This window comes from Amblyomma mixtum, chromosome 1, assembly GCF_055824585.1.
Source record: "Amblyomma mixtum isolate Tamu chromosome 1, ASM5582458v1, whole genome shotgun sequence".
In the NCBI taxonomy this organism is placed as follows: Eukaryota; Metazoa; Arthropoda; class Arachnida; order Ixodida; family Ixodidae; genus Amblyomma; species Amblyomma mixtum.
In genome coordinates, this window is record NC_143012.1 from 66,488,249 (window position 1) to 66,611,929 (window position 123,681).

At 50.0% G+C, this 123,681-nt stretch overlaps 1 protein-coding gene across 1 annotated transcript; it reads right to left on the minus strand.

Annotated features, from left to right (window-relative positions):
- Window positions 1-43,885: 43,885 nt before the first annotated feature.
- On the minus strand, window positions 43,886-106,669 carry LOC149366580 (uncharacterized). Its single transcript, XM_089571389.1, has 10 exons — window positions 105,941-106,669; window positions 105,710-105,847; window positions 104,073-104,189; window positions 97,757-97,891; window positions 94,590-94,835; window positions 91,941-92,095; window positions 70,350-70,683; window positions 54,458-54,805; window positions 47,440-47,661; window positions 43,886-44,074 (listed from the first exon to the last, which is right to left on the minus strand). The coding sequence occupies exons 1-10, from the start codon at window positions 106,445-106,447 to the stop codon at window positions 43,886-43,888; spliced, it is 2,391 nt and encodes a 796-aa protein (XP_089427515.1). The 5' UTR covers window positions 106,448-106,669.
- Between the last annotated feature and the right edge of the window lie 17,012 nt (window positions 106,670-123,681).

Here is a 123,681-nt window from a genome sequence, read left to right on the forward strand (position 1 = left end):
CTGACGACTATCTTGCTCGCTTCCAGTGGCATGGCTGGCATGCGTGCTGTCTTGATGGCCGAGGCTCTGACGTTCTTGTGGAAATTCGATTTCGGGCTTGTTTGACTCCCGCCGGGTCCGTCAGGCTTGCCGCCGTCGGGAGTCCGCTGGCGCAGCCTCGACATGCGTTCCCCCGCGAGCGTCCATCCGGCGTCGTTGTAGTATTCCTCTGGTGATATCTCTTTGCCTTGAACTTGAACGCACATTTGGTTGTCCACGATCATTGTAGACGTAGCGGACGCCTCACTCGTCGTAACGGACGCCTCCATCTCGGCCGCCGCCGAGGAGTACGGTTGAACTTGAACGCACATTTGGTTGTCCACGATCATTGTAGACATAGCGGACGCCTCCCTCGTCGTAACGGACGCCTCCATCTCGGCCGCCGCCGAGGAGTGCGGCAGGCGGCGACCGGTGCGACGGTGCTGGGCCTAGCGTCCGCGAGACAAGCTTAGGCCTAGCACTCTTTCACACGGCAGCGGTAGAAAAAGTCCCAAAATTTGGCAAAGAAAAACGCACCTCTAGGGTCAGCTGGTATCGGTCGATGCCGCTCGCCTTCACGGACACATTGGTGCAAGGAAAACTTTGTTTCGAGGCAATTAGCACTGCGTAATTGGTTAGCAGTGACAGAGCCGATGTGAACACGTCTGCTCCGGCGGCATGGAGCCAGCGTTCCTCCTGAGAGCTGGGAACTCCGCTGCTCCGGGTGGTGGCGGTACCGTTGCTGTCTTGCCAGGGGGAGGCCGTGGCATCTTCTGGTTGTTTCGCTGCCGGCCGGTGGCGTGACTTCCCCGTGTCGCGCCGGAATTGGCTACCTTGGGTGGCTTGATTGGCGGCCTGGGCCCTGGCTGCGGGGCCAGGTGAAGGTGTCAGCTTACGCTGACGACGTGTCCTTGTTTCTGAGGGACGAGGACAGCTTCGTAGAGTTTGGACGGCTCTTTTCCATTTACAGCGAGCTGTCCGGCGCCCTCCTCAACAGGGGCAAGAGCAAGGCTCTGCGTTTCGGGGCCTTCGCGTCGGACCTGCTGGGCGAGGTGGAGTGGGTCCCGGCTTGGTAAGGTGCTAGGAGTCGTGTTCCTCTCCTCGGGGGAGGTAGCCCGCGACTCATGGACCGAGTCGAGAGCGACCACTGAGCGACGCCTGACAGTAGCAACGCGTTTCCGCCTGTCGCTGTCGGAACGCGCGTTTATCATCAGGTCATCGGTGTGCGCGCCGCTCTATTATATAACTCGCGTCGCTTGTCCGCCGCGCACCTTTACGCGCCGCTTGGCCACTCTCTGTGGCAGTTTTTTCTGGGCGGGAAAAACGGAGACCGCCGCTCGCGCGCTCCTCCGTCTTCCCACGCGCATGGGCGGGTTCAGCCTGCCCAACCTGCGCACAATGTGCAGCGTGCTTGCTGTTCGAGGCGTCTGCGACCTGGTAAACGCCACCGATTACCCGGGAAGAGGGCTCCTCGCCTACCTTCTCGGGACTTCGCGGCGCCTCTTTTTTGGTGAACTCGTAGGTCCTTCAGCCGAACAGCAGCCGGCGTTCTTCCGGTATCTCTGTCTTACGGCCGAGTCTCTCACCGCCACCCTGCCCGAGGTCGACGTCTCTCAGACGCAGGCCTCCCGCGTTTGCGAGCTCCTTGCCATCCAGGAGGCTACACCTGAACAGCTAGAGCGGAGCAGGCGGGTACGGTGGCGAGACTTGACGTCGCACTGGATACCACCAGACGTCCGCGACTTCAGCTGGCTGCGAGGCTGGAGAGTCCTCTGTTGTGCGATAGAGGTGGTCCCGTTGCGCTCGCCACCCGTTTCGTGACTGAGCGTTGCCAGCTCTCTTAGCGGTAGCGAAGACTCCGAGTCAGGCGTCGGTGAGACTAAGAAAATGCTTTATACATTATGTACAGGGCATAATAAAGTTCAACATCGGCACGGGGGCCGAGAGCTACACAACGCGACTGTTCTCGCACAGCGACGATCAGCGAGACACCAGCACGTCACACAATCCGACTCCACTCGTGAGCAGCACTCGACTCACGGTGGGTCGGTCACTCGGTCACTCCTGTAGCTGTAGCTGCTATCCAAGCGGCAGCGGAACCGGACGAGCCATGCGCATACTCCGGAACCCAGCGACCGGCCGCCATCTTTGCTGGACTGCCAAAACGCGTTCGCGTGTACAGGTGCCCCGAAAGTAATACGGAGCACACGAGCGGTGGCTGAAATGGAAAAAACTGCAGGCCAGCGCGTTCTATCAGCAGATGCGCGGCAAAGAGCGAAGGGGGCGTCGGCACATCCGGCTGACCCATCTCAATAATTTGATGCTCGCGTTATCGCCTCAACGAGCGAAGCTGCGCTGGTACCATCCCTACCCGCCAGGGGCGCTTTCAATACCTCATGGTTTGTTGTTCGTCGGGACCGTGCAGAAATGTTTGCCATCGGCACCGTGCGCTTTATGCTTCGTCAGGAACTGCATTATCTTTGTCTGTGGAACAGCTGAAGTTCGTGCTACTCATGGCGACGAGTTTGTGCGCCGCCGAGTATAAGCACTCGAGCACGTTTTGGCAAATTCGGTGAAAACTTTGCTTCGCTCTAGGGAACGCATGACAAAAAAAAAACAATGGCATGTATGTGCTGTCTTTGATAAAAATAGGTGCTCAACGGCATAGCAAGTGGGCTAATAATTCAAGACCAGTTTCTTCAACACAAATTCACTTTCTTACATTGGAGAACAAAATGTTCAACAAATAAAGGTAGAAATGGGTGGCAGAAAGGAGACAGTTAAAAAAATAACCTCCAAAAGTGCCGTTTAATGCAACTGAACAGTCCCGTAACCGGTAAAGCCGCCATGCAGGTTGACGGCACAGGTCAAGCGCCGAAGAGAATCGTACAAGGAGTCCACGTCTCTTTCGGAGGTTGTCCCACATCTTGACAGCCTGCCACCCAAAGGTCATCTGGACTCGTTCTGCGGCTGATACGAGGTAGATTGCTTTCCAACGTTCACCAAACGTCCTCATCTATGTTCATATCGACGTCCTTTGGCGTCCACTTCAACAGCAGCAGAGCCCGTTCTTCCAGCAAGACTTTAATGATTCCCGCAATGTGGATGAGACTGCAGTCTTTCTTCTGGAAGAATACATCATCGTCCAAAGGGCCGTCCAAGTCATATGGGATGAGATAGTGGCCGAGCACGTCGCAGTCGCTGGCTTCCTTCATGCTGTCACCTTGATAATCGATGAGAAGAAGGCTAGACACCTTTTGCAAGACACGCCCACACGCACATAAATATCAGCGAATGTTGTGGAAATTCCCATTCGACGAAAAATGCCGCCCCGAGTTCCACTAGATGTCAGACGCGAAATTGTTCTATGCGCGCAAATTGTATCGCAACGAGAAATATGCCGCAGGACTGGAAGCTCGATGACTGCAGTGAATTGTACCATGCAATCTTACAGGGATGAAGGTGGCAGCATTGGCGATGCTCCACGTCCAGGTCGCGAGCGGTGCACTTCGGCTGAGGCTGACCAACTGATTGTCGCTGCAGCCGTTGCGGATCCTTTTCAGGGCGCAAAAGAAATTCGAGATGCCCTCGGTATAGACATCAGTCTGAGCACCATTCGGAACCATCTCCATGAAGCCGGATTAAGTGGATGTGGGGCGGCGCAGAAGCCGCATTTGACGGCAAGACAGGAGGCACAGCGCCTAGCATTTGCTCGCGCCCACGAGCAGTGGACTGTCAACGACTGGCGACTAATCATCTGTGCAGATGAATCGACTTTCTCTTCAAGATAGGACCAAAAGCGGTTTGTTTGGCGTTCATGCAATTGCAGGTATGTCTGAATAAGATTGATTTGTGTGAAGTAAAGAGCACAGCGGTATAAAGCGCAGTAAGTCATGGGCAAGTAAACGTAGAAAATGAAACTGTTATTCTTCGCTAGTCCTCTCGCAGCAATTATTTAAGTTCTGTAAGCCGAAAAGTATTTTTCTTTTTCTGAGGCCTGAGAACCATGATTTTGAGTTAAAGGCGTTTTTTAATCACGCATTACGTAGGAGCTAATCAACGCATTATTCTTTCGCACGTAGGTACCTGCCCGACTTCACGACGCAAGTAGTCAGCAGTGGTCGTTGTGCCGTGAGCGTCTGGGGAGCTGTCAGTGCAGAAGGCCACGGACCTTTTATTAGACTGCCATCAAAGTTTAAAGGGGCCAGCAACTGCGACGTTCTGGACCACTATCTTATCCCGTACGCGCTGGACGGGCCATTTAAAGATCGAGTGTTCCTCCTGCAGCACGACTATAGCCTCGTCCACACTGCGCGAGTGGAGAAAGCCTTGCTTGAAGAACGGGCTGTTCAGATATTGGAGTAGACTCCAAAATGCGCCGACATTAACATCATTTAGAATGTTTGGGGGACTCTAAAAAATAATCTTTCTCGTATCACAGCACGCATCCAGATGAGCTCTGGGAGGCCGTCAAGACAGAGTGGGACAACCTTCGAGAACAACCCGGATACGTCGACTCTTTATACGAGTCCCTTCCTCGGCGCATGGTCCAAGTCATTAACGTGAGCGGGAGCTTCACCCGTCATTAAACTTCGAGGTTGCTTAAAAAGTGCCTCTGGAAGTTGTTTTTTTTTCATCGCCTCTGCCCTGTTGCCCGTTCCTCTTTGCATATTTGCAAAATATAGCCGATAGGGGACGTCTAAATGAGAGACAAGCTCGTTTTTTGTTTGCCATTTTTTTCTCCATTGTAAGAAAGCAAATTTGTGCCAAGAGAAGTGATCCTTAATTAGTGCAGTTGCTATACTTTTCGGCCCCGATCTTTATAATGAGAACAACGAAGGCAACACATGCATGTTGTTCTTTTTTTCATGCCCTTCCTTGAGCCAAGAAGATGGTTTGGTTTGGTTTATGGGGTTTAACGTCCCAAAGCGACTGAGGCTATGAGAGACGCCGTAGTGGAGGGCTCCGGAAATTTCGACCACCTGGGGTTCTTTAACGTGCACTGATATCGCACAGTACACGGGCCTCTAGAATTTCTCCTCCAAAGAAATTCAACCGCCGCGGCCGGGATCGAACCCGCGTCTTTCGGGTCAGCAGCCGGGCAGCATAACCGCTGAGCCACCGCGGCGGCTTGAGCCAAGAAGAAGTTGACCACATTTTCCAAAGCGGCGCGCCGCGGTGGCCCAGTGGCTATGGTGCTCGGCATGCTGGCCCGAAAGACGCGGGTTCGATCCCGGCCGCGGCGGCTGAATTTCTTTGGAGGAGAAATTCGAGGCCCGTGTACTGTGCGATGTCAGGGCACGTTAAAGAACCCCTGGTGGTCGAAATTTCCGGAGCCCTCCACTACGGCGTCTCTCATAGCCTTAGTCGCTTTGGGACGTTAAACCCCATAAAACAAACAAACAAACATTTTCCAAAGCGACGGACGAAGCGTCTGTATTCTATAGCTCGCGCACAAACTCGACGAACACATCATGAGCTTGTTCATCACGATAAAAGCAGCACAAACTTCACGACGAACGCAGAAAGGGAAGGCGATCAGGGTTAGACGTTCCATTGTTAGATCAGCGTCTATGTCTCGCCTCCCCTTTCTGCGTCCTTCGTGAAGTTTGGTCTGTTTTCATTGTCACAAAGTCGGCGCGAAGCGAAGAGCGAACCACGGCGGTCTCGCAGGCTGAAAATGGTGGCATTCCTGAAAAAGCAAGAAGTACAATCTGCCGAACGCCACTTTCTACACGGCGCAGACACAACAAACCCTTGCATGATGTTTTGAAAGTGCCCCTGGCGAGCACTGATGGTAGCAGCGCAACTTCGCTCGTGGCGGCGATAACGCGAGGATGAAGTTATCAAGATGGGACAGCCGGATGTGCCGACGTACCCTCGTTTTTTGCCGCGCATCTGCCGATAGAGCGCGCTGGCATGCAGTTTTTTCCAGTTCGACCACAGCTCGAGTGCTCCGCATTACTTTTGGGGCCCCTGTACAGAGGAGTCACCTAATAATGTTCCATCAGAGAAGTGCTTTGCAAAACGTAGAGAACTTTCAAATGGTTATACTGCATGAAAGAATCGCCAGTGTGGTTGTTGTATAGAAGACAGCCGATGCAGAAGTGTGGAAATCGATATTGCTAATTAGAGAACAAAATTGGCTGAATGCTCTAACCATAATAGATATGAGCTAATGTGAACGGATATTTCTGTTTCAAAGAAAGAGTCTCAGATTTTTTTTTGTCATTTTCAAATTGGAGTCATTTGTTTCAACAGTAAAGTTGCCTTAATGTGGGGAGGCTGCCATTTGATTAAAATGTATTCTAAATAAGGCTTCATAAGCAAATTATACCTTTGATCTGGAAATTGCTTAAATGCCCAGTGGGACAAGGGACAGACAAACGGAACATAGCCACCATTGGATGCAGCGCTGGGTGCTAGAAGGAAGTTGTGTCTCACTGTTGTCACTATCTCATTTCTGTTATTATGTTCAGTGTAACTGCAGGTAGAAGTGTCAGTATTTTAATGCTTTTAAGTTGACTTGTTACATAAGAAATAAACAAAAAAGCCAAACTATATATGCACATGATTCCAATAAATTAATGCATCCTTATTTGTGTAAATGTAAATATTGTTTGTTTCCGTCTTCTGTGTACATCTAAATTATGTCCTGCTGTTCTGAGTAAGATTTGAGATAAGAAAATTGTGTAACATTTTATATTGTCAACACAGGTTGTCGAGGGAAGGCGGAAGCTGTTGAGGCAGGCAAGCTACCCGTTAAGAGGCGACACCAGAAGGCCGCTGAGCACAGCCCACAAGAGGAAAACAACAGTGAGACTGCACAAGCCATGGACATGACACCAATTCATGTCCGCTGCAATTGTGGACGCGGTGTTTGCCTCCGCCATCGCCAGATGTGCAGAGCGACCTTGGCATGAGGCTGAAATTCACCTTATATGATTGTTCTAGGAACCAGTCACAAAATCTTCTATGAAACGTAAGAGCGCGAGCGATACCCATACCCGCGGCCGCCTCGCGTGGCAGTCCAGTGCCGCCGTTTTGCCGCGCGCCCCATAGGCCTCTTGCGCTGGAGTTTCAGGTAACGTGGCGGCGCCTGGTGGCGGCAAGGAGAAGTCGGCTGGGTAGTACCAGGTTGGGTCAGTAGTGAGCCCTGGCTGTGGCGGCGCACCTTTTAGCCTGCGTTTTGCGTCGATTCGCCCTTTTTTTGCACTGTTGTGAGTGCGATAAGGATCGCCACTTGTGACCAACCACCCCGCGGCCTGGCCGTGGCTTAGTATTTAGAAAACCGACGCTCCGTGTGCCTCAGCACGAAACGCAGGCAGCAGAAGGAATCGGCGACGCCGATCCGCCCGAGAGACCTCGTTCAGTCTCGAAAAAGCGTCACCGTCGTTACTGCTGCGTCGTGGGCTGCAACGAGCAAGAAGGTCTGAATCCCAGTATCAAATTCCACCGTTTTTCTTCAAGGTCTCAGGAAGCGGAGCGCCGGACGCGCTGGATAGCTGCAGTTCGACGCACTCAGTAAGCGAACCTTCGCGTTGTGCTGGCTGCTTCGCCTGCCTTGATGTCTCTTTGGTTATCCGCGTTGCTGAAATTCGTTCTTTTTGCACATGCAGTCCGGACGGCAAACCGTGGCATGCAGTGCCGACCATCAGGATATGCAGTCGCCACTTTGTGGGTAACGAGAAAAACAATTCGGCCAGTCATCCCGCATATGTACCTACAATCTTCCCCGCAGTCTACAGCCGGCCTCATCCTCCTTGTGTTCGTGCTCTTTTGGCGCTTACCTCTCTCAAAAAATGTATATGTATACAGCGAGCAGCCGCATATGCAGGCGTAGAATGAGAATTTATGCATTCTACAACAGAACTTGTCTAGTAGATCCCTACATAGGCAGTTGGACCAAGCAAGCAGCAAAGCAGCAAAAAGTGTACGATGACAATCACCAAACAGTAGGGAATGCACAACAGAGCAAGCAGCAAAAAGTGAGAAACGAACAGCATAATTCAGAGATCATATCAAGGGAATGCACAACACAGCAAAGAGCGCAAAAAAAATACATTGTATAATTCATATGTCATATGTCGACATCTCACTTCAGATAATCACTATTAAGGCAAATCGACAAATCAGCAGGCATGGCTGGTGATTCACGACTAAAGACCCGGCCACTGCGACAATTGAGACAATTCTATTGGTGCAACGTGGTGAGGTGGCCAGGTGCGTGCAAATGACCACAAATGGGCGGGTTGATTAGGTCCGAATTCGCTACGCACTACGAGCAGCCCAGCGTCAAGAGTGAAATGTGCACATTGTCGACCTCAAACCAGCAAGTATGTGGCAGCGCGGCATCACTGATAACAGCGAACGTGTTCGAGCGATGTCGTTTTAAGGATGAAAAGCTACATCAAGAAAACGACATCAAGCGCGCAGCGCACGAGCTCGCGCTGCAGCGTTATTCGGCTGCGAGCTCATATATACATTGCATCATGTTAGCATTTGCTGAAGGAACAGATGGCGGCTACTACAAGGCAGGCATGACTACTTGTTTAGCGAGATGCAGTCAAGAAAGACTGCAGGAGGCCCACCGTTTCGTGGCATGCTGAAAGACCGCTGCTGGCGCGGCGTGTACCGTCGTGCACTCGAGCAGTCCCGTATACATGTCTGTTTAGAACTGCTGCGAATTCATATATTGCAAGTATTTCATCGCGTTGGTCCGCTTGAATCTCGAAGCGTGCAGACCTTATCTGAAGTTCAACTTCGTACGCGACTCTCTCCACTTGCGAATGACACCGCGTTGAAACTTCGCCGCTTATTTCTTGAACAGAATGCACGTACGTGCTTGGCGTTGCATAATTTCTTCCCTTTACACAGCGTGCCAGCCCTGAAAAAATCTTCGGCGCCCGATATTCGTTGTAGGCCATGGCACAGCACAAGCGAAAGTCGCGGGTCCATACTGCCAACGTGCTTTCCGAAGCAGACGCCAGAGCCCGGTACTACCCAGCCGAGGGCAGAGGGCGCTCTTTAGCACCATTTTCGCAGCGCCCCCTGGGCAATGCAAGAGGTCTATAGATGGCGCCACAGCTCTCTCAAAATGGTGGATTTCAATTTACCCTCCTAATAAGACCAGAATTTTGAGCCTCTCCTGGGCGCGGCCATTTTGCGCCGACTGGCGCGCCGCGGTGCGGGCGTTTCTTTGGGGACTGCGGGGCTGCGGCAGTTCCGCGGCCGCGCCTGCATATAGCCGCGCTTCGGGCGCTAAAAAAACATTGTCGACCATACTTCCGCTGCGTGGCTGTGTTGCAGGAAGTATTAACGTTGTCTAAGCGATAACATTGACGCGTTTTAATGACATTTAGTTTGACATTCAGGTTAATTTTGCCGGCGCATAGAACGCGCTCGTGCTTATATCGAATTCCGTCTTGGTGCTCCACCGCAAAGAAACTTTTTGTTCAATATCAAGCATTAGGCGTGCGGCTAGCATGCAGTTCCAATTCCCATGCGCTCTTATTCCTTCCTGCCGGCCGGCCACAAAGCCCCCCCCCCCCTTCCACAAACAGGGCTTTCTTGTCGCCGCGCCAGTTTATCAACACATTACCGCTGTGAGCTCAACTGAGTCGCAGCGCCAACAGAAAACACATTTTGTCATGGTTTATGCAACCTGGTGCATAAAAACGTACTTTAGCTTAATTTATCAAAGCTTGAATAGATATGAGCAGCTAATCCAGCTTTCACTAATTCTGAGGTCCGAAGTCGCGTTATTTTATTCAGGAGCTCTCGCCGCGTGTGAGAGCGTTGCGTAGCCGTTTGGCTAAGTGTGGAAAATATAATGAAATCGCGCATAGTATTTTCATATGAATAAGGTAGATACCGCACCGCTGCGGTGGCTCAGTGCTGACGGCTCTCGGCTCTGGCCCAAAAGACGCGGGTTCGATCCCGGCCGCGGCGGCCGAATTTCGATGGAGGCGAAATTCTAGAGGCCCGTGTACTGTGCGATGTCAGTGCACGTTAAAGAACCCCAAGTGGTCGAAATTTCCGGAGCCCTTCACTACGGCGTCCCTCATAGCCTGAGTAGCTTTGGGACGTAAAACCTTAATAAACCAAACCAAACTAGTGTTGATACCAACAGCAGAAAGATACTATAGATAAACCTTTACCCCCCACATCCTTCTGACATGCGTGCGGAAAAAGCAGCTGAAATCGGTAGCGGTCGTGCTTACAATCCTGTGCATGAAATGTGTTTAATGGGAACAAGAGCAAGCTCAGCGCAAGGATGCCGAACACGTACTGGTGATCGAAAACACGCGCTCCGTCGGGACAACCTTCCGTCTGCAGCTCGCCTATCCAGTTACTACTCCACTGAGTCAAATCAATAGATCTACATTCTGATGCATAAAATTATCATAGATGACATCGCACGTAAAAGGCGACAACAAACGACACGACAGCGTAGAAATCTGCTTAGAAGTGCCGGCGGCAGGGTTGCCAGATTTGGCTACTTTGCGCCAAATTGGCTACTTTTGAAGGCCGATGGCTACAAAAAATTCGGGTTGGCTACTTGGCTATTTTTCTGGCTACTTTCTGAGGGTGCGTTCCAATTCTCTAGACGTCCGACAAGACGCCTAGTGTGACGTATAGGAAGCCATGCACATGTCTACATATTGGAACGTGTGTACCATAGAGTTAACATATCTACTTCACGCGCCACCTTGCGGCATACAACTTGAACTAAAATTTACGAACAGTTCCGCTATGCTCTTAAAGATTGTTAATAAAAGAAGTTAAAAACGCGCTGTTAGTAGTTTGCTTGTTTTTTGTTGTTTTTTCTTGCCGCAATGATTGCGCGTCCATCGGTACCGCTTTAGCAGACGATCTCACCCGCATAGCAGACGATCTCACCCGCATAGCAGGCGATCTCACCCGCATAGCAGCAGATCTCACCCGCACGATTTCCTCCCGCACTATTCACACAGCTATAACAGTCGTAGGTCCACAAAGACTGTTTTATTGGCCGCCAGTTCTTATAAAAATCAACTTAACGGAATGACTCACACCTGGAAGACGGCGCGTCTCCGTGCCCGCGAATAGCATGGCTCGCTCAGCTCCGACTGCATCAACTGCTTCGCCATCTTTTGACAAGAAGTTAGCATGCATCGATGTTGACTTCGGCGAAGCAGACTTCTCGGACGGCTTCGTGAAAAATGGAACGCGTCTCAAAAATGGCGGTATATTGGCGGCTGTCCGGCAAACCAGCAAGACCATGGGCAAGACGTCTAAGTCACTGATCTCCACTAGGTGGCTGGATGCCGCATTCCCGCTTTCCGAGACGAGCGCGAGTGAAGCCACCGGAAGTTGGACCGCTTGTCCCGGAAGTCGGGTGTCTGCTGTGTATTTCAATGCAAAAAGTCGTGTCTTTCGCCCTTTCGTTCTCAGTTTTTTGCGTTGTTTTCGTGTGATGTCTGCTGTTATATGAAAGGAACAAGCAAGCTGAACGCGAGAAATGTGAGCATTGTGTGCAGAACCCTGTAATTTCTGCGAAGGCGAAGAAAACAGGCATGCAGGTCTCACCCTGCCTCGGCAAGGGGGTACGTGCATTAAACACTATGTTCTTGCCTGGTTCGTGTATTCCGAGCGTAAAGGAGAAGTAGTGGAATGACGATGAGGCTAGGTCACCTTAAAACCGAATTTTCGTGCAGTAAAGAAAAGGCACAGCGCGAGAGGAACGACTGACAAGAAAGGCGAATGGTGCAGTGCGCGTGAGAAGCGCTGTTAGAAGTCAACTGCACCAAGCACCACGAATTAAAGACCATTCAGGCTTAACTTGCTACAACACGAAACAGTACATGACAAGCTCCGTCAAAAAAGCAGTACCATACCTTTTGGAGGCGCTAATGTGAACCAACCGAACACCGTCGACACCTCACAAGATAGTAGCCTAGCCCTCGCTCCGGTTCGGTCTAAACTTAATTCGGTAAAATGGTCGCTGCAAACTAAGCTGCCTGGTGAATGTTTCAACCTATTCTTTCTTATATTTATCCCCCATTAATAGCATAACTTGGGCTTGAGCGTGGGAACAAGCATCGCAGTAAAGAGCACAGTTGGCGAAGCTAGGCAAACGAGACGACACCGAGCCGAGTAGACGAGGCTCCATACTTGCTGTGCGTAGCGGCGTCCTGTCGTCTGCTAGTGTCGCCCCATTGAAATGCAATGGGCCCTTATTTTTGAAACGACCTTCCCGAAGACTTCGCTGGTCTCCTCGCTCAGTTGGCGGCGCAAAAGGTAGGCATTGTCATGGAAAAAGACGAAAACGGCGAAAAGACGGAATGCTAAGTGGGAAAACAAAACTGGAACTGAAAAACCGTGCTGAGGTCGGATTTCATGCACTGCCAAAGGCTGACTTCCGGGACAAGGCCGCTTACTTCCGCACTCTAAGAAAAAAAGGTGTGATTTTAGTCCTTTAAGGGGGTAAATCGACTGACGCTGTGGCGAGCCCCTTTTGGTGCAAATTTGCACCCTCGTCGGGGGACTAAGTGTGTGTGGTGTAAAGTTTAGGTTGCAATAGGAGTAATGTTATTCCGTTTGATCAGGTGTAAGTATAAGCCCTTTGTGACTAACGTTACCCTTCCTGAGAGAGACTGACGCTTAGGCCGTAAAAGTGCAAACATATGCTTTACTTTCTGGTGCATGTTTGCACCCACTCGGAATAAGCTTATGCTCGATCTCAAAGCGTAAACTTATCCTCCAAAGGGCTACAATTAAGCCTTTCAAATGAGCTTACTACAACGCTCCTGAAGTGCAACTTTACACCTTATCAATGGGCGTAACGTTGTTCTGCAAGAGGATATGGTTTTGATCTTTTCAGGTGCACCCTTACACCGTGTTAGAAAGGGTAATGTTAAGCGTAAACTTACCCTCGCAAGGGCTATAGGTTAACCTACCTAATCAGTTTATAACAGCGCTCCCGAAGTGCAACTTTGCACCATATCAGTGGGCGTAACATTGCTCTGCAAGTGTGTATGTTTTGCTCGCTGAGGTCCATCCTTTCGCCTCTTTTGGTAGGGTAACCTTACCGTCCAGAGGACTGTAGGCTATCCCGTATTGCAGTGTATTGATACACCTTCTCGAAAGTAAGGCACAGGCGCGTTCGCTGTGATACTTTTTGGGCCTGGAAACTAATTCCCTATGTAAGTGTGTGGTAACGGTGCATCAGCTGTAATGTATAACTCACATTGCAACTAAACGCAGCATTACCATACACCTACAGAACAAAGCTACTCGCTGAAAAGGCATGATAACTACCTCATTTCGCGTGCAGTTCAAAGACATTTTTTTTTTTTTCTTCCACAATCCTGGTTATGTTTGTGTCAGTGCGATAAGTTTGTGGCGTGCCGTGCAGCACATCAGAAGGCAGTTTTGCACTCCAGTGACAGTACACCAGTACGCACGACAGGGTTTATTTCGTATTGAGTTTAAAATGGCAGCATAACTCTCAGTAGTCTTCTGTCAACGTCGTGATGGCATCCATTGTCCAAGTGAACCTGTGTGAGAAAAAAAAACATCGTTGAAACATGCGGGGAGGTACACACATTTAATGCATAAATTCTAATTGAACATTTGCGGAAACCCGTAAGTCGTCTTCTCCGCAAAATTGTTTTCCAAAACAAAAGGTCTCGAACCCATTGGGTACACCCAGTCTTCGAGCGTATGAAAACTGCGGATGATCGCACTCTGCCTGCAGCAGCCTAGCCAGGAGAAGGAGGGAGATCGTCCTTTGTCACAGTGCTATGGTGAGTGGGTTCCGTGTTCTGGCTAAGAGTGTGGGGGAAGGAGAGTTTCGGAAGGGAGGAAGTTGAAGGCACGGTGTTCTTCAGCAGAAAAATTTTTAGAATGCTATATATGAGTTAGCTCACTACTGGCATAGGAACAAAGGCCCATTTCCTTCCACTTCCTGCCTATAGCCTCTACTGCAGTGCTACAGAAGGTTGACTGCAATACCCTTTTCTATACTGTACCACTGTACTCTTTTGACTGCCCTCTCGGGGCCATCTTTACAAGCCAGTTTCCTCAGAAGGGGGAACTTGACTCTTCGTTTCCACAATGTATGGTGGTGGTGGTGATGGTGAAAACTTTTTAATAAACAACAGGAGAGTTTGCAGGCCAAAAATGACCCTTTACATAGGTGGAGTCCTTAGTCCGGGACCCCGCTGGACGAGGCCGCTACTCGCGCCCGTTGGACTAGAGCCCTTTGAGACTCCAGCCCCGAGCAGTTGAGCAGGGCTGCCTCCCATGCCTCTCGGGAAGGGGAAGGATTGGGGGGAAGGGAAGGATTCTTTTGACAGGCCCAAACCATGTGGAAGGTATCGGAAACTTCCCCACAGTGAGGGCAGCGCCCATCAATTTTGGGGTCGAAATGTTTCACTATTGCAGGACACAACAGAGTGTTGGTCTGCAAGCGCCTCAGAGTTCGCTCATCAGCTTTACTCAGGCCCTTAGCAGGGACCGGGAAAAGACGATGGCGTTCGCAATAGTCGTCCAGAATTTCTCTGAACCGCAGAAGCGGTTGCACAATCTCCGAGCCGGAAGAGCCTGGGTGAGGTGCCCGGTAGGTAAGCGCTCGGGCAGCCGCGTCCGCAGCCTCATTACCTCTAACGCCCTGATGGCCTGGAGTCCAAACTATGCGTTTGGGCGAAGGGTCCGATTCCCTCACTGCGCGCTTTAATATACTCCAGGCTAAAGGTGAAATCTCGCCAGCCAGGTAGTGTTGACAGGCTCGACGCGAATCTGTCACGATTACCTTCGAATTCAAGTCCGAGGCGGCAAGCGCAATGGCTACTTCCTCAGCCTGTGCTGAATTTCGAGCTCGAAAGGAGAGCCCGTTAACGCATTGATCCTGGTGAACTACTGCGGCCGTGTAGAATCCATTGGGCGACGGCCCTGCCACGTCAACGTAGTATACACCCTGTTTGGATCCGTGTTGGTGTTCGAGGGCCCGAGCGCGCGCCTCTCGTCTGCCTTCGTGTGTATGTGTGTCCATGTTGCGCGGGAGTGGAGGGACCCAGAGCTTGTGACGCCATAGCTCCGGAATCCGACACGTCTCCTCTGGAGTGCACTCGTGTTGGATGTGCAAGCGGTCTAGCAGGCGGCGCCCGGATGCCGTCTGCGAGAGTCGCGTATATTGGTTCACGAGGTGGGCCTCTCGTAACTCCTGGTAGGAGTTGATCACCCCCAACGCCGACAACTTAGCATTGGAGGTGGCCACTGGGAGGCCCAGTGCTCGCTTTGTAGCCTTTCTAACGATGGTGTCGATTCTTATTTCTTGTTGTTTCGTAGTGCGAAGGTAGGGAGCGGAGTAGAGGATCCTGCTGGTCACGAAGGCATGGGCGAGCCGAAGCGCGTCCCTGCCTCGCAACCCGCCGCGCTTGTTAGAAACGCGATGGATCATGCGTCCGACCTGTTCGCCTACGCGCTTGAGTTTGGCAATAGTGGATTCCGGGCTGAGCCTGTTATGGATGAACAGACCTAGTATGCGGAGCTCCCCGACCTCTTTGATGGGGCCTCCCGTCAGAGAGATTTGCAAACTCGTGTTGTCCTTAGGATCGGATCTGATGTGCAGAAGTTCCGATTTTGCGGGAGCACATTGGAGACCACAGCCGATAGCGTAGCTATCGGTTATGGTGGCGGCCCGCTGAAGGCGGTCCTCCATTTCCCCAAGGCTCCCTTCGGTAGTCCAAATTGTTATGTCGTCCGCGTATAGTGCGTGATGAATGCCTTCCACCCGGGCCAATTGGTGGGGAAGCTGCATCATGGCAATGTTGAAAAGAAGTGGCGACAAGACCGCCCCTTGGGGTGTACCCCGTGTACCCATCGTGTATGGTCCGTATTCGTCATCCTCAATCTTGAGGAAGGCCTGACGCTTGGAGAGAAAGTCTCTTACATATATGAATGCCTTGCGCCCACAATCAGTGGTACTCAAGTTAGCCAAGATGCTGCTATGACGAACGTTGTCAAAGGCCCCCTTAAGATCAAGGGCAAGGATGGCCTTGTCGTTGTGGCGCATGGCAGTGGGACGTATTATGTAGCGGTGTAACTGGAGGAGGACGTCCTGCGCAGACATATGCGGTCGGAACCCGAACATAGTGTCTGCAAAGAGGCCCTTGGTCTCTATGTGTGGAGAGAGGCGATCCCTAACCATCGTCTCCATAAGCTTGCCCACACAAGAGGTTAGTGAGATGGGCCTCAGGTTGTCGTTGGGAACGAGACTTTTTGGTTGGAAAAGAAACCTTGCGGAGCAGCTGATTTACAGATTACAGGCCAAGAAAATAAATAGAAGAATGAACAACACAAGCTCTGGACACTAAATCATTGTAGAACCGTTCATGCTACTTGACAGAAGAACATGCATGCCCCTACAAGTAGACCAAACTGTAGGCTCCTCATTTGATGCACATATCAAACATGCAGTGGAAGTAGCGCGCAGCTCCAACTTCGAAAATGGCCTAGTTTTTTTTATTCTATTTTTTTTTGCAGCGTTCTTCCGGCGTTGATTCAAAGGGGCACGATGATGCTGCTGAAATCAGCAAGACATACGAATCCGAAACGCAGTATAATTGACGGTTCTAAAAGAAGAGGCAGGGTATCTTTATTCACCTGTCATGCATGCAGTGGTGCTACCAATTATTCACTAATATTATGAGCCTGGAACACTTTTCGCAAGCAAAAATAAACTGAAGAGAAAGTTGTTGTCCAGTTATGCTTTTGGCGCTAAAAAAATTCCGGCTGAATTTAGAAAGTTTAGCTCCTTATCGCAGCGCCTGCGTGCAACAAAGGCGCATGCGCACTGAGATCATGCGTTTCTTTCTGCAACAACTTGCAAAATTATATACGTCAGATTCTCAAGAAGGATGGTTTCTGATTTACAGGCAACAGTCTCGCATTCTTTCTAGAAAAGGAAGGTGGGAGAAGCCCCTAATCTATTTCGGCATCGACTGACGCATCTCCCCTTTTGTGGGCCGAGCAGGAATTCATAACGCAGACTGGGGAAAAAATCTTTTTTTGGAAAATATCTTCTAAGTCAGCGGCAATTTTGCAAGTTGTTAACTGTTGTGAGGGTTTACTGACGTGAAATAGCGAAAGAAAAATGTTTGCGGGTGAAGCTTGAGAACGGCTATAGCGGCTTGGAGAAAGAACTGAAAATTGGTTTTGAGGAAAGGAAATTATGCAGTAACTGTCTCACATATCTCGGTGCACACCCGAACCACGTGCGTCTGGAACAAAGATTGCCAAATGCAATGGGCCGCATCATAGAAAGTTTTGGTCTCCAGTTCAATTACTTTTTAGATTTCAACCATTCAGAGCAATCATCAAGGTTCGTAAATGAAAGTAGGACTCAACCTCTGAAGCTTAAATGCCCTATTAGCTGCACTCATGCTGGAGGTTGCATGCAATTTGCAACGTACAGGGTCAATCACACTTAGAGGGAACACGGCTCCGCGTTGCCGCGTGCCTGCGGAGTGCCTTTGCATCGAACCCGTTCATGAATCAATGCACAGTGGCGCACGAGAAGAGGGACCTCGAAGTAGTGCTTCGTGTCATGTGCCCCTTTGCACGGGTTTGTTACCGGCTTGGTCGCAATGGTGGTTGGTCGCAAGCCACGCGGAGCCTTGTTCCCTCTAAGCGTGATTGACCCTGTACACCCGCCGTCAAGAGCTGATGAAAGGCGACTGCGTCGAAAACATGTAGAAGCTACGCGCCCAAAACTTATTGCTGGAGATATAAGGGTGCAACGCAATTTCCACCATGACAATTAGTCTGCATATATTTATTCTAAGATGCACGGAAAGACGATGACGAAATTGAATTACTTTAGCGAAAGTGTACATGAGCATAAGTAATTCCTCACCCTTCTACAAAATACAAGCAGATAAACGTTCGACAGTACTTACCAGGATTGATGACGTCGTCGCGAAGTAAGCCTGCTGGCAGGCTATCGAAACGCGTTATTCCCTCGGTGACTGCAGACCACAGAGTCGCATAGCAGACAGCGTGAGATGCACCGTCCAGAGGCGCGAAGTGCAAACTACACCCGGCAGCAGCTGCCAGTTACACGCAGCGCAATGACGGGTCGCGCTCTATTCGCGGAAGGACGAATGAGCGAGCCCACGCGTCCTTTGCAGCCTTTCTTCATGCCTTTCACCCTTTACTCCTTCTGCAGGCAGATTCTTGCTTCTTCTCTTCTTTTCCTTCTCCGAACCGGTTTCCGCTTGTCCCTCGTGTCTGCTTTCTTGGTATTTCACCTCTACCGTCCCCGCTTCCCCCAGAACAGCCGAGGAAAGAGAGGTGAATACAAAAAAAAAATATTTTTTTCACCTTTTCCCCCCCACCTCATTACAATGAACAGTGGTACAAACCGCATTCCTTGCTCAGGTAGAAAATGGGGACGCAGCTGGCACAGCTCGGTTTGGCATCAGTCTTGTACACCTTACAGAAAATAGCAAACCGATTACAATTAATATGGCTCGATCTTAAATGTAATTGATTACCTGTGCTACACGGATACGTTAGAATGGGATCTGAGTCGAATGGCATTCGAGACTTGGAATGAAGACGACGGCGGCAGTCATTGCGGTCACATTAGTCCGACAATAACACTGTCACGGTCAACAGCAGCATGTGATTATAGTGAACTATCTAATGGACTATAATGTGACTGTAGTGGGAAAAGTTTTTTAGGTCAACGACACCGACGAATTCGATCGGCGGACAGTCAGCCTTCGTGTCCTCGGCAGGTCGGCGGCTGAGCGTGAATATATTCGCGCTTCTACATTATCCGTGTTAGAAATAAGCGAAATGAACGGCTTTATTTCAAATGTGCACAGGTGAACACTCACCAACGACAAGGGCTTGCGAAATCAATTTTAGTTGACGACTCCCTTCCCTTTCGCGACGACTAGGCCTAGCGAGTCCACAGGGTGAGGTCTGTGATTGCGGCGGTTGTGAATAGCGAATTCACAACCAAATGCCAATGGTCAGCGAGTGTAGTTACGACAACTGTGAGCTGAAGTCAACTATTGCTTACATCGCTGGGCGCACATATGATGAACGGGAAGCGCCGATGTGACCCAGACCGCCGAGCAGTGCTTTACGGCCAGGAGCAGTCGTCGCCGACGCTAGTTTGTGGATAACAAGTTAGGCCATTTCAGTTAACTCGAACGGTCACCAAACAAACTTCTGGATAAAGTAGTTTAAAATAGAGTACTGCTCACGTCGGAAGAAGCAGGGACAATTAGTGAGAAGTGCCGTTCCTACGCGATGGCAACAACCCGGCTGTCATGTGTTTCTCAGGTGAGCGATCACATCGGCGCTTCCCACAGATTGTCGCACTGCGTAAACAAGCACGGGTACAACCGGTACAAAAGAGGAGAGATTGTTTAATATAATTAAAGCGCAGATTGCGTTTTATTTCATGAAAACGAGCACTAGATGTTCGTACGCAGCGATATGTAAACAACAGTATCAGTGCAGTCGTCCTCATCGGCGCACTCCTGGGGAAATTTAATGGTTTGAAATTTCATACAACATCTGAAATTCAAATTTCATGAATTTCAAATGTTCATTGGTGTACTTCTTTCAAGAGGATGTCCCAGGTATCAAAACAATGCAAATGTCAGCTTGTAATTATAGCAGGAGAGCAGATGAAGCCAATGTGTTTTAAACATGTAGGTACTAGTTTATGAAGCCTTAGGTAAACATACATACATACTCAAAAAAAAAAGGTGCATGAAGAGATGGTACACAGGATGGTCCACAAAATGTGGGACAAACATGGATATGTGCGCTTATTTAAACGTATTGAATTTTTTTTTAAGAACACACTTAATAAAAAATAAGTTTTACAACATTTATTTATTCCAGCATTTACACATGTATCTAGCATTCACACTCACTTGCGCTTGCAGTACCAAGTCAGTCGGAAAGCTCGTAATGCGGGATAACTTCAAACCACTGACTGTACTCGTGCGAACAGGGAGTCAGCATTGTGCACAGACAGCAAGGTAATCGCGCAAAGACTGGAGAGCACGGGGTTATTATCTTTCAAGCGGTTATCAGGGCTGCGAATCTAAAAGGCTCTGGTAAGCTGCGCGTCCGCGTCTCTTTCGCTCCTGTATTATTCTCTAGCGACAGCGTGCTTTGCAATATTCGTTCGTTCCTCATTGGGGTCACAGAAAAATTCCAATAAAACTGCACACAGAGAATTTGAAGGTCGGTCTTCAGTTTGGGTGCTCGGCAAGGCATTGGCCTCTGCAGTGGCGCCGCTAAGCCTTCGTTTTCATGTTTTTGGGAAGACCTCATCCTATGTTTGATAGTTGAGGTCATTAAGATGTCGCAGTTTTCGGCCAGGGCAGCAGAAAGCTACGCCGTCGGCTCAGGGTAGATATTCTTCGTTGCTGGGGTATTTTTTTCTTTTGGCTTCCCGCTCCATTTCATGCTTTTTTTTCTATTCCCGACACATTTCTTTGGAAGCGTGGCGGACGCCATGGTGCCGGCAGCGTTGGTCGACACCTGGCCGTGCCTGACTGATCTTTTGTGCAAGTGCTTCCGCGTCGGGGAACGCAAGAGAACCCTCACGGGAATATCCAGGGGGCTTGGAGAGGGGAGGAAGAGTAGGGGGCGGGGGTGGACAGGATGCAGCATTTCAAACCTCCAGGACACTCCACGAGTAAAAAAAAGAGAGACCAAAGAAGCAAGCAGCCTCTTCGATAGTGGTTTAGGCAATGGGAGATGGACGAAGTGATCTTAAAAGAGCTTGTGGTCGAGACTCTTGGTTCGTATTTAAGTTGGAGAGAACGGCAACCAGAAAATTACTAAAAAAAGACGTTTTGTAACCTACTGGTTCTTTCATCACGTGCGACTACGGGCGAGTTACAGCTTGCATTTTTAAGCCTTCTGCTAGTCATCCGCCGGGTCACTGAACGTAAACCATGGACGCAAGAGGGGGGAAGAGTTTCTAGGGAGCGGTTTACATTGCGCCGCGTCTGACTGATGACTCAAGTAAGAGCCTTGGACGCGGTCGGCATCGTACATCGGCGAGATCACAGTCATGGCGAGACCAAAAACTTCGCTGAACAAAATGTATGTCAAACAAATGAACAGGGAATGAAGCGCGGTGGCGGACACAGGGAGGCTTGTGACCACAAGACAGACTTCGAGGAAACTATTGTACTGGACAGCGAGCCGCGCCCACGCAGAAGGCTCTTATCATGACATATTCAGCAGACGCGGAAACCAGGTTTAAGTGACGAATGCGAGCCCTTCTGCGAGCTTCAACGGTTTCCAAGCGAAGCACTCTTGTCCCTTTTGGTCGTTTATAAATGCGGAGTAGTGGACTCGCGACAAAAAAACAAAAAAACTACTTGGACTAATTGCTGCAGTCACCGTGGCCGAAGGCGCCTTCCTTTCCCTCTTCCCTGCACAGCCCTTTCTACAGAAATTGTTTTGCGAGTGCGCCATGAGAAATATGAGATGTGACAAAGTTTGAGCATTCATTTATTGATCACACAATAATCATTTACGACAAGCAGTATTCTGCTCTCTGTTTTTCTCTTGGCGCATAGTATTCAAAAGTATCTTTCAAATTTAGTGGAGAAATAAACAAGAAATTGCAGTGCCAGGGAGGAGGGTAAAGTGGCCGAGGACCCAACTTGCTTCCCAAAAATCAGTAGTTTTTCTTCTCTTCCTTTGTAAAGGTTACCCTAAGCTCATCCCCGCCCCCGTCCTGCTAACGGCAAGGTTGTCAAGTGCAAATTGCATTTAGGTTATTTAAGCACTCGTAACATCGACTGACGCAATACGTAAACCACGAATGTCCTATAGAACAACGTGAGCTTATGGTGTAAGTGCAATTATCACACTAAATCGAGGCCCGCCGATCTTGCTGTTACATGCAGCTGAGCGCGAGGAGGAAATATTACATTTCCTTCAAAATGGACACAGATTAAAATGCGCATAGAACGTGAGCGTTGGAGCTTATCGTCGCATCATGTCAAATTAAAGCATCGAATATTTTTTGTCGTACTAGAAATAGTCTATAAGAAAAAAAGCTCTAAGGATTTGCATTCCGTTTTCAGCACAGACTGCTCAGCGTAATTACATGATGTATTTGCCACACAATAGAAATCGACCATTATATACGTTCTTCACCGTCCCTCTATGAAGACGGCGCGCATCATGGCACTCCTCACAAAATGCTGCACGAGCGCCCCGTCGTGGCACACGAGCAAACTATAGTCTTCCCGCTGTTTTAGGGGTAGGAACGGACGCGCAGTTATCAACACTGGTAGAGAGTGTAAGTAGGGTGCAAGTTTTCTTAAAGGGGGTAAGTGATGGAAGCGTGTTTTTAACGGGTGTAAAGTTATTCCTAGGGTCCTCTAAAGGGTGTAAAAGTCCATGCTATGCCCTTTTTACCCCTTTCTCACACCCTTTTTTCTAAGAGTGCGGTGGCTTCACTTTCGGGCGCCCGATGCGGCATCCAGCTCCCCTAGTGGAGATCAGTGGTCTAAGTAGACGTCTACTCGAGAGTATTGGAATCTATTTCGAATCTATTCTGCGCGCGGTAAATTGTTGCTAAAACGTATTGCTAAAGTGTATTTTGCAAGCAATTTTTTATGGTATTACAATATTACGCTGGCTAGTTTTACTCCAAATTTCTTCCTTAAGTTGAATCGTTTTGGCAACAATAAAAAGAGCGTGGTGTCTTTAGGAGTGTCATGGTGTGTTTTATTGTACTGGCGGTAGTGGCTATCAGAAACAAAGAAAAAGGCGCCTCGGCTAGGTCACGCTGCAAGCTGTGTTATGGGAAAACACGCGAACGCCCGGCGGACATTTCGCAAACAATGGTTAGACGACCCAAAGCTGAAAGGTGAGATGTCCTTTCCGAATAGTAAGCGTTGCGTCGCTCAGAAATCAAAAATTTTTCCCTCTTTTACCGTTCAGTTTCTCACGTTGCAATTTTGCTGTTGGTGTCAATACCAAATGCGACCTTTGTGCGAAAGTATAACGAGAACAAGCCAGCAGAGCAGCGGAGATATTTTTTTCTGGTATTCTTAGAAACGATAAGTAGGAATGCGATTGTAAGCGTCCAGTCTTCTCGCTGTGTGCTTATATTTCACACATTAAAACTGTTTCAAAACAGTCTATATGATCTAAATCGAAAGTATTTCATTTCAGACTGGATTGCTCCCAGCGAGCAAAGTGAAACGTCGGTGAAATGCAAACTTTGCTGCTGTGAGGTGAGAGCGCACTACACCGACCTCTTGAAGCACGCGGATACGAAAAAGCACCGCAAAAAGGCGCCGCCAAGAGACCACCAGCAGCGGCTGCCTGAAAGTATCGCCCCGGCTCTTCTTGCCGATGCAGAGCGTAAACGGTGCGCTTTGAAAATCGCGCTTTTCACAGCCTGCCACATGCCAATAAGGTGCGTTGATGAACTTTCAGACCTGCTGAAAGGGGAGCTGCGATCAAATGTGACAGTGCACAGGACAAAATGCACAGCGCTAATTGCAAAAGTAATTGCCCCGTATTTTGCTGAAACCTTGAAAGATGACATCTCGAAAAAGCCTATTTCGCATCTTGTTGACGAGTCGACGGACGTCTCGGTGACAAAACTTGTCGGTGTGTCAGTGCGCTTTTACAGCGACACTGCTGGGAAAATCATCACCACATTACTAGATCTAAGGGAGACAGACGACGGAACAGCTGAATCAGTTTTCGAAGCAGTGCAAGCATGTCTTCACGAAAACAGGCTCGACGGTGCTGATTGCGTTGGACTGGCGACTGATGGAGCTAATGTCATGTGCGGACGCAATAATTCTCTCTGGACGAGAATGAAGGACCGCAATCCGTCGTTGACACTTGTTAAATGCACCTGCCACTCACTTGACCTTGTGGCATCAAAGGCGATGGAATCGATGCCTTCAAGCTTGGAGTTCATGGTCAAGGAAACTCATAACTACTTCGCGCATAGCAGCACAAGGCAGGCTGCCTACAAAGGCCTGTATTGCGAAAGCGACGAAGAAAAAGAAGCACCGCTGAAAATCCTCTCTCCTTCGGGAACTCGGTGGCTGGCAATTGCGGACTGCGTTGAACGTATCCTAGCTCAGTATGAGTGCCTAAGGACGCATTTCTCAACTACCCAAGAGAAGGCCTACAGCGTACGCTTGCTTAAGGAAATGTATCTTGACGAAAGGAACCGGGCTTATCTCCTGTTTTTAGACCCGATTCTGGCTGATATCAGAAGAGTCAACAAACTTTTCCAAGGAGAAGATGTCGACCCATTACGAGTTTTCGAGGAACTAGAGAAACTTTTCAAGCGCCTTTTGACGAGGGTACTCAAACCGTGCGTGCTGCGACAGCATGACGACGCCAGTCTCTGCCACCTGGACGTAACAAATTTGGAGTCTATATTCTTAGACATTGACGATGCGGACCTAGGGAGCACCTTTCTTAATCACGTCAAAAAAATGGACCTCAACATGCAGCAGAAACATTCGATTTATCGTCGGTGCTTCGACTTCATCAGAGCTTGTGCATCGGAAATGCAGAAGCGTCTACCAAACGCTACATCACTGATGCGCAAACTGCGAACCATAAGTCCGCAATCTATGTTAGGCCCACATGCCATGCAGGCGTTAAAATCTTTGCCTCCTGGTCTGTTTGACTGCGCAGAGCAACGAATCGAACAACAGCTGAGATACTTGCAGCAACTGGACAACCTGAACGCAGACATGTCATCAGTCGAGTTTTGGAACATTGCAAGAAACTACCGAGATCCTTCCGGACAAAACCCCATGCAAGACATTGTGAATGGTGCAATGAAGCTTCTCGTCCTCCCCATATCGAACGCTGACGCGGAACGTGTGTTTTCTGCAGTAGCTCTCACGAAGAATGATCTGCGGAACAGAATGTCAAACGAACTACTTGTTGCCATATTACGAATCAAGTTTGGGCTGCGGATGAGAGATGCTACCAGTTCTACATTTGTGGTACCAGATGAAATGGTGAAGAAAGTGAACAGCACTATGTATGAGTGATATTTTTTGCATATGTGTTGGCCAGTGGTGTTCCTACTGAATTTATCTAGTCAAACGGCAGTAAGTGCGCTGTTTTTGCATTGCGTTGTTGCATTAATATTTTCTTCTGTGTTCTGCTTTATCGCCTTTTTAACAGAATTAAATAAAGGCTACAAGTTTTTCATTTTGCGTTAATAAAAACATTTTTTCTGTGGTTGGCTACTTTTTTGGCTACAAATTGAATATTTCACTTTTGTTGGCTACTTTTCTGGCTACTTTCAGCAGTTTTTTGGCTCCTTTTTTTTCTAATGACCTGGCAACCCTGAACGGCGGTCCCTCAGAACTGGCCAATCCAAAGGCAGCACTCGACGGCAGTCCGAAAGGACCAACCAGCGACCGCGCCGGCCACCCGCTTCAAATTTTGCCGCGCGCGGTGACGCCCTGGGGAAAGGGAAACGGGCGCCTCGTAGTCTGGCACCCAGCGACGTGTCCAGGCACGCTGCTCGGCGATGCTTCTCCTTAAGACCCTGCTGACTTACGGCGCAGCATCGTGGCTTGTCAAGGGAGCGTTAGGGCGCGTTGCCTTGCGGCGCAGCACCAGGGCTTGTCAAAGGGACGTTCGCAGGAGAAAGTTTGCGGCCTGCAGATTTGGAATCCGGGCGGGTTTCCCGGCATAACAGCACCCCCGCCATCAGATAAGGCGCCGGGAAGACGAGCTGCTTCACGTGGCTCGGATGCCTGGCGCGCCTCTTCTCAGGCTCTTCCAAGTTCACGTCCTGGTAACTTCACGTGCATTAGGTCCCACTCGCCGGACCAGGATCTCTTCTCACAGCGTTGTCGCCAAGGCACCTCGACCAGCTTCGCTGCTCTCGTTCCGATCCCCTTGCTTCTCGCCACCGGTCATGGTTGGTCGTTCTGCAGACTACAAAACCGACCGGCAAAAGGCAACACCCAAAACGAGCAAGTGCCCTCTGTCTCCCGTCAAATACCAGACAAAGCCATAATCCAAATCAACTTAACTAAATTTCTGTCCCCATTTTTTTCCCGCTGCAACAAGAGGCATGCGTACTATCTGGTACACAAGGTTCAAACAACCATTTTACAACGTATCCACACACCAAAATAGCAGGAGAACTTAAGAATCAGCAATAATAATGAAAATCATCTTGGTCCCCTTGAAATCATTTGGACCGAAAACACACTACTGAGGAAGCAAATGAGGTCATTCACTTTTGCCCCTTTCTTCCTTTGAACATGATAGTTTGTCGCAAAGCGAGAGAAGGTAAGTAACGAGGAGGTCACTGAAAGAAGCGAGGCCTAAAATGCACGACTTAGAGCATCGGCGTTCGCGTTCAACCTTCCCTTATAGCGGACAACGAGATTGTGCTGCATGAGGGTCATGCTCCACCTCAGCAAACGACCGCTTTTAGACTAAATGTTACTTAACCAGGCTAGAGGGAAATGGTCCGTTTCCACAACAAACTCAGAACCGGAGACACAACAAGCCAGCTTCTGAACTGCCCACACAAGGCAGGCGCACTCTCTCTCCTCTGCCTCTTCCCTACAACTTAGTTTGCAACTCAAATACAAAATTGGTCGTTCATGACCACTAGCATCTTCTTGGCATAGCACCGCTCCCATTCCGCGATCGCTCGCGTAACATTCAAAGATGAAACCTTTCGGAAAGTCTGGTGCCGTTAGAACCGGCTTATGGCTCAAGGCTTGTTTCATCATTTGGAACGCATTCTCTTCATTCGAGTCCCACGTCACCTTAACGGGCTCCGATTTTCGAAGCGCGTCGGTCAGCGGGCTGGCAAGGTCAGAGTAGTCTCTCACATAGTGTTGGTAATATCCAGCTAAACCTAAAAAGGCCTTTATATGCGTCTTAGACGTTGGCTGGGGATAGTTTACAATAGCGGCTACTTTGATGTCGGAAGGTCTACGCCGGCCGCGCCCCACCACATTGCCCAAATAAGTCACTTCACTGTAACCTAGGTGACATTTAGCTGGTTTCACCGTACGGCCTGTCTCTTTCAACCAGCAAAATACGACTCGCAAGTGCTCGAGATGTTCTTCCCAAGTATCCGAAAAGATGGCAACATCGTCGATGTATGGCAATGCGAACCCGCCGAAACCATGAATCACTCTGCCCATCAGGCTACAGAAACAATACGGCTCGTTTCTAGGTCCGAAGCTCAAATTTTGGTTTGCCTCCATCTTTCCTTTTACATCTGAGTGAATGACCAAAAAAACAAACACTAAATACAAGAAAGATGTATTCTTAGAATCCACAAACTTCAGCCGCGCCCTGCACGGTCGCGGTCGGACGGCCGCTCGACCAGCCGACGCTTCGCAGAAGCTGAGGGGCTGATTAGTCACGCCTGTCCACGACATGCGTCCAAAGCCTAGGCGGCGCTTGGAAGGCCAAAAGCGAGAGGGGCGCATCCTCCTTTCTCGGTCCCAGTCACGTCGTTCCCCTTTCTGACTAGCGCGTGCACTGTGGCGCTCTTTTGTGTGGCGACCGCGCACCCTTCTCTGGAGTCCATCACGCCCGTCCCGAATCCTAGGAATTCCTCTGCGGTTCATCCACAGCGGCGTAGTACGCTTTAGACCAGGCTGCGCCTGGTGAGTCGGCTTTCCTTTTACGCGACGCCTGCGAACTCTTGGGCTCTACGATGTAAGGACGCCTTGCGGCTGGCGCCTGCTTTTGTAACCAGTCGAATTCTATATTCGACTCCATACCTCCACCTGCGGAAGCAAGACGAGGATTCACTCGAAGTCATCCTCCGCAAAATTATTAAGCGAGCTCTGGGCCTCCCCGTGAACACCTCCAACAAGCGCCTCCTGGGGCTGGGCATGGTGAACACATTTCGGGAGCGCCGGGAAGCCCACTTGACCAACCAATACACACGTCTCTCAAAGACATCGTCGGGTCGCCGCCTGCTTGCCCGACTGCACATCCAACACACCACTCTTATGGAAGAGCGCGTACGTATTCCATCCCAGTGGAGATGCGCGCTCCACGTGCGCCCTCTTCCCGCGAACATGAACCGTGAAGACCATAATGGCCGGCGCCTGGCGTGGGCGGAAGCCCTGGCCCGCCACTATGGATCGAAACCCGGCGTATTCTACGTGGATGCCTCCGGCCCCCACCACGGGGGATGGTACACGGCCGCTGTCGTCCACCAATCCAAAAGAGTGAACGGCCTTACTTTCCGAGCCCGTGACATACATAACACACGCGGAGGAGGTCGCCATTGCGTTGGCTGCATCTGATTGCAATTCAAAAATAATTATTTCCGACTCGCGAGGGGCATGTCGGAACGTCGAGCAGGGCTAGGTACCATATCTAGCCTACCGCATTCTCCAAAACAGCGTCTACACCGGGGACCCCGCGCACCGGCGTATCGTTTGGGCTCCTGCATGCTCACATGGGCCTTGAGGGAAATGAGGCAGCTGACGCCGCCGCCCGCGCGCTCTCTCACCGGACATTCCCCTCCGACCCCGACGATCAGGAACTCGAATTCACTCCCGCTTACTCCTTTAAAGACATTGTTTTGCATTATCAATCTGGCCATGGTCTTTATCCCCGCCCGTGTAAAGGTCTCTCAAAGGCGGAGGAGCGGCTTTTGCTTCGCCTGTATACCAATACTTTGCTGTGCCCGGCAGCTCTCAAACACTTCGACCCTTCTTTCTCGGGCAGCTGTCCGCACTGTGCGGAGAAGTCTTCGGACATTTACCACATGGTGTGCGCCTGCCCCTCCAACCCTGCTATCCCCCCTCACCCCAACCCAACCCGGGAGGACTGGGAGGCGACCCTGCTCGGCTGCTCTGACCTGCAGGCCCAACGGGCCTTGGTCGCGCGAGCCCGGGCGGCGGCCGACGCCACTGGGGTCCCGAACTAGGGACCTCCACCTAGTACTTGTAAGGGCTGGCCCCCTCTGGGTCAGCTCATGCAATACCTCCAGTAGTGCATGTGTAAATAAATGTTTTCCACCACCACCACCACCAAGGTGACAATTTCGGGCTCTTACGCACACTGCCGGCCCTCGATCGTACAAGCTTCTTCCGCACTTTTCCCTTTTTAGCGCAACCATTCACATTGGTTTTTCTTCTACGCCGCCGCTTTTTGGGAACTGCCCTAGCGGATCTGTTGTGCGATTCTCCGGTTATTTCGGTGCCCTCATCCTTCAAGCTACCAGCCTTCGTCTGACCAGCAAAATCTGGTCTTGAAGAATTCATGCACTCGTCCCGAGCAAGACTTTCCTCGCGCAGCCACAAAACCTACGCTTTTCTAGCAGTGTCAGGCGACGGTTCACCTGACGAACCGTTCGGTGCTGTTTCCTTTGAGCACAATAGCTCGTTTTCCGGCAGTCTATCGACGCTGCAGTTTGTCCTTCACTAAGCTGATCTTTGTCTCGATGCAGCGCTGAACAGCATTCCTCGCCTACAATCGAACTCTCAGTTGGCGCTATCGGTGCGCCACTGCCCGTCGCGAACTCAGAGCGACCTGTCTCAATTTCCGGAGAGAACAGCTGCTCGCTCTCCTGTGGTCTACATCTTGGCGCTACGCCTTCATCTGTCAGGATCGCAGCGGTAATCTCTGTAGCATCGCACTTTACAGCTAACGCTGCGCTCTGGCTTGGCGCTTCAGCGTCACCGTCATGTGACTCACAGCCACGCTCTGGGCCGCAGATTAGAGCCTCAATGTCATTACCCTTGCACACGTGCTCAACTTTCTCGAGGTATCTATCCATATCCTCGCCGACGACCATGGGCGGCAGTTGGTCGCTTATTCTTGGCCCGTTAGAGGGAACTGTCGTAGAAGCAAGAATAGGCGCTCGCGAGGTTTCGAGGAGCTCCAGCTCCATCATTCTTACCTCGTGCTCTCTAAGCGCCTGGCGCTCCCGCCTCTCTTCTTCTTCCCTTTCCTCCTCGCGACGTTCCTTCTCCCTCTTTTCCTCCAGCTCACGCCGTTCAATGACATCAGCCCAGGCCTCTTCGGCTTCCTCAGCCGTCACGTCCTCGGTTCTCATGACCTCAAGGATCGCATTCTTTCTTTTTTCTGGGCCGAAATCAATGCCTAACTCGTCACAAATTTGGAGAAGTTCTTTGACCTTGTAACGCTCCATCGTTCACAATGGCCTCTTGCTGTTTGCCCTTTTAGAAAATACTTGCCGTAGGCCTACTAGTTAGCCACGCGCAAGCATTTTACACAGTGCCTTATTTTCCCCTTCAGCATCCCTTGGTTTTCAAAACACTCTTCCTAGGCTTGAAACACACAAGTTTAACTCAATGCTACAGCGAAATTCTCTAAGCTACCATAACCTGTGTTAGAGAAAGTCTGGCGTTTGAGGAAAACTTCAGGCACTCACCGCGCCGCGGTAGCTGATGCCGGTCGATCCCATAGCTGCCATCTAATGTTGTAACTGTGGCATCCCACCGCTGCCACCAATGTTGTAACTTTGGGCATCCCACCGCTGCCACCAATGTTGTGCCATAGAGGTGGTCCCGTTGCGCTCGCCACCCGTTTCGTGACTGAGCGTTGCCAGCTCTCTTAGCGGTAGCGAAGACTCCGAGTCAGGCGTCGGTGAGACTAAGAAAATGCTTTATACATTATGTACAGGGCATAATAAAGTTCAACATCGGCACGGGGGCCGAGAGCTACACAACGCGACTGTTCTCGCACAGCGACGATCAGCGAGACACCAGCACGTCACACAATCCGACTCCACTCGTGAGCAGCACTCGACTCACGGTGGGTCGGTCACTCGGTCACTCCTGTAGCTGTAGCTGCTATCCAAGCGGCAGCGGTGGGGCTTATATAGCCTGAGGAACGGCGGTCCCTCAGAACTGGCCAATCCAAAGGCAGCACTCGACGGCAGTCCGAAAGGACCAACCAGCGACCGCGCCGGCCACCCGCTTCAAATTTTGCCGCGCGCGATGAAGCCCTGGGAAAAGGGAGACGGGCGCCCCGTAGTCTGGCACCCAGCGACGTGTCCAGGCACGCTGCTTGGCGATGCTTCTCCTTAAGACCCTGCTGACTTACGGCGCAGCATCGTGGCTTGTTAAGGGAGCGTTAGGGCGCGTTGCCTTGCGGCGCAGCACTAGGGCTTGTCAAAGGAACGTTCGCAGGAGAAAGTTTGCGGCCTGCAGATTTGGAATCCGGGCGGGTTTCCCGGCATAACACCTCCCAACGGGGGTCCGCATCGCCGCGTGGGGCATCGCTCCTTCTTCTCGGTGTCCCCAATGCGGTGCGACCGAGACCCTCGAACACGCGCTTTTTTGAGTGTGTCGAAGCGCGCACTTTTTGGCGGCTGATGTCACGCATGTTTTTTGTTAGCCTCGACTCGCACACCAGGCCGCGCGACGCACTTGTGCGGCTCTTGCTGTGCGTCGGGGCCTTTGTTTTGTGGCGCCAGAGAGGCGTCGCTTCCTTGCTGGGGCGGCCTCAACGCGCCATGTTCCTCATGCTGCAGAGGGTTCGGGCGCGCCTGTTTCAACAGGCGTGTTTAGATCATGTGACCCTCCCAGAAGACGAGTTCCTGCGGCGGTGGAGCACCCGCTTCCTCGCCGCCAGCGGGGGCCGCGTGACGGTGCGGCTCCTGCCGTATTGAGTGTGTGGTGCGTGGTGTCGGTGCGCGTTCATCGTATTTAGTGACCGTGCTTCCCTCCACGATTCCTGGACTAATATGAACCCTTTGAACATTCTCTGCTGTGAATGATTTTGTGTGAACGGCGGCAGCAGTCGCCGTCGTGTACTTGTTTTATAGCTTGTTTGTACCGAGCGACACTAGTCGCTGCCTTGTTGTTTTTGTCTTTGTGAGGGACTATGGTCCCTTTGTATGAATAATTGGTCCAATGTACTCATCTTCAAGGCTTCGCCACAACTGGACGTTGCCGGTGGTCGTCATCAACTTCGGTACGCCCACTGCAGGGCAAAGGCCTCTCCCATGTCTGTCGCATTAACCCTGTACTTTGCTAGCTGTGGCCACTGTACACCTGCATTCCCCAAACCTTCTCTTGGAATCCATTCCATCTTCCGTAAGTGCCAGCGGTTATCCTGCCTTCGCATTGCATGCACGCCCTGCCCAAGCACGTTTCTTTCTCTTGATTTCGACTAGGATGTCATTAACCCTCGTTTATGCTCCTCATCAGGCCGCTCCCGAGGAATATGCACCCGTCCCACCATGAGCAGCGCCGCAGAGCCCGTGCGAAGGCACTCCATCGAGCGTACGGCCCCGAGCCGGACGCCGTATGGGTGGACGCTGCCTGCACGGGTGATGAAGGGACAGCAGCTGCGGTGGACTCCTCTTTATCCGCCCTCCTCCTACTGCCTCTCCCTCCAGACACCTCCCTAGAGGCTGCAGAGGAAGACGCCATTGTACTTGCTATCACCCGCAGGGAAGCCTGGTACATTTTAAGTGATTCTAAAACTGCGATTCTAAATTTTGCTCGAGGCCGAGTCCATGTCCCTGCTTTTGGCATACTGGACTCGCCCGATGCAACCCCGCCCCGCCAAGTGGAGCTGATATGGGTGCCCGCGCACTCCGGGAATCCCGGAAACGAGTCCGCCAACCTTTTAGCCCGAGGTTCTTTAAACCGGGCTCAGGTGCCCTCGGATCGGGGATTCACGAAGGAGTGCATGCACTCATCCAGCGAGCAGACGCAGGCCTACAGAGCCTCACGCCAGCTCTACGCCCCACCCCACCCCTCCCTACATAGTTAACAAACAAGCAACGCTCTGGCGCAGACTACAGACACACTCTCTTCCCTCACCCCTTACCCTAGCCCACTATCATCCCTCTTTCCCCACTCCGGCATGCGCCCTATGCCCAGAACCCTTCGCCTCTTCCCTCCACATCCTTTCCCTCTGCCCGGCGGACCCTCCCCATTACGAGCGAGAGGAATGGGATGTTCTTCCACACGAGTGGTAAGGAAATCCTGTTGTTGCGCCTGAGAGAAGGATGAAAAGGAAATTGCACGGGCCTGCCGACTGGCTCGACCTGAGCCACCACCGCTGACGCGCGCGGGCATAACCTCATCCGCGGCCTGATCCGGAATTCAATTTCAATCCGGCCATCACCTTCAAAGAGATCACCTCTCTTTATCAAAACTTTCATGGTCTCTATCCCCCTCCCTGTAAAGGCCTCACCAGGGTGGAAAAGCGCTGGATTCTCCGCCTCTATACCAATACTGTACTGTGCCCGGCAGTACTTAAGCACTTCAATTATTCTTTCTCGGGCGCGTGCCTGAACCTCAAGACCTGGGAGGACTGGGAGACCCTGCTGCGCTCGGAGGACCCGGCCGGGCTGCCAGTGTTATGGACCTTAGGAACATAAACACTTGAGTGCAGTGGGGTCGTGCCGAGACCCTGGGGCGTACCCCGGATTCCTTGTACAATAAAGTTTTCTCTCCCTCTCTCTCTCACCCCTTCTCCTGCTTCTGGTCTCTATCGTTTTAGAGCGCAGCTCTCTGGCGCCCGTTTCTGTGTTTCGCGGCGTCACCATTGCGTCGCCGTTGTCCGTTGTAACCAGCAGTGGACACGTTAGTCGCGCTGTAAGCTGCGAAACAAATAGAGCTGGAGCTTGGAAAGCAAGGAAAGGCGCATAACTGCCCTCATCGAACAGTGGACACCCCAATTGTACTTTAAGCTACGTGGCGGTAGACACAGACATGCGTTGCATGCGTTGATATTGACAACATTCTACAATTTTATTGAAAGAAATTGCGAATAACTGGCTCCCTGGTTGGTTGGTTGGTTGGTTGGTTGGTTGGTTGGTTGGTTGGTTGGTTGGTTGGTTGGTTGGTTGGTTGGTTGGTTGGTTTATGGGGTTTAACGTCCCAAAGCGACCAAGGCTATGAGAGACGCCGTAGGGGAGGGCTCCGGAAATTTCGACCACCTGGGGTTCTTTAACGTGCACTGACATCGCACAGTACACGGGCCTCGAATTTCTCCTCCAAAGAAATTCAACCGACGCGGCCGGGATCGAACCCGCGTCTTTCGGGCCAGCACCCGAGCACCATAGCCACTGAGCCACCGCGGCGGCCCTGGGTCAGCGGACGCCTGAATCGCGCTTATATGTGCGTGGTGTGAAGAGGGAGAGATGTAGGCATCATGCGTTATCGCTGACAACGGCGAGCCAACTCTCGTGATCAGCCATTAACTGCCACCTGCGAGGGTGGAAGGGCGGGTGGGGACCTTAATGTACATATATAGAGAAACAGGAATTTCTTACCTCTTACGTGGCAGAGCATCCCGTTCGTCTCGCTCGTAACGCCTCCCACGGATGTTACAACTTGGCGAAATACTAGCAGAGAGGGAGAGAAAAAACTTTATTGTAAAAGGATTTCGGGGCACGCCCCAGGGTCCCCGCACGACCCCACTGCACTCAAGTGTTTATGTTCCTAAGGACCATAACACTGGCAGCCCGGCCGATGGCGATGGTCTGCACGGCCGGGCCCTCCGAGCGCAGCAGGGTCTCACAGTCCTCCCAGGTCTTGAGGTTCTCTAGGTCCCACGGGGGAGGGTCCGACGGGTAGAGTGAAAGGATGTGGAGGGAAGAGGCGAAGGGTTCTGTGCATAGGGGGCATGTCGGATTGGGGAAGGAGGGATGATAGTGGGCTAGGGTTAGGGGTGAGGGGAGAGAGTGTGTCTGTAGTCTGCGCCTGAGTGTTGCTTGTTTGTAATCTAGGGAGGGGAGCGGCGGGGGGTAGAGCTGGCGTGAGGCTCTGTAGGACTGCGTCAGCTCCCTGAATGAGTGCATGCGCTCCTTCGTGAACCCCCGATCCAAGGCCACCTGAGCCCGGTTTAAAGAACCTCGGGCTAAAAGGTTCGCGGCCTCGTTTCCGGGATTCCCGAAGTGCGCAGGCACCCATATCAGCTCCACTTGGCGGGGTGAAGGTGCATCGGGCGAGTCTAGTATTTCAAAAGCAGGGACATGGAGTCGGCCTCGAACAAAATTTAGAATCGCAGTTTTCGTCACTTAAAATGTACCGGGCTTCCATGCGGTTGATAGCAAGTGCAATGGCGGCTTCCTCTGCAGCCTCTGGGGAGGTGTCTGGAGGAAGAGGTAGTGTGAGAAGGGTGGATAAAGAGGAGTCCACCACAACTGCTGTCGCTTCATAACCCGTGCAATCAGCGTCCACCCATACGGCGTCCGTCTCGGAGCCGTACGCTCGATGGAGTGCCTTCGCGCGGGCTCTGCAGCGCTGCTCATGATGGGACGGGTGCATATTGCTCGGAAGCGGTCTGATCAGGAGCTCCGGAGAAGGTGTCGTGGGATGGCGAGGAGGGTTGGGTCGTTGGCCGGAATTCTGATTCCGAGGGGGTCCAGGATATAAAAACCTATGGAAGTTTGTTTGAGCCTGATGTATTGGGCCTGTCGGTGGTCCTCAGCCACTTCCCCGATCGTGTTGTGGAGGCCCAGGCATAGTAATCTGTCTGTGGGTGTGTTGAGGGGAAGATGAAGTGCTACCTTGAATGCCTTGCGAATCAAGGCATCGAAAGCGTTTATGTCGTGTTTGGATAGTTGTAAGTATGGGGTAGTGTACAGCAAACGGCTGAGGACAAAGGCATGAATGAGGCGACATAGGTCGCGCTCCTTCATGCCTCTATGACGTCCCGAAACCCTGCGGATGAAGTGCGATATCGCGCCTACAACCTGCTTGAGTTTCTTGAGGGTGGTGGTGTTTTTGCCATCGTTCTGGATGTGCAGGCCCAATACACGGAGGGTTCCAACCTCAGGTACCGGGTCATCATTCAGTGCAATGGCAATGGGGGAGCGGGGGCAGCAGTGATTCTTAGGCCGGATGAGGAGCAGTTCGGTCTTCCATGGGGAGCAAGACAGTCCGATGGTCCGTGCGCAATTTTTTTCGTGAGTGTGGCTGCTTCCTGTAAGGTGTTCTCTGTGCCGCCGTCACTGCCGCGGGTGGTCCACAGGGTGATATCGTCGGCATAATGAGTGTGCTTCAGGTGGAGAATAGTTGCCAATTTTCGTGCGAGGGGATGAGGGCAATGTTAAACAAAAAGGGGGAGAGGACGGACCCTTGAGGGGTGCCGGTGCTCTGAGGCGTGTAGGAGGGGGAAGACAGAGGGCCGAAGTGTATCTCAGCCATGCGGTCAGTGAGGAATGCTTGAATGTAGGCGTACGTGCGCACACCGACATTCAATGGGGATAGAGCAATCATGATCGCCTGATGTTCAATGCGATCAAAAGCTTTGGAAAGATCCAAAGCTAAGACTGCCTTAGTGTGACCTGGAAGAAGCGGGTCAAAAAGGTCGTGTGTGAGTTGCAGCATGGCGTCTTGTGCGGATGGATGGATGGAAACAACTTTATTAAACACACACACAAAAAAAAATCTTCCAGGGTGGTCCCCTACTGGTCCAGGAGTCCACGGGCTTGTGCTTCACGTGAAGCCCGATCCACCAGCCATTTCTGGATAGATGGGGGTGGAATCCCACCATGCCATGCGGGTAAATATTGTTGCAGGAGAGTTGAAATCTGGGTTAGTTGGTACATACTTAAGAAAAAAACCAGCGAAAAAGACGGGGACAAAGAAGGTTAAGAAATTTGTCTTGTGCGCCTCGTCTCTCCTTTGTCCCCGTCTCGAGGAGCTTCCCGAGGCATGAGGTTAGCGAAATCTGGCGACGGTTTTGGATTGTAAGTGGTTTGCAAACGGATGACGGGTGTCCAGCGATATATGTGAAACAGTTACTCCGTAATTTCCTTTCTTCAAATACAATTTTCATTTTCTTCATTACGGCCCCTCTTTTTTCTTTCGCTCCGGCTTCCTCCATTTCTGTGCGATGCCGTTCAGGTGTCCACCGAGATAACAGAGAATTATTGCGCCATTTCCTTTCCGCAAAAAGCGTTGCGTTCAAGGCGTCGCGCATACCGGGTGGTGGCGTTCCGTGGGCTCTCTGGGAGCGCTACAACCTGCTGTCGCATTCCACTCCTAAAGGCGAACCTTAAGCGTTATTAATTATCAGTCAATTAGTATTTAGTCATCAATCAGTAATTAGTCATTATTTAGTAATTCATCATTATCATCATCAGCCTGATTACGCCTACTGCAGGGCAATGGCCTCTCCCGTGTCTCTCCAATTAACCCTGTCCTTCGCCAGTTGCGGCCACCGTAATCCCGCGAATTTCTTAACCCCAGCCGCCCGTCTAACTTTCTGCCGCCTTTAACCCGCGGTTTTTCTCTCACCCACTCCGCCCGCTTCCGGTCTCTTAACCTTCCACCTATCGTTTTTCTTTCCGTAGCGTAATGCGTTTTCCTTAACTTAAGCTGAATCCTCTTAGTTAGCCTCTACGTTTCTGCCCCATAGGTGAGTGCCGGTAAGATATAGTTGTATACTTTTCTCTTGAGGGATATTGGTAAACTGCCATTCATGATCTGAGAGAACCTGCCGTATGCGCTCCATCCTATTCTTATTCTTCTAGATATCTCCCTCGCATGATCCGGATCAGCTGTCACTCCCTGCCCTAAATAGACATATTCTCTTACTACTTCCAGCACCGCGCCATCAACTGCGAACTGCTGTTCTCTTGCTATTCTTTTGAGTATTACTTAGGTCTTCTGCATGTTAGTTTATAGCCCCACTGTTCTGCCCTACCTCCTTAATTCATTGATCATGCTTTGCAGTTCATGTCCTCTGTGACTCAGCAAGGCAATGCCATCAGCGAATCGCAGATTACTCAGGTATTCTCCATTAACACTTATCCCCAACTGTTCGCATTTCAGGCCCCGGAATACCACCTGTAAATAGGCAGTGAATAGCATAGGCGAGATCGTGTCTCCCTGCCGGACACCTTTCCGTATTGGAATTTTATTGCTGACTTTATGGAGAACTATGACAGCTGTACAATCGTTATATCTTCCAATATTTCCACATAACACTCTTCTACACCCTTATTTCGCAATTCCTGCATGACTGCTGAGGTTTCTACTGAGTTTAATGCTTTCTCGTAATCAATGAACGCTATCTATAGGGGCTGGTTATATTCTGCGCATTTCTCTATCACCTGATTGACAGCGTGAATATGGTCTATTGTCGAGTATCCTTTACGAAAACCTGCCTGATCATTTGGCTTATTGAAGTGTAGTGTTGTCCTGACCCTCTTAGCGATTACGTTAGTAACACATTCAGGGGGACACTTTGATGACCTAAAGTGCGGTGAGGCGAAAGCCTTGTGTCACTGATGTGTAGTTAAGATGTCAAGCTTCCCCTCTAAGAGAGAAACGCGACAGCGTCTTGCAACGCTGCCTGGGAGTCCATAGAACGCCATCGCCCGTGCGGTTCTATGCATTGCTTGTCGGTAAATTGGTTTTTGAGGAAAGGAAATTATCTGTCTCGCATGCCTCGGTGGACACCTTAACCTCGCCGTAACGGGAAGGGATGAAGATGGGAGTGAACGGACACCGTATTCACTAGACGCGCCTTCGTTCATTCCAAACCATCGAGCTGGCATGGCGAAGAGCAATAAAGACAAAAAAAGCTGGCATGGCGGAGTGGTTAGCAGACTCGTTTCGCACTCCGGAGACCGGGGTTCGATTCCCGATTTCCTACTCGGTTTTATTTATTTATCTGTCCTGACTACAAAGGTTAATTAAGCTAATTGGTTAATTAAGCAATTAACTAAACTCCTTCCCACTTACCTGTAGCATCACTATACAATCCCTTTAATTGGTTGCATGGTTACTAGCCAAAGTACAATTGGCCCCGTTTGAAATTCGCGCACCGTGACGTCATGATCGTTTCGACCAATTGAAATGCGTGACATTTCTGTCGACAACCCCTGCTTACAACGATGAGGCATAGGCTTCCGCCTTAATACCTTAGTAATTTGTACTTAATTATGTGTAACATCATCCAGTGGTGACGTCACCAGTGCCACAGAGGCAGTCAAAGTGGTGCGGAAAACGCTTTCGCCTCGACGCACTTTAGACAACCAATGCGCCCCCTGAGGTGCCGCCGCCGCTGCGATTGCCACGCCGTTGCTTCTGCAATTCTCCTCGGGATGGCCATTGGTCAAACAACCACAATTTTTTTTGGTATTGTTAACGCAGCGCAACCCTCCGAATTACACGACCGCCCGCTGGTAATGCAAACTGCGAACGCCGACGCCCGCCGCACCTTCGTGACTGCATGCCTTGACAGCTGGCGCACTTAAGTTCAATGCATCGACTGTCTTTTCCGCCTTATTAAAGTCGAATATGACAAATATAGATAAATATCGACATAGATAAATTTTGATGTAGGAATTACATCAAGCTATTAATTAAATTTAGAGCTCTATCGAAAACAAGGTAAGCCAAAATCTTTTTTTTCTACTTTTCGCGAGAAAACAGCTTTTATAATGTGGGAGGGCATGACAAACAGCAACGTGCCTTAAATGTCTCTTTCGTAGTGGACACCTGAATCGTTCCACGAGGAAAATTGGACGTTGGCTTTTGATAAATGCAAATGGCATAGTGTCTCAAATTCGCAGTTTGAAGAAAGGAAATATCACTTCTCGATGGACACCTTAGTCGCGCCTGATGAAAGGGAGGAAGATAGAAGTGAAAGAACACAGAGAGAGGTGCCGTAATGGAGGGCTCCGGAGTAATTTATAGCCCCTGGGGTTATTGAGGAAAGAACAGGCGCAGCAAAACAATTGCTGGGGCTTAGCGTTGGTTAAACCTAGGTAATTGCGAAAGCAATATCCCCTTGGCAACGCTATGTGTTTCGCTTATGGGTGGTGCACATTGCTAATGTCCGGAGTAGGCGCGGCGGCACTGGCGGCGGCGACGAACGCAGCCGCCTGCGATGCGTCTGTGGGCCCGAAGCTGTTGGCCTCCCTTAGAGCGTGGAGTTGGCGAACAGTAGACGCTGCGGTGGTGGTGGTGGTGAAAACTTTTATTTTGTGAAATAGGGTTTGGGAGCCACAGAGTGGCCCCGCTACATGGTCGGCGTCCCTAGTCCGGGACACCGCATGACGAGGCCCCGTCTCTAGCCCGTTTCACCAGAGCCCTTTGGGACTCAAGCGAGGAGCAGTTGAGGAGAGCAGTCTCCCATGCCTCTCTGGAAGGGGTAGGGGAAGGGGGGAGGTGGGGATTTTGAGTACATGCCCACATCATGTGAAGATATCACAGGTCTCCCCACAGTGTGGGCATCGCCCATCCGTGTTAGCATCGTATTGTTTTATGATTGCAGGACAGAGTAGAGTACCTGTCTGCAGGCGCCTTAAAGTTCGCTCCTCCGTCTTACTCAGCCCTTTTGCAGGGGCCGGGAAAAGGCGGTGGTTGTCGCTATAATGTGTTAATATTTCCCTGAATCGCAGCAGCGGCTGGTTAGTCTCCGAGCCAGAAGAGCTGTGAGTAAGCGCTCGGGCAGCCGCGTCAGCGGCCTCATTACCTCGTAAGCCCTGGTGGCCAGGAGCCCAAATGATTCGTTTGGGTGTTGGATCAGTGGCAGTCCGTCGTAGAATACAAGCAGCTAAGGGGGAGATCTCCCCTGCCAAGTAATGTTCACATGCTTTTCGGGAGTCCGTGATGATTATTCTCGAATTGGCGTGGGCGGCAGCAAGCGCTATCGCTACTTCTTCGGATCGCATTGAATTCGGGGCTCGAAAGGAGAGTCCATCAACGTGCATTGCCTGGTGAACGACAGCGGCCGAGTAAAATCCCGTGGGCGATGGCCCTGCTACGTCTACATAATATACACCGGGTCGGGAGCCGTGTTGTCTTTCAAGAGCCCGAGCCCGCGCTTGTCTGTTTTCATGCATGTCGGTGTCCATGTTACGGGGGAGCGGGGAGACCCAGAGCATATGGCGCCATAGTACTGCGATACGCTGAGTGGTCGTGTTGGATGTGTAAGCGGTTTAGCAGGCGGCGCCCAGGAGCCGTCTGCATGAGCCGCGTGTATTGGTTCACGAGGTGGGCCTCCCGCAGCTCCTGGTAGGAGTTTAGCACCCCCAATGCCTTGAGTTTGGCATTAGAGGTAGCCACCGGGAGATCCAGGGCTCGCTTAGTTGCCTTGCGGATGATGGCCTCCATTCGCGCCTCGTCTTGCTTAACAGACGCTGGCTGCAAAAACAGATACACGGCCGCAGCTCGAAGGCTGCAAACCGAATGCCTCCCCTCTTCCCCGCACCTCTAGTTGCGGCGCGCTGAAGAGCCGACTTGGGGCCCCATCGATCCCTCTGTTATGACGTCAGTAGTCACATGACCGACCGCCAACTGTCGTTCTGCCGCGAAGTGTAGCTGCGGCGCGCTGAAGAGCCGACTTGGTGCCCCATCTCTCGCTCTGGTATGACGTCAGTAGTCACATGACCGACCGCCAACTGTCGTTCGGCCGCGAAGTTCTAGCTGCGGCACGCTGAAGAGCCTACTTGGTGCCCCATCTCTCGCTCTGGTATGACGTCAGTAGTCACATGACCGACCACCGACCGTGAAGGGTAGGCTGCGGCACCGCGAAGAGGCGACACCTGGTGTAGTATTGCTTTCGCAATAACTTATTTGCCAGGGCGCACCTCAGTTACATCTTGGAAGATGGTTATGGACGACGCCCGGTGCTGTGCGATTTCAGTGCACGTCGTACCTTCCTTCACGGCGCGGTTGGGGCGTCCACCGACAGATCCCACCATGGTAGCTCAGTGGTTAGCGTGCTCGGGTACTGAGCCGAAGTACCAGGGTGCGAGCACGACTGCGCCGCCGTGTTTCGTTGGATTTGGTTAATGCGTTTGAGTTCATGGGGGGTTTAACGTCCCAAAGGGAATCGGGCTATGAGGGAAGCCGTTTTAAAGGGCTCCAGAAATTTCGCCCACCTGGGGTTCCAGTCTGCAGCTAATCGGGGAAAAAAGGGATTGGAGAAGGTGAGTGCGCGAGAGTGGACGGGCCACATGAAAATGATGACTGGTGCGGTGTGATATGCGTGCTGGGGGAGGAAGAATATAAGGAGCGGTGCGCATGGGGCTATTGAAGATTTTATGAAATAAAGATAAGCTGGAAGTGCGACAACGGAGTGATAAGGACGGTAAACCGGATGCCGTTTCCAAGCCAGAAACGCTAATGTCAAAAGCATAGGAAGCGTGAATAAACCTGGCCGCGCGATTTTGGACTATCGATAGTGTTGCTATCGATAGTATTACTAGCGATAGTACCGCTATCGATAGCAAGACTATCAATAGTGAAACTGTCGATGGTAAGACTATTGATAGTAACAATATTGATATTATACATTTTCTGGCCTGCAATAGAACCAAACATTTGCGATACTTTACGTAGGGGACGTCTGCAGAGCTCGGTGACGCGTAGGCCGCGAAAACAGCAGAGTCCTGTCGGTTACTCATACCATCACCTCCATACCACACACTCGGGAAACCAAGTTTAGGATGCAGTGGGTACGCGGGGTTGATTTTATAGAAGCGATAGTACTATATACATATGCAACTAGTATCGATACAGCTATTTATAGCACTATCAAGACAACTATCGAAAGTACTACCGATAGTACTATCGAAAGTACTAACTATCCACAGTACTATCGATAGCGCCCTATCGATAGTACTATCGGTAGTCTTTCTTACCATCGGTAGTTCGATAGTGAATAAACTATCGATAGTATCGATAGTACTATCGATAATTTTGCATCACTAGGTCGCAAGAAACGCTGGCAGTGCGTCTCCTATTGAACAAACTGTTGCTTTATTAGCTAAGAGGTGTCTCGTATCCTAGAGGTGAAAATGTACTGGCTGTTGACATCAAACAACGGAAGCGGCAGATGACTATCACGCCATGGTGAAAAGTGCAATCAAAACGTGTAGAGCTATATTTAAAAAAAAATGCGAGTGTATTTCCTCAAATTTGCCCTATATGTACAGGTGCGGCCAGAATAATACGGAGCACAGGAAGGGCCGCGGAACAGCGGAAACGTGCTTATGCGCGCTGCCGCTAGCAGTGGCGAACGGAAGTATCTTCATTAGGACGCAGCTAGATGGCGCCGGTAGCACGGACCCACTTTTTCCGCAGGCCTATCAGCATCACAGCATAGAGCATGCAATCCGTTGCTCCATGACTGACTGATCCTCTGCTGACAGCGCCATGCGCTTCGTTGCCCCGTTTCTCGCATCGAGGAGCGGCTCGCGCTGTAAACGGGCGCAAGACGGCCGTTTTGGCATTCCTTGTTATCTCGGCCCTTCAGTCCGCGCGGCCACCAAGGCTGAAGTGAGCACGCCAGGGTGAAGGCAGCACCTGGCGGTGTTGCCCGAACCAGCTCATCATCTTTCGAGCAGTGATATAACGCCACGGTTGCAGCAAAGAGGGGGGCTCGGCGGCAGGCACTCTCGCTGCGCGCGGATAGCCAGGGGTGTCTTTGTTGTGCTGATAGGTGGCGCTTAGATACAGTTTCCGCTGGCTTGGCCGCCTTTCACATGCTCCGTTCCAGCAAACCAAAAACCTCTCACAGACGTCTAGCTAGACGTCTCTGAGAGGTTTTTGGTTTTCTGGGGTATTATTCTGGCCGCACCTGCACACTGCATTGGTAGGTGCTAAACGTGCGTCTCGCTTTGCTTTTTACAACGAGAAGCTACTATACAGGTGGCCTCCGTAGCTCGTAGCCCCGGAAGGATAAGGATGCCAATGGTCCCGAACAATACTCAGAATCAGTACCCTAGGTCATAGTGGACCATAGCTACTGTCCACGTGACAGCTTAAAAAAAAATCCACGTCCACTGCCGGGGGGCGGGGGGGGGGGGGGGGCCAGTCAGTTCCAGGTTTCGTCACGGGGGAGAGCTGCACTAGCGGGATTACAGTCATTCCCCAGGCCCCGTCTCAGCGATGGTCTGGAGCAGCGGCGCCTCCATGTCTGTATCCGTGCACACCCTGCGGGGATCGTCGTCCAGGAAGACGTCGAACACCGCCACGGGTGTCTCGCCCATACCGTCATCGTACGACCTCTGCATGCGATGCTTCAGCTCGTGAGGTCCCGCCAGAGCTGCTGCCTGCAACCACAGAGCAGTCCATCAAAGACAGCTTGCAGAAATATTGAGCGAAAAAGCGTGTCCCTCCATCAAGAACAAACGTAGAGATCTCCGACCACACGTTTCGACCGTAGTTAAGGTGTGAATTCCTGAATACCTTACTTTCCTCTGATACTACCCTGGCGTTAAGCCTAAACATCGTGCAGCGCTGAGCAGCCTGTCACAGAGGCTACGAGGCACTTGCTACTTATTTCAAAGCGAAAGCTTTGCTACACCACGTTCCGCGAGTTTCGCCGACCCCGTCGTTTTGACCTTCAGTGACCTCCAGCCGCTCCGGAGTTGCGCACGCTCGACCATGTGACTAACCACGTCACTCGCCGCTGTGGTTAGGTTTCGCCGCCGCGCATGCGCTCTCCCGCTTTGAGTCCACGTGACTCATGGCGCCCTTGACGGCGGTTTAAAGAGGAGCGCACCGCTCGCCTAAGCAGTGCGTGCTTCCATGGAACCGAGCGAAGCTGGGCCACCTCGGAAAGTTACGCAGAGGACCTTGCAATGTCGTCATTAAGCGACCACTGACCACCCCGCGGATATCGCCAGCTTTCGCTTTGTATAAATAGGTTTAGAAGAGTTAAACCTTCAGTAATTATTTTCCTAAGGCCCCTTTCATGGTCGTTACACAATAAACGAAATTACAACCTTGGGCGCCTGTAAGAAATTCTCAGGAGTGAAGAAACGAAGAGCTGCGTGTAGGATTAGGCACACCACTAGAGAAATTCCTGGAAATCGATGTTCGTGGCTGCGGCTTGGATGGCACTGCCATAGGCTTGGTGAAAGTGGACTGGACAGGTGCCGGAGTGCTGTATGGTGCGCACCACATCGGCGAAGTTTGTTTTTGCAGAATAGTTGAAAGTATTCTATGCATTGAAGAGTCGTCGCGCTCCTTAAAAGTGATACTCTGTTTTGTCTTGATCGTTTTAATCTCTTTCTCGTTCTTCCATGAGGGACATGACCTTGAAGAGGCGGGGTAATCACCTTCACAGATTCTGCAACGAAGTGCTGCACCTTCACAGTTTTCGGAAGCACGCACTTTTGAGGCGCATTTAGCGCGAGTTTTGTGCCCGCGGCAGCTTTGTGATATATGATCATACCTTTTACCTCTGAACACCTTCGTGGATTTGGGATGTAATGACGGATATTTACTTTCAACTGGCCTGCTCCTATGCACTCCGGGAGTGCTCTCAACTTGTATGTCAGGACTAGATGTTTTGTTGGGATTTCTTTGTCTTCCTTCCTAATATTGTTCCGATGTAAATTTATGTCATTTTGCTCCGTGAGGCCTTCCAGAATCTCATGATCTATCCGGTGGATGAAATCTGTTTAATAAATCACACCACGGATGGTGTTCAGGGATCGGTGTGCAGTGACAGACAGAGATATATCCAATGGACAAAAGGTTGGGAGTATTGCGCAGTGTCTTTAAGCTCTGCTAGTATGACACTACTGCGTATCTTTGATAGTTTTCTTACTCGATTACTCATCATTAGCCCGACTACGCCCACTGCAGGCCAAAGGCCTCTTCCATGTCTCTCCAATTAACCACGCCCTTTGCCAGCTGCGCCAACCATGTCGCCGCAAATTCCTAATCCCATCCGCCCATCTAACTTTCTGCTGCCCCCTGCTACGCTTGCTTTCTCTTGGAGTCCGCTCCCTCACCCTTAAGGACCAGCGGTTTCTCTTAACTCAGGCATCAGTTACATATAGAGACTAAGGAAGGAACATTGTTCGTTAAATTTTTTTCTCCTTCTTCACTATAAAGGACATGGTACATTAGGAATGCTTCTTATCCTCACCGGAAAAATTCAGCTGTGACTTCGGTTCGCCCTGTTAATGCGAAGGACGATCATGTTTAGGCAAAGGAGGAGCCATAAAATATATATACTGTTCAGCCTGGGTGCAAGCCACCCACCCAACGAGCGGACAGGGACAGGAACTTGGAAGCAGTCCTTGCCCACCCTAACTATAACCCAACATGGCGTAACGCAGGCCAGTCCGCCACACAAGATTAACCACAGCCGCCAGGATGAAAGGAAAGAGAAAACAGAGGGGGAGAAGTAGGGTAGTTAAAAGAAAGAAGATAGGAAAGTGAAAGGTGGAGAGGAGGGCAGGAAAGGAGACTGCCGATTCCCCAATCGAGCCAGGCCACAAGTGCCGTTTACGGGAAGTGGAGGTCAAATTGGGTGCGTTGCCTCCGCCGATGGGCCCTAAAGGTCCTAACACTCGGCTTCTGCTTAACCACAAGGATCCCCCCTTCCAGGGGAACAACGCTACCACACACTGCTAAGTGTGGGTTTGGTGAGCCCTGTGTGCCCACCAAAATCTCGCTGCGGGGATGTCCCTGCGGATGGTCGGGAGACCGTGGTGGGGTTTCGCAACTGATCGTCACCTGCATGTTGCAGATTCCCCTGCGGCGCAACTTCTCACGGCACAGCTTGCGAAGTTAATGACGTTTTCATGCGAAACATCGTCTTGCGGCACGGCACCCCTTCGCACGGCGGTGTTTACAGCTCAACTCGTCGACCACAGTTTTCAGTTCAGCAGCACGAGCCTCCACAGATCCACATCGTACTGTCCGCAGAGCAATGGACTAACCGAACGACTGAACAAGACTAGTGCGTACATGCTGTCCATAATGCCAACTAATATGGCAATGTAACGCACAGTTGACCTGGAAGACGACGATATAGGGGCCGCACTATCGCGTCTCGGCCGCTATTAGCGCTTGCTATAGCCTGGCTTCAGATATACAAGCATGCCTTTCTAACAAGTATACATAAAAAAAAATTTGAAAACGTTTGGTTTGGTTTGGTTTATGGGGTTTAACGTCCTGAAGCGACTCAGGCTATGTGAGACGCCGTAGTGAAGGGCTCGGGTAATTTCGACCACCTGGAGTTTTTTAACGTGCGCTGACATCGCAACATCGCACAGTAAACGGGCCTCTAGAATTTCTCCTTAAAAGGACGCCGGGGCCTGGATCGAAACGAGCAAATTAAAGAATGACAGCGGAACGCCTAACCGCTGCACTACTGCGCCTGGAGTTGTATGAGGACTCTCAGCTTTCTATGAACGTCAAGTAGGAGAATGACCAATACTGCATATATGTCAGTCAACCCACTTAAGCTCCCGCGTCATACCTTTAAGGCGGAGTTTAAGTATCCCTTCCAATTGAAGAATGAGCGCATGCATTCGCACTTCTACTCTGTTTAACTCCGTTAAACCCCTGCCAATTTTTTAAGCACGTCATTCTAACAAGCGCATAATAGAAAACTGAAAGTGGGCAAAATACGCGATGGCGAGGGTTAAACGCATGCACTGTCAGCATCACCCACCTCCTGAATAGCGCCATCTTTTCGGGTGTAGATGCTCCGGCCCTTCACCACCCGGCACTCTTCATCGGCATCGTGATCTTCGGTCAACAGCTCACACACGTCCTTGTAGCTTGTTTTGCCCCACATAATTTCTCTCCCGTTGAAGACAGAGGAGATGCGCACAGTGGGCGCTAGGTATTGCACTTCCGTCTCGTGCTCCAGATGGTAGATGTCGGCGCCCACCTGGAAGCGAACAATTCTCAAAAAGTTCAATCACGCTAGCATAGAAGAGCCGCACATTAGATCTTTTTTATCCGACTAAGCAGCGCACTAAATGTTAGACATAATAATTTTGACAAGTATTGAAACCTTCGCTGCTGATCACACTCTGAATGCTCCACCGCTGTAGCTCAGTTATGGCGCTCGGCTGCTGACCCGAAACATGCGAGTTCGATCCCGGCCGCGGCGGTCGAATTTCGAGAGAGACGAAATTCTAGAGGCCCGTTGTACTGTGCGATGTGAGTGCACGAATCCCAGGTGGTCGAAATTTCCGGCACCCTTCACTACGGCGTCCCACATAGACTGCATCGCTTTGGGACGTTCAAACCCCATAAACCATAAACCATCACCCTCTTAATGGTACTAATATAGCAATATTTATTACTTATACCAGGCGTTCTAGTTCCCAGCTATAGTGTCCGTGTATCCTTCGCCGTAGGATTGTACTAGACGGTTTATTAATAAGGGTGCTTTATTTTGAGGCCTGTTAGAGCCTCCCAACTTGTCGACCCTGGACACCCGTCATCACCATCATCGTCATCAGCCTGACTACACCCACTACAGGGCAAAGGCCTCTCCTATGTCTCTCCAATTAACCCTGTCCTTCGCCAGCCGCGGCCACCATATTCCCGCAAATTTCTCAATCTCATCCGCCCACCTAATTTTCTGCCGCCACCTCTACGCTTGCCTCCTCTTGGAATCCACTCCGTTACCCTTATGGACCAGCGGTTATCTTGCCTTCGCATTGCATGCCCTGCCCAAGCGCACTTCTTCCTCTTGATTTCAACTAGGATATCATTAACTCGCGTTTGTTCCCTCACCCACTCCACCCGCTTCCGATCTTTTAACGTTACACCTATCATTTTTCTCTCCATAGCTCGCAGCGTTGTCCATAACTTCAGCTGAACCCTTTTTGTTAGCCTCCATGTTTCTGCCTCATAGGTGAGTACCGGTAAGATACACCTGTTGTGTAGCATGTCATAACGTAGCATATCATTTGCATGCTTTGTATCATAGCACATCATGTATCACAGGCCTTCGCTCCGTTCCCTTTGCATGTGAGCTTTTCTTACGCGCGACGGCGGTCACATACCGCAGCCTCAATTATGGCAGCGTCCCACGCTTGCACGGCCTCTGGCGGTGGTGGCGAGAACATTCATTTGGAAGGAACACGAGGTATGCCGATCCTTACAAGCACTAGGTGGAGGTCAACAGTTTGGGACCCCAGTGGCGGTGGCCGCCGCCCGGGCGCGCCCGACTAAGGCTTGTTGGGCCAGTAAGTCGTGGCAGCCGAGCAGGATCCCCTCCCCGTCCTCCCGGGTTGGGTTGGTTTGGGGATAGGGGGAATGGTCGGGTTGGAGGGGCAGGCCCACACCATGTGAGAGGTGTCCGAAGACACCGCACTACGTTGCGGGCAGCTGCTGCTAAAGGAGGGGTCAGAATGTTTAAGTGCTGCCGGTCATAGGAACTGGTGAAAAGTCGGAGAAGGAGCCGCTCATTGCCCTCTTCAGGCCTTTACATAGGCGAGGGTAAAAGCGATGGCTATCTTGATGATAGCTTTTAACATCTCTGAAGGTATAGATCGGATTAGGATCGGGTTCCTGATCGGGTGAGGAGGAGAAAACAGCCCGGTGAGAGCGCGCGGGCGGCTGCGTCTGCTGCCTCGTTTCCTGCCAACCCCTGATGAGCAAGGACCCATATAAGGTAAGGGTGTGCGGGGTCTGTATCCCGTATGCAATTTTGGTATATTCCATAGGCTGGGAAGGGAGTGCAGCCTTGTTCGACGTTCCGACAGGTCCCTCCCGAGTGGGTGATTATGTATTTCGAATCGGAATGTCAGGCCGCGAGAGCAATCGCGACCTCTTCGGCTTGCGTTGCACTGCGGGCTCTGAAGGTGAGGCCGTTAACTGTGTTGCTGTTGTGAACTACCGTGACCGTGTACCATCCCCCGTGGTGAGGACCGGAGGCGTCCAAGTAGTATACATTATCTGTTAGCATAATATTGGCCACTGGTTTTCTTCCACTGCTTGAGCGATCACTGAGGACCCTCCCGCTTGTGATAGAAATACAAATTTTTGTTCATTAATATCAGTATTTAGTTTTTTTGTTATTTACAGGGTCACTTCTATATCACTACCCTCTGGTGCAAAAATCCCTCGGCATTTTTTGAGATAACATTTAATTGATAGTGTTTATGGTGCAGTAGTTCCCCGAAAAAACTTTGTGCAAGCAGGCAAGTCAAAGATAATTTTGTTTTAGTGCCTGTGCACTTGTAGGCGCATCTTCTTTCACCTCACCATCCCCCTTTCTCTCTGGGCGCGGTTGAGCTGTACACCGAGAAGTGAGACATTTACTGCGCCATTTCCTTTCCTCAAATGTTCACAAAGCGCTCGTACCCGGCTTCAAATCCGACCGCGGGGGCCCCGTTTCGATGGAGGCGAAACGCCAAAGGCGCCTGTGTGCTGTGCGATGTCGGTGCACGTTAAAGATCCCCAGGTGGTCGAAATTATTATTCCGGAGAACGATGCACAAAAAGTGCAAGGAGAACGACAGCAACGCCTGAAGTAGACGCACACCTCCTCAGACGATGGGAAGCCAGACGCAGTCTCACCAAATGATGGCGGAAGCAAAAACACAACAGGAAACTAAAACTAAAGATAGCCGAATTGACGATAAAAGGCAGAATACGCGATGAAACTCACGAAACAAAATTGGGAACAACTCAGTGACTCGATTATGGGAATTCTAGGCACGGCCAGAACCTGTAATCTCTTAAGAGCGCTAATCGAACCGACCAAAATAAAATCAAAACAATAAAGCCATCCGCAGGTTCATCCACTTTTCGAGGGATCAGACATCGCCCAACTGGAGAAGACACGAGAAAAATGTTTCGGCGATACCATGGAACGTATCGAAGAGCCGAAAGCAAGAAACTTGACCGCCCCATAACTGTGGAAGAGGTTTACGCGGCCATAAGAAACACCACCAGAAACACGGCAGCCGGAGCGGACAGAATCGACAGCGCCCTAATCCGCAACACGACCTGAGCGACGACCTCATAAAAAAGCTCGTCAGCTTCCTCAACAAACATTGGGAGGCGGAGACGGTTCCCGAAGATTGGAAACACGCCGAAGTAATAATGATACCTAAACCTGGCAAAAAGCTCAAAATTGAAAATCTCAGGCCAATATCGCTCACGTCGTGCCTTGGCAAGCTTTACGAACGGGTGGTAACTTTACGACTGCAGAATTACATGGAAGATAACAACTGCGTACTAAATACCATGTTCGGCTTTAGAAAAAAGCTCTCGACGCGGGACGTTCTCCTCAATATACAAGATGTGCTGCGAAACGTACGTACCTCGGACGCGAGGAAATGTCATAATGGCCCTGGACATCAAGGGGGCATTCGATAACGTCAGCCACGAAGCGATCCTTACAGGCCTAGACAACCTGGACTGCGCACGCAGAATCCACGGCGTCGTCAAAGCCTTCCTGTGCGACAGAACTGCCACCATCGGCATAGGAGACCTTCGATCGGAAAAAATTCGCACTCCAAACAAGGGAACACCCCAAGGGTCAGTTATCTCACCCCTACTCTTCAACATAGCTATGATAGGCCTAGATCGAAAACTAGAGAACATCGAAGGCATCAGGCATGCAATGTATGCTGACGATATAACAGTCTGGACACACACGGGCTGTCTCGGAAAGGAGGAAGAAAGGCTACAGCAAGCGTCCTCTTGAGTAGAGCAATACCTCGCAGAAAGAGGACTCGCATGCTCGACCGAGAAATCAGAACTGCTGAGAGTCTGGAGAGGCAAGCAAAACCGGAACGTTCCAACCAACGAGGACCTAAAACTCAACGTCTACTTAGAAGGGATGCCCATACCGGAAAAGACAACAATAAGAATTTTGGGCATCTGGGTTCAATCCGACCAGCGCAGTACTCACACTTTTACCCTGCTCAAAGCAACAACGCTACAACTCGCACGCATGATCACCCGCATCACCAATAGGCGATATGGCATGCCACAACACAACACAACACAACGCATGCCAAAACAACACCTTTGAGGAGCTACGAGAGGCGCAGCTTGAGTCGCAAAAACCCAGCCTGCTGCAGACAACGACTGGAAGAGCGCTCCTAAAGAGGCTCGGATACCGCGAGCAGATGCGAGAAATTACGAGGACGGAAACGATCCCCGACGAGCTTCGCAAGACCCTCAAGGTAGAGCCAATAACAAAAGATATGGATCCCAACCTCCATCGAGGCAGAAGAGAAGCAACGGCCGAATTCATCGAGAAAACATACGCTCCTCAAGCCACGACCGTGTATGTAGACGCGTCTTGGAGATGGGAGACACCAAAATCGCTGTGGCGGCGGTGGTCGATTCGTCTTTACGCGAGATGACCAGCGCATCTCTCCGAGGCTGCACAGCTGCAGAGTCCGAGGCAGTAACCGTTGCTCTAGCGGTGGCGGAGGGCTACAGAACCGAGCGGTCGCTAACAAACAATACTCTCGGACTCTCAGCCTGCCGAAATTACTTGAATGGCAGAATAGGTCGTCACGCGCTCCGTATACTCCTCGCTGGGAGCGACAGAATTGAAAACCAGGACCCGCCGCGGTGGCTCAGTGGTAAGGCGCTCGTCTACCGAACCGGAGTACCTGGCTTCGAACCCGACCGCTGCGGCCGCGTTTCGATGGAGGCGAAACGCAAGAGGCGCCCGTGTGCTGTGCGATGTCAGTGCACGTTAAAGATCCCCAGGTGGTCGAAATTATTCCGGAGACCTCCACTACGGCACCTCTTTCTCTCTTTCTTCTTCTACTCCTACCTTCCTCCCTTCCCTTACGGCGCGGTTCAGGTGTCCGCGGATATATGTGAGACAGATACTGCGCCATTTCCTTTCCTCAAAAAACCAATTTACCAATTTATTTTATTTAAGAATAAAACGACAAGATCCCACACAAAATTGTGTTGTGGGTACCGGGGCACACGGGGGTGGCAGGGAATCAAGAGGCCGACAGGAGAGCTCGTGGATACAATACTTTCCGAGCATCCGACGAGACCGCGGAACTCGCGCCAGCACCCAGGGAATACTCGGCCATACTACAAAACTATAGAGGCAGAAGAATGCGATATCCCCCACCGCACAAATCACTCAGCAGAGAGGAGGCTGTCACTTTGAGAAAATTACAAACAGGCTCTTTCCCAAACCTACATATACTAAACAAAATGCACCCTAGGATATACGCGGACAAATGTCCCTGGTGCGACAAAAAACCTACTCTACATCACATCACCTGGGCCAGCCAAAACATGGACGTGGTCCCCAAGATACAAAACCCTAGTGCGGAGCAATGGGAGACTCTGCTGTCCAGCGACCGCTGTGAAGACCAACAAGGTCTGGTACAGCGAGCTCAACGGGAGGCAGTGGTCAGAGGAGCCCTGGACTGAGGGCAACCGACCATTGATTAGAGGCGGACGACTTCGACAGAGAAGGCTTCTGGGGATAGAACCAAGACGTCTCTGAAGATGCCCCCTAACCGCAGGATAAGCATTAGTAGAAATAATGTTTTCCCTTCCTTCCTTCCTTCCTTCCTTCCTTCCTTCCTTCCTTGCTTCCTTCCTTCCTTCCTTCCTTCCTTCCTTCCTTCCTTCCTTCCTGAGACGTCCACTACGGCACCTCTTTCTTCCTTTCTTCTTTCACTCCCTCCTTTATTCCTTCCCTAACGGCGCGGTTCGGGTGTCCACCGAGATTTGTGAGAAAGGTATCAACCCATTTCCTTTCCTCAAAAGCAATTTTCAATTTCACTTTTTTTCAACAATTTGCGCCGCTGGGCAACATTTTGGTTTGGTTTATGGGGTTTAACGTCCCAAAGCAACTCAGGCTATGAGAGACGCCGTAGTAAAGGACTCCGGAAATTTCGATCACCTGGGATTCTTTAATGTGCACTGACATCGCACATTTTGATATCTGCTTTTAAACGCGGCTCTATTGCCTAGCATAATTTTAGGGAAATATATTTTTTAATCCTTCCTAATTTGGTCAGCAAAGTGAGAATAAGAAAATCTTGTCATTGCCAGAAATATCTTGAATTCACTACCGAACGAGAAATGCGCGATCGTTTGAAGAACACCGTACACAAGAGCAGCTGCACAACTTGAAGAACACAGGGTCTCTTCGCTTAAAAAAAAAAAAAAACCTCAGGGGGAACTTTGGCTCTCTAAAGTGCTGCAAGGCGAAAGCCTCTCCTGGCGCACTGATTGGAATTCACTGCGAGTCTGTTTGTGCCGTACTAGTGCTTTACTTGACTACACACTTTGGCTACACATTACAACTACACTTTGACTGCCGACTTTGACTGCTTCTCTAGCACGACTCTCTCTCTGCTTCGATGAGTTCGGTTGCATCCATGGCTCTGTTCGCAGTAATGAGGTATATGCAATGTGGTCACCCACGGACGCTTTACGCCCCCTGTCGCAGCGGACGACAACTATTTTATTAGTTGTCGTCTGCTCCAAAAGGGGGCGTCAAGACTTCGTGCGTGACCTCACTACTGCGAATCCGCGCACTCCAACGTCATAACCATTTCGACCAACCGAAAAGCGTGACAACCCCGCTGACAACCTTCTGTCGACAACGATGAGGCATTTAAGGCTTTCGCCTTAATACGCATGACCCTGAGACCACTCTGCAGGAACAAATCCCTAGAAACTGAAGAGGTACATCCGAGGAGTGCTTACGCTACGACGCACCGAAATGCTGTAGGCAAACTTGCGGAGCGTCTCGAGGTCGTCGCTAGATTTCACGTACTGGTCCCTGATCTTGCGGAAGGCTGACGCTGCCAGGAGCCGTTCGCCGGTGCATGCGAGCATTGCCGGCCGGCGGAGCTTGTGCGTCGTCACGACCACGTACTGCAAGTTCTTAAGAAGCTGAGCCGTCAAATAGTAAGATTCCACGAACTTGGGCAGCGGTGGTACCGTGAACATCATCAGCTTGTCGTAACTCTTGACCTTCTGAACAAAGGCGTCCAGAAAACCCTGTAGCCCGCTTTCGGTTGAGCTGCATGCGTCTCCCGGCCGGTTCCAGTCGAGATTGATGCCCTGCGATACGGCAGAAAAAAAAACTAAGCGCAGTCGGCTCACGCTAAAAATGGTGTACAATCAGCTGCTATCATTACAAAAGAAATTCAGTGGGCACTTTGGCTTCCTAAAGTGCTGCAAGAGGAAAGCCTTTCCTGGCGTACAGTCTGGTATTGATCTCTTTTTCTTTTTTACTTTTTGTAGTTTATTTTTTTTTTGTTTATTTTGATTTTGATTTTATTTTATTTTTGTTTCTCTTATTTTAATATTTTTTCTTCAATATTTTTTTCGTTTATAATATTCTTCATTTTTTCTGATTTTTCTTTGCTTTTCATTTCCTTGTCATTTCTTTAACTTTTTTAATTCTTCTTTTCATTTTTTCTTATTTTTTATTTCCATGGGTGACCTCATTACTCCGAATCCGCGCACTCAAACGTCATAACCATTCCGACCAACCGAAAAGCCTGACACCTCTGCTGACAACCTTCTGTAGACAACGATGAGGCATAAAGGCTTTCGCCTTAATATCAGAATTGAAATATCAGAGTAGAATGGAAAGTTCCGATATTAAACTAGCACAAGCCTAGATTTGTATAAACAGTCGGTACTCAAGAGTAACGGAGTGCATTCCAGGAGAAGGCTAGCGTAGTAGGGGGAGGCAGAAAGTTAGGTGGGCGTTTAAGAAGTTTGCGGGAATAGGGTGGCCCCAACTGGAAAAGGTCAGGGTTAATTGGAGAGACATGCGAGAGGTCTCTGCCCCGCAGTGTGCGTAGTTAGGGTGACGATTATGACATACTTGATTACTCTTTGCGCCTGGTTTGGTTTGGTTTAGTCCTATTTATCCTTCCAATGCGACTGAGGCTACGGATGGACGCCGTAGTGAAGGCTCCGGAAATTTTGACCACCTGGGGTTCTTTAATAGGCACTGACATCGCACAGTGCACGGGCCTCTAAAATTTCGTTTCCATAGAAATTCGACCTCCGCTGCCGTGATCGAACCCGCATCTTTCGGGTCAGCAGCCGAGTGCTATAACCACTGAGCCAGAGTGGCGGAATTCTTTCCGCCTGGATTGCTTAACAATGATAAAGTCTTCACAGTCTTGGCCCTTATGAAAAAGAGACGAACTTAAGGCAAAACATTATTTTCGCATAGGTTGCGCTGTGTGGAAAAACTAAACATGGGACGACTACGACTGCTCCCATAACTCTATGCAGCTTATACGGATTTATGCTGAAAAAAGCGGTTGCGTGTTGTGCTGTGTTTTATGGCACATTGGCAGCTAAGGCCATCATGCGCGTGTTTGGTGTGAGTAAGTTTAAAGATTATTTTGTAACCCTGCAAGAGGTTTAGGACGTTTGCATCTTTTAGGAACGAAACAGGAGAGGGGGTTTTTACTAGTCAACTTTCTCCTAGGAGTAAGCAAGAGTGTAATGGGATGTGCTCTTCATAAAATTGTCGGAAAAGCTTTGTTCTAAGTTGATCAAAATTTGCGCAGGATATTATTATGTTGTTTGTAGTGACAATCTCTCCACACTGTGCGCATGTGGGTTCGTCTTTTTTTGCAAGAATGGTTGGTTGGTTTATGGGGTTTAACGTCCCTAAGCGACTAAGGCTATGAGAGACGCCGTAGTGGAGGGCTCCGGAAATTTCGACCACCTGGGTTTCTTTAACGTGCACTGACATCGCACAGTACACGGGCCTCGAATTTCTCCTCCAAAGAAATTCAACCGCCGCGGCCGGGATCGAACCCGCGTCTTTCGGGACAGCAGCCGAGCACCATGACCACTGAGCCACCGCGGCGGCTTTTTTGCAAGATTGAAATTGTGTGTTAAGTGCGTGCGTCAGTACGAAGGCGACATATAATTACTTCAATAAAATGCTCTTGGTGACTGCATGTTTTTCATTCTTCTATAACTGGCTTTACTAGGTGTAACTTCTTGTTTTATTCATTATCCCATGCTCCCTGCCATTTTTTCTTTAGTTTTCTTTGTACAAATTTTAGAGTATCGTTATGCGGCACGATCATTTTCTGTGTTTTAGCATTACAGGAGGCTGCGGCACACACATCGGCTCTCTCGTTACCGTAGATTCCTACGTGACTTGGTACCCAAGAGAATTTAATTTCAAGCCATTGTGCTTTGGCAGCTACTACATTGTGGCCTATTTCTCCTATTAAAGGCTTTGTTGCATTTTTGGGATGCAGTGAAGTAATCACGCTGAGGGAGTCTATAAATTATACTGTTTTCAACGATGCTCTACAGTATTTTTTCTACCGCTAAGGATATGGCGTAAGATTCAGCGGTGAAAACTGACGCACACTGAGGCAACCTTACTATTTTTTCTCGTTTGTCTTGAACTACAGCGCAGCCAACATAAAGCGTTGTTTTGGAACCATCTGTAAGGGATCGTTAGTGTACGCGGGGTCAGCGGAACGCGGCTGGGGGCGCTCAAAGCGAAGCGTCTCCTCTTTGGAACGCGGCCGCTCGCGAACGCGCCAAGAAGTTCGGGTGTCCACCCCGCCCCGCGGTACCGATTCGCGCACGTACTGGTACGAATGTCTATTTGTGTTTGTTTTTATTTTGTGGTGGAGAGAGTGCTCTATCTAACGGAAGCTGGAGGGCTGGCCATGCCCTGGATGAACCAATGATGTTAAGACCGCCACATGATTGGAAGTTACCGAATGTGGGCTGGGCCTTTAGGGCTTTAAAACCGGGCCCCGGAGCTGGAAGCGGGGTTCTGCGCTAAGGTGAGATGCAACGCATCTTCGGCAACGCCGAGTAGGGGCCTCCCCTAGTGTTAGCCAGTTCCGCCCTTTTTGTTGTTTGTCCTTGTGCCGTTAATTTGTCTCGAGTCTCTAAACTCCTATACGCTGTAAATATTTGTATATGAAACTTCAAGTATCCCTTTTTGTTATCCCTGCGTCTTCAAGTCTTCAAGTTGGAACAAACCGTCTCTGGCAGGGCACCTCCGGTGCAAGGAAGAAGAAGAAGAACCTGAAATTTACTCCATCTGTATAAAATGCTGTATGATCACAGTATTTCTCTTTCAATGCTAAGAACTCCTGTATCAAGTGTTCTTGAGGTGCATGTTTTTTACGAATGTGTGTTAGTGCGAGATCACATACAGCTGGGAAGTTGTACCAAGGTGGCAATGGGTCAGGTCTCTGTGCAATATCAGGGAGTGCATTTAGTGTGTTAATTTCCTGGCACTGTACTTCAAAACGGAGTATGAGTGGTGTGATGGCTTGAGATTTGTTGTTAAACAGTGTTCTAGAAGGACATTTTGTAACTAACGGCTTACAGATGTGATTCGGTTACGAACAGATTTTCAGAATATATGAACATGTAAGTGTGGTTCTTCTCTCAGTTAGTGAAGGTTAATTTGTTTCTACAAAGAGACTAGTCACAGGTGACGTCCTCTATGCCCCAATCGAAAGACGCAAACCTAGGTTATGCAGTGGATCCAGTCTTTTCAGGTATGATGGCCTCGCTGTACCATACACCACACACCCGTAATCAAGACAGAAGCGCACTGCTGCACGATAGATATGGAAAAGACATGTCCTATCAGAGCCCCAGTGCCTTCGTGAGAGCACTTTAAGCATGTTTAGAGCTCTAGAGGCTTTTACTTCCAAGTTATTTATGTGCGCGAGGAATGTGAGCTTTTTGTCGAATGTTACACCTAAAAATTTATGCTCTGGTTTTATTGGGAGAACTGTTTCATTTAAATGCAGGGTGGGATCGGGATGCAGGCCACTCCGTAGAGAGAAAAGAACAGCAACTGTTTTTTGTGGGGAGAACCGAAATCCATTTTTGTCTTCCCATTAACCAAGTCTATTATATGTGAGTTGTACCTGTCTTTCACAGGTTAATAAGCTGGACGATGTTCATGAAATTTGGAGGTCATCGACGTAAACTGAGTACATAATTGACTTTGGGATTACTTTGGCTATGGAATTCATTCTTACGATGAAAAGTGTACAGCTTAAAGTGCATCCCTGAGGTACACCGTTCTCTTGAGTGAAGTTCCTCGAGATGATTGAACTGAGACAGACTTGAAATGTGCGGTTTGACAAAAAAATCTTTCAGGCAATTAACCATTCTACCGCGGATGCCCAGATCTCTCAAGTCGCGGAGAATCCCAAACCTCCAGGTGGTATCATATGCTTTTTCCATATCAAAGAAAACAGCCATACAGTGTTGTGTATGCAAGAATGCTTCTCGAACTGTGTTTTCGAGTCGCACAATATGATCCAGTGTCGAACAAGCTTTTCTGAAACCGCACTGGTGGAGGTCAAGCAGTTCGCGAGATTCGAGAATAAACATTAACCTAATTTTTACTCTGCTTTCGAAGGATTTAGCAATGCAGCTTGTAAGGGCTATTGGCCTGAAACTAGTAGGAGAGGTTGGGAGTTTCCCTGGTTTCAGGAATGGTACTCTTACTGCCTTTTTCCAAGCCTCAGGCATTTTCCCCGACACCCAGATTTTGTTGAAAATTTTCAAGAGTGCTTTTACAGCAGGTTCAGACAAATGGGCTAGCATTTGATAATGTACCTGGTCGGGCCCTGGTGCAGACTGTTTACCACTAGCTAGTACACTGTGAAGTTCATGAACTGTAATCAAACTGTTGTAGGGTTCGTTAGTGTAGCCACTAGTTGGAAGTCTGTTTCCCTGGTGTGTTTTTGTACTTTAAGAAAGTCAGTATAATGAATTGGAAACATGGGAGAAGTGCCCTCCAAGTATGTCGGCCTGTTCGTGAATACTTGCTTGTGCATCAGGGGGGGGGGGGGGGGGGGGTCAGGAAAAGAACTGCAAAAGGAGAGAAGTTGCCATGAAGTTTTTGAACTTGCTGCCACATTTTTTGATGTAGTGGAAGTATTTATGGAAGATATTGTTACGTGCTTAGCACGCACGGGGGGTTATTCACAGAGGGGATCGGTCGGAGCAGGATGAAAGCAGGAAGCCTACCAGCGTCCCTCAGCTCTTTTTCTTCCTTTCTCTCTGCTGGTCCTTCATCTTCTGCTTCTTCCGTCGAGGCTCTGTGCAAGCACGTGACATTTCCCTCCTCGCAGACGAAGCCCGTCGGGCGAGTTAAATAGACCGTCTGGGATGGAATCGCTTGAGGCGGGCTACATGCACCACCTGAGACTGGCGTGACCGTCGACCACTAGCAGTTAGTCGCGCTATAACGTAATTAATGTCACTAATGCACTCCAACACAACAAACGGTCCAGTGTAGTGGGATAGCAGTTTCTGACACAGACCACGCTTGCGTAGAGGGGTCCACAACCACACAATGTCACCAGGAACATAAGAAACTTCTTGGTGTCGGACGTCGTAGCGGTTCTTGGAACGCTCTTGCGAAGATAAAATTCGAACGCGGGCAAGCTGGCGAGCTTCTTCAGCTCTGCAGAGTGTGGTCGCAAGAGAAGGTTCGTCGTGGATGAAAAATGGTAGAATGGTGTCAAGGCCACAGCGAGGCGACCGGGCATAGAGCAGGTAAAAGGGGCTGTAGCCAGTTGTCTCATGTTGCGCTGTGTTGTATGCATGAGTAATGAACGGGAGGACGCCATCCCAGTCCTTATGATCTGCAGCGACGTACATAGCAAGCATGGTGGTGAGCGTCCGATTAGTGCGTTCTACCACACCGTTCGTTTGGGGATGATATGGCGTGGAGTGGCGAAAACTGCAGCTGCTGAGGCGGAGAAGTTCTTCAACAACGTCCGCTGTAAATTGGCGTCCACGGTCGCTAATGAGAACTGCAGGAGGGCCATGCCGAAGAATGACGAAACGAAGTAAGAAGTTAGATATTTCAGACGCAGTAGCAGCTGGTATCGCGGCTGTCTCACAATAACGGGTTAAGTGGTCTACGCACACAAGAATCCATCGATTTCCTTTCGAGGACCGTGGGAAAGGTCCAAGGAGGTCAATGCCAACTTGCTCAAACGGGGCTGTTGGAGGTGTGATTGGCCGCAGTTTGCCAGGTGGACTTGAAGTCGGCAGCTTAAAGCGCTGGCATTGCACACAGCTGGCTACATAGTGCTGGATGGTTGAACGCATATTAGGCCAGTAAAATCGTTGCTGTGTGCGGTGGAGTGTGCGTGTCACTCCCAAGTGCCCAGACGTGGCGTCGTCGTGCATCATTTCAAGAACTGTGATGCGTAGGTTTTCGGGTACGACAAGAAGCATGCGTGCTCCTCCAGAAGCAAAATTCTTCTTATAAAGCAAACCGTCGCGAATGCAAAAAGTATTCTTTACAGAATCTTGAGCGGCATCAAACAAAGAGGTTAATGTTTGGTCCTTGCGTTGCTCAGTTCGGAAAACTTGAAGATCGGGGAAGGCTTGTGAAAGTGACGCCAAGTATTCATCAAAGTTGTCTGCGTCGTCATCAGTAGTTTGAAGCGGCAAACGGGAAAGACAATCGGCATCTGAGTGTTTACGACCGCTTTTATGCACCACAGTGAAATTAAATTCTTGTAGGCGCAAAGCCCATCGAGCAAGCCGGCCACAGGGGTCACGAAGACTCACTAGCCAGCAAAGCGAGTGGTGGTCGGTGACGACGGTGAAAGCATTCCCGTACAGATAGGAGCGGAAGCGTTGTACAGCGAAAACAACGGCGAGACATTCTTGCTTAGTAACCGTGTAATTTCTTTCGCTCTTACTCAATGACCGGCTGGCATATGCTACCACGTGCTGATCGTGACCATGGCGTTGTATAAGTACAGCGCCGATACCGATACCACTTGCATCAGTATGCACTTCAATTGGTGCAGATGGGCAGAAGTGGCGTAGGATGGGGCCCGAGGTCAAAAGAAATTTCAGATGTCGGAAAGCTGCGTCACATTCGCTGGTCCAATTGAACGGTGCATCTTTATGCAGCAAACACGCCAGTGGGTAAGCGATGTCCGCAAACCTAGCTATAAAACGTCGAAAGTACGAGCAGAGCCCTAAAAAACTCTGCAGCTCTTTCACTGATTGAGGCACCGTAAAACTTTTGACAGCTTCAATTTTCTTTGGATCTGGTCGAACACCTTCTTTATCAACTAAATGACCAAGAACAATTGTTTCACGGTTCCCAAAATGACATTTCTTGGAATTGAGGATAAGGCCAGCTCGTTCCATGCAATCAAGCACAATATCCAGGCGGCTGTTGTGCTCACTAAACGTTTTGCCAAAAATTACAACGTCGTCCAAATAACATAAACAAATTTGCCACTTAAGGCCACGCAGGATTGTATCCATGAACCGCTCGAATGTTGCAGGTGCGTTACATAATCCGAAAGGCATAACGTTAAACTCGTAAAGTCCGTCTGGTGTTATGAATGCCGTTTTTTCCCTATCTGCAGCGTGCATGGGGATTTGCCAGTAGCCGGATCTCAAATCAATAGAAGAAAAGTATGAAGCGGAGTGCAGACAATCAATTGCGTCATCTATACGTGGAAGCGGGTAGACGTCCTTCTTCGTGGCCGTATTTAAGCGACGGTAGTCAACACAGAACCTCCATGTGCCATCTTTTTTCTTCACAAGGATAACTGGAGCTGCCCAAGGACTTGAAGACTCTCGAATTATGCCTCGCTTTAGCATCTCTTGAACTTGGTCATCTATTAACTTACGTTCAGTGGCTGAGACTCGATAGGGCTTCTGGCGTATAGGAGGTGCGGAGCCGGTGTTGATCGTGTGATGAATACGACTGGTAGGCGGTGGTGTAGAATCGTCTTTGGCAAAGTCGAACACGAACACGTGCTTCAGAAGGAGTTCCACTAGAGTGCGACGCTCGGTTGTGGGAAGAGCCTGATTAATCATAGCCTTAACTTGGGTCTCCATATCTCTTTTCACGTGCTGCTCACTGACAGAGTTGGTTAACGTCGCGACGGAACCTGACACACCTTCCTCGAAACGGGCGAGTTTGAGGCCCCGGGGCAACACAGCTGGCTCTTCAGAGTGGTTCACTGTCCACAGCTCAGTACGGCCTCTCACCACGGGAACGACGCAACGAGGCACGACGATACTCTTCTTAGAGCAGGCGAGTGTCGTAGGCTCTACCACAGCTTCAAAAGGTTCGCACTGATTGTGAATAGAGGAAACCCGCACGAATGCTGCGGAGAAAGCTGGTACAATAGTGTCTTCTTCCACCGCAAATGTTCCAAAATCCGGTGTCGAGTTATCCACAAGAGCTGAAAGTAGTGAAGAATTCAAAGCAATTTCTCCCGTACGACAGTCTAAAGTTGCACCACACTCTTGCAGAAAATCAATTCCAAGAATCACATCATGCGTTGACCGTGGTAGCACTGCGAATTCTGTTCTAAACGTTAGACCACCAATAACAACATCCGAAGCACACACACCAAGTGGAACCAAAGGTTCACCACCGACACCACGGAATAACGCTGCACGGTCACCACTAAACATCACTTTCCTACCTAAACGGTTCTTAAACCTCAAACTCATAACGGATACGGTAGCACCAGTGTCCACAAGAGCCATTGTTTTCACACCATCAATAAACACTTCCAGTTTGTTCTTCAACATAAACACGGGCAGAGGTATATTTGACGTCATCGACTCGCCGGCGGCCTCACCTCCATTGGCCGCGCCTCCTAGTTTCCCGGAGGCGGAGGGGATGCACGACGTCGAGGAGAAGGTGACCGCCGTTGGCGCTGAGGTGGCGGCGTCACACTGCGGTCGGATGCAGGTGATGAACTCCGCAAAGTGCTCGGACGGTATGGGTCCCAAGCGGACGTTGAGGGTCGCTGCGGCGCGGTGTGCACTTGTCCGTAAGTAGGCGGCGGGGGTTGGCAGTCTTGAGAAGTCGGGAAACGACGGCGGCAATATCTGGCGATATGGCCTGCAATGCCACACCGGTAGCACGAAGGTTGAGAGCGCCAGCGACCGGCATAAAAGTCCTGGCGAACAAAGTCGCGACGTTGGCTGGAGCCAGGATCTCGCTGCTGACGAACAACGTCTTCTGGGTAGGTGGGCCTCCTTACCGCCGGCTGGTGGCCATAACGTTGGGCAATGTTCCGATCGTCCATGGGCAAAGTGCTGTTAGGTTGAGCCCACGGAGTCGACAGGGCGGCAACATCTTCCTCCGGTGCAGAACTGTGCCGCAGATATTCTGTGCGGCAGAAGGTGTCCCGGGATCTGGACAATTCCTCGCGCACAATCTCTCGAATCATATCAGCCATAGAATTTTGAGGACAGGCTTCAACACTGGCTATAGAGGTGACATTGGCCAATCTTCCGAATTTAGGGGTAATTCGACGCAGCTTAAGAGCTTCAAATGTTCTGCAATGTTTTATAACGTCAGCGGTGGTGCTCAGGCTCTCTTTACTAATCAGGAAATTGTAAACATCTTCCGCAATTCCTTTTAGAAGGTGGCCGACTTTGTCTTCTTCAAGCATACTGGAGTTAACTAGCTTGCATAACTTTAGGATGGCTTCGATGTATGCCGTGCAAGTTTCTCCGGGTACTTGCGCGCGGTGAAGCAATGTCTGTTCCGCACGTTTCTTTGTTGCCGATTCATCCCCAAAATTTTTCTTGATTTCGGTCGTAAAGGTTGCCCATGAACTCAGTGTATTCTCATGATTGTCGAACCAGTCAAGGGCAGTGGCGGCAAGGAAAAACACCACGTTAGCCAGTTTGGTAGCAGCGTTCCAGCGATTGTATTTGCTCACCCGCTCGTAGTGTTTCAGCCACTCGTCAACGTCCTCTTCAGGTTTTCCAAAAAATGTGCGGGGCTCTCGGTAATGTGGCCAGTTGTTCGCTGTGGATGTCCCGGGTTGCTCGGCATTGTCGTCTCCAGGCATGTCCGATGGCAGTGGTGGGAAGCCTGCGAGTCTACGGCTCCTTCGGTAGATGGAATGCTCCGTGGTCGATACCCGGCACCTCTCACCAAACTGTTACGTGCTTAGCACGCACGGGGGGTTATTCACAGAGGGGATCGGTCGGAGCAGGATGGAAGCAGGAAGCCTACCAGCGTCCCTCAGCTCTTTTTCTTCTTTTCTCTCTGCTGGTCCTTCATCTTCTGCTTCTTCCGTCGAGGCTCTGTGCAAGCACGTGACAATATATAACCTTGCCATGAAAGTTTTCTCAGCAATTCGCCGGATATATCGAGCTTTGGCCCTCGCCTTTTTAAAATCTATTAGGTTTTCCTGTGTGGGGTATGAACCCAAAATTCCATAGGCTTTGTTTTGCCTCTTTTTTGCTTCCGCACATTCCCGTGGATACCAGACCTTTTAGCTTTTTCGCACCACTCCGGAAGTCTGCGAATGGCTAATTGAGCAGCGGTAATGATACATGCTGTGAACATCGCATTTATGTCATCAACTTTAAGGCCATCTGAAAAAATTTCCTCCAAAGCGGCATTTTGTTGGAAGAGCGCCCAGTCGGCCGTGGCCAACTTCCAACGCCGTGGTTTGGTTAATGTGATTGATAGTGAGTCTGTCGGACTGATAACGACAGGAAGATGATCGCTCCCATACGGGTTGTCAAGAACATACCATTTAAAATTTGTAAAAACACTTGGTGAAACATAAAGATAAATCTAGGCAGCTCATTTTCGCCATGTGTGTTTGCCCGTGTTCATTACGCAGACATTGTTGCTGAGAATGAAATCTATAATCCGGCCTCTGACGTCGGTTTGTTCACTTTCCCAAAACGAGGAGTGAGCATTAAAATCACCAACTAGAAGATATGGCTCCGGTAGCTGCATTAAAAGTGCTCCTAAATCGTGAAGTCTGATGGTTAGAAGAGGTTCAATGTATATGGAACATAATGTTATGGTTTTAAAATCAAGGACGGTGACCGCAACTGCCTCATATGAAGTTTTGAAGTCAATTTTCCGAGTTGCAACACCAACATGTACCACAATAGCAGCGCCTCCAGAGAGCCTGCTTGAATTCTGTCTGCACAGTGGAAGAATTGACATTTTTTAAGAATATTTTTTTTCTGTGGTCCTAGGTGTCTCTTGAAGATAGTGCTACCGGGGAGAATGAATTTAAAATCATCTGTTATGTCAGTGTGGTTCTTTAAAACTCCACGCTAGTTCCAGTGAACTAGAATATCCATCGTTATAAACTTGTTGGGAATAGGTTAGGTTGATGGGTCTTTTAGACCAGTTATTGGGACTTTATCCCTTTTTTTCGCTCAACAGAGCTTTGCCGCCACTGCAGCGGGGGCAAGGGAGGAGTTTTGTCCATCGCCTGCTCAGAGGCGCTGGAGGATCGTGCAGAATGCACAGGTAACTGTGCTTCAGACCTTGCCATGTGAGGTGAGGCCTTGGGACCCGCTGACCTGGAGGTCCGCGCACCCTGTTTTGTGGGTGGTGGCGCGGCGCTAGCTGCTGCCACCTGGGGCATTGGTGGCCCTGCTGCAGGCTCACTGTGTGTGGCCTGAGCAGAAGCCAGAAGCCGCTGTGATGCTGTGCCCTGTTGCACCACATCAGTGAAAGTAGGGTGTTGGTCCACTGAGAAGCGCAAGCGCGCTTCTCTGAAAAGGATGCTTTCTTTAACTTTGAGAGTGATTATATCTTTCTCTTGTTTCCAAGTTGGACAAGCACGCGAGTAGGCAGCATGACTGCCCTCACAATGTACACAAAGTTGAGGTTCAAGTTTACAGTCATCTGTGGGATGATCATGTGAGGCCCACTTTGCACATGTGACTTGGCCCCGGCAGCTCTGCGAGGCATGGCCGTCCGTACCTTTGGCATTTCAAGCAACGTCTTGGGTTTGGGGTGTACGGTCGTAGTTTTATTTTGGAGTACCCTACCTCCACAGAGTCAGGGAGAGTGCTTGAGGCGAAGGTCAGGGAAAAATGTTTTGTTTCTATTTCTTTCTTATTTCGCGTTATATTTATTCTGTACACATTTGTGACATGTTCGTCTTTGAGTACATCTAGTAATTCTTCTTCCGTCATGTACTTCAGGTCATCATCAAAGAGGACGCCACGAACAGTGTTCAGTGATCGGTGAGGGTTTATTACTCGTTGAATGTCACCGAAGGCTGTGACTTCTGCTAGTTTCTCGCACTGATGGTTGTACAGAATTTCTAGAAGTAGGTCTCCATTTGCAAGCATCTTTACTTCATAACCTTGGCCTACGTTAAAGTCCTTGAAACAATGAAAGGCGAGATATGTCGTGCGGTTTTTTTCTGAATGTTCACTGTGAATCTCGTGGAACATCAAAGAATTAGCCTTGTTCTTTGAAAAGAACTTGGCAGTTACGACGGTGAGCCTCCGTTTCGGAGGGCGATCAGTTGGTAGGAAAGAGCTAGCCATAAAAGGATGTGTTTTTCGGCCACGGTTGGAGCCGCGCACCACGGAGCCCAACGAGGGGACCGGACAGGAACTTATGCTGCCCACGCCACCTGCACATCCTGACTATACCCAAATATGATGAAACCCAGCGTAGTTCGCCACACAAGGTTAACCCTAGCCGCCAGGAGAAACCTTTCAACCATATCACAACCTTTCAACCTACAAGACGGTTCATGGACAAAGGTGATTTATAAACTACAGCTCCAAAAGTGATCGTTGCCAAGAGGTGCGATTAAAGAGCAATCAGTAATTGTTTACCCGTCTTAAAAAGGCGTTTTGCAATTTCTCTAAAATATTGTGTAGATATTACTGTCACCAACTCTTCCACGAAACCAGTGTGCCGGGTAGGGGTCATGAGAAGCGCCCAAGCACATTTCTTCCTCTCGATTTCGACCAGGATATCATTAGCCCGCGTTTGTTCCGTCACACACTCTGCCCACTACCGGACTCTTAACGTTAGTCTAATAATTTTCCTTTCCATAGTTAGCTGCATTGTCCTTAACTTAAGCTGAACTCGCTTTGTTAGCCTCCACGTTTCTGCCCCGTAGGTGAGTACCGGTAAGATGCAACTGTTGTATACTTCTCTCTTGAGGGATATTGGCAAACTGCCATTCATGATCTCAGAAAACCTGCCATATGCGCTCCACCCCATTCTTATTCATCTAATTATTACCCTCTAATTATACGGATCACCGGTCACTAGCTGCCCTAAGTAGACGTGCACCTCGTTACCAATTGTCAACTACTGTTCCCTTGTTAGACTGTTGAACATTAGTTTGGTTTTCTGCATTTTTAGGCTCACCGTTCTGCTCTGCCTCTCTAACTCCGTGATCACACTTTGCAGTTCATGTCCTCTGTGACTCAGCAAGGCAATGTCATCACCAAATCGCAGATTACTTAGGTATTCTCCATTAACTTCTACCCCCAACTGTTGCCAGTTCAGGCCCCGGAATACCTCCTGTGTCTCCCTGCATGACACCCCTTTCCTTATTGGAATTTTGTTGCCGACTTTATCGAGAACTACGTTAGCTGTGCAATCGTTATAAATATCTTCCAATATTTTCACAAAACACTCTTCTACACCCTGATTCCGCATTTCCTGCATGACTGCTGAGGATTCTACCGAGTCGAATGCTTTCTCGTAATCAATGAACGCTATATTTAGGGGCTGGTTATATTCTGCGCATTTCTCTATCAGCTGATTGATAGCGTGGATATGGTCTATTGTCCAGTATCCTTTTCGAAAGCCTGTCTGATCATTTGCTTGATTGAAGTCTAAGGTTGTCCTGATTCTATTTGCGATTACCTTAGCAAAAAATTTCCGAAGACACTTTGGAAATTCTTAAGTGTGCTTGGCGAAAGCTTTGTGGTCAACCCAGTGCCGCTTCCCCGAACCACTTGCGCGGAATCACTGGGCCGCTTCGGAGGCATGGGTCTCACTTACTCGACTGCAACAAGACGTCTGGCGAAGGAGCGGCAGTGCAGCGCCCACCGCCGATGCGCGCGCGCTCGTTCTACCGCTACTGTGTGACGTCACGGTTGCTATGCACAGCTGCGCCCCCCAAACGGCGCGCCGGTTGCTAAGGAGGGGAGGAGGTTGCGCCGCTGCACGGAGGGGAGGCCACACTTGGAACGATTCTGGAAGCGTGACACCTCTGCTGGCAATCGTCTGTCGACAACGATGAGGCTTTAAAGGCTTTCGCCTTAATATCTTGAAGGCAACGGACAGTAACCTTATCCGCCTAACTTTTGAGGTCCTTGACGTCGACTTTCTTATGAATTAAGATAATGTTAGCGTTCTTCCAAGCTTCTGGCACGCTCGAGGTCATAAGGCATTCCGTATACAGGGTGGCTAGTTTTTCCAGCACAATCTGCCCTCCGTCCTTATCTGCAGTTACCTGATCCTCACCAGCTGTTCTCTCCCTTTACATTGTTCCTGAGGCTTTCTTCCTCTTTCGTTACTGGCGGGATATTCCATTGCTGTCCCATTACTCTCTCAGTAATGTTCCGGTTACTTACTTTGGCTACTGTAAAGATTTGTGTAGAACTCTTCGGCTACTTTAACTACATTGATCATATTGCTAATGTCGTTTCCCTGTGTTTCTTAGCGCATACATCTGGTTTTTAACTGTGCCTAGTTTTCTTCATTGCTTTTAGGCTGCTTCCGTTTTTAGAACATGCTCAATTTTCTCCTTGTTAAACTTCCTTAAGTCGACTAGCTTGCACTTATTTGTTAACTTAGATAGCTCTGCCGCCGTAGTGTTAGGTGGTTTCATGTTTTGAGTTTCTTAATCACATTTTTCGTCTCCTGAGATAGCTTGCCGGTATCCTGCCGAACCAACCCTCCACCTACTTCTAGCACTGCTACACGAACAGCACTGCTAGGCTAGCCTCACTGGATAAGGTTCTAGTGTTAAACGTTGCCAGGTTTAGTTTCCAATGGCGGCCTGTCCGGAGCCAGAGATTCTTAGCACCCTCCACTGCTGTCACTCTTTAGTCTAATATTAGAGCTGTCAGGCCAGACTAACAAGAACTTTCGTAGCAGCCATTTGCTGATCGACAAGTGGTTTGAGCATTGTGAAGGTAGATATATTTATTTATTTATTTACAAATACTGCTGTCTTGTTAGGGACTTAGCAGGGGTGCATTACAAAGCATAATACAACAATGTCAAGTAACATGATTAGGCAGAATAACGTCAAGTAAAATGGTTAGGCAGTTTTAGCTCAAATTGATTAGTTGGCAATGAACGCAGAGACCACCTAAGTTACTCCACAATTCGGCAGTGTGTGTGGAAAAATAGAAAACATAAAACAATCTACGGACGGGATGAAAGGAAACATGTTCAGTGGGTGAGTCCGTCGGGTAACTCGACCCGACGGAGAATCCCACCGCGGTGGTTCAGCGGTTACGGCGCTCGGCCGCTGGCCCGAAAGACGCGGGTTCGATCATAGCCACGGCGGCCGAATTCCAATGGAGGTGAAATTCTAGAGGCCCGTGTACTCTGCGATATCAGCGCTCGTTAAAGAACTCCAGGTGGTCGAAATTTTCAAAGCCCTTCACTACGGCGTCCTCATAGCCTTAGTCGCTTTGGGATGTTAAACCAAAATAAACCAAACCAAATCGACCCGACGGAGAGATCAGCAAGGGTCACATGCGCCTTCATAACTGGACTGCAAAATAATGCTGCAAAGTAGGCGCTGATTTAACTAGCCGTCGAGGAGTGCGCACTGTAAAACGGAATGTCACTTGCCTCAAATTTTTCAATTCCAGGAACATTCTTTAGGAATAGATCCTGGTTTGTATCCCGGTAGAACCATTCTAATTCCTTAATGATTCCGTGACTGTCACTCCGCGACCCGCCGACGGTCAGGTAGACGGGAATGCTCTGATTGCGGTGACGGCTTTTGGCAGCAGACACGAGCATATCGAGGGCTTCTTGGGCTCGCTTGCTCTCAAACTTGTACTCAGCCCGGTGTCCTGTCAAGATTGCCACCGAGTAGAAGACCATTGCTGTGCAGTAGCGATTGGGGATGGCCTTAAGGCTGTAGTGGAAGCCGTTGCTGGCGTCTCGATTGAAGGTGTACCTGCCGGAGCAAGTGAAAAAGCCTGTTATAGAGAGCCCACAGATCCCAGCCACTCCTGCGCGGAAGTTACTGTTGAACACGAATTTATGCTTGCATGTAACCGCATTTCAAGGTTCACCTATATATATATATATATATATATATATATATATATAGCGAAGTATACGTTTCGTTAAAGGAAACATATTTATTCAACTCGACTTTTCGATCGGAAGACCGATCTTCTTCAGGAGTTATTTTATACCCCTGTCACACGGGCAATTCAGTCCGAAGCGAGGGGTCCAGCTTTGAAGGGCGCCGCCATGTTTGTTGTTGTTCGAAGCAATGCTAGCAACCTTGGGCAACGCTCGAAGGCCCTCGAAATCTCGATACAGTTCCGGGCTGCTCCGTCGACTCGATAGACTATTGACTCGATGGCCATTCAAACTGGCCGTGTAGCAGCGCTCGATCGCCTTCGAGTCAATAGACTATCGATTCGAGGGCTTTCCAAATGCCCGTGTGACATGGGGAGTGAAGAAGATCGGTCTTCCGATCGAAACGTCGAGTTGAATAAATATGTTTCCTTTAACGAACCGTATACTTCGCTATATATATATATATATATATATATATATATATATATATATATATATAGCACAATAAGGTAAACGTACTTGGTTGCTAGTTTAAAATAAGATGTGAAATTGAGAAACGCTTCGTTTATTGGGAGTCGACGTTTCGGACAGAGCCTGTCCTTTTTAAAGGACAGGCTCTGTCCGAAACGTCGACTCCCAATAAACGAAGCGTTTCTCAATTTCGCATCTTATATATATATATATATATATATATATATATATATGCATGTAACCGCATTTTAAGGTTCACCTATATATATATATATATATATATATATATTGTAAGGGGGCTCGGTGTTTATGAAGATAGCGGCAAGGCAGCGATCACAGCAGCTTCGGCGCGACGTCCAGTCAGCTCAGAAAGGCGGTTCACCAAAACCAGGGCTCGCGCACTGGTCACCATCGGCTTTGTCCTCTTCAGCGGTTGCCTGCACTGGGTCTGCGCTGGCATGAAACATTACAATATATTATATATATCGACCGCCGAGGCTAAGATGGAACCCACGTATTTCGGGTCAGCAGCCGAGCGCCATAGCCAGAGCCACCGCGGCGCACATTAATGAACCCCATTTGGTCTAAATTTCCGCAGCTCTTAACTACGGCATCCCTCATCGCCTGAATCGCTTTGGGAAGTTAAACCCATATATATAAATATATATATATCCAGCAAAAAAGGGAAAATCTTGGCACGGTCCCTTATAAAAATGGTCTATAGACTTTCTATAGACTTTTTATAGACTCTATAGCCATCCTATAGACTTTTCCTTTTGTCTATAGACAGTCAATAGAAAATCTATAGACTAAAGTCTATAGCTGCTTCAATTTCCTTTTGTCTATAGACGGTCTATAGACTCTCTATAGACTAAGGTCTATAGCCGCCTCAATTTCCTTTTGTCTATAGACTGTCTATAGACCCTCTATAGACTAAGGTCTATAGCTGCCTCAATTTCCTTTTGTCTATAGACTGTCTATAGACACTTTATAGACTAAAGTCTATAGTTGGCTCAATTTCCTTTTGTCTATAGACGGTCTATAGACTCGCTATAGACTGAAGTCTATAACTACCTCCATTTCCTTTCGTCTATAGACGGTCTATAGACTCGCTATAGCCTAAGGTCTATAGCCGCCTCAATTTCCTTTTGTCTATAACCTGTCTATAGACTAAAGTCTATAATTGCTTCAATTTCCTTTCGTCTATAGACGGTCTATAGACTCGCTATAGACTAAGGTCTATAGCTGCCTCAATTTCCTTTTGTCTATAGACTGTCTATAGACTAAAGTCTATAACTGCTTCAGTTTCCTTTCGTCTATAGACGGTCTATAGACTCGCTATAGACTAAGGTCTATAGCTGCCTCAATTTTCTTTTGTCTATGGACTCTCTATAGACTAAAGTCTATAACTGCTTCAATTTCCTTTCGTTTATAGACGGTCTATAGACTCTCTATAGACCAAGATCTATAGCTGCTTCAATTTCCTTTTGTCTATAGGCGGTCTATAGACTCTCTATAGACTACAGTCTACAACTACCTGAATTTCCTTTCGTCTATAGACTGTACATTATAGATAGTCTACTGCATATAGACCAGTCTAAAACAATCGTAATTTTATCTAACAATGTTCGATACACTGACTTTCGACTAAGTCCAGAACAATGTCAATTCATTTTTGCACTGCATGTTGAGGGGACCTGCATGTAGTGACCGCAACTATGTCGGGATTCCCCCACCTCCTTCGCTATTACGGAAATTAAAAAGTATTGCGTGAGGCCATTACAACACCCTCCTGTATATTGTTTTCAGGAGCATTGACAAGCTCCTTTTCGTTATACCGTGACGTATATTGTCAATACAATTAGATATTAATGCTAACAAGTAAGCCGAGGAAAGGCAGCCGTTCTTGAAGTAAGGGCGCCCGCAAACTGTACTACATCGAACGAATACGCTGTCCCTTAAGGAATCGCTCTATACAATTCCATTCCATCTTTCGATCGTTACTGTCCAACGCGCTGAAATCAGACACATTTCATCAAAGGTTCTACATTTCTCTTTAAAACGTCCTGAAAATAAAGGGGAAAATACGGGTGTGAGAATTCAAGGAAGCGCCCATCCCTTAGAAACACTTTAGATTAATCTCAAAGTGCCTGGTCCTCTGTGCGATTAACATCTGCCATTTCTACCTTTGCAGTTTGTATTCACGTGAATAAGTGCTGCGACGCAAAAATCACAAAGCCAGTATTTTTTCGTTCCTACCCTTGCACCTGTTGCTTCGGAGCCGATGACACGCTGATGTGGCGCACATCAGTTTTCTAAACACGAACACACGCAAAAAAGACGTTATGCAATGCAACCTTATAATTATTATTTGAGAATTGTACCACATACTATTCGGTGGGAGATGCGGCGTGTATGCCGACAAGAAGTTAGATTTCGGTTCTGTTTTCACGAAAACAATAAGATTTTTAGAGGGTAAGCGAGGAATTTAAGCTTATAAACCAATTGCCTTCTGTGGTCTTGGATATCAAATCAAGCTGCACACGGCAAGAGTGCGAGCGATAAAGATACGACCGTGAAATGGGTTTCTGTTTCACGTTTTACCCATTTTACCGCGAGACGGCGGAAAATCATTCGGGCTGCAAACAACCCTGTGCGTGGCTGCATCAATGGCGTTGACGTGTTTTTCGCGGATTACGTTTTATTCAAAATCCAGCTTCTTCGTCCGCTTACGGTAAGTCTACACGTTTATATTTTATTCATTTGGTCTCCTAAACCACTCTAAGCAGAGCTGTGTGTGCAGAACAGATTATGTGCGCAGTTACAAACGTCCTATCTTCGTTTCTAAGGCGGAAGCCATCGGGTTCTCGACTAATGCCGCTTATCTCTGTCCCGCTGTCTTTACTAACGCGCGGAAAGGCAGTCTGTGCGATGCCCTTGATGATAAGCCGCTCCTCGCGAGCTGTCTACTAGATTTTTCGTGTTTCAAGGTAAATGCGCGGCCAGAAATGTCGTTTAGCTTGTGAATGACGGCGAAATGGAACTGTGTGTTAGTTAGCGCCCTGTGAGCTCAATTTACTTTGCACCTCCGAAAACGTACCTACATACAGTCTCGTTCAGTGGTGGATTACATTTATTTTCTTATCTTTGTGTTATCGCCTGTCTGGACCATGGAGTGCTGTTCTTTTTGAGGTGTGCATTGCTTGCTACGTATGGACGCTCGCTCGGTGCGCGTCGTGGACGCCGACGTTTCAGCAAAGGTGTCTTGTAACGCTATAGACTGGAGCGCGAGACGTTTGTCAAAGTTGTATTCAAGCGGCGCTGAAGGAATGCTTGTAGTGTGATGGGTGAATAAAATTCGTTGCGGCGCGAATTGCCGGCGTGCTCAAACACCGCGAAGAACCTACGAGCTCCATCCCATCTCCCCTTCGTTGCACACGTATGGATTCGTCCGTGTCTGTCATCAGAGCCGTTGGCCGCCGCCGCTGGCTTCCGGGCACTTCATTTTGAAAGCTGGGTAAAGGTCGGCTCGACAAGAGGTGGCTTACATTTCGTTCCGAGTGGTTCGTTCATGAATCCCGCTCACGCGTGCACAGATTTCTAGAATACCATTTGCGCGAGAGGCAAAGTATGTGTTTCTGATTTCAGACTGTTACGTTACGAAAGCGCCGATGTGACTCGCCGCTTATTTGCGCCTAAAATTAAATTAAGCTCTCGTGTTATTATAGCTGCGCCTGTTGAAGGCGTTAATTGTTTCATTGAAATACTTCCTACTTTGAGCACGTTAAATGCTTTCGCTGATTTTTCTAGCAGCGTTGGGTTAGGCTGCCTCCATGCAAGAAACACACCTCTTTACTGCGCTGTTGGAGCTGCATTTGAAGGAAGGAAGGAAGGAAGGGAAAACTTTATTTACACTAATGGTTTTTCCTGCGGTTTGGGGGCATCTTCAGAGACGTCTTGGTTCTACCCCCAGGAGCCTTCTCTGTTGAAGTCGTCCGCCTCTAATCAGTGGTCAGTTGCCCTCAGTCCAGGGCTCCGCTGGCCACTGCCGCCCGTTGAGCTCGCTGTACAAGACCTTGTTGGTCTTCGCAGCGGTCGCTGGACAGCAGAGTCTCCCACTGCTCCGCACTCGGGTTTTGTATTTTGGGGACCACGTCTATGTTTTGGCAGGCCCATGTGATGTGGTATAGTGTAGGTTTTTCGTCGCACCAGGGACATTTGTTCGTGTATATCGTAGGGTGCATTTTGTTTAGTATATGTAGGTTTGGGAAAGAGCCTGTTTCTAATCGTCTCCAAGTGACAGCTTCCTCTCTGCTGAGAGATTTGTGCGGTGGGGGATATCGCATTCTTCTGCCTCTATAGTTTTGTAGTATGGCCGAATATTTCCTCTGTCTCAACCTCGCGACTGCTTTTGAAACGGCGCAGCTGCAGCCTCTGTGTGCTGTATTAATTTTCTGAATAATGAGCGCGGCATGGAAGCGCTGCAACCCGCTTGTTTCTAAGAGCGCGCGCAGATGTACGAGTATGCTGTTCCGTCTTTGTGCTTCAAGTTATAGGCGCAAATCTGTGGTGAACTGGTTGCTTCTGCCTGCTGGGTTTGTATAGCTTGTGCCCGTTTGAGTATCGGCTTACGTACACTCGGCCAAATCTTTAACTGGCTTAGGTGTTGCATCGCTAAATGCACCTGTAAAATGGTGCCTTTTGGCTACACTGCTGGCATATTCATGTTGTAATTTTATGCGTGAGATGGCATTTCATAGTTTCTTTTTGTTAATATAATGTTTTAGTGGAGTACTTGCATGTTTAGATCAATGTTATCAGAAATATTCATCGTCTGCCGCTACGACGAGCCGAAACAAGCGGAATACGCAGCAATGGTTATGGTGGCGCATTTGCACTAATCTGGGTAAACGACTTGTCCGCCATGAAAGAAGTGGTATTTACCCAGAGGATGAGGGCATATGGACAAGATCCATTGCTGCGTATGCCGCTTGTTTCAGCTGTTCGTAGTGGCAGACGAATGTTTCTGATAGCGTTGATCTAAACACGCAAGTACTACACTCAAACATTATATGAACAAAAAGGAACCACGAAATGACATTTCACTCGTTAAATTACAGCATGAATATGCCAGCAGTGTAGTCGAAAGGCACCTTTTTTACAAGGTGCATTTAGCGATGCAACACCCGAGCCAGTTAAAAATTTGGCCGGGAGTACCAGGCTCAATTCACGCACGGTATTCTGAAGCGCTTCTTCTATAGCGGTTATAAGAATAAATGCTGCAATATTCTCCTTTTTGGATCCCTCTGTGAGGTGCACTGAATCTGTATTTTATGTATTTTATGGAGGTGGCATTCTTAACAGCCCCTTGCGAGTCAATGCAGATATGTGGCACAGTTGTTCGAAGTCTTCTGTTACTAATAGTGTAAAAGGATTGCCATAAAGAGATCAGTATTGGCTGTAACAGTATTGCCATACAGAAATCAATATCAGTACTGGATTCAGAGTAGAGTGCTCCAGGGATTAGGGGTCTTTGTTACAATGTTTTATGACGACACTTATAATCTGTCGTGTACTTACTGAAATGATTGAGCCGGCGTGATAGCTCAGTGGCTATCATGTTCGTATGGCGACCTGAAAGATGCAGGTTCGATTCCGGCATAGGCGGTCGCATTTTAATAGAGGCAAAATGCTAAAGGCCTGTGTACTCCGCGCAGGTGACCGAAATTATTCCCCAGCCTTTCACTTAAGCGTCTCGTAGCCTGTGTCACCTTGGGTCTTTGAGCCCCATAAAACCAAACCAAAAGATCAAGATTGCCTTTCTAGAATGGCACAGCCAGGATATGCCTTGCATTGTAAAGCACATGTGTAGAGATGGAATGGGAATTTTTTTTTCAGTTCCTCTTATATTATTTTTTTCCTTTGTGCTGTACAGGTGAACATGCCCGGATGATTTACTGCAGACAACAGGCCACAAGAATGCTTCTGAGGAAACTAGCCGGACTGTTACTTTCAACTTTTATGTTACTGTGGTGCATTCTTATGGTGCATGTATTGCATATTCCCAGCCCGGATAGCTTGGAAATAAACTAAATTTGTAAGTATATTGATTGTTTCATGTGTGAACTCTGTCTGGTGACCTTTTTCAGTTATTGTAGACAGTCTATAGGCAGTCTATAGATAATGGTCTACTAATAGTTTAGTAGACAGAGGTCTATAGACTGTCTATAGACAAAGGTCTATAGCACTGCCAGGCCACACACCTATGGAATGTCTATAGACAGTCTATAGACATATGTCTACTGGACCAGTAGACTTTTGTCTGTAGACTGTCTATAGACAGTAATCTACAGGAAGTCCATGGCCATAAGTCTATAGGTCGTCTATAGTCCGTCTATAGACAAGTGTCTATAGACGGTCTATAGACAGCTCTATACGAAATGCATGACCATAAGTCTATAGATCGTCTATAGACTGTCTATAGACCTGTGTCTATAGACTTCCTTTAGACCTATAGACTTTCAGTAGACATTTGTCTATAGACTGTCTATAGACAAAAGTCTACTAAAAGTGTATGGCCATAAATCTATAGACTGTCTATAGACCAGTCTAAAGGATTTGTCTATAGACAGTCTATAGACCTCATAGACTGAAGTCTATAGACAGTCTAAGGACTGTCTATAGAAATTTTTATAAGGGGTATGTGGTAGTAAGAACGTAGACCAGCGTTTGAAACGCTTGAAACAATTTCTTGACGTTTCGACCGTGGAACGGCCTTCGTCAGAATGTCAATTCAGATGTGCCATTCTGACGAAGGCCGTTCCAAGGTCGAAACGACAATAAATTGTTTCAATCGTTTCATACCTTGATCGACGTTTTTCCCATATACATATATATATTGTCACGTAGTGCTGACTGCAGTCCGGCGAACAGGAAAACAACGAGGATGTTTTCGAAACGGAACTCTTTTTTTGGGCTGACCTGGGCCCGCAAAGAACTGAATCACTCGGCGGCGGCGTAGCAACGAGCGTGCTCGGCGGTCGTCGAACAGAATGCCCGCCGCTGTCAGCCGTGCTCTTTTTAAAGCTGATAGCGAATATTCGAGTTAAAGCTTCGGAAGTTACTAGAACATTCTGGCACAAAGTAGAATCGGCTCCACCTAGATGCAGTTAATCGAGATAAATCTAGGCGTGTCCTGCGTCACAAACGAACCGACAAAGCGATGTGACGGCAGCCTTGAAGCATGAACAAATAAACACAACAAACAAACACTACAAAGTTTCGCGGCATTACTCCCCTCTCAAAGAAGCATCGACTCGATGCTTTAGACCATAATGCGGCTATAAACAATCAAAAACAGATTGTGCAAAAATAAACACCGACTGTGGAAACACGGAGTCCTTTAGCGTCCATGATAGGGTTTTCAGCGTACGAAGTGGACTACTTCTGGTCGTACGCGGCGTCGCTGGGATGCCGTCATTCGGTCAGGAACGACTTCAGAGTCCAATTCACCTAGCCGACGAAAAACCTTGTACGGGCCGAAATAGCGGCGCAAAAGCTTTTCACTCAATCCTCAGCGGCGAATGGGCCTCCAAACCCACACTCGGTCTCCTGGCTTGTAATCGGCGTTGCGTCTTCGTTGGTTCTAGCGTGTGGCGTCGGTCCGCTACTGGTCTTTGATCCTTCACCGGGCAAGTCTTCGGGCTTCTGCGCGTTGTAGGTAGGCGGCGATGTCGACGTTATCTTCTTCGGTAACGTTCGGCAGCATGGCGTCCAGCGTGCTTGTGGCCTCTCTACCATGGACGATCCTAAAAGGCATCATATCTGGGTGGTCTCCTTCACAGCGGTGTTGTAGGCGAAGACTACGTAAGGCAAGATGACGTCCCAGGTCTTGTGTTCGGCATCGACATACATGGCGATCATATCGGCGATGGATTTGTTGAGGCGCCCGGTCAGTCCGTTGGTCTGCGGGTGGTATGCAGTTGTTCTCCGGTGGCTGGTTTGGCTGTTATGGAGTATGCCTTGCGTCAGTTCCCGTGTGAATGCTGTTCCTCTGTAAATGATGAGCACATCGGGGGCGTCGCAGTGCGTTTGCCTCGGCGTAGCGGGTCAGGTAGTGTGTCGCTATAATGATCCACTTATTTCCAGATGTTCATAAGGGCCAAGCAAGTCCATGCCGATCTGCTGAAAGGGCCTTGAGGGGGGTTCAATGGGGCTCAGAAATCCTGGTGGTCGGGTTGGAGGGATCTTTCGTCGCTGACATTCTCGGCAGTTTCTCACATAATGTGAGACATCGGCGACAATCGGGGCGAGTAATACTTGTCTTGAATGCGGCGGAGGGTGCAACAAAACCCGAGATGTCCAGCTGTCGGCTCGTCGTGTGAGGCCTGAAGAACTTCTCCGCGCAGACTTACAGGTACAACAAGAAGGTAGGCTGTCTTGTTCGCTGCAAAGTCCTTCTTCGCGAGGACATCGTTCTGCAAAGAGAACTAAGACAATCCTCGCTTGAACGAGGCGGGAGATGAACAAACCTTGCCTTCCAAGCATTCGATGAGGCATTTTATGTCGGGGTCCGAGCGTTGCTGTAGTGCAAGAGAGCTGGAGCTGATCGGTCCCACGAATGTGTCCTCATCGTCGTCCGGCGGCGGGTCATCTACAGGGGCTAGTGACAGGTAGTTGGCGTCAATGTGCTTGCGTCCGGACCTGTAAACGACGGTTACATCAAACCCCTGGAGCAGCAGGCTCCATCGAGCGAGGCGGCCGGAGGGGTCCTTCAAACCGGCGAGCCTGCACAGTGCGTGGTGATCGCTGACCACCGTGAACGGTCGTCAGTACAGGTAGGGGCGGAATTTCTAAGTAGCCCAGATGATGGCAAGGCACTCCTTCTCAGTTGTCGAATAATTAGCTTCGGCTTTGGAAAGGGAATGGCTAGAGTACGCGATGACCTTCTCCACTCCGTCAATTTTCGGAACGAGGACAGCGCCTAGGCCCACACTACTTGCGTCGGTATGAATTTCAGTCTCGGCGTTTTCATCGAATCGCGCGAAGATCAGTGGGGACTGTAAACGACGCTGAAGTTCCTTGAAGGCTGCCACTTGCGGCGCTTCCCGTTTAAATGGCACGTCTTCTTTGTCGGGTGGGTCAGTGGCTCGGCGGTGCACGAAAAGTTCTTAAGAAATCGTCCGAGGAATCTGCGCAAAGCTTTCTTATCAGCCGGTGGCGGAAACATTGCGACAGCAGCTGTTTTCTGCGGGTGTCGCCGTACTCCCTCCTTGCTAACGATGTGGCCTAAAAACAGCTGCTCATCATAGGCAAAGTGGCACTTCCCTGCTTTAAAAGCTAGGCCGGACGATTTGATTGCGTCTAGTACTGTTCGAAGTCTTTTTAGGTGTCCCTCAAAGTTCGAGGCTAAGACAACGACGTGATCTAAATATACCAGACAAATCTGCCACTTCAGGCCAGCCAGCACTGTGTCCATTACTCGCTGAAATCTGGCTGGCGCGGAACAGAGGCCCAAATTGCATCACCTTGAACTCGAAGAGGACATCTGGAGTGATGAATGCGGTCTTCTCGCGATCTCGTTCATCGACCTTGATTTGCCAGTAGCCGCTCTTGAGGTCCATCGATGAGAAATATCTGGCGTTGCAGAGCCGGTCCAGTGTGTCGTCGATGCGAGGGAGGGGGCAGACTTCCTTTTATGTGATGTTGTTCAAGCGCCGGTAATCAACGCATAATCGAAGTGCTCCGTCTTTCTTTCTCACTATAACAACAGGTGCCGCCCAGGGGCTCTTTGAAGGCTGAATAACGTCGTCGCGCAGGATTTCTTGCACTCGGTCTCGGATGGCTGGTCGTTCTCGCGGCGACACTCGGTAGGGGCTCTGGCGGAAAGGTCGGGCGTGCTGGTCGGTTATCATGCGATGCTTGGCAATCGGCGTTTGTCGGATCTTCGGCGATGACGAGAAGCACTCTCTGTAGCTTCAAAGGAGATTGCGGATCCGATCTTGTCTGTTCCGGGGCAAGGCTGGGAGAGCGGGAAGAAGTCTCGTACGTCGGATATTTCGTCGAGGAATGCAATCGTCGTTCCTCTGTTAACGTGCCCGAGGCTTGTCCTCTGCGGAAATGTGCGATGCCCCTTGCGATGCCGATTCCTCGGTCGAGAAGCAACTGCATGTTCCCCTCGATAACGGCTTCAGTGTTATTCGCTTCCGTGGCGCCTACGGTTATGACGACGCTTGAGCGGGGTGGGACACTCATTTGTTCCTCCAGGACACTAAGCGCCACGTGACGTTCTGGAGTTCTCATCGTTGGGGTGGCCTCGTCCGTGGAAAGTGATCATCTTGGATCGCAGGTCGATGATCGCCTGATGCTCATTAAAGAAATCCATGCCCAAGATCACTTCGCCGGAACATTGCCGTAGCACTACGAAGGTCGCGGGATAGGTATGTCCCTGAGAGTCACTCGCGCTGTGCATCGTCCTGATGACGTAATGAGGTGGCCTCCTGCGGTGCGAATTTGTCGGCCGTCCCAAGCGGTCGTTACTTTCCTCAGCTGCGCAGCGAATGATCCATTCATCACCGAATAATCGGTTCCCGTGTCCACTAGAGCGGTGACTTTCCGGCCGTCGATAACCACTTCTAAGTCGCATGTCCTGGCTCTGGCGTTGCGCGTCGTCTTCGGCGTCGGGTCACGGCTTCGCCGGATATGTGAATTGTGGGTGGGGCGTATGGTTGAAGCTTTTCCTGACGGCGACGTCGTTTTGAAGGCGGTTCGCGTCGTGGTCGAGGTTGTAGTTGCATCGGGCGTCCGCGTAGTGGGTGCGCCGTCTTCATACGGCATGGTCGCTGTAGGATCTTCGTCGGTTCCTCGGCAAGCAACCTGTCCTCCGCAGGTTGCTTTGATTAGTTTCCCCTACGTGGGCTAGGAGCCCTTCCTCGGACAGCCGCGGTGTAGCTGCGGCCCGGCGATGCAAAACGTACAGTGGACGGCGACAGCAAGCGGGAAAGACTGCTTCACGACGCGTACTCCCCTCTGTGCAGGTAGTCTTCGATTTCCCGTGGTCGCTGGCCGGGGAATGGCCGTGGGGCGTCGATGGCGAAACCTCGCAGGCCGATGCGTCTGTACGGGCAGTGGCGAAGTATATGACCAGCTTCGCCGCAACGGAAGCACAACGGGCGGTTGTTGGAAGTCCTCCAGGCGTCGCACTTCCTGGGGCTTGGGCGTCGTTCGTAGGCTGGGCGGGCGGGGGCAGGGGGACTGCGTTCGGGAACAGCTGGTTCACGTCGAAGAGGCGGACCTCGCCTCTCGAGTTGGGGCTGAGGACTGCGTAGTGCAGCGGCGTAGGTTAAGGCTGGAGCTTCAGCTGGAGGCGAAGATGACGTGGTGCCAAGCGCATGGTGCACTTCTTCGCGTACGATTTCCTCAAGGGTCACTACTTGAGGCTGGTTCGAAGATGGTAGCAGGCGATGCAGCTCTTCCCGTACAATTTCTGGGATAACATCCCGCAGATTGCCTCCGAATGCTGTGCCATCCGAGAGGGCATTCGAGGTCACTTGGGGCTGTAGAGCAAAATGACGCGCTCGTGCTTCCAAGCTTCTCTCTATGACGGCTGTTTCACTGGTGAATTCCGCGACCGTCTTCGGTGGGTTGCGGGTCAGACCGCCGAAAAGTGCCTCTTTAGCACCACGCATCAGAGCAGCCTGAGCCGTCTCGAAGAAGATCACGCGAAAGCCGCACAACCCGTCCTAACCGAAGGCGAAGGGCGAAGCAGCCCTCGTCTCCAGAGGTGTCCACCTGAATTCGGACTGCTACCGGACCGCACGCGAGCGAAGAAGGACCACTCAATTTCGACTTCAGCCATGGAGACATCAGCCCCCATTATTTTACACCATCCCCGACTGCCGTCCGCGTTCAACGCTTCACCGGGCGAGGATCCAGAGGAATGGCTTGAACAGTTTGAACGTGTCGCCGTGTTACACAGCTGGGACGACCAGACTAAAATGAGCCTTGTTTTCTTAGCCTTCGAAGGACCAGCGAGAATTTGGTTCGAGAATAACGAAGATTCTCTAGCGACGTGGGAATTATTCAAACGGGAGTTCCTGAAGGCCTTCACGAGCATCATCAGGAAAGAAAGAGCTCAGTTGCTTCTACAGTCACGCATCCAACACCCGAACGAGTCAGTGACCGCATACGTGGAAGATATGAAGCGCCTTTTTCGACGAGTCGATCTTCACATGGCGGAGGAGCTGAAGGTGGAGATGTTGATGCGTGGTGCTAAAGAGGCACTTTTCTGCGGTCCGACCCGCAACCCACCGAAAACGGTCGCGGAATTCACCAGTGAAGCAGCCGCCATTGAGAGAACCTTGGAAGCACGAGCGCGTCATTTTCCTAGACAGCCCGAAGTGACCTCGACTGCCCTCTCGGATGGCACAGCTTTCGGCGGCAACCTGCAGGATGTTATCCGAGAAATTGTACGGGAAGAGCTGCGTCGCCTGCTACCGTCTTCCAACCAGCCTCAAGTAGCGACCCTTGAGGAAATCGTACGCGAAGTGCGCCATGCGCTTCGCACCCCGGCATCTTCGCCTCCAGCTGAAGCTCCAGCCTTAACCTACGCCGCTGCACTACGCACTCCTCAGCCCCAACTCGAGAGCCGAGGTCCGCCTCTTCGACGCGAACCAGCTGCTCCCGAACGCCATCTCCCTGCCCCTACACGCCCAGCCTACGAACGACGCTCAAGCCCCAGGAAGTGCGACGCCTGGAGAACTTCCAACAACCGCCCGTTGTGCTTCCAATGCGGCGAAGAAGGTCATATACTTCGCCACTGCCCGTACAGACGCATCGGCCTGCGTGGTTTCGCTATCGACGCCCCACGGCCATTCACCGGCCAGCGACCACGGAAAATCGACAACTACCTGCACAGAGGAAAGTACGCGTCGTCAAGGCAATTTTCCCGCTTACCGTCGCCGTCCACTAAGTTTTGCATCACAGGGCCGCAGCTACGCCGCGGCTGTCCGAGGAAAGTCCCTTAGCCCACGTAGGGGAAACTAAACAAAGCAACCTGTGGTGGTCTCGTTGCTTGCCGAGGAAACGACGAAGATCCTCCAGCGACCATGCCGTTTGAAGACGTCGCACCCACTAAGCGGACGCCGCATACAATGACAACCTCGACCACGACGCGAACGACCTTCATAACGACGCCGTCGTCAGGAAAAGCTTCAACCATACGCCCCACCCACAATTCACATATCCGACGAAGCCGTGACCCGACGCCGTAGACGACGTGCACCGCCAGAGCCAGGACATCCGGCTTAGGAGTGGTTATCGACGGCCGGAAAGTCACCGCTCTAGTCGACACAGGAGCCGATTATTCGTGATGAGCGGACCATTCGGTGCGCAGCTGAGAAAAGTAACGACCGCATGGGACGGCCCACAAATTAGCACCGCAGGGGGCCACCTCAATACGCCAACAGGACGGTGTACAGCGCGAGCGACTCTCAAGGGACATACCTATCCTGCGACCTTCGTAGTGATACCGCAATGTTGCCGCGAAGTGATCTTGGCCGCGGATTTCCTTAATGAGCATCAGGCGATCACCCTGATGCTCACATCACACTTTCCACGGACGAGGCCATCACATCGATGAGAACCCCGGAACATCACGTTGCGCTTAGTGTCCTGGAGGAACAAGTGAGTGAGTGTCCCACCCCGCTCAATCGTCATCACCGTAGGCGCCACGGAAGCGAATAACACTGATTATCGAGGGGAACATGCAGTTGTTTCTCGACCGAGGAATCAGCATCGCGAGGCATCGAACATTTCCGCAAAGGACAAGCCGAAGTACTGCTGACTAACTTCAGCGAAGTATACCGGCACGTTAAGAGAGAAACGACGATTGCATTCCTCGATGAAATATCCGACGTACGAGACTTTTTCGCGCTCTCCGACCCATGCGTACAAGATTCGTCTGACCAAGAGAACTCGCCCACTTTTGACATAAACCCAGCCTTGCCCCGGAACAGTCAAGACGAGTGCTTCTCGTCATCACCGGAGGTCCTACAAACGCCGATTGCCAAACATCGCATTATAACCTACCAGCACGCCCAACCTCTCCACCAGAGCCCCTACCGAGTGTCGCCGCGAGAACGACAAGCCATCCGGGACCAAGTGGAAGAAATGTTGCGCGACTACGTTATTCAGCCTTCAAAGAGCCCCTGGGCCGCACCTGTTGTTCTAGTGAGAAAGAAAGACGGAGCACTTCGATTCTGCGTTGATTACCGGCGCTTGAACAACATCACAAAGAAGGACGTCTGCCGCCTCTTTTGCATCGACGACACACTGGACCGACTCTGCAACGCCAGATATTTCTCATCGATGGTCCTCAAGAGCGGCTACTGGCAAATTGAGGTCGATGAAAGAGAACGCGAGAAGATCGCATTCATCACTCCAGATGTCCTCTTCGAGTTCAAGGTGATGCCATTTGGTCTCTGTTCTGCACCAGCCACATTTTAGCCAGTAATGGATACAGTGGTGGCAGGCCTGAAGTGGCAGATTTGTCTGGTATATGTAGATGACGTCGTTGCCTTCGCCTCGAACTTTGAGAAACACCTAAAAAGGCTTCGAAGAGTACTAGACGTAATCAAATTGTCCGGCCTAGCTTTGAAAGCAGGGAAGTGCCACTTTGCCTATGAAGAGCAGCTGTTTTTAGGCCACATCGTTAGCAAGGAGGGAGTACGGCCAGACCCGCACAAAACCGCTGTTATCGCAATGTTTCCACCAGCGGCCGATAAGAAAGCTGTGCGCAGATTCCTCGGACTCTGCGCGTACTACCGACGATTTGTGAAGACTTTTCGCGCAGCGCCGAGCCACTGAAACACCTTACAAAGGCAAACGTGCCATTTAAATGGCAAGCGCCGCAAATGGAAGCCTTCAAGGAACTTCAGCGTCGTTTACAGTCCCCACCGATCCTCGCGCACTTCGATGAAAACGCCGAGACAAACTCATACCAACGCAAGTAGTGGGGGCCTAGGCGCTGTCATCGTTCGGAAAATTGACGGAGTGGAGAAGGTCATCGCGTACGCTAGCCATTCCCTGTCCAAAATCGAAGCTAATTATTGAACAACTGAGAAGGAGTGCCTTGCCATCATCTGGGCTACTTAGAAATTCCGCGCCTACCTGTACCGACGACCGTTCAAGGTGGTCAGCGATCACCACGCACTGTGCTCGCTCGCCAGTTTGAAGGACCCCTCCGGCCGCCTCGCTCGATGGCTGCGGCTCCAGGAATTTGATGTAACCGTCGTTTTCAAGTCGGGACGCAAGCACTCTGACGCCCACTGGCTGTCACGAGCCCCTGTAGATGTACCGCCGCGGGATGACGATGAGGACGCCTTCCTGGGACCCCTCCGCTCCAGCTCTTTTGCACAACAGCAACGCTCGGACCCTGACATAAAATGCCTCATCGAATACTTGGAAGGCAAGGTTTGTTCACCCCCCGCCTCGTTCAAGCGAGGATTGCCTTCGGTCTGTTTACAGAACGATGTCCTCGTGAAGAAGAACTTCGCAGCGAACGAAACAGCCTACCTCCTTGTTGTGTCTGTTAGTCTGCGTGGAGCAGTTCTTCAGGCCTCACACGACGAGCCGACAGCTGGACATCTCGGGTTTTCTAGCACCCTCCGCCGTATTCAAGACAAGTATCACTGGCCCCGACTGTCTGCAGATGTCGGACATTATGTGAGAACCTGCCGAGAATGTCAGCTACGAAAGACCCCTCCAACCCGACCAGCAGGATTTCTGAACCCCATTGAACCCCCCTCAAGTCCCGTTCAGCAGATCGGCATGGACTTGCTTGGCCCTTTCCCGAAATCAACGACTGGAAATCAGTCGATCATCATAGCGACCGACTACCTGACCCGTTACACCGAGGCAAAAGCCCTACCGAACGGAACAGCAGCAGAAGTCGCCAAATTTTTCGTGGAGAACATTCTTCTGCGACACGGCGCCCCCGATGTGCTCATCACTGACTGAGGAACAGCGTTCACGGCGGAACTGACGCAAGCCATCCTCCATTACAGCCAAACCAGCCACCGGAGAACAACTGCATACCACCTGCAGACCAACGGACTGACCGAGCGCCTCAACAAAACCATCGCCGATATGCTCGCCATGTGTGTCGATGCCGAACATGAGACCTGGGGCGTCGTCTTGCCTTACGTAGTCTTCGCCTACAAGACCGCCGTGCAGCAGACCACGCAGATGACGCCTTTTAGGCTCGTCCATGGCAGAGAGGCCACGACCACGCTGGACGCCATGCTACCGGACGTTACCGAGGATGATAACGTCGACGTCGCCGCCTACCTTCAAGGCGCAGAAGAAGCCCGAAAGACCAGCAGCGGACCGACGCCAGACGCTATAACTCACGTAGACGCAACGCGGAATACAAGCCAGGAGACCGAGTGTGGGTTTGGACGCCCATTCGCCGCCGAGGATTGAGTAAGAAGCTTTTGCGCCACTATTTCGGCCCGTAAAAGGTTCTTCGTCGGCTAGGTGAATTAGACTATGAAGTCGTCTCTGATCAAATGAGTGCATCCCAGCGACGCCGCGTTACGACCAGAAGCAGTCCATTCCGTACGCCTAAAGCAATATCATGCACGCTAAAGGACGCAGTGTTTCCACTTTCGGTGTTTATTTTTGCACAATCCGTTTTTGATTTTTATAACCGCATTATGCTCTAAAGCATCGAGTCGATGCTTCTTTGAGAGGGGAGTAATGCCGCGAAACTTTGTAGCGTTTGTTCTGTTTATTTGTACATGCTCCAAGGATTCCGTCACGTCGATTTATCGGTTCGTTTGTGACGCAGGACGCGCCTAGATTTATCTCGATTCATCGCATGCAGGCGGAGCCGGTTCTAGTTTCCACCAGAATATTCTAGCAACTTTCCAAGCTTTATCTCGAATGTTCGCTATCAGCTTTAAAGAGAGCACGGCTGACAGTGGCGGGCATTCTGTTCGTCGACCGCCGAGCACGCTTGTTGCTGCGCCGCGGCCGAGTGATTCAGTTCTTTGCGGGCGCAAGTCAGCCCAAAGAAAGAGTTCCGTTTCGAAGACATCCTCGTTGTTTTCCTGTTAGCCTGACTCCAGTCACCACTACGTGACAATATATATAACGCCGTGAACAAGGGGACACGCACTGGACTATCTTTGTTTAGGGTGCTCATTAAAGCCCCTTCCCAATGTTACTTGATTAGAATGTTACTAGTTCAGGCGGGTTATCGGAATCCCCGATCGAGAGATTGATGGCAACTGCAGGATTTTTTGTACCGAAAGCCACACTACTATAGCTGCGACGCATTTCGTCGTGAGCCTCCGAGTGACCGTGAAACGACCTTGTGATAAGAGTGTTGGTAAGAACAAATAACAGCGTGTGTTCTACTTAGTGAACCACTTGTGGCCTTTAACTGTGACTTTGAAGTTTGACAAACGGCACACATGTCGCCGTGAGGCTCCGAATGACCTTGAAACGACCTTGAGATAAGTAGTGGTCGCACATCTGCCTTATCATGTGTGGTCCACCTTACTGCTGCTCCACTTGATCTTTGACCTTTTAAGGGGTCGGTAGAGGGCGGTAAGAAGGCACGTGGTGATTTCTTGGTGTCACGTGATTCAGTTTACAGTTGTGAAGTCGGGGTATGGGGTGTATCAAGCGGAGCTGTGCGCTCGGCTTTGGATACGCTAAAACTCGGTTCAGCAAAGTTGAACCACTTGAATTGCTTTTGCTTCCTCTTTAGACGGCAGTGGCGTCGCACCAGGCTCAAACAGCTTCGCGGCGTCCACTCACGTAGGAGTGATTTCACGGCTGGGCATCCTTATTTCAGGCTGCATTTCAGAGAATATGATCTATAATCCACATGATGTTCGGCAGCGAACTAAACATATTTCCTGCTGGTAAGCCAACGGCGATTAGGCTTAAAATTAATGCTCATTTTCCCGCACTCATGCCGTGTCCAAATGAGACGCTTTGGTCCGAGATTTCCGGCAGTGCAAATAACTTCTCAATGAACGTTTCATTTAAGAGTTTCATCAAGGAGGGCTTTGGATGCGTGGTTTAACGTCCCGAAGTTTCATGCATAAAGTTTGTTGACTTTTTTCAACATAGCCACCAATGACAAAGCACATGGACGGACACACTCCTAAAAGCTGTCGCTTCACACTTCCTGAAAGTTTCGAATCGTTGTGCGCTGGTTTCAGATATAAAAAGAGCAAAACGCTGAGGCACCGTATGAGTATCGGGCGTTTGCAATATCGAACGAATATTACGTCATTAGCCATCTTCACTATATCGGGTAAACATTTTTCGTTATATCCGGATATCTACTTTTTTCACGCCAACGTATACACCGTAAAAGGACAAATCGCTTGACACCACTTAGAATGTCCTACGTCAATTAGTTTGGCCATAATGGACGTTTGAAGTTTCAAAAAGTACGGTTTGCGGAACCAAAGGTCGTAGGTGCGAATTCCTATGATAAGCTACACTTTTATTCGACTAGTAATATGATCCTAATGCTGTGAACTATTTGAAACTACTCCAAAGATCCTATGCCAATTAGGTGGTCCACAGTGTGTGTACCAGCCCTCCGCGGTGGCTCAGTTGTTGCTGCGCTCAGCTGCTGGCCCGAAAGACTTGGCTTCGATCTAGGCCGCGGCGGCTGAATTTCGATGGAGGCGAAATTCTTGAGGCCCGTGTACTGTGCGATGTCAGTGCACGTTAAAGAACCACAGGTGGTCGAAATTTCCGGAGCCCTTCACTACGGCGTCCCTCATAGCCTGAGTTGGTTCGGGACGTTAAACATCAATAAACCAATAAACCAAGTGTGTGTACCAATACCACCCACTGGTCCCACTTGAATGGTCTTGCGTTGCAGTAGTCTTAGTGCCTCTGCCGAAATTCTTTTACCAAAAGTTACATTGGCCATGAACTTGCAATTTCGCTGTGGCGGTGCTGCGAGGAGGCACAGAGACTGACCTTGAGCCGTTGCCTAGCAACTGCCGCAGCTGGCGGACGCCGCGCGCTCGCCGCGCCATCTGGCATGACGTCACACCACGTGCCTTGCCGCGGAGCCACCGCCGTTTTGTATGACGTCACACCGTCGTTGCGCTCGCCTCCGCTCGCTTTGCCAGCTGTGTCGCATGCCTGCTTTCGCTGCGTATATCCTGCCATAGCCGAGCTAAGCCACTCTAATTTTTCAGGAACTTCTGGACCGATACCAAAAGTTTAAAACGGCGGTTATGATACCACCAAACACACCGAATCGCTTTCGAGCAACTCTTATCGATATAGAAGCGAGAAATGAGAAAACAAGCCGTCGCGCCCGCTCGTCCCGCTCTTGGGTATGTGCGGCAAGCGCTTGCGGCCTTCAAAACGTTCTGTGCGCAACACGCACCAAGCGGGTGAAGAGAGGCGAGGTGGAAACTGAGGACGCACAGGAGTTTGTCGCTACTTTCTGAATCAAGGGGTTTGGTTTTAGTGTGACCTAACGCAGCACACCACAAAAGTGCCCGAACAAGTTAAGTGTCCTGAAGGCGAATGCACTCATTGGCATCAAGTTGAACGAAATACGTTACTCTGTAAACGGCCTCAGGTGTGCCTCGAGTTCATTTTACGCAAGCATCCCAGGGTAGCTTTCTCCTGTGCTGCTTTCGGATTGTTTTCACCTTAACGACTACTTAGCGCCGATCGGAGGCTGCGCCTGAACAGAATTTAAACGCTTCCGCAAGCCCAGTGCACCCCTCTGGTTAGTTGGCAATCCCGTTAGGACAGAGACCAAATCCAGGCGGCATGCAAAGACTCGAGTCTTCTGCGGCATGTCAGGGCACACAAAATAATCCGAGACGGTCAAAAAAAAATAATCAGGATTCCTCTACCAAGGATTTTCTCGTGGCCTGACTTTAAATCCCATGCACTTCCCTCAATATACTGGTGAGGTCTGCCCCTCCACAACATCTGCTCTCCTCATATTTGGCCACTCCCTTGGTATCGCCCGAAGCGCACTAGGTGGTCCAGGTTGGCCTACCATCGCACGTCTTGCACAAGAGCGTTTTTACATCGTATGATCATTTGATGTATGATAAGTGGTCACTCGTATCATTCATCCCGGAATCCGCCCAGAATCGCGCGGTGCGTGTCTTATATTGAGATTAGTGTAACCACTCTAGTATTGTGTCACTAATATCTCAAGCTAACCTCCCTTGCCTTCGAATCTCGCCGAACGATGAATAGACTTTGCCTTTATAATAAATTCTAAAAATTATAACCTGAGAACTTCCGTTATATCCCCAGCCAACCATCATTCATGCCGTATTAGCCACCCGAGATTCGCGCATCTACCACGTGCATCCACCTCTGCCCGTTATTCATTCTTCAGGCTAATTGGCAGAGTGTAGAACAACTTACAAACGGAAACTGCGCCCCATAATGCCCCTGGCCGCTTAGAGGCATCACTCCAAGAAGTAAAAACTTAACACTGATGCAAGCCCGCCTCTGATGTCATGGCCTCGAAGCAGAAATAGAGTGCAGTTATACGCCGCAGACTAAATAAAACACTAGCGACAATTCGCGCAGCAAAACAGGAAAAAGGCCGATGAATCAGGGTCGTTTACTTACATGGCATCGACAACGCAGATGACCTGCCTGTACTGGGGCTTATTTGTGCTGGAGGTGGTAGCGGGGGGCTCGGGCGGCATTGTTAGACTTTCAGATGAAATACCCACAAATTCGCATTTAGGAATTCCCATCTCGTCCTCGTTGTAAGCGTCTTCCTGCAGTGCGAAAATTGATGCACCAACAATAAGCACACAGTAAGAAGCTCTCGCGCAAAAAGTGCACCCTATATATGCACAAATTTCTTTACTGAGCCGTTCAGGCTGCTACACCTTCCTACTTGATCTGGCATATTCACGTTATGGTGCCATAAGCAACGCTGTAATAATTGCCGCACGATCCTCCAATATTAGATTTAAAGCAAACAACACTGGCCTCTGACGATTAGCTGCGATACTCTCGGGCATTAAGTTGCAATCCTTACTGCGTTGAACTCCCCTGAAAATTTTGTTGGTCGCTGCAAGAAAAATAGTTTCGTTTTCCCAAACTGACACAGGAAGCCGCGCTGCGTACTATTGGTGCGCTCCTCATGGCCTAAGTGCTATGTACGAGTTCATCAACATCATAAGCCTGACTACGCCCACTGCAGGGCAAATGAATCTCCCACGTCTCTATAAGCCTCTGGGCGCCGGCGATCGCTGGCGTAGCGTCGGTGGCGTTGTCTGAAGGTTGGCTCCGCCGCATGCCAGACGTGGGAGGAAGAAGACGAATTCGATCGCGCAGGCGGGCCGGTCGACGTGTTGTATGGTGGGCGATGTGCTGATGAGGAAAAAACATGTAGCGGCGGGATACAGGTGAGCGTGGTGCTGGCCTGAAGAACCGCAGTGGATGCAGCCAGGATTTTGACCAGCTCCGCAAGGAGTGCCGGGCCCATGGGACGCTCCTTGAGGACCCCGAGTTCCCCTGTAAGGGCAGCTCAGTCTGGGGCAACAAAGACCCCAAGTTCCCCCAATCACGTGGCTACGACCACCGGATGTGTGTCACTCTCTAATGCTTTGAGGATGGAGCATCAAGGTTTGACGTCGTACAAGGAAGTGTGGGAACTGTTAGATGGCTGCCTCTGCCGCAAACCTGACGCTGAGCGATGAGCTCTTCTATCACGTGGTGCCCGAGGAGCAGTCCTTCAACCAGGACTATGCCGGGATCTTCCACTTCCGCAACTGGAAGGCCAATTGACCGGTGGATGAACAAAGCTAGTTGTCGCCGAATAACAAGAAAAGCGTAAGGGAAATGATTCCATTTTTTAAATGCGTTTCGTTAATCAACTGAAACACTAATTATTCCACGGCTAAAAGTTAAGTTATTGGAAGGAAGAAGACAGAGCAACCATATGCCACCGTTGTTATCGGAAACGACGACCTCAGAATTTTGAGTACGGTGCTCTATCAACTTCGCTTGCCGGCTGCTGTCTAATCTTCGACTATCGGGGGTACATAAGTTTACAACTGATCCAACCTTGAGAGTGTTAATCAGCGCCACCCACGCCTATAAACGGCGGACGTAGTACGTCCCGAGTTCCCGCTGGTGTGACGCGGAACGTCATCAAACGGCGAAGGTTGAAGCTGTGTGAGAACCCTCTTATGCTTCCTATGGCATCAAGGCTGCCAGAACCGAGGCCCTCGGTTCTGGACTGGAGTTGTATGGGCTGTACTTGTCGGTATGTTTCCTTCAAAATGGAGCGCCTCTGATGTATTCGAAATTAACCTGAGTTACTGGGCAACGGTTTCTAGAGAGTTTCCTCAAGATATGCCCTGAAGGTTCCACATACTGTTAGCATACAGCAGATCACAGTGTGGTACCGCAACAAGGAGGTTCCACAATGAGTGCCTTATGCTTTGTAATAAACGCGCCGCTACACAAAAAAATCACTTTATACTATCATGGATCCTGCGCCTTTTCCTTATATAACACCACCGAGACGCAGGGCTACAGAACAAGCAACCCACTGTATAATTCTGCTGCTAAAGAGAATCGGGGACCGCATGTTCCTATAGCTCATTTGGTTTTCATTTTACTTGATCGCCCGCTTATTGGCCGTTTTTCCGGGGGACGTAGGTCGTAATGGTTGATGTCCCTTTGGTCACGGCAGAAACGCACCCCTGAGGCCGTTTAATACCTAAACGCTTTCAAGCCTCCGCTGTACTGACAGACTAGCACCGACGACTGACTAAACACGACGACACATTTTACATGCGATTTCTCTGGGGCGGTGCTCAGAGGAGACAGAGCCGTTGAACCTTGAGACGCGTTGCCTAGCAACCACCGCAGCTGGTGGAAGCCGTGCTCTCGCCGCGCCATCTGGCATGACGTCACACCGCGCACCTCGCCGCGGAGCCGCCGCCGCCGTTTGGCATGACGTCACACCGCTTGCCTCTTCGTTGTGCTCGCTTTCGCTACGTATGTGACTGCCAATTTTTCTGAGGCATTTCCGTTTAGGGAAATAAACTAAGCTTTGGTTTACAGACGAATTAGTAAAGCATAGTCCCTGCAACAAGGCCGCTCTGGAAGAGCTGGCAGTAGGGAGTCTAGGGAGGCAAGGACAAAAAGCGTTCCAAAACACAGCCCTGCCTTGATTTCTGCTTCAGTTTGTGCTTGTTTGATGATCCCCTGGTGACCAAAGGGAACCTCAAGACGGTTGTCATGGCTTCTTACCAGAGGGATCATGGGAGCTGGCGATTTGCGAGGCGTCACTATGGCCCAGGGGTCACTGGACTCGGACTCGTTGTCGGGTTTCTCCTGCGGGAAGATGTGTCCCTTCTGGCCCATCAGGAGGAGAACGATGGGCAGCACCACCACTATGGAAAACACGACACCGCCCAGCCATATGTTGTACCAGGTGCACCACCACCACCAGCCCTCAGCCTCTTCCACATCAGCGCCGTCATCTTCCTCCAGGAGCTGGAACAAACGCAGCGTTGATGACACGGGGTGCCACCAACCAGAGTATCGGTAATGACTGCAGGGTACAGCTAAGAGGACGTACCAACAGCCTCGATTGTCCGTTCTCTTCAATAAACGATGCACTTTTTAAAGACGCCGTTAAGATTCGAAACGGGCGAGAATTTTTGCGCCAGCTATGAACGAATTATTGCAGTGCTTTGGAATATAAATTTGGGGAGAGGACAGAAGTTTAGGTTGGACGTCACCAGAAGCGTAGTCGGAAAGGGGGGGGAGGGGTGTTTCGGTGTCAGAACACCCCCCCCCCCCCACCCGAAATTTTCTGCGCATAGTATCCCCTTTTTTTCAGCCTTTTTTCGCACATGTTATTTTACAGCGCATGGATGTATCAAAAATGCAAAAACGAAAATAAGAGTGTCGGCTTGTTTGCAAAAATGGTTCGTGTTCCAAAACCAGATGGCGCCACTGAGTTGAAGTTGCAGTTGTGTCTCCGTTTACACACGCTGAACTAAATGTGCCAACGTAAGAGTGTAAATTCCCGTAAAATGCAAAATGTCTAAGACATTCTTTGGGCGCAGGCTCTTTTTTATTTTTTTCTACCGTCGGCGTAAACATCCCCAAAAAATGTTCCTGGCTACGCCACTGGATGTCACGGTCTCTTCACAAGACGTATTTGCTGGCTCTGTTGACAGTATTACAGCCACGTTTTCTTGTTGCCTCCAGCTGTGCTGTGACGTGTAATTAGCGTAAAACTGTACGTCAGCCGAAAAATACAAACATCTTGTCGCTTTTTCTGTTAAGCTCCTGAGTCCAATAAACTGAGTAATGACAGGCCGGACATTCCAAACACAAACTTATTAAAGTCGCAAACGAAAGGCAGAAATAAATTAGTTTATATGGATCAAGAGCATTTGCAATCACACAGCTCTGAACACAATGCGAGCGGTAAACTTATAACTCAGGCCGCGGTAACATTTTTGAAGGCGTAAAAAAAAAACCGCGTGCATGCGTCGGGCTTAAAAATTACGCCCGTGAGAGTCGTTTGCAGTGTCTAATGATGATGCTGAGATCGACCACATTAATAAAAAGGCAGAGTGCAAGGATAATAAAGTGGTCCAAGGTGACTGAAAACTTGATTGAAGTTGGCGTGAGGTAATCTAGGCCACAGTCCTTATCAGAACAAAAGCAGCTAGCCCATGACGGGCAGAACAGAAAAAAAGGACATCCGCAACACAATTGGGAAAATGAATCGGCATGTACAGCCCCAAGTCAAAGCTTAACAAACACCTGGGGCAGGATAATATGCAGCTGTTAACACTAACGTGGTAGACCACAGATTACCCGCCCTCGAATGGTATGCATAGAGTTGGTATGTTTGTCAACTTACGAAGAGAGACTGAAGGTGTACAGCGCACCAATCCTTCATCTCCTTAAAGAGCCGCTGACCAGCATTGTATAGTTTAAACTAAAAAAGCGCAGCGCATGAAATGTGCCTCGGTGAAAGCCTGCAAAATACTGGAGCCATGGTTGCCCCGAAGAACGGCGAAAATTCATATCAAAGCACTTCCGGACTTCCTTTCGCTAGGCCTACGATCTCGTCGGTAGCTACTCAAAGTGATGGAAAAAAAATTCGCTGTGGCGTAGCTTGGTTAAGCCCGGTAATTGCGAAAGTAGTATCCGTACCTACGCCATGGTACAGCTGGTAGTGTAGCTGGTGGTGGTGCTTGTGGTTAGACTTGTGGTGATGCATCGGATATATAATCCAATCCAAACCAATCCAATCCCATCCAATCTAATCCAATCCAATCCAATCGAATTAAATCCACTCCAATCCAATGTAATCTACTCTAATGTAATCTAATCTAATCCAATCCAATTCAATCCACTACAATCCAATGTAATCTACTGCAATGTAATCTAATCTAATATAATCCAATCCAATCTAATTCAATCTAATGCAATCAAGGTCAAATGAAAGTCAATGGGTCACCGCCGCGGCACGATGGTGGTCACCGCCGCGGCACGGCAAAGGCTGTCGTGAAAGTGCAAGTAGTATTGCTTTCGCAATACTACTCGAATGCGATGGCTGTAACTCCAGTGTTACTCTTCTTTATGAATAATTTAAGAACCAACTCCACGGGCCCTTTTCGGCGCGCGTCTTGCGCGCTTGGGCGCCCGCGCGCCGGCGAGAGGAAGTCTGCGCATGCGCGACGCGTCGGCCGCCGCCGAGCGCGTCCACGACGGCCGCTATGTGGTTCTTGGTTGGTGAAGAATAGGTCGTGCAGTGCTTGCTGGTTGTCTCCTCTTGGGGTCACGATCGCTGCACTGCACTGGGTTGGGGACGGGAGGAATAGATGATAGGGTAGAAGACGGGCACGGAGACGAGACGGACGCGGGTCGTGTCGCGAGAGAAGTCCGGATCCGAGTAAACCAGATATTCGGCGCGCACGTAACTCGCGGCAGCGCGCGAGCTATTTCCGGCGCGCCAGCATCGACCAATCAGTGAGCGCTCTGCTTCTGTGTCTTCCAGAGCGGGTCTTCCAAGCGTTACCTGCAGCGCTTGACTGGACGCATACTCGCGCCATAGGCTTGGAGCTGTGCACCGCTTTTATTTTGCGCCTTGGGGCGCGGCGCTCAGCGCGCAAGCGCGCATGGGGTGTAGTACGCAGAAGTGTCTATGGAGCCGGGCCTTTACTCTCACACGTTCCCCGGCCCATGCCTCACCCCACAGCGGAGTAACACATTTTCGACCAGAGCATCATCAAGAGTCATTTAAAATAAACAGCCCACCAATCCTTCATGAAAACATTCGCTGACGGTTCAAAGCCGAAGGCGCCGCTGGATGCCGTAGTGCAACAAAAAAAAAAACGTGCTTCGGTTGTCCCCATCACAAGTGCCCCCCGGCAAAGACGTCAGCCTACCGACTCGCTCTCCAAGTCCCTCGTATGCACGCTCAGCGGTGTGTCGTAAGGCTGTACGTAAGAGGTCGACTCGGAGTGGCTGGGCGCCTGGCTGTGGGCAGCATCCCTGGACGGCTGCGGATTCCTCCTCTCCACCTGCGCGGTAAAGTCCGGAGAAAGAGCACACTATGTAGGAGAGCTGGAGTGTGACACTTCCTGATTCAGATAGTGGAATGATTCTGTAGCGATGGCAGCCACGTGACGATAAAGTGGCATCCGGGGGTGCGTCTGTCAACATCAACCTGTCTACGACCATTGCATGTGACATGGAGTGCATAGTGGCGCAGTTGGAATATTATGATTCCAGAATCAGAAGTGGAGAAGTCTGGCGAGAGAAAGGGGCATGCTATCGCACCTCGTCCCCTTCAATCCAATTCACCACCCCTAAATTTTCCGTCTACCTCTTGCCTCCCTGCATTCCCTGCGTGGATGAGGTGTTCTCCGAAGGAAAAGGTGAAGCGTAAGTGCATTCAAAGATGGCGGTAGGATAGGGCGTCGGCGTTGCATCGTTCTAATAAAACTAATACGCAATAGTACGTCGAAGAGTTGCCACGAGCTGCGCTGCTAGCGTATCAGCCACTCCAGATAGCGCTTATACTAGATGACGCATGTAGGTAACCGGCAAAGAAGCATAGGGAAATGAGGATAAGGCTGATAGGAAAGAACGAATTAAATTGAAAGCAAGAAAAATAGGTAAAGTTCTTTCTTTAAGTGTTACAGGACTGGATAATTATTTGTGTAATCAATATAGATTCTTAAATTTTACCAACTTACGATTGCAGAGGGATTCCTACCTACGAATTCCCGTCACGTTGTTACGTTTCGCCTTGGGGGTGGTGGTGAAAACATTAAAAGGGGACAGGAGGTATGTTTGGATCAGCCCTTAAGGGACTGATACTTACAAACACAAGGTGGAGGTTCCTAGTATGGGACCCCAGTGGTGGTGGCCGCCGCCCGGGCGCGCCCGACTAAGTCTACCATATGGTGTGGGCATGCCAATTTAATCCCTTACTTGACCCCATTCCCAACCCCTCGGAGGAGCAGTGGGATGGTGGTGGTGGAAAACATTTATTTACACATGCACTACTGGAGGTATTGCATGAGCTGACCCAGAGGGGGCCAGCCCTTACAAGTACTAGGTGGAGGTCCCTAGTTCGGGACCCCAGTGGCGTCGGCCGCCGCCCGGGCTCGCGCGACCAAGGCCCGTTGGGCCTGCAGGTCAGAGCAGCCGAGCAGGGTCGCCTCCCAGTCCTCCCGGGTTGGGTTGGGGTGAGGGGGGATAGCAGGGTTGGAGGGGCAGGCCCACACCATATGGTAAATGTCCGAAGATTTCTCCGCACAGTGCGGACAGCTGCCCGAGAAAGTAAGGATCGAAGTGTTTGAGAGCTGCCGGGCACAGCAAAGTATTGGTATACAGGCGAAGCAAAAGCCGCTCCTCCGCCTTTGAGAGACCTTTACACGGGCGGAGATAAAGACCATGGCCAGATTGATAATGTAAAACAATGTCTTTAAAGGAGTAAGCGGGAGTGAATTCGAGTTCCTGATCGTCGGGGTCGGAGGGGAATGTCCGGTGAGAGAGCGCGCGGGCGGCGGCGTCAGCTGCCTCATTTCCCTCAAGGCCCATGTGAGCAGGAGCCCAAACGATACGCCGGTGCGCGGGGTCCCCGGTGTAGACGCCGTTTTGGAGAATGCGGTAGGCTAGATATGGTACCCAGACCTGCTCGACGTTCCCGACATGCCCCTCGCGAGTCGGAAATAATTGTTTTTGAATTGGAATCAGATGCAGCTATTCTGCATCTATTCTGCTATTCTGCTCAGCGATGATCCTGACCGTCAGCACTGGCTGGTGGGGAGGGCCAGCGCAGCAGCAGCAGCCAGTGGACTACCGGACTAGGCGGCCCACCCACATGTTCTGAAAATACTGAATAAATAAAGATGTTTTCAATCAATCAATCAATGTTGGGCCTGCAAGTCGTGGCAGCCGAGCAAGATCGCCTCCCAGTCCTCCAGGGTTGGGTTGGGGATGGGGGGAATAGCCGGGTTGGAGGGACACCGTGTGATAGGTGGCAGAAGACACCGCACTACAGTGCAGGCAGCTGCCGTTAAAGGAGGGGTCAAAAAATTTGTTAGAGGCTTAGCTTCGTTAAGCCCGGTAAGTAGCGAAAGCAGTAGCCCTGGCTGCGCCTGGTTTGCCTGGTGGTGTGTCTTGGTAGTGCTCTTAGTAAAGCTTATTTATGAAAGTTTTGCCCATTTGTTTTACATGGCATTATACTCACCACACGAGGGCCCCCACGTGCTGGGAGATTTATGCGTTCCTCGTTCGCCGAAACGAGCGGCTGACGCTAACGGATGACTGTCTAGAAGCTTCCCTCTTCTTTCACTCCCACTTCCTCCCTTCCTGTACGGTGTGGTTCGGGGGTCCACCGAGATGACAGAGAATTTCCTTTCCTCAAAAAGCGTTGCATTCAGAGGGCAAGGCATCACGCCGTACGGGTGGTGGCGTTCCTCCCTTCCTGTGGTTCGGGTGTCCACCGAAATGACAAAGAATTACTGCGCCATGCCTTTACCCTTTGAACGCACCGCTTTTTGAGGAAAGAAAATGGCGCAGTAATTCTCTGTCATCTCGGTGGACACCTGAACCGCGCGCGGCAGGAGCGGGAGAGTTAGGCCGCGCTTGGCAGCTGCGGCCTCGTTACGCGACGGCGCAAGTTGGAGCCCCGCTCTTCCAGCTGTGACGTCAGACCGCTAAGCGCGCCGCGCGTGGCAGGAGCAGGAGTTAGGCCGCGCTTGGTAGCTACCGGCCTCGCTACGCGACGGGCTGAAAGTGCAAGCAGTATTGCTTTCGCAATAAAATGTTTTAGTGCTGCCGGGCACAGAAATGTATTGGTGAGAAGGCGGAGAAGGAGCCGCGCGTCCGCCTTCTTCAGGCCTTTACATGGGCCAGGGTAAAGGCGATGAATGTCTTGATAATAGGTTGTAATATCTTTGAAGATATAGATCGGATTAGGATCGGGTTCCTGATCGGGTGGGGAGGAGAAAACAGCCCAGTGAGAGAGCGCGCGGGCGGCTGCGTCTGTTGCCTCGTTTCCTGCCAACCGCTGATGAGCAGGGACCCATATAAGGTAACGGTGTGGGGGGTCCGTATCCCGTATGCAGTTTTGATAGATTCGAAAGGCTAGGAAGGGAGTGTAGAATTGTTCGACGTTCCGACAGGCCCCTCGCGAGTCGGTGATTATGTGTTTTGAATCGGAATGTGAGGCCGCGAGAGCAATCAAGACCTCTTCTGTTTGTGTTGCACTACGGGCTCTGAAGGTGAGGCCGTTAACTGTGTTGCTGTTGTGAACTACCGCGACCGTGTACCATCCCCCGTGGTGAGGACCGGAGGCGTCCACGTAGTATAATACACCTTTCTAGCCATAATGTCGGGCTAGCGCTTCCGCTCGTGCCAGGCGCCGACCGTTATGGTCTTCGTGTGACATGTTGGCTAGAAGAGGCCGCACGTGGAAGGCACGTCTCCACAGTTCTGGGATGTGAAGCCTGTCTTCCATGGGAGTCGAGTGTTGGATATGGAGACGGGCAAGAAGGCGGCGACCCGACTCCGTTAGCGAGAAGCGCGTGTACTGGTTTGTAAGGTGCGCCTCCCGGAGCTCCCGGAAAGTATTCACCACCCCAAGGGCCATAAGCCGGCGGTTTGTAGTAGTGACGGGGAGGTCAAGGGCACGCTTAATAATTTTGCGAAGGATGACCTCAAGCGCATCCTCCCCTTGTTTCCATAGGTGGCGATGAGTCGAATAGAAAATTCGACTGGTTACAAAGGCGTTTGCCAGCCGCAAGGCATCCTTATTTCGTAACCCCCCGCGTTTGTTGCAAACCCGGCGGACTATGCGGCCCACCTGGTCCCCCACCTTTCGGAGTATGGCCAATGTAGTGTCTGGCCGTCTGTGTTTGTGGATGTAGAGTCCGAGTACCCGTATCTCAACACTTTCGCGTATGGGACCACTCCCAAGAGAAAGAGATATTTTAGTTGTGCACTTTTGTGAGTGGCTTAGGTGCACAAATTCAGATTTTTAAGGGGAACATTGAAGACCGCAGCGGCGGGCGTAGCGGTCCACTATCGTCGCCGCTGTTTGCAGGCTGGTTTCAATGTCACCTGTGCTGCCCTGCGTGGCCCACAGAGTGATGTCATCAGCGTACAGGGCGTGCTGCACGCCGGCGACACCACTCAGCTGTGCCGGCAGGTGCATCATGGCCAGATTGAAGAGCAGCGGGGAAAGTACTGCGCCTTGGGGGGTTACCCGCGTGCCGAGTAGATAAGGACCATGCTCTCTACCTTGGATTTGGATGTGGGATTGACGATCTATTAAAAATTGGCTTATGTACCGGAATGTGTTGAGGCCACAGTCGGTCAGGCTAATGTTAGTATGACCTCGTGTGTTACATTGTAAAATGCCCTTTTAAGATCCAAGGCGAGTACTACCCGGTCATTATGGGGGCATTCGAGGGGGTCTAGGACTTCCCGATTAAGTAGCAGGAGGACATCCTGTGCGGATCTGTGTGGGCGGATTCCGAACGGGGTGCTCGCAAAGATATGTTTGCTTTCAAGATATCCAGGTAACCGATCCCGCACCATTGTCTCCATTAGTTTGCCCACACATGAGGTGAGAGAGATGGGGCGGAGGTTATCTGTGTCAATTGGTTTTCCTGCTTTAGGAATAAAAGTGACCAGAGCCGTTTACCAGTCGATTGGCAAGGGGGTGTCCCCGCGCCAAATTACGTTCCGCCTTCGTCGTGAGGAAAAAAAACGGCGCTGCTGCAGCGGAACGCCGACTTGCCACGAAAGACACGTTGGGTCAACGCCTGGATTACCCGCGGAAACAGCGCCCGTCTGCCAGGAAGTCTTCAGCGAGCGTCTCCGCTACACGAGGTGCGAACGCACGTCCGAACGCATGAAATGCGCGGGAACGCCGCTCGAGGACATTCCAGCGTCTGCGCGACATGGTTGGCATCTTTCTCCCTCTCCCAACACGTGACGGGGGCGTGTTCCCTAAGGAGAGAGTGTGTGATGGGTGTGACAGTGAACTTCCTTCCTCGGCAGGCCCGGCCCCCATATAGGGAACCTAAAGAAAGAAAAAACTCTGCAGCGAGTACGGCCGAGGGGCGGGTCTCACCTTCAGGCGTTTCACCATTGAGCGTCTCGCCACAAGCTCCTTTGTACATAATGTAAATTTAGTTGTATAATGTTTTCCTTCTTGTCTTTCCCGCATCCTCGTCTCCGACCTCCTTCATTCCCTCTCCGGCCCGACCATGCTACCTGATCATTAACGTGCAGTGCTCTACAAGCCGCATGTGCACCTTCTGGTGGAAACGACTATGCAATAAATTTTAAGGCGGAAGCATTTAATGCCTCATCGTTGTAAGCAGGAGTTGTCGACAGAAATGTCACGCTTTTCAATTGGTCAAAACGGTCGTCAAGTCAAAGTGCGCGAATTTCAAACGGGGCCAATTGTACTTTGCCTAGTAACCATGCAACCAATTAAAGGGATCGTATAGTGATGCTCCAAATAAGTGGGAATGGGTTTACTTAATTGCTTAATTTACCCAATCAACCTAATTAACCTTGCTAATCAGGCCAGGCAAACAAATAAAACTGAGTAGGAAATTAGTCGAGTTCGGGAATCGAACCCCGGTCTCCGGAGTGCGAGAGGAGCATGCTACCACTCCGCCATGCCAGCTCGAAGGTTTGGAATGAACAAAGGCGCGTCTAATGAATAGGGTGTCTTCGTTCACTCCCATCTTCCTCCCTGCCCGTTACGGCAAGGTTCAGGTGTCCACCGAGATATGCGAGACAGATACATTTCCTTTCCTCAAAAACCAATTTACGACGAGCAAGGCGTAGAACCGAACGGGCGATGGCGTTCTGTGTACTCCCTAGCAGCGTTGCAAGACGCTGTCGCGTTCCACGAGGCGAAGCTTAACATCTCAACCACACATCAGTGACACAAGAAGCAACACTGCGCTTAAGGCTTTCGCCTCACCGCACTTTAGGTCAACTAAGTGCCCCCTGAGTTTTTTAGAGTAATTTACAGCACTCTTGGGAAGAACAATCCCCGGCACTTTTGGGGTTTTCGCGAGTTCTCGCTTACGTGTCCCTCATAATGGTTACGTATAGTTTGCAACGACTTTTAAAACGTGCATGTCTAGCGGCATGCGTGTAACTATTGGTGGTCACGCCTGATCTAAGGGGGTAGAGAAGCTGAGAAATTCGAGCATAACTTACCTTGCGGTCGCTCTTGGCCGTAACGAGCTTTTTCCGGCTCGCGTGAGGACCAGGAGTTCCCGCCTCGTCGCGTTCGTCGTCCCGGGGGACATCTAGAGGGGTGGGAGCGGCGCCTCGCTGCAAATAAAGGTGAACGGTTATCTTTGCTGAACTGTGATACATTTTATTCGTGGGAAAGGACTTGGTGCTAAGAGGTCGCGTTAAATGGTCGAGAGTGCATAGCCCTCGATGACTTTGTCAGCCCACTCAACCGCCAAAACTTGCGTTCTGTGGTCAGAGCTAGCTAGCACGGTCTCCCACCACTCGAGAGAAGAAGCGGTAATTAGATCACCCGGAGGTGGCTCTATTTTTCAGTCCCAAAGGATATGATTGTAGTTGGCTCGTTGGCCGCAGTGTTTACAGTTGAGTTTGTAGAGATCAGGATAAATGAACGCGAGGAGCAATGGGGTGCATATCGATGTCGTCTGTAGACGATGCCACGTAACCTCTTGTCCTTTAGTCAGTTTTTGTGCGGAGGGGGGGGGGGGGAGTTCTCTCTCGTTTAAAATGATTGGTTGGATCATAATATGTGATCACAGAATCCTTTCTTTATTTACAAATACTCCTGTCTATGAGCAGAGACATAGCAGGAGTGGGTAAACACATTAGTAAAAACGAACAACATGTTTAGCATAGAGATAGATAATACAGAAGCATTAAAAACAGATCAACAGTTCAAATTGTCAGGCAACTGAACAACAAACTCTTCAATTGGCAATAAACGAATTGAGCCGTCCAATCTATTCTAAATTTCAACAGTTAGAGGTGTAATTCAAGGAGCCAGACTATGAACTCTGGAGGATACCGAAAATATTTCACTTGTCTCAATCTTACCTCAATACTAAAAAGTTATTCACAAATAGAGTCAGAAAAAGAGCGAAAAGAATCATGTTCTTTGAAAACATACCGGCGTCCGTGAAATTGGTCCTCCTTTTGGAGTAGCGATTTCAGGAATCTGAGCCTAATTTGCCGGAATGCATAGTTTACGGAGGTTTAACGTCCCAAAGCGACTCAGGCTATGACGGATGCCGTAGTGAAGGGCTCCGGAAATTTTGGCCACCGGCGTTTCCTTAACGTGCACTGACATCGCACAGTACACGGGTTTCCAGAATTTCGCCTCCATCGAAATTCGTCCGCCGTGACCGGGATCGAACCCGCGTCTTTCGAAACATCAGTAGAGCGCCACAACCACTCAGCAACCGCGGCGGCAATTTGCCGGAATTCAACCTCATTCAGATTTTCATAGCTTTCAACAAAACGCGTATAGTGAAGAATCGCGTGGCAAACCGTTAGACTCGGTGACGCTGTATATGGAAGAAAAATCGGTGAGTTACTCGCACAAGGTTCCTAGCACTAGGTGCGTTACTAGGCCCCAATCTAAAGTAGGGCGAATTGCGGAGGAATTTCCAGATGAGGTGGGAAGCAGATATGAAGTACTCCCACGGGCCTGATATCGTCTACCGCACCGAGTAAGTGGCCGGTTGTGTAGACAAGAAGCAAAAACTATAATGCTACTGTTTTCTCGTCCTACGGCGGAGCTGACATCGGGAACCGAAACAGAGACCGACGTAAGTGAATAACGAGTGCTAGACACTTACCAGAATGTTGAGCCATCCACCAATGAGTTGTGGCTCTGGTTTCTCGTCGCCATCTTCCTCGTCGCCTTCGCCCTTGGGTGTAGCAGGGGACGCGTCCGAGTGCTTCTGAGGTGATACGGGAGAGCTGCCTTTCTTTCCCTGGGATGAAGGTTTTCCAACAGCGCTAGGTTTCGATTTCGCGCCTGATGGACCCTTTTCAGGGCCTTCTCCCTTTTCGTTACGTTTGCTTACCTTGCCGGCGGTCTTAGTAGGGCTATCGGGCGCCGGGGATTTCCTGTCTTCGCCCCGCCTCGGCTGCCCTTTTTTGCTGGCAGCCGACACGTCACGGTCCGAGTGGATGCTGTTCTGGCTCTGGTCCCTTTCGAGTCCCCGTTTCTTCTTTTGGTCGACAGGAGCGCTGCGGCCGGACTTGTAGGAGGAAGACTTAGCCAGGTTTCGTCGTGCTGCAGGCTCCGCATCGACGTCCTCGTTGGACGGCCTCCGTGACTTGTCCGGCTCGTCTGTGCCGGGGGAGACGGCGTTCTCAGGCCTTGAAAAGTTCGGCGATGGTGAAGTCTGTTCCTCGCCGTCACGACGCGTCCTTTCCACGCTGCCTGCTTCGCTGCCAGAGCGCGACTGCTCCCGTTCCTCCTTTCGGTCGTAGCTGCGTGCCCTCGAGGCAGCCGTCGGACGTTCACGGCGGCCCCTTGCTTCGACGCTTTCATCTTCCTGTCGAGCACGCCTCTCCCGCTTCTCCATGACCTCCGGGGCTCGACCTCGGGCACTTCCTTGGCGGATGGACTTTAGTAGAAGGCCTAGAAAAAGGCCTAGCAAAAATCCTGGGCGAGTTCGGATGCAGCGACCCTCCGGGGCTTGTCCTCAGGCAGTTCTTCGGCGGATGGACCTTGCCTTTCAGCTGAGTAGTAGGCCCAGTAGATATCCTGGGCGAGTTAGGATGCAGCGACCCTGCTGGGCTTGTCCTCAGGCAGTTCTTCGGCGGATGGACATTGCCTTTCAGCTGAGTAGTAGGCCCAGTAGATATCCTGGGCGAGTTAGGATGCAGCGACCCTGCTGGGCTTGTCCTCAGGCAGTTCTTCGGCGGATGGACCTTGCCTTTCAGCTGAGTAGTAGGCCCAGTAGATATCCTGGGCGAGTTAGGATGCAGCGACCCTGCTGGGCTTGTCCTCAGGCAGTTCTTCGGCGGATGGACATTGCCTTTCAGCTGAGTAGTAGGCCCAGTAGATATCCTGGGCGAGTTAGGATGCAGCGACCCTGCTGGGCTTGTCCTCAGGCAGTTCTTCGGCGGATGGACCTTGCCTTTCAGCTGAGTAGTAGGCCCAGTAGATATCCTGGGCGAGTTAGGATGCAGCGACCCTGCTGGGCTTGTCCTCAGGCAGTTCTTCGGCGGATGGACATTGCCTTTCAGCTGAGTAGTAGGCCCAGTAGATATCCTGGGCGAGTTAGGATGCAGCGACCCTGCTGGGCTTGTCCTCAGGCAGTTCTTCGGCGGATGGACCTTGCCTTTCAGCTGAGTAGTAGGCCCAGTAGATATCCTGGGCGAGTTAGGATGCAGCGACCCTGCTGGGCTTGTCCTCAGGCAGTTCTTCGGCGGATGGACTTAGCCTCTTCGCTGAGTAGTAGGCCTAGCAGAAATTCTGGGACAGTGCGGATGCAGCGACCAGTCTCTCAGGGGAACGCCTCCTTCTGCGTGCCCCTCGAGCAAGATGTGGCTCTTCGTCTTCTTCGCCTGATGTGGAGGACTGGCACGAGATATTAGACGTATCAGTAAAATACAGCCGTGCGTGGACCTAGTGACGCTAGAATGTAGTTTTCACATACAAGGAGGTGCTGAATAGGGCAAGTTGGATTGCCTTCGTAATCAGAGTTGAGAGCAAACAGACGATGATAAAAGAAAAGGCAATTCTCACTAACGCGTTTGCAGAACTAGTTGATAGTGTTTACGTTTTGGAACGCCTGCGCCGCTCACTTCGAGCCGGCTGCAGTGTTATACCGCGTCACTATTTCTTTGCCTTCGTACTCTGATAAACGGCGGCCACGTATCTGGCGTTGACTGCCCTCCGTCGTCTGCCGAGCTACGGCGCAAAATAAATTGTGAGCTCTAGGCCACAGAGTTTCTGAAGATAACCGATAAGGAAAAGAGGCGTCACTATCTTGGCGAGTTTCTTGAACAGAACGCAATGAACCACGGTAATGACAGGAAGTGGTCACCACGTATTACGGCGAAAGCCTTTAATGCCTCATACTGTCGTTAGCAGCCGTGTCGGCAGCCGTGTCCACAGCAGTGTCGACAGCCCTGTCGGCAGATGTGTCCGCGCTTTGACGGGTGTCCACGGAGATATGCGAGACAGTTACTGCTTAATTTCCTTAGCTCAAATACAATTTACAGTTTCTTCATTACGGCCCCTCTTCTTTCGCTCCCACGTCCTACCTTCCTGTGCGGTGCGGTTCGGTTGTCCACCGAGATGACGGAGAATTACTGCGCCATTTACTTTCCTCAAAAAGCGTTGCGTTCAAAGGGCAAGGCATCGCGCCGAACGCGTGGTGGCGTTCCTTCCTTCTTGTACGGTGCGGTTCGGGTGTACACCGACATGACAGAGAATTACTGCTCCTTTTCTTTTGCTCAAAAAAAAAAGAGTTGCGTTCAAAGGGCGAGGCATCGCGCCGAATGGGTAGAGGCGTTCTGTGGACTGCCTGTTAGAGCTACAACACGCTGTCGCGTTCCACTCCTAAAGGCGAAGCTTAAGCTTCATTATTTAGCAGTTAATTAGTATTTACTCATTAATCAGTAATTAGTCACTAATAAGCAATTTGTCATTACTTCGTCATCAATTGTGTGTGAGGTCATCCAGTGGTGACGTCACCAGTGGCAAACAGGCAAAGTGGCGCGGAAAACGCTTTCGCCTCTACGAACTTTAGACAAAGTGCCCCCTGAATTTTTTGGCTTGGCCAGGATCGGAGCAAAAACGCGGATTTTGTGGCGGAATCCTAGCTTCATGGCAATGCATGCTGTTCACCTCGTCCAGATCTTTTATTAGGGCCGCGGCGCTGGCTCAGTGGTTATGGTGCTCGGCTGCTGACCCGAAAGTCGCGGGTTCGATCCCGGCCGCGGCGGTTGAATTTCTTTGGAGGAGAAATTCTAGAGACCCGTGTACTGTGCGATGCCAGTGCACGTTAAAGAACCCCAGGTGGTCTAAATTTCCGGAGCCCTCTACTACGGCGTCTCTCATAGCCTTAGTCGCTTTGGGACGTTAAACCCCATAAATCAACCAACCATCTTTTATTAGGGGTTAATGGCATCCTAGTCGAAATCAATAGGAAGAAATGGGCAGAGCATGTAATGCGAAGGCAAGGTTACCGCTGGTCCTTAAAGGTAACGGAGTGGATTCCAAGAGAAGGCAAGCGTAGCAGGGGGCGGCCGAAAGTTAGCTGGGCGGATGAGATGAAGTGTGAGGATTCGGTGGTCGCCGCTGGATATGAACATCATTAATCGGAGAGACATGGGAAATGCCTTTGCACTGCAGTGAGCGTAGTCAGGCTGATGACGGTGATGACGGCGCAGCACCAGGCGGTGGTGGTGAAAACATTTATGTAATCATAGGGAAAGATGTTTGGGGTCCTGACATGAAGGGTCACGCCCTTACAACCACTAGGTGGGATGCCTAGTCATGCACCCTATTGGCAGTGGCCGTAGCTCGGGCGCGCTGCGTTAAGGTCGTTTGGGCCTCGAGGGTGCAGCAATCGGACAGGGTCGCCTCCCAGTCCTCTCGGGTGGGGTTTGGGATAGGGGGTAGGGATGGGTTCTGCTGGCAGGCCCACACATCATGTGGTAGGTGTCAGACACCTCCCCACAGTGTGAGCACCACCCGTCGAATCGAGGATCGAAATGCGAGGATCGTCGAATGAGGATCGAAACGAGCAGGCGCAGGAGTAGCCGCTCGTTGGCCTTCCCCAGCCCTTTGCACGGGGTGGGAAGAGTTTGGTGCGTGGGTTTGTAATAACCGCATATTTCCTTAAATGTGGAAACCAGATTTAAATCGGAGCCCTGGTCGGCGTCGGGTCCGTGGGGAATGCCCGGAGAGAGAGCGCGCGGGCGGCGGCGTTGGCTGCCCCGTTTTCGAGGAAACCTTCGTGACCTCGAGCCCAAAAGAGATCGATGTGCGGGATCCGAGTCTCGGCTGCAGTTTCGGTAGATGGGATAAGCCAGGGGAGTAGCCCACCCTTGCTGGACGTTTCGACAAGACCCTCGCGAATCGGTGATTATGTATTTGGAGGAGGTGTCCGAGGCTGCCAGGGCGATGGCAACCTCTTCTGCGTGAATTGCTGACTGGGCCCTGAAAGTAAGGGCGTCTACTGTTTTGCCCTGGTTGACTACCGCAGCCGTGTACCATCCCCTGGGATCCGGGCCGGAGGCGTCAACTTAGAAGACTCCTGGTTTGCCCCCGAAAGCGCGGTCCAAGGCTTCCGCCCGCGCCAGGCGCCTGCCATTATGGTCCTCTTTGGACATGTTGGTGGGAAGAGGCCGCACTTGGAGGGCGTGTCTCCAGTGTATGGGAAAGCGGCACCTCTCCTCTGTGAATTGGGTGTGCTGTATGTGAAGTCGGGCTAGAAGGCGGTGACCCGACCCTGTCTTTGTCAGACGAGTGTATTGGTTGTTGAGGTGGGCCTCCCAAAGCTCCCTGAAAGTGTTCACCACCCCCAGTGTCATAGAGGTAGAGACCCTGTCTGGAGAACCAACCTCGATCACATGACCACCGAGATGCACCTGACTGGCTATCGAAATCATTACGCCATGTGCCATGTCACCGAGCCCCCCCCCCCCCCCCCCCCCCCCGATCGGGAAGCCTAATAATAATACTCTTTATTATTGCGCTAGTATTAGAGGGGCCTGTGTAAGCCAAAATGGCGACCATCGTCTGTCCCAGGGTATTAGAAATCTCCACGACAATTTGTGAGTCTTCATCAAAGAGAATCTTTGTGAAAGAGAAAAGGATTCTTCGCGAAAGAGAAGTATGGGACGCACGATAATATTTTGCGAAAATAAAAACTTCAAATATTCATATCTTGTTCGCTGCATATAGTAAGGAAGCAGAAACATGAAAGGGAACTTTGAACAAAAGAACAAATTTTGTCGTTACTTCTGCACTGAAGCTGAAAGTGTTTCATGGGCATTATCCGTCCAGAGGAAAACTATAACGAAAAGAAAGCTGTGTCTTTTACTATTACTTTCGAAGTAATCATCAGCTGAATGTGGAGAACGTGCTTACTTTCTTATTGCATATAGCTGTTTATATTAGAAAAATATGGTGCTCGGCCCTTCAGCGGGTTATTTACATGTTGGTGGGTCATCGCTGATTATCAAAAACCTGTGCGTCATGCGCGAATGCCCTGTTGGAAGCCTATACAGTATAACCTCATTGACTCGCTTGCTTTGACTGACACACTTCCATTTAGTTAGCTTTATATTGTTCTCTGGGTTCATAACGTACACTTTCAGTTTAGAAAGGCCAGTGTATGTAGACAGTCTTCTTCCTTCTTCTCGAGAGCACATCTGCCACGTCACTTCCTGCTATATGACTGGGCACATTCGGAACCTTGAGACAATGGCCTCGACAACCACGTGACTTTCAACCAGCTCTCCTGGCAGCCCTGGCCACTGGAAATGGCTTTCCTGTCTTTTTTTTTTGCACCTTGAGTGATGCCATTTGATTGGGTACTAGCAGGTTTGGTTTGGTTCATGCGGGTTTAACGTCCCAAAGCGACTCAGGCTATGAGCGACACCGCAGTATGAACGTGGAAGAACATACCGGAAGAAAAGCAGTCTATCGCTTCCAGGTAGAGTACAGGAAATGTAAAGATAGTTAATTTTGCTCCATTAAATTCCATTTAAATACTGGGCTAAATTGTCTTGTTTTAAAGGAGATACCTATGGTTCGTTTAAAATACTGGCTTCCTTGAAAAACGTGAAAATACTTGAAAAATTATCAAGCGCGTTAAAGAGAGGGACTTTAATTATCACCTAATATCAACATGGGGTCCAATGGGATGTATTCAATATCATGAACGGCAGTTTACCAATATCCCTCAAGAGCAAAGTATACAACAGCACTTGTATCTTACCGGTACTTACCTGCGGGGCAGAAACGTGGAGGCTAACAAAGAGGGTTCAGCTTAAGGTAAGAACAACGCAGCCAGCTTTGGAAAGAAAAATTTGAGGGAATACAGTGGCCGCAACTGGCGAAGGACAGGGTTAATTGCAGAGAAACGGCAGGGGCCTTTGCTCTGCAGTGGGCGTAGTCAGGATGATGATGATGTTGTGAAATACTTTTTCTCAGTTGTTGAAGTGTTGCACATGAAATTAAAACGCGTACTGCGAGTGCACCAACACACATTTCGCAGAGAGGTTTGTCTTGTTTTGTTAGTAAGAAACTGTGTGTAAGGTGCATACGTACAATGCGCAGGCGATACAGAACTTCTGTAACACGTTCTTGATACGTAGATGATTTCCGTTCTCCTCGAAATGGGCTTTACAGAATGTAGCTCGTTTATTCACTCTGAAACGAAGAAAATGCCGGAAGCAGTAACTATGGCTGCGGAGCCCATTTCTTAGATCTGTACTTGGAGCAAGTTGTAGCGCAAACCACTAGCTAGCCACTTCCTTCAAGCAGCATAGACGCGAGAGTGAAGGACGAGATAGCCTTTTCTCCGAGAGTTTTCAGGTTCGCATTACAAAGCGAGACCGGTGTTTTCACGTGGATTCCGCAGCAGGTATTGTTTCCAGTGCCGGCACCTATGGCGGAAGTTTTTCTCATCAATCACACTCACAGCAAGACAGCCGTCGATACTATCCTGCGGAAATGGGCAAATGTTTTCGAACAAATTCAAGAAAATTGTGCCGGCAAAGTTATCTGGCGTGCCCCATTCCAGTTTTATTTGTACCTGAATGGGGGATAAAATACATAATTCAGTTAAGTACTTCCGTGCAAGTTTGATGCGTGAAACCACCCTCGATGCGCAAGAAATCAAGACAGCACTTTCGCGGCCATCCAAAAGTGCTGAAATTAAGCTTACCACTATGCTTTTGAAGGAATGTTTTGAAGGAAGTATCTGGCCGGTACAGAGGTTGTGTTGTGTTGTGTTGGGTTTAATGGCACATAGGCAGCTAAGGCCATCATGCGCCAAGCACAAGCTATAGGAAATGTTTTCTGTGGGATTTAATAAAAATGTGAAAAGTGCTCAGTGGTGTAAAGTACCTAAAAAGTTTAACTACCTATTAATAACGGACAAAACGAGATGGAGGAATGGCTATTGGTAAAAGCTTTAAAAAGGTCAGGTAGCCTCAGCGGCCATCCTTGGCTGGGCAAGCATGTCGAGGATCTTAACCAATCAAATAAAAACCTCAGCCTCTTTTCTCACGAATGAGAAAAAGGCTGAGTGACATCATGCGAAGCCATGGGTCATGATTTATATTTTGTTGAGAAAACCTGCTTCAGTTAAAAACTTAAAAACACAAGATATGTCCACAATTGCATTATCGCCTATGAGTAGTGCTGGGTGAAAAGGAATGGTTTGCAGATAAAAAAACTAAGATGTTTTCGGACAGTTATAAACATCACGGCTAGGGCAGAGCGCTAATCCAGCTAGGAACTATGAAAAAGGAGAGTGGAGCAATGGATGCCAGAGCGGAACGCCTTTCTTTACGGCCGCATTCCAGAAGTACGACTATTGCTTTCACTACTACTTCGAAATGGTTTTAAGGTTTTAAAAATGGAAAAGAAACAAAACTAAAATGGAAATGAAATGAAACGAATTAAATAAATTTTTATAGGCGGATACTGCAACACGAGGCTACTGCAACAATACGCGGCTACTCCAACAAGGCTTTCTCTAGTGCCGTGGCGCCAATGCGAATGTAGCGGCCTGGACGCGAGTCATTCCACTCACCTACACAGTGTAAGGTAATCCGACGGGCGTCAGCACTTAGCACCAACCAAGTTGTTGATGAAATTCGCATTGCTGCAAATGCAATGGTCCGCTGAATACTCTCTTCTTGTTGTCAAAAACCGTTCCGTAGGTGGTGGGCTGAAGTTTCCTACGAAAATTATACTTGTCACGTGCCACTGTTAAGGGAAGATGCTTGCGTTCGCACCTGGACACGTGTTTTATGTTCCATTCCTGAGTGTGTTAAGATCCCTGAGAAGCGACAGCCTACGTAGAGCTAAGCTCGAAGGCGAAGCTCCAGTTACAGTTCATTTTGTTCCGGCTACAGCTAGCAGTAGGGTGGCGAAAAAAATTCAGCGGGCACTTTGACTGTCTAAAGTGCGCAGAGGAGAAAGCGTTTTCCGCATCACTATGAGTGCCTCTGTGGCACAGGTGCCGTCACCACTGGATGACGTCACACACAATTAAATACTAATCACTAAGTAGTGATAAATTACTATTTAATGGCTAATTACTGATTAATTACCAAATACTAATTCACTGCTAATTATGACGCTCAACCTCTAGGAGTGGAACGCGACAGCGTGTTGTAGCGCTGCCAGGGAGTCCACGCAACACCACCACCCGTTCGGCGCGATGCCTTGCCCTTTGAACGCAACGCTTTTCGATGGAAAGGAAATGGCGCAGTAATTCTCTGTCATCTCGGTGGACACCTGAACTGCACCGTACAAGAAGGGAGGAAGTGGGAGTGAAAGAAGAAAGAGGGGCCGTAATGAAGAAAATGGAAATTGTATTTGAGGAAAGCCAGTAACTGACTCACACATCTCGGTGGACACCCGTCAAAAGCGTGACGCCTGTGCTGACAACCTTCTGCTGACAACCTTCTGCTGACAACCTTCTGTCGACAACCTTCTGTCGACAACCTTCTGTCGACAACCTTCTGTCGACAACCTTCTGTCGACAACGATGAGGCAATAAAGGCTTTCGCCTTAAAACAAACGCCCCTGAGTAACAAGTTCGGGAATCTCAAAATATTCAGCAACTATGACACCATTTTCTCTACTACAAGGAAACCTAATCAAAACGTTAGTCATAATTCACTAACGATGATATACAATGTAGTTAGTTGCGGAACATTTATTTTGAAGAAAGACTGAGAGGGAAAATAGCAGACAATAACAATTTAGCATACAACGCGGAGAACTGGACCAGGCCTTGCCTTGAATGACTACCAATTACGTTTAAAAAATATGTAAACCAGACATAAGCACGAATACAGCCACGGCGCAAAAAGTGAACACAAAAATACACGTAGTGCTTGTAACTAATAAACTAAATAACAGTCATCAGTTCTGACAGTTCTCAAATGATCTCGTCATTCATTGCAACCAGGCACATGACAGCGTATGCCAGCGGTAAAGCTTTGTCACAATACTGCCACGCACCAATAGCGGATAGTACATTAGCTGTCCCAATCCTCCTGCTAGGCTCAGTGCATTTTCATGGTCTCCCTTCCGCTATGCGATCTCTTTCTGTGGTATGAGCTAAGCCTTCTGCACTGCACATTTGTCCGTGCTCTCAGGAAGAGTGTCTTCCGCATCCAATTCCCCATTCTCGCATTTTAAGGACGCCTGAATGTCCTTGGCCTTCCTGACGATCTTTTCTGTAGTGGGAAATGAGATGCTCTACGAAGACACCGCTACGAAGTCGTCGCTTTCTGTCCCGCTGCTGCCGGCTTTCACCAAGGAACCACCGCCAGGGTCCGAGACTTCGCCCTCCTCGGGCTCGGATGAGGACAGTGCGCTGCTCTCGTTTTCAGCCTCGCCATTCGGCGGGCGGTTCTTCTGAACTGTCTTCTTCGACAGCTGCCCTTTGCGAGGTTTAGCGCCTCCTTTGTCGTCAGCCGTGCAGTGGTCTTCGCGGTAACTGGATATAGGAAATCTGAAGCTTTCTTCGGGGTGCAACCTTTGCGGTTGGCTCTCCGAGTCAGACCTCTTCCTTTCGGCGACCAGGAGCGGCTGCTCGTCCAAGTCATCGGGGCTGTCACTTTCGTGATTTCTGGACGCCCACGCTTGGATTCCCTCACTCTTCACCATGCTGCGCACGGGGGCACACCTGCAATGGCGTCGAGGGCCAGTCGTTCCTCGAGCACTACTTGCGGAGATGTTCTTGTCGTTGCTATGACCACGATGTCGTTAGGGGCGCTCAGCAAACGAATCAGAGGGTTGCTGCTTCGGGTGGTCGCTTCCACTGTCCATCCACTGCCTTTATACAGACCAAAAAAGAAGCGGTGAGCTCGCCAGACAGGACCACAGCCGAAGCACCTTCTTCTTCCTCCTCTTTGTAAAGCACCTTCTTGTTCAGCTTCTTCTCCTCAGTAAACATGGCACATACCCACGCGGGGCGATTGGCCATGGCACGGTGGTGAATACCAAGGAAGTATATGCATGATAAAAAGAAAACTAAGTAGAATAGTAGAATGACTGAAATTAGAAAAAAATATGAATTGCTGAAATTTTAAAATAAATTAGACCAATTATAATTACCAGGAATAAAACAAAATACACTTTTGGACATGCGGTGGAAATTTTATACGAAGTCAACAGGGTAAGCGACCTGTCGCAATAATGCAGTCGTGAAGGTAGCCGCAGATAGTGCTTAACAAGGATCCCGTGGCGCTCGCACCAAACGAGAGAAGCACCGGTAGAGACAAAGGGAGTTCTAACCTCAAAAGAGGGATCTCCAAATACTCTTTTCTCTGAAATGCAAACCACCGGCAAGAGAGGATAAAATGGTCTATTGTTTCAACTTCTCCGCATGAGTTACAAAGGTTTGTCGCAGCGAACCCGCATCTGCATAAGTACAAGTTGAGGTGGGGGTACGCCTTTGTCTTCTTCTTCTTCTATGCGTCTTGTGCGGCGCCTTTGTCTGCTTCGATGCTGCGTAGGCAGCGGCACGAGACAGTATTCATTATACAGATTGGCAATAGTCAAGATGAACGACGAAATAGTTGCCATAGGGACAAACTAAATACTACAATACAAAGAGTAAATACTACAGTACAAAAAGTAAACACATCAATCATGTAAATAAAGACTGCCAGATGTGGACATTACAGCCCTTTTTAAATAACTATGCTTGATTCGAAGGCGTGGTTGAGTGCTGCGGGATGCTCTGCAGCAGCACCATAGAGCGTAGCGTTTTCTTTTCCTATATGTTGTACAGGTGTATACCTCTCTACGCCTCCGGACTCTTGGCTGATCCCCCAGTGTGGGTGTGTGCCATCTTTGGAAAGGCCAACAACCACAACAACACCATCAGCAACACATCGGCCGAGGTGGAAAATGCGACGGATCGGTGCCGCGGCCTAGCTCGGGCCTCCAAACCCTGGGAAATTCCCCCTCGTAGATGTCTGCCATATCATAAGAGGCCAACAACAACCACAACATCAACAGAAAGCGAACTCGCCGGTCAAGACGTTCGCTTCCTGGCAGCGTCTGCTCTTGTCGCAATAGCAACCCTGCGCTGTATCTTCAATATAGCGCGTTGCAATCTGAGGCCTTGCGTAAGTGATTCTAATCTCCTGGGTGCTACTCGTCCAGCGGAACTTCTTACCAGAACATACAGTCGGGGACAAAAGTCTCCGGACCACGTGTTCTTCAAACGAAGCTTATAGCTCAACTCTCAGACAGCGGCTGGAGACCGCACTTGTGGAGATGAAAGAACAAAAAATTTAACTTTTACCTCCACAAGTGTTGTCTCCAGCCGCCGACAAATAGCAGAGCTGTCGGCTTCGTTAGAGGAACACATGGTCCGGAGACTTTTGTCCCCGACTGTACGTACACTGTAGTTCGTACTGCATGGGGAGCCTAATAGCGTGTACACGCGCTAGAAACCTTAGCCTGTCGAAGCGCGCTTCAATCGGGCACTATATTCTTGCCGCATGACCTCTGACACTACAGATGGGATACCGTACCGACTCTCTTGGAAGCGTGGCAGTTTTACAGCTATCGATTGTGGAGTCAAAGCAACCTGACAAAGCGACATTATTCAACGTATACATGGATCGACCTTGGCATTTAATAAATCTTTTCTTACAACTGCAATAGAAAATTGGAACCTGCTACCCGACTACATTGTTAACGAGCGCGACGCTACTAAATTTCGACAGGCATTAATTAATCACTGTACTGAATAAAAGACACTTCACAAACTTCATCCAGTTACACTTATTCTTTTTCTTGTTGTTGTTGTTGTTGTTACCGCCTAATTCAGCCTTGCGCCCTTCATTATTGACCAACGTTGTATTGTGATGTATCGTTTTTCATTTTATTGTATTGCATTGTGTTTTGTTGTATTAACGTATTATTCTCAGTTGCATTTGCTTTGTCCCCCCCCCCCTTATGTAATGCCTCAACAGAGGCCTTTAAGGGTAAAATAAATGATGATGATGATGATGAAAGCCACTGGAGTTGCGCAGGAGCTGCCATAAAAAGGAGTGAGCGAAAATTCGGTTCTCTTTACTAATGAGCAAAATTTTACATCCGGGAGTATTTGAAAGGTTAGTTATGAATTCATTAGCACACATTATTTTTTTGCGTTAGCATTATAGCCCTAATTCGGCCAAAACACCGCTGTGTGTGTCCGAAGCCTTCACTCTTCAGCGCCCGTAGACACGACTCAGGATCGAAGCGGGTCCGAGCATGTTCCGGGAACCCGCCGGTTATACACTGAAGGCGCATCCTCTGTTGCACCTTGCTGGCTCCAGTCTGATGTGTCGCTGCGCATTCTACTTTTTTTTCATCCTTGGGGCATCGATGTTGGAACTGCCTCAATGCGCCGCCGCGGTGGCTCAGCGGTTATGGTGCTCGACTGCTGACCCGAAAGACGCGGGTTCGATCCCGGCCGCGGCGGCTGGAATTTCTTTGAAGGAGAAATTCTAGAGGCCCGTGTACTGTACGATGTCAGTGCACGTTACAGAACCCCAGGTGGACGAAATTTCTGGAGCCCTTCACTACGGCGTCTCTCATAGCCTTAGTCGCTTTGGGACGTCAAACCCCATAAACCAACCAACCGAACTGCCTCAATGCACTTTTTTTGCCTCTGAGATGAAAAGTCGCGTCCTTGATTTGGCATTTCGGTGAGGGCTCCGACTGCATGGATCTTCCCAATGGGAGCTGAAACTCCCTAGGACGTCCTGTGGATGTCTAAGGACGTCAGTGGGACGTCTAAGAGAATTCCAGTGCTCATTGGCCTAATTCCAAAGGATCACAGTTCAAATGTGTTATTGAGAGCGGGAACATGCCGACCCCCATCACCACCTACTGCTAATGAAGCAGGCTTTCTCTAATGCTTAACCATGGCACCAATGTGAATGTAGCGGCATGAACGCAAGAGTCATTCCACGCACCTACACAGTGTTAGACAATCGTACGGGCGTCAGCAATTAGCATCGACCAAGCTGTTGCTACGAATGCGGCTGATGTTTCTCATTACTATGAAAATTACTCTTAGTTCATGTCACGTGCCACACTTAGGGGAAGCCCCTTGCGTCTGTACCTGGACGCATGGTTTATCGTCGATGCCTGGGTGTGCTGAGGAGGTCCCTGAGAAGCGGCAGCATATGTAGAGCACTGCTTGAAGGCAAAGCTTCAGTGTCAGTTCACTTAGTTGCGGCTACAGCTAGCAGTAGGCAGAAGAAAAAAATATGCCGCGGAATGACAAACTCTCGAATCCTAAAAATATTCCGGAACTCTGACATCACGGGATGTACTACAATGAAACCTAAACAAAGCTAGTCATAATTTAGAAATAATGGTTTGGTTTGGTTTGGTTTTGTTTATGGGGTTTAACGTCCCAAAGCGACTAAGGCTACGAGAGACGCCGTAGTGGAGGGCTCCGGAAATTTCGACCACCTGGGGTTCTTTAACGTGCACTGACATCGCACAGTACACGGGCCTCGAGAATTTCTCCTCCAAAGAAATTCAACCGCCGCGCGGCCAGGATCGAACCCGCGTGTTTCGGGTAAGCAGCCGAGCACCATAACCACTGAGCCACCGCGGCGGCATTATGAAATACAATGTAGTGATTTGCAGAACATTTATTTTGAAGAAAGATTGAGAGCGAAGATATCAAGCAATACCAAATGCGCCCACAATGCGCAGAACTGGACCAGTCTTCGCTCTAAAATACTGATATTTAAATTTAAAAAATATAGACAACATTCCAGCCCTCATGGGGTATGTGTGTTGAGCGTCCCAGGCAACACGCTTCTGTAGTCTCAACCACATCCGTGGTCTGCGTCGCTCTGTACACAGCACTGATTGTTGGTGCCAGTGCGAATATGCATGAAGCTGCCAATCACTGTTGTGGCGAAGGATAGCGCGTGCACTAAGCGCTTCAATTGACGACACGGCAACGATATCTCTTGCTTAAATTTCCCCTTTTTCTTGGTGAGCTTTGCTGACGTAGGGTTATTTTTAGGTTCGAAGCGTGTCTTCGACATCTCTCCCTTCCGAATGCAGCTGAACAGCTCTTGCTTGCGTTCTGTCGTCGTCGTTCGCTCCAGCCTCGCCTGGGCATCATCCTTACTGACAAGCCTGTCGCTGAGGCCACCGTCGTACGCTTCTTCACGGTCGTCGCTTTCTGTCCCGCAGCGGCCGGCTTTGACCAAGGAACCACCGCCAGGGTCCGAGACTTCGCCCTCATCGGGCTCGGATGAGGACAGTGCGCTGCTCTCGTTTTCAGCCTCTCCATTTGAAGAGCTGTTCTTCTGAACTGTCTTCTTCGAGTGCTGGTCTTTGCGAGGATTACCGTTTCCTTTGCCGTCAACCGTGGTGGGATCTTTGAGGTAAATTTCTGAAGGAGACCGGAGGCTTTTCTCGATCTGCGACTTCTGCGGCGGGCTCTTGATTCCAGACTGCTTCCTTTTGGCAGCCAGTAGGAGCCGCCCGTGCAAGTCATCGGGGCTGTCACTTTCGTGGCTTTCGACTCCCCCGGTACGCCGTCTTCACTCTTCACCATCCTGCGCGCGTGGGAACCAACCTGCAAGGACATCGAGGGTCTGTCTCTCGTTGCGCAGTGTTTCTGGATGGTGTCCTTTCGGTTGCTAAGGCTACGCTGTTGCTAGAGGCACTCAGAGATCTCAACGAATGTCTCTGGTTGAGCAGCTTGCCTTGAACGCTTGCTTGCAGTCCATTCACTGTCCATACACTGCTCGCTGTCTTTCTGTTCCCCGAAACGAAGCGATCCGGTCCGGCACGCGTGTGAACCGAAGCAGCAGCAGCAGCGTCTGCTTCTTCTTCTTCAACAATCCATTTGCCTTCTTCACTGTTGCGTCCGCAGAGGCACGTGAGAATAGTCATTCCGCTGATTTACAGTAGTCGAAATGAAAAAAGAGATGATTGCCATGGGGCAACACTAGAGGGACAGGTATCCCAAATAGCCACCTGCATGCAGCAAATAATGGATAGGCTTACAACTATCGAGGCCCGCCTACCCCCCCATCTTGGATCTGTCCACGACGCCACAACCATCTATAACCCAACATGGCACCACGCCAAAAATTTGAAATTTGGCAATGGAACTGCAGAGGCTTCCGCCGCAAGCGGGCCCACTTGCAGCTCCACATCCAACAAGCACCGTCTGTTCCAACCCCAGACGTGATTGCATTGCAAGAAGCTAGCGGCAGGGCTACACTGCCAGGCTATAAAGCATATCTGCCACCTCATTATGATACTAGTAACGCAGCCGGCTCCTTCACAGCCACTCTGGTGCATAGAAATATCACCGCAATTCAACATTTTATAAATGGTTCGGAAGAAGATTACACCCTACTTGAAATAGTACCAAGGCAAAAAGGAGACTCAAATCTCTTCATTCTTAATGTATACAACCCGCCCAGAAACAAAGGCAATGGACTCCCACACTTGTTGATAGACACAGTAAAGCTGGCTGCTGGGGCTCAACTAATAATTGTGGGAGACTTCAACGCTCAACACCCAGCATGGGGATATACCAAAGCAACTCCGAAAGGGAACCTGCTCTGGCAAATCATACAGTCACTAGGGCTCACAACGCTAAACAACCCGAGCGACCACACACGCATGGGTAACAGTGTATGTGTAGACACATCTCCAGACTTATCCCTCTCTAAAAACGTCAAGGACGCAAAGTGGGTCAACACCGGGCAAAACCTTGGTAGTGATCACTTCATCCTTAGCATCACCTTCCCCACGACAAAACTTAAAAACAAAGCAAAAGAAATACGAACCACGGATTGGGACAAGTTCAGGCAACTTCGCGACAAAACAGCTCCAAAGGAGATCTCTAACCTTAGCGACTGGGTTATCTCCCTGAATGAGGATGTCAGCTCCACTAGCGTTGTGGTGCCAGTTGAGAAGGAGGAGCAGATTGCAGACTCAAAGCTGTTACACCTGTGGCAGGCACAAAAAGGCCTCCAAAAACGCTGGAAGAAGCAAAAACACAACAAGCGACTACGCAAAAAGATCGCTGAAATCGAGAGGCGAATCGAGGAACATACACTTACTCTCCAAACACAACAATGGAACCAAATATGTGAAAGCGTCAATGGACAGCTCGGAAATAAGAAGACATGGCATCTTCTAAGACACCTGCTCGACCCAGAACAAACACGTCCCGTGCAACAAAGTCAACTGTACAGACTCATACATAAATATGAGGGTACAACTGAAGACCTAATCAAAGAGCTAGCAGAACGTTATCTAAACACGGATGATGGTACCACACAACCAGACTACCGGGGGACTCCTAATCCAAATTTAGACGCAGACATCACAGACGCAGAGGTCTGGTACGCAATTGGAAAACTGCGGACAACATCTGCGGCAGGACCAGACAAAGTAACAAATAAGACTCTCAGGAACTTAGACGCAACGTCGATCGCGGCGGTTACAGACCTTATGAACAAATACTGGCATGCAGGCAACATACCACCAGAGTGGAAACACGCGAAAATCACTTTTATTCCTAAAGCGGGTAAGAACCTCAGCACTGAGAATCTACGCCCAATTTCATTAACATCATGCCTAGGCAAACTCATTGAGCATGTCATCCTCAATAGGCTCCAAAACTATGCGGAGGACATGAACCTCCTACCTGAAACAATGTTAGGATTCAGGGCCCAACTATCTACCCAGGACATACTCTTGCAGCTTAACAAGGACATAATTGAAGCTGACGAGGGAACAGGAACGAAAGCAATATTGGGTTTAGACCTTGTTAAAGCTTTCGACAACGTCACCCACAAAGCCATTTTGACAAGCTTGTCAGAAATCAACCCCGGAGAAAGGACGTACAACTACATCCGATCCTTCCTCACTAACAGAACAGCAGTGATAACGGTCGGAACAATAGAGTCTGCCCCAATCACACTAGGAAGTAAAGGAACGCCACAGGGCTCCGTCCTGTCCCCTTTCCTTTTTAACCTCTCCCTCATCAAAATTCCCCCCAAACTGGCACAAATACCAGACCTACATCACACGTTCTATGCAGATGACATCACACTTTGGGTAACCAAAGGATGCGAAGGCTACATAGAAGACACACTCCAAGCAGCAGTGGACATCATTGAGGCATGCGCATGGGAATCCGGCCTCACTTGTTCTGAGCAAAAATCTGAACTCTTCGTGATCCGTCGTAAACAAAGAGGTAGGCGTACCACGACATCCCCCCCGCAAATAAACGTCTATGTTAATGGACGATCTGTCAAAGAGGTACAGACCATGAGAATACTGGGGTTGTATTTACAAACAAATGGAAAGAATACTGACACACTCACTAAGCTAAAACGCACGGTAGAAGCGACGGCGCGATTAATCCGCCGCATAGCTAACCGCAGACAAGGGGTGAGGGAAAGAGATTTATGCCGCCTAGTCCAGGCCTTTGCGCTAAGCAGGATACTCTATGCCACCCCTTATCTCAAATTTTCGAAAGCAGAAAAGGACAAATTGGATAGCATGATACGGCAGGCCTATAAGGCTGCGTTAGGACTC

Bases quoted from the DNA above. Each gene is read 5' to 3' on its own strand.
- LOC149366580 (XM_089571389.1), bottom strand. From the start codon at position 106,447: ATGGAGAAGCGGGAGAGGCGTGCTCGACAGGAAGATGAAAGCGTCGAA. The intron at 97,892-104,072 runs GTAAGTTATGCT...TTTACCGCGCAG, and splicing joins CGGCCAAGAGCGACCGCAAG to GTGGAGAGGAGGAATCCGCA. The intron at 54,806-70,349 runs GCAAGTGACATT...GCCGTATCGCAG, and splicing joins CTGGAATTGAAAAATTTGAG to GGCATCAATCTCGACTGGAA.